Source organism: Mytilus californianus, unplaced genomic scaffold (assembly GCF_021869535.1).
Source record: "Mytilus californianus isolate M0D057914Y unplaced genomic scaffold, xbMytCali1.0.p SCAF_18, whole genome shotgun sequence".
Lineage (NCBI taxonomy): Eukaryota > Metazoa > Mollusca > Bivalvia > Mytilida > Mytilidae > Mytilus > Mytilus californianus.
Genome location: NW_026262666.1, coordinates 3292598 through 3436776, shown reverse-complemented (window position 1 = coordinate 3436776; position 144179 = coordinate 3292598). Strand labels below are relative to the sequence as shown.

Here is a 144179-nt window from a genome sequence, read left to right as displayed (position 1 = left end):
TCTTTTGTCTTTTCTTTATCCGGAATTCTTCTCGGGAATCCAAACAGAATATTACGTCCAATAGGTCACAATCTAGTATGATGTTGTTCGTAAATAAAAGTGTCAGTCCAATTGAAAAAAACTTCTGAGAATCCAATGTCTATGTCTGATCTTTAATTTCGGTATCTGTATATATATATAGTTGTCACGGAAATCTCTAGAACACTGTAGAAGGGAAACTCCTAGAAAACTTTAGAACGGAAACTTCTAGAACAATTTAGACGTTCAAATTATACATCTTTTATTATGATCATTCTGGAATCGTTATGTTAGTCAAATAGAAAGTTCTAATCATTCTATCAGTATCTTTGATTGTTCCAGTGATTTCTAAACTGCACAGTTATCAGATTATCTTGTGAACAACTATAAGGCCACACAAAACAAATTAGGCCAAGGTAAACAAATATGATAGTTACAATATCATAACACCTCCCCCCTTAAAAAAAGTTTGAGTGTAACAAAAACTTTTCATAAACAATATATACAAAATTTGCATAGTATGTATGCAGTGTCTTGATAAGATCTAGATAAAGCATCTGCTATTACATTACATTTACCTTTAATATGTTTTACAATAACATCATATTCCTGTAACTATAAACTCCACCTAGTCAACCTCTGGTTCTTGTTTCTCATTTTATGTATGAAGGTGAGAGGATTATGATCAGTATAAACAAGAATAGGATGCATAGTGGGATTTAAATATACATCATAATGTTGAAGTGCAGACAACAGTGCAAAACACGTTTTTCCAATAGTTGAATAATTTTTCTGATGTTTATCTAATTTCTTAGACAAATATGAAATAGGCTTCTCAACATTATTATTTGTCTCTTGATATAACACAGCTCCAACTCCTACATCGCTAGCATCAACAGCAAGTTAAAATTGTTTTTCAAAGTCTGGAGTGATCAGAACTAGACTGTTAATTAAAAGTGACTTGCTATTTTCAAAAGCATTTTGACAATTATCACTCCAAATGAATTTAGAATCTTTCCGTAAAAGATGAGTCAATGGTTGAACAACAGTAGCAAAATTTGAACAAAATTTTCTGTAAAATCCAATCATGCCTAAATATCTCATATGTTGTTTTTTATTTGTAGGAGGAGGAAATTTGGTAATTGCATCACATTTAGCCATAATAGGTTTCACTTGACCTTGGCCAACTGTATGCTCTAAATAATCAACAGTGGCCTGACAAAATTTACTTTTATCAAGATTACAGTCAAATTTGATTGTGACAATCTATCAAAAGTATTATATAAATGTGTTAAATGCTCTTCCCAGCTATCACTACATACAATAAGATCATCAATATAAGCATAACAACAGTCTAAATCTTTTATAACATTATTGATCATTCTTTGAAATGTAGCTGGAGCACTTTTCATACCAAACGGCATGACAGTAAACTGAAATAAGCCGTCTGGTGTTACAAAAGCTGATATTTCACGAGCTCTCTGTGTCAAGGGTACTTGCCAGTAACCTTTCAATAAATCAAATTTGCTCACAAATGTTGCTTGCCCAATATTATCAATGCAATCGTCTATCCTTGGAAAGGAATCAGATTTTGAAACTGAATTTACTTTTCTGAAATCAATCACGAAACAAAAGGTTTTATCTGGTTTGTGCACAAGGAGACAAGGAGAGCTCCATTCACTGTTACTCGGCTCAATAATATCGTTGTCAAGCATATATTTAATTTCTTGTCTCATAAATTCAAGTTTGAGTGGATTGAGCCGGTATTGATTTTCCTTAAATGGAGAAGCAACACCTACATCGACATCATAACAAACAGCAGTGGTTTTGTTTGGCACATCTGGAAAAAGATTTTTAAAAGAAATACCAAAGTTTTGTCATGATTGTTCTCCAATTTAACCATGGCTAAAGTGGCAACTGGTTTGCTCTCACCTTCATTAGTACGCTCAAAATAGGGTTTTAACATATTAATGTGACACACTCTATTTTGTTTACGCCGACCTGGAGTTTTTACAATATAATTCAAATCATTAATTTTACTCTCTATGGTATAAGAACCACAATATTTAGCCTGTAAAGGATGTCCAGGGACTGGCAAAAATACAAGTACCTTATCACCAGGCTAAAAAAATCTGTCCCTGACATCTTTATCATACCATATTATCATATTATTCTGAACATTTTTTAAATTGCACTGAGCAATTTGACAAGCAGTATACAATTTTTCTTTAAATCTAGATACATAGTCTAGAAGATTCAAGTCAGTGTGTTCAGTAAGCCATTTTTTCTTAACCAATTCATAGGTCCCCTTACAGTATGACCAAATACCAACTCAAAGGGACTAAAACCAAGGGATTCTTGAATAGCCTCTCGGACCGCAAAAAATAGAAAGTGAACACTATCATCCCAGTCTCTGTCAAATTGAAGACAAAAAATTCTAATCATGTTCTTCAATGTTTGATGAAAAAGCTCTAAGGCAACATGAGATTCTGGATGATAAGCACTTGACCTATACTGAGCTATCCCTAACTGGTAAACGACCTGCTGAAATAAAACTGACATGAAGTTTGAACCCTGGTCGGACTACTAACGTGAATAATTTGATAAGAGCTTTGACAATAGTTGGTGTCTTGATATTCCTTAACGGAATAGCCTCAGGAAAGCGAGTGGATGTACACATTATCGTCAATAAATACGCATTTCCAGTCTTGGTCTTTGGTAAAGGTCCAACGCAATCAATTCGTACTCGACTGAAAGGTTCTTCAAAGGCTGGAATTGGCAGAAGTGGTGCTGGTGGTATTTTCTGGTTAGGCTTACCAACAATTTGGCATATATGGCATGATTTGCAGTATTCTGCAACATCATTTTTAAGGCTGGGCCATTAGAAATGCTGCAAGATTTTCAGGCAAGTCTTTCTTATACCTATGTGTCCAGCTAAGGAGGTGTCATGGGCAAGACCAATAATTTCTTGCCTATAAACTTTAGGCACCACCACTTGGTATCTCACTCTCCATTCCTCCTCTGGGGTAGCATTAGGGGGCCTCTACTTCCTCATTAAAATGCCGTCTTGATGGTAGTAGCATTCGGCCACTTTGTCTGCTTCCTCCTGTGGTTGAGCCCTCTTGCGGAGTGAAGAACCTCAGGGTCTTTATTTTGATCTTCAACAAATTTCCTTCGGTCTAATGAATGGCTGTTCACATCTGGCCATGGCATAATTAAATACTTGTTAGTACTAGGTGGTCTTACTATGACCTTCTCTGAGCTATCGGACCTTCAATGTCGGCAAGGAAAGTGTCAAAAAGGTCCATGTAATCAAACTGGTCTTCTTGCAAATTCTCATTTTGTTGTTTTCTTGCCATCGCCCTAGTAACAACACAAGCTGGATACAGTTCAGCATCATTGTCCGGTGATTTAACATCAACAACCGGTTTACTGGTAACAATTGGTTCAGCAACCACTTTGTTCCTAGCTAGATCATTTCCTAGCAATAATGAAACACCCTCAACAGGGAGATTAGGACGAACACCCACAACAATTGGTCCAGTAATCAAATATGACTTCAGATAAATACGATGGAGGGGAACATCTATACAACCTAACTCCACACCTTGTAACAAAACAGAGGTACCAACAGAAGTCTCCTCGGACAAAGGCAACACACCTTCTAACAATAAAGTCTGAGAAGCTCCAGTGTCCCGTGAGGTCTTAATAGGTTGAGGGGTAGTATTATCAACAATAGAAACAAACCCATCAGACATAAAGTGTTTATAATCCTCCATGTAATCACAAAAACTGGACTTCAAAGCCTGACTCGCAGGACATTCCAACGTATTGGTAACAAGGGGTGTCGTACAAGTACTGGTCTTGGGCTTATTATCTCTTGCATTCTTCTTCTGGAGCCTAAAACAATCAACCTTCAGGTGACCATTCTTCTTACAATAAGCACAAGTCAGTGACTTCTTCTCAATAGTATCAAATTTTGGAATAGACATATTATAACTAGACTGACTCTTATTCTGTGCAACAGGCTTACCACCAGTACGCTCAGTACTTTGATTTTTGTAATTTCCACTCGAAGTATCAAAATTTTGACCTTTGAAACTTCTTTTATCTGAAAGGTTATAATTATCGGAAATAACAGCTGCATCTTGCAATGTCTCAACAGTTTTGTCATCTAAATGTGTTTTTAAGTCTAAATGAACACACTGCTTGAACTCTTCTAATAACATCAATTGTCTTATTTTATCAAAATTGTTATCTATTTTCTTTGACGTAAGCCGTTTATCAAATAGATCTTCTTTTTCCCTAGCAAATTCAACATGGCTTTGTGAATCAAACTTTTTATAAGATCTAAATTTCTGTCTATATGCTTCAGGTACTAGCTCATAAGCTTTCAAAACTTCCTGTTTTACAGTGTCATAATCAGAACTTCTTTCGGATGAAATTGCTGAGTAAATTTCAGCGGCCTTGCCCTAAAACACTTTGCAACATTGTAGTCCAATAAGACTGGCCATTTCAAATTTTGAGCAATTTTCTCAAACTGTGGAAAATATTTATCAACGTTTTTTTTCAGGAAAAATAAGAACCAGATGTATATTTTTTGCTGCATCAAAGTGTTCTGAATTTCACTGTACTTTAGTGTTGTTATCTTCTTTGACCATTTCAACTTTTATTTTTTCCATCTCTACCCTTTCCCTCATTTCAAGTTCTGCCTGTCTTAATTTAAATTCATCTTCTTTTTCTTTTCTTTTCTCCATCTATAACCTTTCCTTCATTTGATTTTCAAGTTCTGCCTGTCTTTCCTCTTCTTCCAATTATTTTATAATTTTGGACACAACCCCTTTACACGACGAGGATTGTGCAACCACACTGTATCTCCTGCATCAAATTTTTGCATTTTAGTTCCAATGTCATAATTTCTTTTCATCCTGTCGCTTGACAGCTTTAATTTATTTCGTGCAAATTGATGAATTACCTCAAACCTTTGAGATAATTCATATGCGTAAAACAGTTTTTAAATATAATGGGGACCCAGAATTAAATCTACTGGTAAATTAGCTTCTCTTCCAAATAACATGGAACATGGAGATGTACCCAAACTCTCATGTTCTGATGACCGATAGGCCAACATTAATAAATAAATATATTCATCCCAATCTCTTTGGTGTTTGCTTACAAAAGCAGATAACATAGTTTCAATAGTTGAATTCGACTTTTCAACCATACCATCCGATTTTGGCCGGAATGGTGTTGTACGGGTTTTATGAATACCCAAAATATTACACATTTCTTTAAACACATGAGACTCAAAGTTAGATCCTTGGTCTGAGTGAATAGAAAAAGGAACCCCAAAAATGGTAACTACTTTCTACAAATTTCTTAGCAACTGTAACTGCTTCAGTGTCTGGAATTGGTATGGCTTCCGTCCAGCGATTATTATTCACACTACATAGTCAAGGTCCTAAAATATCAATGGCCATTCTTTCCCAAGAAGCACCCACAAGATACTGTTTCATTGGGGCCTTAGGTTTTTTACAAGGTGCTTTATTAGAAGTACAAATATCACATTTGGTACACCACAATTTAACATCCTGTCTCATGTTATACCAAAAATATCTTTGTTTAATTTTTGACAGAGTTTTCCTTACACCAAGATGACCACCGGTCACTGTGTTATGAACTTGGTTCACACAAACCGTTTAAAATTAGCTGGAAGAACAATATGTAGATCATAATGTTTTCCATTATAGCTTTCCCATTTTCTATATAAAATTCCATTGACAAGAATTAAAGAATTTAATCTTGACCAATAAAATTTAACTTCCAGACTCATATGGGATACATCTGCCCATGTGGGTTTAACTTCATCTATTTTCCACTGAAAAATTTTCCTGATTACATCATCAGATAACTGAGATTCTGAAACATTTGCAAAATCAATTTCTTTAACTGTGTTGCCTTTCTCATTTTGACTATTATTTAGACTGCAACCATAATCCTTAGATCTGGTACAAACTCTTACTATTTTAGAATGTTCAGGGAGTACATCAGGGTTTCTCTCTGGACCCTCTCTATTAAATTTATTATGATTGACATGACTTTTAATTTTGTGGCACGATTCGTCACTTGTCATGTTTGGTCTCCTATCTTCATTTATACAGCTAATACTAGGTTTTGTAACTGACAACTCTGCACTGACATCTTGAACATTTCTGCAAGATTCACTAACAGTGACACGATCATTACAATTTTCAATCGTAACACTGTCTTTATGAGTTGGAACCAATTCATATTTCATTTCTGCTCTAGCACAGAGAGGACATTCTTTATTATAGCATGCTTTTAATCTTTAAAAAACGTCTTTCAAGTTTTTCATATGCTCCTCAAATGATTTTGAGAAAATAATAATATCATCTAGATAAACTAGACAAATTTTCCAGGTCAAACCTGATAAAACCTGCTCCATTTATCTTTCAAAAACAGGGGCACTATTACATAGACCCATGGGCATTCTTTTAAACTGCCAGAGACCACCTGGAAAAGAATAGGCTGTTTTTGGTCTATCTTCTTTGGCTACGGGAATCTGATAATACCCTGACGTTAAATCGACGGTTGAGAAGAACTTGGAGCCTGCCAATGAATCTTTTGTGTCATCTATACCATGTAACGGGTAGGATGGTCGTAAAACCAGTAAATTTACGGAGCAAAAATCAATACAGAACCTCCAACTGTCATCTGACTTCTTCACGAGAACAATTTTGGAGTTCCAGGGACTTGTAGAGGGTTCTATAATATCTTGCTTAACCATTTTCTGAATTTCAGCTTCAGAATCTTTCATTCTAGCTAGGGGTATTCGTCTGGGTCGCTGACGTACTGGAGGGTGATTTCCAGTATTTATGGTATGTTCAACTAAATCAGTTAAACCAATTTTTCATTAATTTTAGCTCTTACAAATAGTCCCTCATTATTTGCCAAAGATTCATTTATCTTTATCGATTTGGGCCATTCTGACTTGGCCTAGCTCTGACCCCTGAGTCTGACCTCAACTGGTTCCCTGTTGATAGTAATTAGGTTGATTCTGCCTATTTTGACCAAAATTATTATTTCTTTGATTAAAATTTCTGTTTCCCTGACCAAAATTCTTATTCTGGTCATAATATCCTCTCTGACCATTTTGATAATTCCTCTGTTGATTACCTCCCCCTTGGCTATTCCTGTTTTGGTTTTTGGAAATACCCTTAATATCTCTAGTCAAAGATACCAGTTCCTTCTTAAAATCAGACAACTCGTGCCTTAATGATTTAAAATCCTCCCCCTTGTCATTGTTCAACTCTGTATTAATTGTATTCTTCTCATTATGAACTGTATCGGCCTGTCTAACCATGCGCCCTTTTTGTCTCTCTGCTAACTTTAAGGTCTCTAACCTTACAGCTAGTGTTTCTGCTTCGTGTATAGATTTAGGGTTGGAATTCCCTAAGTCTTAGTCTCAGATCAGCATCTGGTAAAGCATCAATGAAATGTTCTAGTGCTAATACACTAGTTATTGTGGATGGGGCACTTGGATAAGCTTGCCTAGTCAATTTCTTAATTGACTGAGCCAACTCTGGTAAACTTTCTTCTTTCCCTCTCATACGGGTCTGGAGTTTTGCCCTAAATAATTCTGATTTTTCAGCTGAACCATATCTATCGTCCAAAACTTTAACCAAACTATCATAATCTTTCCTAGACTCTTTATCTAGTTCATTTAACAGAGCTCTTGCTCCCCCTTTTAAACTACCAGCCAAATATAATGATTTGGTTGCATAATTCCAACCATTTATTTCAGCTAAAATTTCAAATTGAGCTAAATATTCATTTAAATCTTCATCTCCCTTATACAACTGTGGCTTCATGGTTACATTACTAGACTTGTGTGAATGGGTATGGGAATTGGTCAATCTTGGAACTAGAGGTCTATCCAGTACAGCATAGTTTTGATTTACATTACACATTTTGTCTTTATTAAATAAATAAATATTATCTGTGTTTTGATTTGTCTTAATATTTGCACCAGGAACTGCTTGCCCAACACCTGATATCACTTCAGATTTGTTTTCAGTGTTTACCATGTCACTCATGTGATTACTGTGATTTACTAAATCTTTATTTTGTTCCATCATTTTATAAATGGTAGAAATATTTTTCTTGTTTTCATGTACATCATCTTCAATTTGGCTTATACGACCTTTATAGAAGAAATTTCATCTTCAAAATCTCTTTTTATCTGATTAACAGCACAGATAACTTCTTTTTGACAATTAGAGAAATCATGGGTTATCTCCCCTAATTGGTCATGGAATAAACTTTTAAGGTTTTTTAATTCATTAACAAATAAATAGTGTTCTTTGTCATGGCTTATTGTCTGCCTTGCACATTCAACACTATCAACCTTCTGTTCATCTAAAGGAATGGTTATTTCCCCATCATTTTCCTCTTTGAAAGAATGATTAATAGCTATAATTACTTCTCCAGAATCATCCATAATGTACTAAAATTTTAATGCAACTAATTCAATTTAGATTTTTTATAAAAATTTAGTGAAACAGTTTAACATCAATCAAATATACTAAAGCTTTTTCAGTATAATTTTAAATAATCATTTCAACCACCAAATTCAAAGTTAAATAGAATCTCACTTCTGACACCAATGTAACGATTTCGCCCCTTAAACCGAGTGGATAAGATTATTTAGAATAAGAGGCTTGATCGAATATAATTTGCATGGATCCTTTGAGTTGGTATAAAGTTGAAATAATAACTAAGCCAGGTATAACTTTCAGATGTACTTTATGTAGCATCTATATAATCAAATGTTTACAATTCATCACAAACTATACATTTACATTTATATACAACATGCCGTAATCATCCAATTTATAGGTCAGGAAGATTGACTTGAAATTACATGAAGGGTTGATTGCCTCCCGTAGGTTAATTTGGTAGAAGGTTAAACTTTTCAACCTTCCGTTACCGATAGTATAAAATACTTATAAGGATTGATTTAATAAAATATTCATTTATCTTATTTCTTTCTGTTAAAAATGAAAGTAGATTTCCAGAAAACCTCTCTCATATTATCATAACGATAGAAGGTTGACTAAGTGGAACGACGGTTGACTAAGTGGAACGACGGTTGACGGGACTTTCCCGTAGGTTGAAGGTTGACTTGTGCAAAATAAACAATAGCCATGTGTTAGAAAGATTTAGTTTCTTCTTAAAACATTTATAACCTGCGTACCAGACTTAAGGTTGACCGTGGCTCAGACATTTTTACAAGGTTGACTAAATATAACAGACTGACTAAATATAAAGACTAGGCTTATTTATGACTGCTCTTACAGACGATGAGATTATATCTGAAGTTCGTTTTGTAAAGCTTCTATTTATAATTTATGGGTCAGTAGATCAACCAATCAAAACGTTTGTTATGTAAACAAGCAATCTCGTGTAATAAACCGCCAATACACAACTAATATGGCTGCTCGAGTAAATAGATTATGGCACTGTTGGTATTTAGATGATTACGGCTAAAACATTACTTTATTATATTAAGAAAATAAGTAAGTTAAAAAGGTAAACACATTCCCACATCATCTATCATAAACGTACCTGCCAACCAATCGTAAATATTCTGTACGAGGTGAAATTCCATCGTAAAAACAGCTGATTCGTAAAATTACTACTATAAATTATGGACAACACGAGATCCATTAATTAAATCATACAATTACTAAATTGTAACAATTAACACCATGTGAAAGGGTAGTGAGTATTTTACTACTGAAAAAAGGAAAGTTGGCAATTTTTTTTTATATTGTCTTGATTGTCATAATTCCGTGAAAGAATATCATAGAAATATGAAGGGTTCGTGTTGCTCGGTCTTTAGTTTTCTAAGTTGTTCTTTGTATACTTTTGTTTGACGTTTGGTCTTTTTCTCTTTTTTTGCGATGGCGTTGTCAGTTTATTTTCGACATATGAGTTAAAATACCCCTTAGGTATGTTTCGCCTATTTTTATTTAAACTAAATTTCTCGACAAGATTCTTCTCATTTATTTGGTCTCAGGGAAAGTTTTGTATAAATATGATTCAGTACAATCAAAGTTTTTCTCTTCTTGCAATAACGATACATTTATTCATTTACTAGTGAGTTAAGTAAAATAACAATTCAGATAAAAAAAACTTTGTAATGGGCATGATGGGTAAATTATCAAAGCATAGATAAAAGTAGAAATCGTTTATGTATGCATTGTAGGACATTTTATATGATTTCTATTGGTTTCCATCACAGAATATTTTACTGGTTGTTTTTGATAATATAATATTGTATTTGAAAATAAATCTTAGTTTTTAAAATCAATATTAACAATTTAAAAAAAGTAATTTCGCTTGTTTAAAAAGTCATATCTAACAATGGTAAACCTCTTACTCACAAACATTGAAATGGCTGGGATTGCGTGTTATCTAAAGCTACCTTTAAACTTTCTTTATTACTTCAAATATGTTTCCACTTTTCCGATCAACGAAAGTATCAAATGACGTCAAACAAAGATATACACATTTTAGGTTAAGCCAGGCAAGATTAAACTTGTAAGATATACATTTTATTTCATACAAGTCGATTGCATGTATTGTGAACGTGATCATTTAGAACTCTTTGTGAATGAGCATCATTGTAATGAAAGGTAAGAAATTAGGTTTATTTGAGTCATTTCTGCGCATTTCTTTTTATCCTTTTTTTTTTTTTAATTAGAAGATATATTTTTGCTGTCAAGTGACATTCAATAATACAATTGTTGATAAAAAATGAAATTGTTGGATATAATTCAATGTAACAGAAGCCCAATGATATAAAAGCGAAATGATATTTAGGTGAAGCTTACTGTCGTCAACAATAAACAAGTGTCTTTACAGCCAGGTAGCTATAAAACTAGGTTCACTCACCATTTCTTGTTGATACGGATATTTTTTATTTAGATATGATGCGATATTTTTCGAAAATTATTTGAAACAAGGGAATGTATTGGTCTTATGCAAACCTCGTACTTTTTGGTTGATCAGCTCTTCAACGATTGTACAAGGTTTGGTCTTAAAAATATTTTGGTCTCGATTACCACTGATGAGACATTTATTATCGTAATGCGCATCTACTGTAGTACAATTGGTAACGAAAATGTAATTCTCATCTTAAATTGATATTTGACCTTCAAATTTTGGCATGGTCAAAGATCAGTTTGAAGTTTTAAATATTTGACTTTGATAATAACTCATATTGGTCAGTTCATTCTACATATGACTTGGAAAAGGTAAATCGGTACAGATCTTGTGTAAACCGGAAGTAGCAATTTATATCACAAGACACTTTAAATAGCATTGCGTACACCAAATGTAATACTTCCATTACTTCAAAGGAAAATACATATAAACCATATGGTTGTGGAATCATTGAACAGTAAGCACCGGAAAGGACTTTTTAACATGTTTTCTGTAGAAGAAAATTACTTGTTTTGTATTTAATTCTTGGGGGAATATTTGTGTAAAAATACATTTAAACCTAAATTATCAACATGTGAGAAGGAAAGATTTTTAATTTCAAATAAAGTTTTTTTCTCTTTATATTAAACGAAGATTTGTAGAAATAATAAAGTAATTTATGTAATATGTTTCCAGTCCATTATCATGATTATGTTGTCATTTAGATCTAGTGAATATGCAGTTGGAATTTAGTCTTTTTCGAAAACAATGCGACTTTCAAACTGTTTTTTGTTTTGTTTATTTCGTCCCTTTGTCTTGTGTACAGGTTCAATTATATAAACTTTCGTATTATGTTTGTGTTTATTTGGAGGTTAATTAACTATATATTTAAAATGTTTGTATTCGAAAGCGGTACCAATGTCATGGCAGGTTTCTTCTACACACTGATAACCACATACATAGATATAGGAAGATGTGGTTATGCATAGTTTTTACCTAAAGATAGATAACAAATCAAATCAATGTTATTGTCATTAAAAATTTACAATATGTTTGTGGCAATACAAATTTAAACAATCAATAAACAACAAAATAAAAACAAAACAGTATACAAAAAAAAAACAACGTAAGTGATAAATTTACAATATTACACTATTCAATATATATATAGCCATGTTACAATGAGACCTCTGCCTTCAGTTCTAATGACTTTTTAAAAAAGAAGCCAATAATTCTGACATGTCTAAAGGAAGCGGGGTTTTATATATAAAATAATTTTTGTTCATCAGGGAAATGAATGAAATGTTCATCACCTAATTTGTATATCATTATATAGATTTTGTCTGATATTTTTGTTTACCTTGCAATTCAGAATATCAAAGACGTTTTGTTTTATAATCCCTCTGTTGCGTATATAACAAACAACAATGAAAAATATACTCAAATTCACTATACGTCATGGTTTAATCCAAGAACCAACATAAACAAATACTGGCTAGTATCAAAAATTCTCTCCACAAATTCTCTTTTACGTACATGCATATCATTTGCGAATGACCGTTGTTATGTTGAGCACAAACTATAAATAACATAAATGGTTTATTTCACTTCCTTGAATGAGTCTCTAAATAAGTTCTTTTGTATAGAAGGCATTAAAAAGAGAAAAACTGTTTCAAAGTTATCCTGAAATCTTTGTTTCTCCTAACCCAGTCCAAAGATATTTCTAAAAAAATCCGTATGTTTTTGTCAAATTAATTTTAAACCGTTTAGTTCGTTTAAACCAGATTTAGAATAGCTATAAACCTCCTAATTGTTCAAAGCTTTCATTTTCTAATCAATCATGTAATAAAAGTTAAGTAACCCTAAAGGGAATGACCTATATATCTGCATAGTCAAACGGACACAGCGTTCAAATTTATATTAAAAAGTACATATTGATTTTCATTTTACAGGTTGACTAGATAGTCGGAAAGGTTCTAAAGCGATAACATAAAATTCATCAAAATGTCAAAGTCAGATAAAATAAAATCACTGGAATTTTACGCGTATCTTTGCAAGAAAGTGGGATCAGAAGATATTGTAAGGTCAAGGCGGTTGATATATACAATAGGAGATATTGCCATGGATAATAATTTTCCACGAATAAGCAGTGGTAGTAAAGGGGAAGGACTCAATTTTAAAGGAAGTGACACTGATTTGATGTTTATTGAACCTGACTATAGAGTATACGAATCGGTAAGTGATGTTACTGATTGTCTGAAAGTCATATTGATCATGGACACCGATGAAACGCCACCATGCTTCACATACCTTCATATATTAACTAGACATGGAGTTTTGTATGCGCTTACTGAACAAATGTGGCAACAAAAAAACGGCAAGATGCTGCTTTCAAGTGAGCTTTTCAAAACATATCGTTTGAGACAATTAGTATTAACAAAACCAATGTTAAAGAATCTTCATGGTCCATGTATATCGGATGATTTAGAACAGCTTGATGTTGCATATTGCATCAAATGTGAAAAATGGATATCACAAGCGCAACCATGGGTCAGTAGACCACGTACAGAATGGCCATCATCTGATCTTATTTCACAAATAACATCATTAGGCGTCTTATTTGTCCCCATCGGTTGCAAAGGATCCAAGAATGAAAATTTTGAATGGAGGATATCGTTTTCAGTCGCAGAAAAGATGTTGATTTTTTCATTTTGTCATACCCAGTTACTGTGCTATGCTTTATTGAAAATCTTGCTGAAAGAAATAATAGAGAAGTTTCCAGGTTTAAAAGGGTTATTGTGCTCATATTTCCTAAAAACTTTAATGTTTTGGATATCTGAAGAATTAGATCCGCCTATTTGGCGTCCAGACAACATTATTCCATGTTTTATGGCATGCCTACAGAAACTGTTATACTGTGTAGAATATTTAACACTATTACACTATTTTATTCCTAACAAAAATCTTTTCTATTCCCGGTTCGACACAAGTAACAAAACGAAATTGGTCGGTCTTCTTCAGAATGTGTATCAGCAAGGCATTCAATGTTTTTCATTTTCAGAAACTCTCCATGATTACTCGAGTTTTTCTTGTAATATTAATAGGCCTTTAAGCATAAAAACCATACTAGCACAAGAAACAATTCATCTTTTTTCGTCTGGAAGAGCGAAAGGGAATATTTACAGATTGATGAAGAACATTCTACATCATTCTAAAAGTTGTTTGTCGAGAAGCATATTTAACTTATTTTTTGCAGATGCACACCATTTCGTATCTGAGATACCAAATATGCATTGCAGGCCTACCAACAAACTACAATACTTCAAATACAAACATTACCTTAGTCAATTATTGATTGGTGTTAATTCAGATGCAATATCAGGATGGTTGCTGTTAGCAACATTCTTATATAGTCATAAACATTTTCTAGAAGCATTAATCATAACAGATCATGTCATGTCAAAGTTCACAGACAAAACAATTCCTGTTCCGGTTGAAACATCTTGTGATATCGTTGTATTTCATGAATTACATGATTATGTAATGGAATTGATGCAACATGAAAAGACAATCACTGTAGTAAAAAACTTAACAAATCTTGATATCAACCTTGATTCCAAATCATTGGCGATTTTACCAGAATTACAACAGGACGCTAAGGACCCTTTTACAGTATATACTTGCAAACCAATGGCGCATTTCATTCGCTTTTTGAGCTATTACTATCTTGAAAATATTGATTCATGTGAAGATGCATTCATGAGACTATTACGGGAATACTTCGATAACTTTTCACACGCGGATAACAGGCAAAGCTGTTCTGTGCGTATGGTTAAAATGTTCGAGTTATTTCATACAATGTATTTCCTGGGAATTTCTGCACAGATGATGGGAGAAAGGGATTTGGCAAAATGTTGCTTTCGGTATATAGCTATAGGCGATATCTATAATTACACTTCTGCAGCATCAAGACTGTCAAAACTCATTTGAAATATTTAATTCTAAAGTCATTAAGGATATTGATTTTCCTACCTCAAACGTGTGATAGAAATAAACAATTGATTTTGTAAACATTATTCCACCGTATATAAACAGTTACATACGATTTTCTTATATGTTGGACGGTCATCACTTAAATCTTCTAAAATATGGTTTTCAAGATTGAAAAATAAGGTCATCACAGTTTGGCAAAATTTTATAATTCTAGCTAGATTGTAAACAAATATCGAATGATTCTTTTACCTTTATTTTTAACTTTTAGTTTGGGAGGTTTAAGAAACATCACGTAAATCTTCTAAAATATGGTTTTCAAGATTGAAAAATAAGGTCATCACAGTTTGGCAAAATTTTATAATTCTAGCTAGATTATAAACAAATATCGAATGATTCTTTTACCTCTATTTTCAACTTTTAGTTTTGGAGGTTTAAGAATTGTTCACTTGCAAATAAATAATTCGACATCATTGAATCCGCATCCATGTGACCTTCAATTTAACCGCTAAAATGGAAATGGGTTACAAATGTATTCAGCTATTAGAAGGAAAAGAAAGTCAACATTGAAAGTGAAACATGGATGAACCATTTGGTAGACTGATTCGATCCACAAAAAAAATCATTCTTATACAGGCAAAAACGATAATGAACATTTCTATTAAAACTACAATATGAAATCAATCAGACCTAGAAAAAACAATTGCACATGATCACTATCTATCTATATTTATGTTTTTATCAGGTTATAAGACTTTCGGCAGTCTTCGGAAGTATTCTAGGTGGTTAATAAGATGACGTCTATACAAAAATACACACTAAATGCTGATACACATGATCAAGCTAATGCATTGCTTATTGTTTATTGCTGTTGAAACCTGCAGAAAGCCCGAATTTTGCACAGTTATTTTCAATTGATAATATAAAAATAAGAAGATATGGTATGATTGCCAATAAGACCACTCTCCACAAAAGATCAAATGAAATAGAAATTGATAACATGGGTCACCGACAGCCTTCAACAATGAGTAAAACCTAAACTGCATAGTCAGCTATAAAAGACCCCGAAAAGCAACAACCGATAACCACTGAATTGATACAGCTCCTGACTTGGGACAGGCACATACAGTATGTGGCGGGGTTAAACTCCTTTGAAGGTGCCAGGAATTTGTTATATTTGTGGGAAAGTGTTTTCTTCAGTTGAGACAGCTTTACAGCACAGTCATTTCATTCACAAGAAAGAAAACATTCATTTCGTTACCACAAATTACTTAAAACTTTTACTAAATTCTTCCAGCGATATAAAGATTTGGTTTTGAAGTTTGGTTGTACCTGTATAAACTTATTGCAAACGGGATAGAACATCCTCATTTTTACGGAGATCTTGTTTACCGTGCCCGGAAATTTAGAAACGATCCTTGAAAAATTATCGATCCTTTAAAGAAACTTATTCTAAAAGGTTACCAATTCAACAATGTAATTAGATCTTTGAATATTATTTTTATTGGTATTAATATTGATTTTGTTATAAGTAAATTGAAAGCAAACTAAATATTATTGTTATATACATAAGCACTTTAATGGATCTACAATCTGTGGATACCTGTATCTTGGCCTTGCACAAGGTCATGTTTTTCTCTGACTGTTTATAACGTCTTTACACTAAATCCATTGGATGTTGGATGTGTACTGATTGATAATTTAGTCTAAGATGCATGATTTTTTTATTAGTTGTTATTGGCTTTGAACTAGCTGTCAGTAACTGCGAGTATTCTCATATCTGTACGTAGTGTCTTTTTGTTGTTGGGATGTACAAATACCCGCCCACGTCCACTCTGTGTTTTTGTTAGATGTATTTCTATTTGTATCCATCTGATGATATCAACTGATCTTTATAGTTCGTTCTTATTTTGTACTGTTACACCACTGTGCCAGGTTAGGGGTAGGGTTGGATCCCGCTTACATGTTTGACCCCACCACATTCTGTATGAATGTGCATGTCCCAAGTCAGGAGCCTGTAATTCGGTTGTTGTCGTTTGTTGCTGTGTTACATATTTGGTTTTCGTTCATTTTTTTGTTCATTAAGTAGGCCGTAAGTTTTCTCGTTTTAATTGTTCAACATTTGTCATTTCGGGGCCTTTTATAGCTAACTATCAGTATGGGCTTTTGTTCATTGTTGAAGGCCGTACGGTGACCTATAGTTGTTAATTTCCGTGGTCTCTTGTTAAGAGTTGTCTCATTGACAATCATACCACATCTTGTTTTTTTTATATTCATGTAGAGTTTGTCAAAAAATATTTAGATTAAAAAGTGCTTTGCATATCCACATGAGACTTCATCAAGACTTTGTTTTTGATGTATGTGGAATGTCGTCCAAGACGGCACAAGGATTGCGAATGCATCGGCTTCGGTACTATGACAGAGTAAGGTATAAGTGTGATCACTGTAGCAGAAAGTTCAAATGTTTATGGGGCAAAAGTATCATCATCTGAAAGAACACAGAGAAATCGCTGAGCAGGCAGGAGTAAAAATTTAGCCATGCAAGTTCTGCGATCGTATTTCATCAAGTCAGCAGGAATACTTACGACACGAAAGTTCTCACATTGATAATAAGATACATTATTGTGACCTCTGCAATAATAGATTTCCAACAATTTCATTGCTGAATGAACACAGAAAGTCACATTTTGGCAGACAGAAGAATTACATGTGCAAAATCTGCTCATTCAAGGCAAGCTCGCCATATAAACTAAGGCGTCATCTTGCCTCCACAAAACATCTTGAAAAATGCACAACTCAAGGTTATAATTCAATAGCAACCATGAACATGGATGATCCCAATATTGTCAAAATACCGATTAGCGAGAAAGGCATTTGTCTGAAAGCGATGTCAAAAACGAGAATGAGAATCTATTGACAGACCAAACAAACACGGTTTCAATAGAAACAGAACAAGAATTACTTAATCAGGTTGATTTGTCATTAGGAGATGACGAGAGTTCACAGACAGAAGATAGTGTCGTAGAGGTTAAATATGTAGAAATTCCATACAGCATAGGAGAAGGCTCTCATATTATTTACACAGAGGACAATAATTTGGTCTATAGAGTTATTGAAGATGGTGAAACAGGCAGTTTAGTTGAAGGAGCAAATACTATTATTTACGATCCCTCGATATATCAGGCTGTGGAATCCATTTTGAAACTACAACAAAGTTCCCAAACGAATTTATATTTCATTGTTGTGAAGATAATTGTTAGTAATAAGCCTACAGTATTGGATTTTCCAATTTTGTTTATTTTCTATTTGTACAATTTGGCAATTGCCAATCCGACCACTGGGCAAGAAAACTTGTAAATTTGGCCTCAAAAGATGTTTATGAATTTAAGGTTTCTAGTACGTAGGGTGCAAATTACACAACTAAGATGTATTTATTTCCATCTCCCTAAGGGTCAACTAATACTATCCTTCAAATAGAATATATTGCAGTCATTCATTCATTTGTTATTTCGTTGGAGAGATCTAATAATCATTTCAATTACATGCATATATATACATATTTTGTACTTGACTGATCTTTCAAAAAACCACCTTAAAGAATAAGAACAGTCATCTTTTGTTCCTTTGAAATAATATTTTAAAGATCCCTGTCCTGGTAAATTGTTTTTATGAATATCAGGGGGAAAATTTGATTGCATTTTCTGGGATTAGGTCAGTGCAAGAACCTCCTCATTCATTTCCCTAGAAACCTTATCATGTATGCATGGCTGTAACATGGATTTGTTTTATTTATTGTTGATTTGAAATGCATATATATATATATATTAATGTTTTTATTAAACTATTTACTTCAATGTTATAATTTGATGAATTTCTCTTTCAATGTTTTTCAATTTTATAGCATGCTAACTTATGATTTGCATATGAATTTTAGTGAATTTTAGAATACCACTGATATTATAAACAAAGAAGATAATTTCATGAATAAGATAGTTGTTTGTTTCTACCAGCTGAAAAAAAAGGATAATAAAAATACCAAATTCAAAGGCAAATTTATGATAGGGAAGTCCATGAAAACTGACAAAATGAATTGCTACCTATCAACAGAACAAGTAAAAAACAACTGCCATATTCCTGACCTGGTACAGGCATTTTCCACAGAAATGGTAGGTAAAGATCACTAATTTCAATGATAAAAGTTAAATGTCTATAGCTTGATTTGTACCCAATGATGAATTACCATTCAAAACTAGCAACGTTACTAAAAAACTCAGATTATGATGTTGGTGTACATGTCCTCTTATTAAAAATGGCTGTCATATGTCGAATGAAGATACAATCGAGAATTGAAATGGACAATGTGTCAGAGTAGACAACAGCCAATGACACCAATGAGATTTCAACGCAGTGAGATAGTCAGTTTTCCTACTTATAAACCATCAATTTGATGTTTCATATTGTAAACTATCTTACCGATGCCTTTACGAGTTGATTGACCATGCTGACTGTTATGGAATATACATTTCACAGATGACTACGGATATGTTCCAATTGTCCTATTAGGCTTACAAATGTATCACAGGGTTTAAACTAGCATGAGCAACACGACGGGTACTGCATATGGAGCTTCTTCTTACCCTTCCGGAGAACCTGAGATATCCACAATTTTTGATGAGGATCGAGTTGCTCATTCTTTGGTTTTCTATGTTGTGTTATGTGTACTGTTTTTGTCTATTAGACTGTTTCTTTTTTAGCCAGGGCGATGAATGGTTTTTTTCGACTTTTATCCATTTGACATCTTTCGCCTCCATTTAAAACAATTTTGTGAAAAGATCAATTACATTACCTAAAGTTTCCTGAAAGGATCAAATGATTGTTCACTACACCAGCTGGCCCATTTTCGACTGAGCTTTTGTTTGAAATGTTGGGTCCTGGTCTTCATCCTTTTTCATGCAACTCTACAGCCGCTTGTGATAGTCCTTTGGTAGGACTTTGTCCTCAGAAATTTACCATGCTACAACATTGAGAGACCCTGTTTGAATCAGTAGGTGTTCGTTGCATCAATGTCTTATGCATGACTAATTTGATCTGATTTTTCCAGCTAACATATTTACTGTTTAAAATTTATTCGTAAAGCAAACAGATCTATCTCTAAGGGACCTATCATGTCCTGAAATTTTTGAAAAATAATTTGCCATAGACTCTAATCGCTTGAGTCGGTTATATTTTTTGATCTTCTATTAACATGATTAAATTTTCTTTTCCTGTGAATTCTGTAAGGAGACTAAGCTTCTTTGCCTAAAACGACCAAGACACATTCAACAACAAATCCATAAGAGGTAATAAGCACAATAAATCCCAATACACGTTCTGTTTACAGATGTCCTTCAATATACATAAGAGACAATAGAAGTAACCGATGTTTAAATCATAAATCACAGCAGCTAAGAGGAGGAACTAGAGCAAACATTTTACAAACACAAATGCGGTATTTGACATTTTTCTATGCATGCCTTTACCGCCATTTGCATTCGTTCAAAATGTCACGACAGGCGAAAGATGTATTTTTTTATCTCCAGTTATAATATCCTATACCTAGAATCAATGTGTATTGTAATTATAACCCACGCAACGAAGTTGCAGAGGGTATAAGTTTTTGACCCGTCCGTCCGTCAGTCCTGTTCTTGTCAACGCAACTCCTCTTAAACCACACAACAGAATTCCATGAAACCTTTTTATATAATAAGGACATACTACGTAGATGTGCATATAGACAGAAGATTATGATTCAATTTTTTTTCTAGGAGTTCCTGCCCTTTGAATTTATTTGCCCCAATATACTACTGCAACAGTTTGTCATCGCGACTCCTCTGAAACCAAACAACAGAATTTCATGAAACTTTGTAGATAATAAGGACATACTATGTAGATGTGCATATCGACTGGAAATTATTATTCAATTTTTTTTCTAGGAGTTACGCCACTTTGAACTTATTTGCTTCAATATACGCCCCTTTGAACTTATTTGCTTCAATGTACGCCCCTTTGAACTTATTTGCTTCAGTATACTACTGCAACAGTTTGTCATCGCAACTCCTCTGAAACCAAACAACAGAATTTCATGAAACTTTGTAGATAATAAGGACATACTATGAAGATGTGCATATCAACAGGAAATTATGATTCAATTTCTTTTTCTAAGAGGTATTTCAATTGTCCAGTGACAATGTGGGGCCTGGGGTATGTGAGCGTGCTCACTAAGGTTCTTTTAATTTGCGACACAGACGCGTCATGTCAGTGATTTTGTCCTTTAGAGACACATTATTCAAAGTCCCTAAATTTGAACTTGTATGTCGGTGATGACTCAACTAGGATACATAAACACATGCATGCGAATAGATATTTTACTACCGAGCAAAGGAAAGTTGGCAAAAGAATTATATCGTATTGATTGTCATAATTTCGAGAAAGGATATCATTGAAATATTCTAGGGTTCGTGTTGCTCAGTCTTTGTATGTAGTTTTGTAAGTTGTCTTTCGTTTACTTTTGGTCTTTCCTGTTTTCCGATGGCGTTGTCAATTTATTTTATAAGTTGAAATGCCCCAGTTAAGGTAACTTTCGTCTATCTTTTTTGGAACTAAATACCTCAGCAAGATTCTTCTTATTTGTTTGTCTCAGGGAAATTTTTATAAAAATATGTTTCAATACAAGCATCGTTTTCTCTTTTCTTGCAATAGCTACACATTTATTTAAAAGGGTAGTGAGTTGAAAACAATAAGCGCGCTGATTCTTTGCTTTTTGTGTGTATATTTTTCATTTTCTCAATTAAGGCCAGTGTGTGTACTAACATTTTAATAAGACGATCACCACCTAGTATTGGCCCTCATTCCTATCCACCTTCAATTTTATTTCTTTTGGAATAAAAAGCGACTGTCATACAAATGAGATTTAGCTAGCTTAATCCACTATTTTCTGTATAATGGAAATGTCTGTACCAAGTCAGGAATATGATAGTTGTTTTCTGTTCGGTAGATGTGATTGAGCGTTTGATTTAGCCATCTAATAAATGACTTTTTGCTTTGAATTTCCCTTTGATTTCGGTATTTTTGTTATTTAACTTTTTTTGGAGGGGGGATCAATACATATCGTTATTTATAAATCAGAACGTATTGTAGTGATTACCGGAATTCTGGATACAAACCAGGTACTTCATTTCTGAGAAACAGGTAATACATGCGTTAAATAATTCATTCATACATTTTTGTATTATTTAAAATTATCAGTAAATTATGTGTTCTACAAGGATCACAAGTTCTTCGCCTTCATCTGACACCTTAATTACAAAATTTGACCAGCCTCAATTTGGTGGTGTTAAATATCTAACTAAATTTATTCAAATTATTTGTAACTTTAAAATTATTGTAATATTTAGGTACCTGTATTTTACAGTACTTGATATGTACTTGAAATTTAAGTACTACAAAAGTTTGGTTACAACGTTACATTTTCAGCATTTTGAAAGTTTGTCTATTTCAATCTCTTAAAGTTATGATTTTCAAACATGGAATATTGTTATCACTGTTGGTATTACTTCTGTACCAAAAATTTCAATTACAAATCAAGTACTGTAAAATACAGGTACCTAAATATCACAAGAATTTTAAAGTAAAGAAATAGTACTTAATATTAAAAGTAAATTTCCAGTACTGCAGATTTTTAGTACAGAAATAGTACCTATGCAAAAGTAGCAGTGTATGCGGAATAGCTATATACCCATAATGGGACGGACGGACAGACAGACAGACAGACAGACAGACGGATTGACGGAAGTAGAACAATATAGTCCCCCCCCCCCACTTTCAGTTGCGGGGGCATAAAAATATATACTCGAATTCACTGCGTCGAGGTTTTAACCAAAAAATCAACAACAAAAATACTGGCTAATATAAAAAATTCTCTGAATAGTTTCTCTTTTATGTGCATGCAGATAGTTTGTGAGTGACAGTTAATGGCCGTTGTTATGTTGAGCACAAAAATAAATAGCATAAATGAGTAATGCCACTTCCGTGTACGAGTCTAAATAAGTTCTTTTTTTAAAAAAAGCACATAAAATAGCGAAAACCTATGTATATATTCAAAACTATCCTGAAATCTTTGTTTCCCCTGAACAGTCCAAAGATGTTTTAAAAAGTAAGACCGTTTACTTAGTAGTTCGTTAAACCAGGTTTTAAATACAATGTAGCTATTACACATGTATAAACATCCTAAAAAAATTGTCTGACTATTACAAAGTTTTCAATTTCTATTCAATCATGGTATTAAAGCTCAGTAACCCTATAGGGCAAGATTTTATATCTGCATAGTCAAACGGACACATCTTACAAATTTACATTAAAAAGTACATGTTGATTTTCATTTTACAGGTTGACTAGTCGGAAATGTACTAAAGCGATCATAACAAAAAAATAATCAAAATGTCAAAGCCAGATAAAATAAAATCACCGGAATTTTACGCGTATCTTTCCCAGAAAGTGGGATCAGAAGATATTGTATGGTCAAGGCGGTTGATATATACAATAGGAGATATTGCCATGGATAATAATTTTCCACGAATAAGCAGTGGTAGTAAAGGGGAAGGACTCAATTTTAAAGAAAGTGACACTGATTTGATGTTTATTGGATCTAATTATAGAGTATACGAATCGGTAAGTGATGTTACTGTCAGAAAGTGACAAAAATGGACACTGATGAAACGCCACCATGCTTCACAAACCTTCATATATTAACTAGCCATTCTTACTGAAAGATATAATAGAGAAGTTTCCAGGTTTAAAAGGGCTTATATTTCCTAAAAACTTTAATGTTTTGGATATCTGAAGAATTGGATCCGTCTATTTGGCGACCAGACAACATTATTCCATATTTTATGGCATGCCTACATAAACTGTTATACTGTGTAGAATATTTAACACTATTACACTATTTTATTCATAACAAAAATCTTTTCTATTCCCGGTTCGACACAAGTAACAAAACAGAATTGGTCGGTCTTCTTCAGAATGTGTATCAGCATGGCATTCGACGCTTTTCATCTTCAGAAACTCAGAGTTTTCCTTGTAATATTAATAGGCCTTTAAGCGTAAAAACCATACTAGCACAAGAAACAATTCATCTTTTTTCGTCTGGAAGGGCGAAAGGGAATATTTACAGATTGATGAAGAACATTCTACATCATTCTAAAAGTTGTTTGTCGAGAAGCATATTTAACTTATTTTTTGCAGATGCACACCATTTCGTATCTGAGATACCAAATATGCATTGCAGGCCTACCAACAAACTACAATACTTCAAATACAAACATTACCTTAGTCAATTATTGATTGGTGTTAACTCAGATGCAATATCAGGATGGTTGCTGTTAGCAACATTCTTATATAGTCATAAACATTATCCAGAAGCATTAATCATAACAGATCATGTCATGTCAAAGTTCACAGACAAAACAATTCCTGTTCCGGTGGAAACATCTGTTGATATCGTTGTATTTCATGAATTACATGATAATGTAATGGAATTGATGAAACATGAAAAGACAATCACTATAGTAAAAAACTTAACAAATCTTGATATCAACCTTGATACCAAATCTTTGGCGATTTTACCAGAATTACAACAGGACATTAAAGACCCCTTTACGGTATTTTCTTGCAAACCTATGTTATATCTCATTCAATTTTTGAGCTACTACCATCTTAAAAATGTTCATTCATGCAATGAGGCTATGAGACTATTACGAGAAAACCTCGGTAACTTTCCATACATGAATAACAGGCAAAGCTGTTCTGTGCGTACGGTTAATGAATTAGAGTTTCTTTATAAACTCTATTTTCTGGGAATTTCGGCACAGATGATGGGAGAAAGGGATTTGGCAAAACGTTGCTTTCGGTTAATAGCTATATGTGATATTGATAATTGCACTTCTGCAGCATCCAGACTGTCAGAACTCAGTTGAAATAATTTTGAAGTCATTATTGATATTGATTTTCCTACCTCAACCGTGTAATATGAATAAACGATTGTTTTCGTAAACATTATTCCACTGTATATAAACAGTCACATTTGATTTTATCAAATGTTGGACGGTCATCACGGGTTCTTCTACAATTTGGTTTTCTCAAGATTTAAAAATAAGGTAATCACAGTTCGGCAAAATGTAATAATTCACGCTAGATTTAAGAAAAATATTGAATGCTTTTCTTATCTATTTTATGTTTTGAAGGTAAAACGTTATTACTTACCAATTAATTTAAACACAATAAAATATAAAAAAATTTCGAGACAAAAAAAAAAAACAAAAAAAAAAAACTTTAGAGACTGATTCGAAGAGATTGCGCAACAAATTTCCATTTCATAGTATAATCAACTAAGTTCCTCGTTGAAAAGAAAATTATATTGTTTGATAAGTTAACCATGTAAAAAAGCATTGCCTTCTAAATCATTTTTTTCGTATTAGCTATTGTTTTTACAGAGAAAAGGCTCTAACAAGTGAGTGTCAGCAAAATCACTTCAAATGAATTTATACCAATAAAAGATATGGGTATACGACAATAAGTTAGCAACTAAACAGTAGACAAACTCTATATATCTAATGATCTAGAAATCAGCATGCTGTCTTCATCAAAAGATAAGTTCCCATACAATGTGTCTATCCCTGGTAAACCAGATAACCACTAAAGAGGTTTATAACTTTGGACAGACACATGAACACGAGTTAGGTCTAACACTTTTTTTTACAACTCAATACTTTTCTTTTAGATCTCGATCAGTGGAATCTCACAACGTTCATAACAACGGCCTTAATTTTATGATGGTGACAGAATGCTCGATCTGCAATGTCCATAGTAATCCGAACATAATTTGAAAACAGCAAAAAGGTGCAAATAAGTGGGTTTGTGTGCCGATAAAAAGAAATAAAAAGAAGCAATAATTGCACATTCACGTTGTGAAGTAAAACAATTGGTTTATAGGTCAATCCCTAAACAAATTCTAAAAATTTGCCTCTCGTGTGCAGTGAATATTCCATATGAGAGGAAAATGATAAATTGTATGTGAACTTCCTCATCTTCTTTCAGTTAAATACCTCTCAGTATGATTTATAGCTTAAAATATTGTGTAGAAACCTGTCGTTTGGTGAACACTGTATGTTTCCCTGGGTATGTCTTTTGGAAATTTTGTATTTCTCATTGATACAGCACACCAAAGTTCGTATGAATTATTTCATGGATAATGTAATAATTATATTGATATTGCCTAACTCTTTTTGTATCGCAACAAAAACAAATTTCAGTCTGTTTCTCTTTAAACATGCATCAACATAAACCATTATCCCTTCAATCACCGCCACAAAAACCATCATTGCAACCTTCTGCTTTTCACGTAGAATAATATAACTCTACAATGTGACAATTATCATACTTAATCGATCTACAAGCACGAATCGAGTACGTGAGAGTTCCAATAAAAAGAAATTAAAAAAAAAAAAAACTAAACATCAAGGACAATCTAATTACCAGCTGATCACCATCATCAAAATCCCTACAGTTTTCACCACTACATTCTCAAACAAGTCATGAAAACCTTGCAATTATGGCACGAACACTTTTTATAAATACATAGCGAACTAATATTTGGCAAAATTTGACCACAAAGCTCTGCTAATGTCCCTCTGATGACGTCATTTTTTAATATCCACCCAAAAGAGTTATTTCTTAGAGTCCTGATAAAATATTGATTAAATTTGGTAGTTTTCAAAATTATTTTTTTCTCATTATTTACATACGCATGCACATTTGAGTAAACATTACACGTAAAGCTCTATGCCGTTGTATGCCGTTGTGTCCAGCTCGGCAAAATTGGCAGATAAGAACGTCCCTATTTCGCCTATGTCGTGGATTCACTATGATGTACGCGTCAACATATGTTTTTGTCAAGAAAACTGAGAGTGAACGCCTCAAATAGCTAGTGAAAATTGATACAAAGATACTACACTTCTTGTATCCTTGATATTAAACGTCCAACTACTAATGTTGAAATTGTCTTATGGGTAAATTTAAATTGCATGACAATTAGAATTTGAAATTTTGGGATTATAACAATTGAGCTTTTAAAAGCTTAGTCCGATTAACAAATGGTTCTGGTATTTTCGAACTATTGACACAAATTTTGACTTACTTATTTTCTGGATGGAGATGTTTTACTAATTCCCGTAAAATATTGTCCTGTAATGAAGTTCAATTTTATTTACTCTGCTAACTTGCCAATCATTTTAAAACAAAAACAGAAGTGCATTGTATTTTATCATTTGTTTAAAATTGTCTTGTGAGGGAAATTATAACGATTTCACTTTTATCTCACCAAGCTTAAGGCAAATATTTAAAGAAATCAATACTTTAATACGAATTAAAATCAAAATTTAAGATTTGTTTAACTAAGCTGTTGTTTTCTTAACTTTTTTGAAAAACAACTGCTTTGGGAATAAAATTCAATAATAAGTTTTTCACTTTCAAGAAGCAACAATGAAAACTGGAAAGATGGAAAACAAATTTCGATTTTCTATGCCGGCAATTGTATATATTGAAATTTTTTGAATTTCTGCAAAAAGCAATTTAGATTCATAAGATTGTCCAAGCTTTGTTTGCAAGGATTTGACAACACACCGTTTTGCTTCTGTTCTGGCAATTATTACATCAGCCAATGAAATTACATCCTTCAATTATTTGAAGATGTGTATGAATCCGACAAAACCAAAGAATCCCGAAAAGTCTTTAAAACAGAAAGTAGAAGCGTTTTCAGAACCTTGCAAACAATGCCTGCACACAGTATCATTGCAGCTTGAGTTTTTCAATGACAGGGATTTAAGTTATTGGATATTAAACATTAAAACTTTATGTGTATCCTGATTTGTGGTATAGGTCAATGGACAATTATACAAATATAGAATTAAAACTAACATGAGCAACACGACGGGTGCCACATGTGGAGCAGTATATGCTTACCCTTCCGGAGCACCTGAGATCACCCCCGTTTTCTGGTGGGGTTCGTGTTGCTCAGTCTTTAGTTTTGTGTAATGTTGTTCTTTTTCTTTTTTAGCCATGGCGTTGTCAGTTTATTATGGACTAATGAGTTTGAATGTCCCTCTGGTATCTTTCGCTTCTCTTTTAAACTAGAAGAAAGGCAATCGGAAGTCAACATACGATATTCAAAATAGATGTGTATCTATATCATATGATGAATTTGTGATCTTTATTTAATCTTATGAAACTATCTAATTCAAAATGTTTACTAGATTTTTTGTCGTCTCTGTGATTTAACCTTGAAAAAATAAGTATGACCATTGTTATCATGCATCGTATAAAGGGTTAATTATTTGTTAATAATTGACAAAATTGTTATAGAAAAAAAAATCGCAATCATTCTACTTTCTTCTGAAGGTAAGAACATTCTTTTTATCAATTTTGAACAATTATATATCATGTTCAGGAGGGGTTTTACAAATACCAGTCGAGAGTAGGTACAATATCCTTAGCCGCAAGATAAAATACCCATCCTGAATATATTATATCTATTTAATTACACCGAATAACAATTGTTAAACTTAACATTAGAAGTTTAATGACATTATTTTATTGCTTCATGACATTGTCAAAAACATTTGCTTTACATAAAGCGTACACATGATTAAGATTGGTCTCCGTAAAGGGTTAAAGGGTAAGAAGACATATAACGTCACAGTACCTCAATTGCACCGAGTACCCACATTGCACCTATTTAGCAAAAATAGCAGCGAAATTCTTACAAGTTTTCTAAGAGACTACTAGTAAACAATTTTAATTTTTATGATTTGATATTATGCCCGTCTTTCAACATGGCTAAATATGTTTTAATGTATACACAACGTTCACAACATGTATCTACAGATGAATTATTCACTGGAAAAAGTAAAACCTATGGAAACATTGCTATGCGAGGCCCATAAAAACTCAACTTTTAAAAATGAGCAAGTAGAATATGTTACAGGCATTCATTTCTTAAAAAATGAATAGTAAGCATTGACCAATGTCAAATTGTTTTAATTAAATATTTGGAGAAATAAAACAAAGCATCAACTATTTAATTTTTACGGATGTGAATTTAAGTATGGATGCAATTTGGGTACTCCTCATTACGGAATCATGGACCATTTGGAGGTCGGTTCAAACCTTTTTTTCTATGATGCAATATGGATTAAAAATTAAATTGGTGGATCTATATATATATATATAGTGAGTAAGGATACATCTACAAAATAAATACAGAATGGAAAATTTTTGTCTGGGTCATAAATAAACGTAGTTGAAAAACTGTCAAAATAAGGCAAATTTGGGTACCCTCACGTTACGTGTTTGGCAAACTCTATATACCCAAATGGTCATTAGAGTAGAAATGTTCATCCTCTTTGTATCACTGTAATACCGACATTATCTAGTTAACATGTTTTTCAAACCTTTTTGTTGTTTACCTGATCGAAATAAAAGCATGATGAGCTTCTTGTAAATGTCAATTTAAATCAACGACAGCTTAATGTTTAATGAAAACCCCTTAAATATTCAAGGAGACTAGTAGAGACCCTGTTCAATTTTGTCCGTCCGTTGAAAACATTATAGCCCTTACGGTTGTACCAAATATGGATAGAAATTTTCATATTCCTTATACAACGTTATTTTCATCTTATACTTCGTTAATCAAAAGCAACACGAGGGTTGGCATTCTTATCTTCAGTTTGGTGGTGGTTTTGATTTGTAATACTCTGCTGGCAGGTATGTTGATAAGAATATTTTTTGTTGTAAAGTAAAAATTAGACAAAAGAAGTTTTGTAATGAATTTCAATTTGAATCATACGAGTACGTCCTCGCGGAAAAAGATCTATCTTCCAAAACAATTTTGAAGATATATTACATAATCATTTTCCAACATAATGTTCCTTTCAAAGCCAAAAGTCTGACGGAACTTGCTCCTGCATTATTATAATAGAGTCTATTGTATTCTTTAAACAACTAGTTCATGCATATACAAAACATGCTTAAAACTTTGACCTATAATGGTTTACTTTTATAAATTTTGACTTGGATGGAGAGTTGTCTCATTGGCACTCATAACACATCTTCTTATATCTATTAAAAAACATAAAATATTACTTAAATATACATCTTATGTCTAACAGGTTTTTTTTTCGTTATTTCAAAGATGAAATAAATAGGCTCATCAGTGACGCTCGAATCAAGAGTTACTGTTCGCATTAAACACTGATTCCACAATTTTAAAATAAAAAGTCAATGTTTTAGATAATTCGATTGGAACCCAGTTGCACGTCATATGTTTAGCATTAATTGTAGTTAGTGTTTTTTATATACATATATATATATATATTAGGTTTTGATCGTACGGTTGAAGGAAGACAGGCAGTTCACCATAAAAATGAATATGAAGAAAAATATTTGAAGAGGCTTTTCCATGTGGTTTTCAAGATTTTCATTACTGTCCTTGGTGTTACAAATATTGAAGAAATATATGAAGAAATAAATAATAATTAATAGATCTTTGATCTTTATGTATCTCTAAGATTAACTTCATTTTGGATTATGCCGATCGCAAATGCAGTTTTACTGGTGACGCAGAGTGGTTAATCTAAATCTGTATTTTTCATAGTTTTTTTTTACTTATCGAGTAAAAAACAAAACATTTACTTACATTCTTACATGTCATTCAGTTATTGAACTTTTATAATATCACCGCTTTGTCAATCCATTCGACCGTTCTGCAAATTGGTCTGCCAGTTTTATTATTTTTTTTTATTTCATTGAAATTAACATTAACCATGGCGTTGCTCAGTTTTTGTTGAGCCTGCGACTTTTGTCGCAGAAAGCTCGACATAGGAATAGCGATCCGGCGGCGGCGTTAACTAACTTCTTAAAAGCTATATATTTCAGAAGGTAGAAGACCTGGATGCTTCATACTTTGTATATAGATGCCTTATGATATGAAGTTTCTGTCTGTCATATGTCCATTGTCCTTGACCTCATTTTCATGGTTTAGTGACTACTGGAAAAAAAGTTCAGATTTTTTGTAATGTTAATTTCTCTCTTATTATGAGTAATAGGATAACTATATTTGGTAAGTGCGTACCTTGCAAGGTCCTCATGCCTGTCACTTTTCCCTTAACCTCGACCTCATTTCATGGATCAGTGAACAAGGTTAAGTTTTCGTGGTCAAGTCCATATCTCAGATACTATAAGCAATAGGTCTACTATATTTGGTGTATGCAATGATTGTAAGGTGTACATGTCCAACTGGCAGGTGTCATCTGACCTTGACCTCATTTTCATGGTTGAGTGGTTATAGTTTAGTTCTTGTGTTTTGGTCTGTTTTTTCTATTGCTGTATGCAATAGCTTAACAATAGTTGGTGTATGGAAATATTTTACGATGTACATGTCAGTCTGGCAGGTTTTATTTGACCTTGACCTCATTTTCACAGTTCATTGCTCAATGTCAAGTTTTTGTGTTTTGGTCTGTTTTTGTAATACTATATGCAGTAGGTCAACTATATTTGGTGTATGGAAATATTTTACGATGTACATGTCAGTCTGGCAGGTTTTATTTGACCTTGACCTCATTTTCACGGTTCATTAATTTTTTGTGTTTTGGTCTGTTTTTTTTAAATTTTATGCAATAGGTCAACTATATTTGGTGTATGGAATGATTGTAAGGTGTATATGTCTGTCTAGCAGGTTTCATCTGACCTTCACCTCATTTTCATGGTTCATTGGTCAATGTTCAGTTTGCCTGGTTAACTTTGTTTCTTAGATACTATAAGCAATTGGTCAACTATATTTGATGCAAGAAATGATTTTAAGGTGTACATGTCTGTCTGGCAGGGTTCATCTGACCTTGACTTCATTTTCATGGTTCATTGGTCAATATAGAATTTCCATGGTTTGGTCTGTTTCTTTTATACTATAAGCAATAGATCATCTATATTCTGTGTATGGAATGATTGTATTAAAGGTGTACATGTATTTCTGGCTTGGTTTATCTGACCTTGACCTCATTTTCTTGGATCATAAAAGTTAATGTGGTACTTGTAGTAAAACTTTAAATGTAAAGCTATCAACATAAAATCAATGGTCAGTATCGTAGGCGTGTGCACTCTTGTTTTAATGTTTAATCTGAACATTCTCAAGCTTTCGTATAGAAAAGCATGGACTCTGTCATATGTATATCTACACAAGCCAACATGTATGAACTGTGAGATGTTGCCACAGTTTGTAAATTTCTATATATGTAAGAAGGTTTATTAAAATTTTGTCTTTTTTGATAGATGGTTGTGCAACAGTGACAAATATGATTAAGATAGGTATGGCAAATACTATCAAAATCTAATCTAAAGCCAAGCTCTTCCATTTTATTAAAAATTCGGTTTCTTTAAATTTATCTTTTCCATAAATTAGTGTCAGATGAGACAATTTAATCCACTCTTTAAAAAAGTACTAAAAACGATCGATATTCGGTCAGCAGCAGGAAGTATTGTTTCTGAACTGGTTGTTTGGATGTGTCCAATATTTTTGTTAACGCTTGGACTACTCTAAAGAACAGAACATTGTTTTGCTTGTTATGTTCTACCATCCGCACATTGACATGTCACAGCTAAAATCAATGGATTTGCAATAAATAAAAGCAACATTTTATAAGTTTTTTTGCGTTCGAAGTGCTTTTCTGGAACAAGCCAAATATGTATATGACAACAATAAAGGACCAAGACAACCACTCAATTACAGGCTCCTGACTTAGGACAGACACATAGATAATGTGGCGGGTCTAAACATGTTTGAAAGCGCCAACCCTCCACCAACCAGTAGTTGTGAAACAGCACAACATAAGAACAAACTATAAAAATCAGTTGATAAGGGCTTAAATCAATACAAAGCAGAAAATATTAAACAAAAACACAAACCGGACGTGGCAGTGTATCTATACATCCCTCACAACAACAAAAGGCATAAAAGTACAGATCTGAGTGTACTCGCAGTTACTGATAGTTAGTTCAAAGCCAATTACAATTAACGAAAAATCATGTATCTAAGACTAAAAGACAAGACAGCATTATTTTTAAGAACTGGATCGATACCGCTGCTGGTGGTAGCATCAGCTCAGTAGTCTGACATGATTTATAACACATTTTTTCTAAAATTGTACGATTATAAATTTAGAAATTATTTAGAAACTATGATTTCATCTCTCAAGCTTTACCTTAGATTGATTTGGCTTTTTAAGGTCCTTTCGACTGTTCCGGTTTTTATACATCCCTGGATTTCAAATATTAGACTATTACGTTCCTTATGAAGGTAAATCCAGAAAAGCGCTTCGGACGCATGCTATTTATAAAGTGTTGTTTTCATTTTTTTCAAAGATATATTTATGAAGTATGATGCAGGAATTAAATGAAATACTTTATTTCAAACAGTCTTTTGACCTATCCTGTAAATGTTCTGTTAATATACCAATTGATATTATTATATTGTTGTTCACTCATTGTGATCATTGTGTCTGGTATTCACTAGTTTTCGGGGGACGAACACCAGTTAATGGTTAGAAATAGGCTAAATATTTCTTTTTTATGTACTCAAATTATATACACATTTATTCTTTGCAATGCTCATGGTTGTGTTTTCTGTGCTGCGACGTCGTTTTTATTTAAAAATTCACTTAAATTTCAGCCACATATATCAAATTGTACATTATGCTTTCGTATCTGCAGGTTAAGCACTTTCGGATTACTTTCAGTACATTCAGCTTTCAGTTGGTGCGTTTTAGTTTAGACACGAGCACTGCATTTAAAGAGATAATAAGACTATCAACTGGTAAAATATAAAACGTTTTTAAGCTGTTAACATTGTCTAAAACAAACAATAGACAGAAAGAAAAACAACATCATATTTTGAAAATAGAAGAAATGACAACGATCCACAAAACACTGATTAGGGTTTTCGTTTATTGTTAAGGCGTATGAAACAAGCCGTTGATTTTTTCACATTTTGTCAGTTCGGGTTTCAGAAGTTTTTTACAGTTTCAAAATACTATACGGTACGAGTAACAGCTTCAACGGTACCGAAGTTTTCTCATATTTGAATATGTTAAAGGTCGTTCTGTATGCAATAGTTGTTCACATAATTGTCCGTTAGTAAAAAGTTGTCGTATTGGCAATTATATCACATCTCTTTATTTTGATATTTCAACATACAATAATTAAACGATAAACAAAGAAGTCGTTTTCCTGTGTAGTCTTTGTTTTTTCTCTTTTGTCCATTAAGGAATTTGATTTAAGTACAATGCCTCTGTCCATTGTTTGCCATCTTACTTTCCGGTAAAATCGATTTTCCTAGGGTAGATAATCGATTTTATAATTATCATATAACAACTGTCCAGACTTGAAATACTACAATGTCTCGCCCCTGCAATTTTTGAATTTTTGAAATGGTAATGAACTCTAATTACCTGGTCAGATAAATTGGTGAGGTGCCCTTGTTTATTAACATCATGTTAATTCAAATGTAGAATATTTTCAAATGAAATTAACACTTTACAAATTGAATGCGTTCGAACAACATATGTCTTTTTTTCTGAATATGCAACCAAGTTACAACTGCTCGAATACAGAATAAACTGTTGACACAGAGATATGTATCGCATGTCGACATAAAATTCAGAAAAAGACAATCTGATGGACAGCAAGATTGCTAATTAATTCAAAGTCGCTGGACCAACTAGTGGGTAGGGCCTCGAAATGGTTGACAAACTGAGATGTACAGACAGCTATGTAATTTGATAGAAGATATTGTCTTTTGTAAGTAGTTCCTATCAAACTAACTTAATCAGAAAACTTAACATTCAAAATTGTTAATTGATTGAAAGTCACTGGACTATTACCTAGGAGGCAGGGCCTTGAAATAGTCGTCACACTGATATGTACTGATAGTAATGCAACTTTGTAGAAAATATCATTGACCTATCGCAAATAGTTCCTATCAAACTAACTTAAGCAGAAAACTTATCATTGAAAATTGCTCATTAATTCGAAGTCACTGGACCATGTCCTAGGGGCCACGGCCTCAAATAATTGTCAAACTAATAAGTACTGATAGTAATGCGACTTCATACAAAATATAATTGATCTATCACCAGTAGATCCTATCAAACTTACTTAAGCAGAAAACTTTACATTGAAAATTGCTTATAAGTTCATGGCCACTAGACCATGACTTAGGGGCACGGCCTCCAAATAGTCGTCTAACTGATATTTACTGATAGTAATGGTACTTCATAGCAATGATCTATCAAAAGTAGATCCTAACAAACTAACTTAAGCATAAAACTTTAAATTGAAAATTGCTTAGTTCCTATCAAACTAACTTCAGCAGAACATTTAACAATTGTTGACGCCGGAGCCAGAGCCGTAGTCGTCGCCGGAAAAGCAATCCCTATGTATCGCTTTCCGCGACTTTCGGCTCCGGCGAGACAAAAAGCTGCAATTTTGAAAGATCTTTTTATATGAGACTCATGTTAGTTCTATCGGACGAATGCTTCATATTGTCAGATATTCTTATTTTCTTAAATGTCCTTTGACGAAATATCTAACAAATTATGTACAATTTGAAACATTTTTTGAAAACTGTTTCAAAGTTCAATAGCTGTTAAAACACTAAATGATAATTTGATTTTTCTGGATCCGTGTAAATTATGGAAAAATCTTGAAAATCTAGTAGTTTGAAAATGATCAATTTTCAATTCTTTTTAAGTTAAATGAGCAAATTTCCGATTATGTCGTCTTGAGTGGGACGAATTCAGGATTATTGGCCATACCGCTTTCATCAATGAGGATTCTTATCGTCCATATATAAAATAAAGATTTATAACTTACATTAACCTTTCAAGGGTCGATTTAGAACGCTGAAAAAACTGACAAATGTATCCAGTCAATATTTGCGGTTAAAATCAGATTAAACAACGATCAAAACAGTGAAAATAAAATGTTGATGTACTACAATGATAGCGACAAAAGTAATGTCAAATGTCAAATGTCAAAGCAAATTTCTAACAACAAAAGTTCTTTCCCATTCTGATTCGTCAGAACGAGATATTTTCCGTCTTTGCTCACGTCAACGCATCTTGGATTTAAAATTTCGTCTTTTTTCTCAAGCAATACTTGGTGCTTTAAACCATCTCCTGAATTTTTTACAATATTGTTTGATTCGAATCCTGTGACATAAATGTTACCTGACATGTTGTCACTTGTAATTCCACCGGCGCCATTCAGGTCGCGGTGAGAAAATCGAAATTGTTCTCGTCCGTTTTCAACTCTTTTAACGATTGATGATTTGTCTTAAACGTACAGTATATCTTTACAATCGCAATGAATATACGTGTTTGCTCCAATTCCTTCTTTAATTTCGCGAATGCCAATCCCAGATTTATGATAAATGGTAAAAGTTGTTAAGTCTCCTGCATAAAGTTTTCCGCTACAGAAGTATATACTTCGTACACCTGACTTGATAGGAATGATTTGAATTTGATTAGTGTCGGTAGAGTCAATATTGATCAAATGTACCTCGCTTTGGCCATTGTTCAGAACTGCTACTTCATTGGTTCCTGATTCTGTAATGTCGTATGGTAGGAAAGACAGTTTGTTTGTTCTCACTTTGTTACCCTTTATATCAAAGACTTCCAAAGTACTCTCTTCGTAACACGACACTATTATCTTATTGTCTGTCATGAAACAAGCTTCATAATGAGATTTCACGTATTTTGCTATGTATTTTGTAAGTTTTAAACAAGTAAGAAACCGTCTGTGTTCCAACTTCATTTTAGTGTCTGTTGTTTCGAAGTTGGTTAAACGACAGGCATCATCAATCTTTTTAAAACTCTTGTCCAAAGAATGATCGATGTTGATGTCTACCTTAACATAATGATCAAACGGTTGATCTTCGAAATGTTTATTATGTTCCAATAATCTTCCCTGTACTTTCCCAGTTTCAATCATAACCTGGACATCGGACGCCTTTTCAATGCATGTTTCCAGCAACTTTATTTCATTGTCAAGTTGTTTCTTAACATTTTCGAAAAACGTTTTTCTTCCCTCTAATCTTTCTTTTTTCCTATCAAATTTCTTTTGACAACTCACTATTTAGTCTATCAATGACTGATATCAATTTTTGATATAAAGACTCTTTAAGACTTTCCACTTTCTGGAAAGCGTCTTCTCTCTGAAAATTCAGTGTTCTAATCCCATCGATGGTATTTGAAAGAATATTTTTTACATCGTCTGCCATTGATGTCATTATCTTTTGCAGGTTTTTAACAAGTATTTGAGTGTCGGAACATATGTGTCGCATCCTCAACTGTGCAGTCATTATCGCATTTTTGATGTTCGACGGAAACACAAACGGAAAAGCAGGGAATCTCATGATCTGACCAATACAGTTTAAGTGTCTCATTTTTATGTTGTGAACAACTGTTTTGAAATTTAACGGGAAACTCAAATGCACTTTCAAATTTCTCTACGGAATTACTTCATGGTTTTCAAATATTTTATGATGTTTGTGATAACGATTACAATTTTGACAAAGAGTGTCTGAACAGTCGATACAAGCAAAATTTGCAACAGACTTTTCGCCCATTCTTTCACAAGTCGTGCAAACTTTTCCAGCATTTTTCAGCTTGACACTATCAATAAAACTAATTAAAAGAAAATTATCAGGCAAACGGTTTGCCCGTTCGTTTGCCGAAAATCCTGATTCATGGACCTGTACAACCGACCTTCATATAGGACATTCAAGACTTTGAGTTTTACCTTGTCCAAATGCGGAAGTAATTTAAGCTTCCATACACTTCTCACAGAACGTGTGTAAACACGGTAAATATTTCGGTTTCGTTAATATTTCTAAACAAATCGGGCATGTCGTTAAATCTATTACATCCGCCTTTGAAGTTGCCATTGAAGATGTATTTGTTATGTTCCAAACCGGTATCACACTATTATACGAGCCTTTATCATATTTTTTAAGATGATAGATAAATTGCTATCAAGGCTCAGATAACAAATCAAACTAACATTCAAAACAGTGACGGGTACCCAGTAAACACATAAACCGGTTCATCACATCCACCATTAGAGCAGTGGCTACTGGTATTGTCAGGTTTACTTCTATATATTTGCAGAAAAAAATGCTTTAAAATACATATATACTTTTTCTTGATGTATGTTAATATATCATATAGATACGAAATCTGGCTAATAATTTCAGAATTTTGGTCTATAATAAAAACAATTACCTATTAAATTTGATTTGTTGAAGTATAAAATACTTGATAAAGAAAGTATGAATATTCTAACAACCTTTCAACTATAACAAAAACAACATAAGTCAAACGGAGAATATCGAGGGCGTCACGGTTAATCGAGGTCTTATTCCGATAATCTATGTTTGCTTTTGATTACATGACAAGCTACGGGTCCGTTGAGAGTAAGCTGTAAGATAGTTCCACAAATTTTGAATATGATTTTTGTCATTTCATAGTAAAATGTTGTCTTTTCTAAATAGTATTTGATATCTTTCAAGATAGTTCAACACCACAAAGAAAACAACAGTCACTGTTAGAGTCAAATGTTTGTAATCGCTGAATAACGTATTAAGATACAAGAAACTCTTCAAAATATTTTTTTACAGTCAGCAACATTCTACCATTTGTCGCAAATAAAGGCAACAGTAGTATACAGCTGTTCAATAGTCATAATTCGATTAAGCGAAAACAAATCCGGGTCACAAACCAAAACCGAGGAAAGCACATCAACTATGAGAGGAAAAAATACGCCAACATACATAGAAACTTGTTTACAACTGCCATATTCCTGACTTGGTACAGGGCATTTAAGAAAAAATGGTGGATTGAACCTGGTGTTATGGCTAGCCAAACCTCCCACCTATATTGCAATGTTAAAATTCCTGCTTAAATGACAACATTACGTGACAGGAATAAAGTACAAATAAACGCAAGAACATTCAGGCCAGAGAAATATATAAATAAATAATGTAATAGTACATAACAGCATGTAAACCACAGAATAACAACGGACATCTCCAATGAATTTACAACAGTACACCAGGAGACCACAAACGAAATATAAACTGTACGTCATCCAAAGTATCAACGCCACAAAAAGAGACGTATTTTTTGTGACGTTTATATTATCACAGGTAAATTTCTAAAAATAGAATAGATTTGTTTTATTGTAGACACGTACAAGAATATAAAATTGCGATTTAGTTTGTAATGGTGTAATTTTATGTATTTTCTAACCATGACAAGAATATTAAAATGGAATTGTGTTTGTAATGGTGTTGTTATTTGTATTTTCTAACCATGTCGGTTTTTCTTTTAAATCAAAACTGTGTATAAACAAAAAAATCTTGTGCATATAGTTGCTTTAAACTTATAATCATATAAAATGAAATAGCTGATTAATTGTCTTAACTTTTACATACATATAGAAAATAAAAATAAAAATAACTGTAATATAAGGCAAGGTCATGTAAGACCAAACAGTAAACACACCTGAAAACAAACAACATAAAACAAAAACACTGTAATCGAACCACGAGTAACTCGGAATACTGACAAATAAGACATATGTGAAATTTACCGAAAATACAGAATTCAAACCACAAACGATAAGACATAACACAATACCTAACCAGACTTACCAAAGAAAATCATAACTAAATGTATGTTGGATGTATAAATACCGAGACACGTCGTATAGCAATGTGAATTCACACTCGGTAAAACAGTCATATTCGGGAATAGATCACGTTCGGTACTTAGCAGACTAGAAGACGTAGATGGTAAACCACAATCTAAGGCGTGGTAAATGTCTTTAGTTAGGTTAGACACAAACACATCGTAAAGATCAACTAATTCGTGATGGTGTCTTTAAAATTTACGGAGTCTCATATTTAATCTGTCTTCCTCATAACTTTGTTGGAGCAGTTTCTGCGTAAGGAGCTTACTCCTGTATATGAAGTCGGCTTAGAGTGAACATTCACGAGCATACATATCAACTGAGATATGTAAACACCATACGATTGCACAGAGGGTATGTTAATGCTGAGAAATGCGAAATTGATAATTGGGAAGTTGAGATCATCCCGTTTATCATTGAATTTAGTGTGAACTCATCCATCTGTGTCAATATTGAGGAAAAGATTAAGATATGAAGCAGTCCTTCTAGTATCAGTAGTATCCTTAATCATAAAAGATACAATTTGTTAAAGGGGCATTAGCTGTCAAATTCATGTCCGCCGATTCGACTCAAAATCTCATATTATATTTAAAACATACTAAAACATCTATTCAAATTACAAAATGTCTTAAAAAAACAATTAACAATACATGGACTCGTTATAATGTATCAACATTTTGTGTGTTATTAAGAATAGACGCCATCTAATTTAAAATTAGTTAATTTTGGAAAATATTGAAAAATAGGGAGCGACTAAAATTTCTGTTGAAAATCATTTTGAACTATTCAAAGCTTTACAGAAATGTATTTTATTAATCATGGCAGTGGCGAAGCACTGGTGACTTGACTTATTATAGCCTTGGGAATTAACAGTTCACAAGAAGCGTTATCTACTCTTACGTTTTAATTTTAAAAGAAGCGTATTTCAGTTTTGAATTCTGTATACGTTAAAATGTCTGAAACCTTAAATCTTTCATGGATATGTAAAATAGATGCATGTTATTCTTGAATTTCTTGTCATCATATATTTTCATAAGTCACTTCAACCACCAACTCCACCTGGCATGTTTGTAGGACGATATGGGATTAACGATTGGAATGCTTTTTCTTCAGATTCCACACTGTTATCAAATACATATCTCGCTATACTCGTTTTATTATATGGCCGACAATATTAAGACATTCAATATAAAGTCCGAAATAAATGCGAAACTACAAATTTCCATTCGTAATATTTAAAACTCGAATCGTCTTCTTACAAATTTAATTAGAGGCTACAGACAATGAAAATACTTAATTTCTAGCATTTCTATTGTACCATGCTGGTGGACTACTGATGTAAGTTACAAAGCCTTATTTTGCCAATTCCATATTTCTAATCAGTCCATGTATAGCCTTCCCGACCCCATATCTTCCAATACGCAGGAACATTTCTGATTATGTACTGTAAATTCAGAAATTATTGCGAGATTATTATTAATGCGAATAATGCGATTAAGTGACTTAGAGTATCGCAATAATAAGAACGCGCATACTGAAATTCGATAGTATATTTGTAAGCAGAATTTCGTAATATAATTAATCTCGCATTTTTGTCCATTCTTCAAAAATCGCAAAAATAAATAAATGCACGTAATAATATCTAAATTTACAGTATTCGTTGGTCACATTTCAAGCAAAAGGTGGACTTGAATAGGATCTCCATGTATGTTAGCATTAAGCAATTTTGATTTAAACATTGCTATATAGTGACAAGCGAACACTATACGGTAAGGGTTTTTGTCATTGGTGACGGCCGTACGGTTGCCTATAATTGCTTAAAAACACTTCATTTGATAGTTGTCTCATTGTTAATCATACCATATCTCCTTATTTTTATATACTACTTTAATTGATAAAATTGTAAAAGAATTTTAAGTTGGAAAAAGTCAGCGTAAGAAACATGATGATTGCATAACCAAATCAAAATTAGTGGATCGGTGCGACTAAATGTAATTGTCTATTATAGATAACTAGTAATGCTTAATTAAACTGAAGTAACTAAAATTTACAGGTACTTACCTTCAATAGACAATAGACAATACTTTATTATTAAACATCAGACACATAGGTGTACAAGAGGACATCATATATACACATAAACACATTTGTATACTCAATACATTTATACTAAACATAATAATGAATGCATGGTAAAATACAGCAAAATGTCAAATTACAAATTACCATAACATTCAACTCAAAAAGACAAACAAAAATCATAAATATCGTGTAAGTATTTTTAAAAATATTGCTAAGTTTTTGCAAAGTTCAACATGACAAAATATTAAAAGCCGTTTTAATTTGTACTCCGTTGGATTTGCAGTATAATATTGTGGTATGAAATTATATTAATTTCTAAGGAGTTTTATTTCCTGTTTTTGACATTTGAATAGATAATGAAATTCATCTCCTACTCCATTTCCACAGAGATGACAAATTCGCTCATATTTTGGTATCCCAGACAATCTTCCCGTTTCTATAGGAAATTTTAAATTTGAGCATCTGAGTTTTGCTATATAAATCCTGTCACATGGCTTCAGCTTTATTAAATAGGTTTCCAAACGAAAGTCCTGTTTGTATTCTGAATAAAATGCACCTCTTGAAGAGTTATTCATTTGGGAAAACTAATGTTGGATAAATTGATCATTAAGTTGTCGTGAAATTATGTTCTTTAAACCCAGTTTATCCAATGGAAGCTGATCTTGCCAAATAAAACTAAATCCACTTTCGTCAAGTATGGATTTAACGTACGTAATCCATTTAAATTTTGTGGGATACTGAAAATGTAATTTTAGCATTAATTTATACATAATGGAAGATAACTTGTTGTTCTCCAATAGTAAACTATTCCAAAACAACACCATTGTACGTTTAACAATAGTTTCCAAAAGGAATCTTCCGAGTTCCCCGTACAACATACAATTTGGTGTACTGCTTCTTAATTTCAAAATATGTTTGCAAAATTGAAGTTGTATTTCTCAATGCTATCTTTACTTTCAAATCCCCATACCTCTGAAGCATATAATAATACAGGACTAACTAATGAGTCAAAAACTTTAAGCTGCAAATCGACGGGAATACATATATTTTCTATTTTTCGGTACAGAGCATACAAAGACTTCTATGCCTGATCAAGAAGATTTTTTCGTGCAGTACAAAAGCTACCGTTGCAATTGAAAAATATACCAAGGTAGCAGTAAGAATCAACCTTTTCAATGCTTTCTCCATATATCATAAAATTCTGATTTTTTTTTAATTTCTTCTTACTAAAAATCACTTCTTTAGTTTTGTTTGTGTTAATCTTTAGTTTCCATTTCTTACAGTATTCTTCAAAACAAACAAGGGATAATCCTTCTGCACTTTCAGGCAATAGCGCAGTATCATCTACGTACAGTATGATAAACAATTTAACATACATTTGTAATGACTCCAAGCACAGATTTGAAATATAATCTAGACTTTCTATATTATTTTAAACAAAATAATTTTCTAAATCATTTAGGAACAAAGAAAATAAAAAAGGTGATAAATTTTCACCTTGTGTGACTCCTGTGCGATATATGAAAAATTCAGTTTTAAAAGCGCTTTTGAAGTCTATAAAAGTGCAAAATAGCTTCTTACCAAATGATAGATAAATGGTAATTAAAGAATAAAATACGAATATATTATCAACAGTAGAGAATCCTCTACGAAAACCTGCTTGTGACTTTGAAATCAGGTCTACGTGATCTGCATGATTATTTAACCTGTAATTCAACATGGCAGAAAAAGTTTTACTAAAGCATGAATTTAATGTGATTCCTCCGTACATTTCGGGATCGGATCTTGATCCTTTATTTTTTAATATAGTAATTGGACAATTCCAGTATCAAAAATCAAACTGAATAGCTTATATAACGTAAATTGGCATTAAATCGTCAATTGTATTCCTTATATATTCATTTAAAATTACATCACTACCTGAAGCTAAAGTTTGCTGTTTTTAAATTCGAAACCACCTTTTTAATTTCTTCTACGGTTACTGGACTATTTGAAAATAACTCAACATCGTCTGTAATAGTATCAAAGTCAAAATCGTGTTCGAAGTCAATTGCGGGTTCGACATTTTCATTTAGGAATTTAAAATGATCATACAACGCTTTTAGAGATATATCGTCATTGTTATCTTTTTTTTCACTACTATTTAGATTATTAAGGATTTTCCATAGAGCCTTTTGTATCCTTTTTAGAAATGTTACGCAACTCATCAGCAGCCCTCTGTTGATAGTTTGTAAAAGCCTTATTTAATGTTACTTTATGTTCTTTACTAGCTAGTCTCATTTTGCGTCTGTTTTTCAGCATTTTTCAAAGAACTATATCTCTTTCGAGCTTTATGAAATTTGTTTCTACTCATCGAGCATTTTCCATTAAACCAAGGTTTTGAATCTTCATGTTTGTAAAAAAAATTTGTTTTTTTTTATCTTCCCAAATTTTCTGCCGCCACGTTTTTTAAGGATTAAACAGAATTACTGCACTTTCCTTTATAACAATTTTTATTTATAAACAAGTGTGGACACAGATCAGTGTGGATAGTAATTGTTAATTTAGTTTATACACAAATAATTTACAGACGATAAAGTGTACGATGACTTTATCCATACTTATTTGATCAAGGTTGAATCATGCATATTAATGCAGTTACAAATCTGGTTAAAAAGTTGAATCAGATACTATCATAAGACTTAAAACGATTGTGAATTCATTATATGGTCATGATGATAAATTTATTTATTAAGTAATGCACATTTATAGCCCGACATTTTGAAGGCAAACAGTTTAACATCATATACCTATAGTATAAAAAGCAACAAAAAAAACCACACTTGTACTTTTTTGAAAATTTTCTGCCAAGGTCAGTGATTCCCTCCGTGGAGTACTCAGGCTTCCTCCACCAGTAAAACTCGCGAATTTTGAACTTATTACACATGTATTATTTCAAATTACAGCAGTATGTGCCATGCTTGTCATAACTAGCTTCGTGTTTGGTGACTTTAGAATGAACAAGCATTGTGAGAGTATTGCATGACAATACATAGTCCACTACCGGTTACAAATTCACTGTGCTGGAACAAAATGCCAACTTGATCTATAACTTGTCATGGTGTAAATTTTATAACAAATATCAAGTCAATATCTTCAAGCATGATGAAAAAAAGTGTGGAAAACTGATTATTTAAGTGATTTTTTTAAGTCAAAGGACCATATAACTCTGCACGAAATCATCAAACCGGAACAAAATTCGAACTCGATCTGTAACTTGTCATAATAAATCTTCATACTAATCATTAAATCAATATCTTCAAACATGACGAAAAAAAGTGCGGAAAACTAATTATTTGAGTGAATTTTCTAAGTCCAAGGACCATAACTTTGTACAAAATCATCAGACCAGAACAAAATTCGAACTTGATCTGTAACTTGTCATGATAAAATAATACATCAAATATCAATTCAGTATCTTCAAGCACGAAGAAAAGAGTGTGGAAACCTGATTTGCCGGACTGACGGATGGACAGCCAGACAGACAGACGGAGTGCAAACCTGAAGTCCCCTTCGACTTCGTCGGTAGGGGACTAAAGATTACAACATGAAAATTATAAAAATCATATTTTTGGCGGATGTTTAAATGTTAACTTGTAATTCAGACGACACTGGTCACATACAAGGACCACAATTATAATGATTTACAAGGCTATGTATCGCAATAATATATGTACTTTTATAACAAATTAAACTTGGTCGATGAGTGTGGCCGAATTTTTACAGAAAAAAAAGACATCAAACTTGCATTTAACCAGACAATATAGCTAACGACTAATTTACTATTTAAAAAAAAGATGTTAACATTGTCCGAAACAAGCAAAAGCCGGAAGGACGCAGTTGGAGAAAGACAAACACCATCATATTAGGAAAACAGACGAAAAGAACAAACAACAATCTATAATACACTCCACATGATACTAAAAATTGAAATAATAGTCTGTTACAAACATGTTATGCTGTTACATCATTCCCAGATAGAGGGAGGGTTGGGCGTTTATAAAAAAAATTGTTAAATCCGCCACATTCTTAATGTGCCTGTCCAAAACAGGAACCTGCATGCAAGCCACCGGTTGTCGTTGGTTGCTATCTGCCACTTTGACAATAGTTTTTCGTTAATTGTTTAAGTTTGAGAAAGGCGTTATTTTTTTCTCATTTTTTCATTTCGGGTTTAAGAATTTTATTCAGATTTTTAATAATACTATACGGTATGGGTAACAACAAAAGCGGATCTAATTTCAATACACAAGATGTGCATTTTGACAATTAAAGTCTTTTCAGTGATGCTCGAAGCCAAAGTATTTGAAAATCCAAAATATGAACTTTTCTCATCATTGAATATGGTAAAGGTCGTAGTGTATGCAATAGTTGTTCAAGTACTTGTCCGTCAGTGAATAGTTGTCTCATTGGCAATTAAATCACATCTCTTTATTTTGATAGTACAAGGTAGAATGTTTTGACATTCAATGACGAAGAATCTACTAACTAAACGACGAACAAAGAGGGTTGAGGGGGAGAGTTGGGCGCCCGCTAACATGTTTAAACCCGCCACATTATGTGTATGCCTGTCCCAAATCAGTAGCATATAATTTAGTGGTTGTCGTTTGTTTCTGTGTATCATATTTGTTTTTGTTCATTATTTTTTAAAATTTTGTTTATTACTTTTTTATTTTGTTTTGTTCATTATTTTGTACATAAATTACATCAGTTAGTTTTCTCGTTTGAATTGTTTTACATTTGTCATTTCGGGGCCGTTTATAGCTGACTATGCGGTATGGGTTTTGCGCATTTTTGAGTCTCTCTCAAAAATAGCTTACTCTCTGTGTCATTTAGTCTCTTGCGGATATTTGTCTCATTGACAATCATACCACATTTTCTTATTTTTTATAAAGAAGTCATTTTCCTGTATAGTCTTTGTTGTTTTGTTTTTATCCATTTAGGAATCTGATTTAAATACGATGTCATTGTTTGCCATTTTACTTTCCGATAACAGAGATTTCTTCCTTACGGAAGATAGCCAGATTTATGATTATCATATACCAAGGGTCCATACCTGATGCCTTAAGAAGTCATATAATACTTCAAATTCAAAAACAAAAATTGAATATGTTGTATATTCTTGAATGGCTAAGATTTATTATAAAACAGGTGAACATTGATTTTTTTTAAAGAAAAACACTATCTTATCAAAATCAAACTGCTATTTAATGATTGTCTTTCATAACTATAACTCTGCGATAGCTATTGCGTATGTAGTGACCTTAACCATGAAACCTCTCGTAAGAACTTTGACAACCGCACAGCGTAAATTCTATGGAAAACCCGCGATGAAAGAAAAGGAAAAACAAACGTAGATAGTTTTAATTTATTCTTCGTTAAAAATAAAATAATACATCAAATCATTTAACAACTGTTATGACAAAGCTTAGGTCACAAATGGAAATATATAAAAGAAATAAAACCGCTTTATCACTTTATCACTCACTTTTTTCACGTGCTCCATGACTATGTGTTGACTGCTTATCAAGGTTGCGATAAACTTTTGTAACGAAAATACGAAATTTAACTAGATCCCAAAAGATTCCTTTACTTTAAAAAAATGAATGCGTTCGAACTAGATTGTGTCGAAATTTGAATATGCAACCAAGTTATAAATGCTCCAAGATAAAAAAAAAAAAAAAAAAAAGCTACAATTTTTAAAGATTTCGACATTTGAGTAGTGTACATGTTACTTCTATAGGATGAATGCTGCACATTTTAGATACAGAGTTATTCTTCTTTTTCTTTTTATGAATGTCCATGGTGTCATTTCACGATATATTTTACAAAGACATGTACAATTTGAAGCATTGTTTGAAAACTGTTTCAAAGTCCAATAGCTGTTAACACACCAAACCACATTTTGAATTTATGGATATATGTAAAATCTTGAAAAATCTTTAAAATACATATAGTTTGAAACTGATCAGTTTTCGAATATCAATAAATCTTATTAGCAATTTTCGGATTCTGTCGTCTTGAGTAAAACGAAGCAGAATAACTCGCCATACCGCTTTCATGAATGATGATCCTTATCGACGATAAACAAGTTCCTCAATTATAAAATAAATTTATAACTTACATAAAATCACTTTAAAGAATCGATTGAAAACGCCGACAAAAACTGACAAATACTTCTTCCAGTCAATATTTGCGTTTAAAAATAGTGAACAACGATTAAAACAGTGACAATAAAATTGTTGACAATGACTACAATGACCGCGACAAAAGTTATGTCAAATGTCAAAGCAAATTTCGTACAACAAAAGTTCTTTTCCATCCTGATTCGTTATAACGAGATATTTACCGTCTTTGCTCACGTCAATGAATCTTGGATTTAAAATTCCGTCTTTTTCCTCAAGCAATACTTGGTGCTTTAAACCATCCCCTGAAATTTGTAAAATATTGTTTGAATCGGATCCTGTAACATAAATGTTATCAGACATGTTGTCGCTTGTAATCCCACGGGCGCCATTCAGGTCGCGATGAGTAAATCGAAATTGGTCTTGTCCGTTTTCAGCTTTTTTAACGATTGATGATTTGTCTGAAACGTACAGTACATCTTTATAATCGCAATGAATATACGTGTTCTCTCCAATTGCGTCTTTAATTTCGCGAATGGCAATCCCAGATTTATCATAAATGGTAATAGTCTTTGAGTCTGCTGCATAAAGTTTTCCCCTACAGAAATATATGCTTTGTACACCTGACTTGATGTGAATGACTCGAGTTTGATTAGTGTCGGTAGAGTCGATTTTTATTAAATGTACCTTGCTTTTACGTTTACCATCGTTCAGAACTGCTACTTCACTGGGTCCTGATTCTGTAATGTCGAATGGCTGGAAAGACAGTTTGTGTGTTCTCACTTTGTTACCCTTTACATCAAAGATTTCCAAAGACATCTCTCCGCAACACGATACTATTATTTTATTGTTGTTCATGAAACAAGCTTCATAATGAGATTTCTCGTATTTAGCTATAGATTTTATAAGTTTTAAACAAGCAGAAAACTGTCTGTGTGCCAACTGCATGTTAGTGTCTGGTGCTACAACATTGGTTACACGACATGCTCCATCAATCTTTTTAAAACTCTCGTCCAAAGAATGATCGATGTTGACGTCTACTTTAACATAATGATCAAACGGTTGCACTTCGAAATGTTTCTTATGTTCAAGTAATCTCCCCTTTAATTTTCCAGTTTCAATCATAACCTGGACATCAGACGCCTTTTCAATGCATGTTTCCAGTACCTTTATTTCGTTGTCAAGTTGTTTCTTAACATTTCCAAAAATCGTTTTTCTTTCCTCTAACCTTTTTGTTTCGTTATCAAATTCTTTCGTTAATTCACTTTTCAGTCTATCGGTGACCGTTTTCACTTTTTGATCTAAAATCTCCTTAAGACTTTCAACTTTTTGGAAAGCATCTTTACTCTGAGAATTCAGTGTTGTAATTCCATCGCTGGTATTTGAAAGGATGTTGTTTACATCGCCTGCCATTGATGTCAGTATGTTTTGCAGGTTTTTAACAGTATTGGAGTCGTGATAAATAAGTGCCGCATCCTCAATTGTACAGACATTTTCGCATTTTCGATGTTCAACGGAAACACAAACGGAACAGCAAGGAATCACATGATCTGAACAATACAATTTAAGTTTCTCATTTTTATGTTTTGAACAACTGCTTTGAAATTTAACGGGAAACTCAAATGCGCTTGTAAATTTTTCTATCGGAATTACTTCGTGGTTTTCAAATATTTTATGATGTTTGTGATAACGATAACAATTTTGGCAAAGAGTGTCCGAACAGTCGGTACACGCGAATTTTGCTTCAGTCTTCTCGTCCATTCTTTCACAAGACGTGCAAACTTTTCCAGCATTTTTCAGATTGACGCTGTCGATAAGACTAATTAAAAGAAAATTATCGGGCAAACGGTTTGCCCACTCGTTTGCCGAAAGTCCTGATTCATGGATCTGTATAACCGACCTACATATAGGACATTCAGCACTTTGATTTTTACCTTGTTCAAATGCGGAAGTAAGATAAGCCCCAATACACTTCTCACAGAACGTGTGTAAACACGGTAAATATTTCGGTTTCATTAAAATTTCTAAACAAATCGGACAAGTCGTTAAATCTATTACATCCGCCTTTGAAGTTGCCATTTGAAGATGTACTTGGTATGCTCCAAACCTGTATCACAATATAAGACGAGTTTTTATTCCATACTATAGATGATAGATTTGTTATCGAGGCTCAGATAACAAATCAATACTAACATTCAAAACAGTGACGGGTACCCAGTAAACAGGTAAACTGGACCCCTGTTGTCTTCACTTATCGCTACACTGAGTCTTGTTTATTCGAGAAGTGACTACTGGTATATAGTCGGTTAACTGGTTTGCTTCTATATATATGCCGAAAAAATGCTTATAAATCCATCTATTCTTTTTCGTAATGTATATAATATATTATATAGAAACGAAATCTGACTGTTGATTTCAGAAGTTTGGTCTATAATAAAAATAATACCTATTAGATTTTATTTTGAAGAAAACATAGTCTAACAGTATTTCAACTTAACAAACATGACAACAAAAATCATAAGTCAAATGGAGAATGCCAAGTGCGTCGCGGTTATTCGAGGACTTGGTCCGATAATCTATGTTTGTTAATTTTGATTACACGATAGAAAAGTTCGATGATCGAGTAGGCTACAGTCCGTTGAGAGTATGAGTTGTAAAATATTTCTACAAATTTTTAATATGATTTTTGTTATCTTATCATAAAATGTTGTCCTTTTCAAATAATATTTGACATCTTTCAAGATAGTTCAACACCACGAGGAAAACATCCGTAAAAATGGTAAATGTAAGAGACAAATGTTTGTAATCTCTGAATAAAGTATTAAGCTACAGGAAACTCTTCGAAATATTTCGTGCGTATTTTAGAATAGACGCCATATAATTTCAAAACCATCGGGATGATCTCCGAAGAATCCTGTATGTCATGGAAACTGATGTAAACATAACAGAACTATGTAAAGTAGACCTGCTTTGATACTATAACTGCCCTTGAATTTTTACTAGATAACATTTTTGTTCGCTATGGAGATTTCGTATATCGTCAGGTTATCGGAATTCCCATGGGGACTAACTGTGCACCACTTATTGCGGACATGTTTCTGTATTGTTGAGTTACAGTTTATGACTAAAATCAGCAAAGACCCATCGAAACAACATCTGATTCAAAAATTTAATAACACTTTTAGATATTTAGATGATATATTGGCTCTCAATAATGACGACTTCAGTATGTACACTTATCCTGCCGAACTGACTTTAAATAATGCTATTACTAACAATGAACACTGCCCTTTCCTGGATCTTGATATCTTTATCTTTAACGGGAAGCTTAATACCAAAATTTATGATAAAAGAGATAATTTTTCATTTCCTATTGTTAATTATCCATTCTTAGATGGTGACGTTCTCTTATCGCCATCTTATGGTGTTTATCTATCTCAACTTGTTCGATTCGCTCGTGTATGTGACAACGTATTTGATTTCAATGAAAGAAATCTCTGTATTACTGAAAAATTATTACACCAGGGTTTCCGATATCACAAACTAGTCAAAACATTTACTAAATTTTATCATCGGTACAAGGACATCATTCGTAAATATAAATCAACATGCAGACATCTTATACGTTCAGGTATTTCACATCCAATATTTTATGGTAATATTCTTTACAAAGCACCAAAAATGTCGGCATTCACCTAAAAAGCTAACCAAACCTTTAAACAGACTTATTCGAAAAGGATATAGTTACGATACTGTTGTCAAGTCATTAAGGATTGCATATTTTGGTATTAATATTGATTCACTCATAGGGTCTTTGCATCGGAAATAAACACATTTATTATAAAACCACTTGTTGGCATGTAACGGTTATGTTCTTCTCATATATTTTATGATGGTATGATACTAAACCCCTAACGGGAGAGATTGTACTTGATTTTCATATGATGAAGACATAATCTTTAATCAGTTTAATTGAGGTCTGGAACTGGCATGTCAGTAACTGCTAGTAGATCGATCCTTTGTTCATTTATGTATCGTTGTCATTATGCTTAGTTTCTTTTGTTTTACCTATTCTCACATCGGACTCGGACTTCTTTTAAACTGAATTTTTACTGTGCGTATTGCTATTTGTTTCTTTATTCTACATTGGCTAGAGGTATAGGGGGAGGGTTGCGATCTCACAAAACATGTTTAACCCCGCCGCATTTTTGCGCCTGTCCCAAGTCAGGAGCCTCTGGCTTTTGTTAGTCTTGTATGTTTTTTGATTTTAGTTCATGTATATGTTTTGGAGTTTAGTGTGACGTCCATTTTCACTGAACTAGTACACAATTTTATTTAGGGGCCAGCTGAGGACCACCTCCGAGTGCGGGATTTTCTCGCTGCGTTGAAGACCCATTGGTGGCCGTCGGCTGTTGTCTGCTCTTTGGTCGGGTTGTTATCTCTTTGACATATTCCCCATTTCTATTCTCAATTTTATAAATATAAATATAACATCGCAGGCAAGCACGTGCTTCGATTTTTCTAGGTCTGTTCGGTTTCATGTCATAGATTAAAATAATACAAAAATCATCGTGTTACCTGTTTGAAACAAAACAAGAGTCGTATTATGAATTTTGTCAACTTCGTAAGTAATGCCCCTTTAAAAACACACAAACATTTTCTCTTTATTTAACTATTCAACGATATAGGAATAAAGGAATTATATTAAAACACAAAATGTTAATTCACACAAACTTTTGACCAATTTATGCGATGAACATATCCCTCCCCTATCTTGTTGAGAGGAATTGTTGGTAACATATCCCTCCCCTATCTTGTTGAGAGGAATTGTTGGTAACATATCCCTCCCCTATCTTTTTGAGAGGAATTGTTGGTATGAAAACAAGAATATTCTGACAGAAGGTAAACACCACCTGTATAAGAAGATGCGAGAAAAAAGAAGATATTTCATTTTTATTTAAGAGAATACATCTTTGCTTAGAATTGTATGTCTAGTAGTTACAGAAAAGAAAAGATGGACTATATGTTTGAATTAATTTTGCAGCAGGAACATTTTCAAAAATACGTCAATCATTATACTAGAAATGCAAAGTATCACATAAAGTGTTTGTGCTTTAATAAATAACACACAGAACAGCGAAAAAATAAAACAAATTCTCCATTACATCGATATACACAGCTATAATAGGCGGTAACGTCGTAGTCATAACGAGAAGCTTTAAGTATAGTGGGAAATGATTTACAACAGTGTTTTTGTATGACAAACAATTCATTAACTTTCGAGCTAAAGTGGCGTTGTGTCATCTCTACAATTAGCAGACTCGAGCAAAAACAAATATTAAAATCCCCAAATAGTATTAAAATTTGTGAAAACACACAAAGCATATATAGATAGATTTGGTATATATAGGCCCAGACATACCTTTAACATTGACAGCTGTACAAGTTTGTCTATTCTCAGTGTGAATGAGACCTCTGATATGAACGACACGCCAAGCCAGATTTTAAACACACAAGGCGACAATGAGTCTACAGGTAGACAAGTCTATCCACAAGGCCAAATTATCTAAATCTTAAATCTGAGCCGGCCAACTCTAAGTTCTAACTGCCATGTAGTCAGTGGATACAACAATACCACATAGGCTAGCTGAATGTTTTATTAGGTTTTAAAAAGAAACCTGTGCATTGCAACTTTTTAAAGTTCCCTTTAGAATCCCCTTTTAGGAAATAAAATCCGACAGTGACCTTTCTAATTGTATTTTCAAAATACAGTATCATTGAATACTGTAACAATGAATCAAAAATTCAATTATTATTGTACATGCTTCAATGAAACAACAACCCAACGGCAAAAATAACCAACAAACATCTAGGGGGCAGCATTCTGTCTTCAAAAAGGTATCTCTCCAATTGTAATATACCAATATATATTGGTCGTCCCTAGTATATATGTAACTTGCAATTATCTGAAGTTTTAGCTCACAAAATAAAGTAAACTTTTAGTTTAAAAAAACATTCAGAAAATAGGCAGGTGTTCCTATATTTATATGGTGACGGGCGATAATGGGACAATCTCCAATAGTATTAAAGGACATTTTTTTTAATGTGTTTATTACCTCATTCACAAAAATGCTCTAATAGGAATTTTCAAATATTACATAACTTATTTTAGATTGTTAACGAAAGAGAAAACTGTTTTTTCATAACATTTTTCAAACCTAACTATATTATATGTACTTTAGCAACCAGTAACTATTTGTAATAACAGCTACAAAATAAAAATAGGAACTGAATATTTTAGTGGAAATATTGAGTACAATTTTTATTGCTTCATTTAAATGTTAATTATTGTAACAAAGTTAGTTGGACAGACGCATCATCTGGGCAACTAGACACCAAACGGATGATTATGACTATTACAGATCATTACAGTTGTTCCATCAAAGATTTTTTTAAGAAAAAGTCTGCTGACAGACGACGTCTTGTGTCAAGAGACAAATGTTGCTTCAATTTGCCTTTAAATCTAAAATGAGCTAACATGATCCTTCACTTAAAATAACATGGATATCGTTAGGCTGATTCTATCTAAACACATTAGTCATACTGGTCTTGCTTCATAATCACAAACTTTATCCAATAAAGACAGTGTGGCTACTTGTTAAATCAAAGCACTGTAAGCGCTGCAGGCAGTTAACCAAAAACCAAGGCAAACGTAATTATGAAAACTGTGGCAGTGTTGCTTCAAATTTTTTTTTCAGATTTGAAAGAACAAACATTAAACATTCGTATATTGTACATTTATGTTTATTTAATGAATTGATTATTAAGGCAAATTAATTAATATTTTATCAAGGTTTTCTAAAGCAACGCATATATCAATGTATATTTTTAATGGTGAGTCTGCAGTGGTACAAGTTCGCAATGATTGCAGGTGTTCTAGTTGGTAGTTAACGTTGGTACCAGTTGACTTTTAGTGGTACAAGTTGACGTAATTGTATGAATGGACTTGCTTCCCTGGAAGGAACACTGTGTTTGGGTTCTACAGTACAAAAGTTATGAGACACAAATCAGACAAATGTTTACTACTACAGGGATCAAAGGTGAGGTCTGACTGCCCTGACCATAGTAAATGTAAATGACCCCCACCTTCACCCCAAGTCCGTGATATCACTCCATACCAAGTTTGGAATAAAATGACAAGTGATTATAAAAGAGGGACGAAAGATACCAGAGGGACAGTCAAACTCATAGATCGAAAACAAACTGACAACGCCATGGCCAAAAATAAAAAGACAAACAGACAAATAATAGTACAGATGACACAACATAGAAAACTGAAGACTAGGCAACACGAACCCCACCAAAAACTGGGGGTGATCTCAGGTTCTCCGGTCAAATAAAACAATTGGTCAAACATTCTTGGGCTTTACACTGCTTGAAAGATTTATATGTTATCTTTAAAATGAGCCATAAATGAAAATTTTTATAGGCCCAGAAATAATTCAAAAAATAATTAAAGTAAATTCAATTTACCTAGACTCATTTTTTGCATCAATAAAATTTTATAATAAACAAGAAATAATTGTAACAGGATGCTGTTACGAAGTCTCCCAAACAAAGCTCCCATAATTCGTCATTCCCATGGTCGCCTGACATTGGACAAAGTCCAGTACACATTGGTTTGGTCTAGTAAAGTGATATGCATATGTCACATAATGTGACGCCTAGGAGATTGACCCTGTATATCATTCAAATTATTTTGAAATGACAAACAGGAATAAATATGGTTTAGGAGTGGGGACCGTTTACAAGTTCTCAAACAGGAGGGGGGGTTGACCCCACGGACTCCCCCTATATTTCATTTGATTTGTTATATTGTCCCATACATGAATATATATGGTTTAGGAGTGGGGTTTTCAACCGTTTACAAGTTCTCAAACAATAGGTGGTGGGGTGACCCCAGGGACTCCCCCTATATTTCATTTGATTTGTTATATTGTCCCATACATTAATATATATGGTTTAGGGGTGGGGATCTCGACCGTTTCCAAGTTCTCAAACAGGAGGGGGTGGGACGACCCCAGGGACTCCCCCTATATTTCATTTAATTTGTTATATTGTCCCATACATGAATATATATGGTTTGGGGGTGGGGATATCGACCGTTTACAAGTTCTGAAACAGAAGGGGGTGGGGTGATGCCAGGGATTCCCCCAAATTTTCATTTGATTTGTTTTATTGTCCCATACAAGTATATATATGGTTTAGGGGTGGGGATCGCGACCGTTTACAAGATAAAAGAACATTTTCAAATTGAAGGGGGGTTGGATGACCCCCAGGGACTCACCCTATATTTTATTTGATTTGTTTCATTGTCCTGTTCTCATTACTGAAGACCACGCGTGTCTATCACTTACTGTTTTCGAGTATAAATAGTCATTTGAAAATAAAATCCCATAGGGTTCTACAGTAAACCCCTCCCTTCTTTAGGCCCCTCAAAATACCCCTAAATAGTTCCCAATGCACAAACGAAAGATTGATGGCTCCGCTAGACATGTTAGTCTTACATTTTATGAAACCTTAAGTTAATCTGACAAGGGGTCCGAGTTGTTTTCTTAGACGGTCCGAGTGGACTCGGTCCGACTTGTCTCTGGGACGAGTTATTCCGCATTTCTTAAAACATCGACCTGATTGGTCGACATTGCTTACGTCGATTTCCGGTTTTTCATTCATAAAATAACAACAAGTTCAGTGATAAACGGAATAATTTAATAAAAGAAAGGAATTTAAATGTGCATACATTTAATTGAAATAAATTAAATAATCACAATCTTCTTAAACTAAAAGAATATCATGATTAAGAGTACTTTCGCTTAATCGGACTTTATATCATCAGAATCAAACGAACTTACGTTTCGTGTAAGTTAAAATTACCGCCAACTTCGACTACATGTGTACTATATATAACTTTATTCCCTCTATCATAGAGATTTGGTGTACATGAACAATATTCCTGCGCATTTTTGCCATTTGGGAAATATAAACGACTTGTAATTACAGATTTTCGGCGATGAAATATTTCATACAATTGTTCTTTGCCATCTTAGCCAAAAGCACAGGGGATAACAAACTACGTACGGATTTCTATTGAGCACTATTTCCTATGTGCAACTTCAAATATTATGCGTCGTTCGACGATCATTTAAGGTTATTCTGGTCATATTTTTTGTATTCCAGAATTAAAAGAATGAAAAAAAATGTCCAATTAGTTATAAATAACATATTAGCCTGCTAGATTACAACAATGGCACCTTTTTCAGCATTCGTTAGGAAGAACACAAATATAGGGTGCTAGCATAAGGCAGCTTAACTGCCTAAAAATCAAAAGTTAAATATCTCATCAATTTGATTAAAATAAGATCCTGTGTCCAAGCTTTGCTTACAAGGATCTGAAAACTCCCCGTTCTATAATTTCTGTTTTATTGAGACCTTTTAGGATCCTCTGGTTTTGTCGAATTACTATACACACCTTAATAAAATGCTTCACTGAGCGCAGCCTGATACGACCGCAGTGGTCGAACCCTGAACAGTTGGGACAAATTTGGACACAATATTCAAGCTTGATACTATCTGAATTAATCATATGATGATGATGGATGGCTGTTTAAATTGAAGCAGCTAATCAAATGTATATTCAGGACGAGATCATAATAATGTGATATGAATATAAACACTGCTTTATACTGGACCCACATGCTGAGCTGGATTTATAACGTGCTAGTTCACAAGGTAACAAACAGTCTGCAGGAAGACATGTCATCCTTTCTGAACACATTATTCTGACTACGAGCTGACCAGTCTTTGCTCTTACTCCTAAATACTGTGTGTTGATAACTACTTGAGTTTCAGTGTCTTTAATGACCAAATCAGTTCATATATTTTACATAAACTAATTGAATTGACTGAAGTAGACACATTTAAGTGTTGGTAAAAAATGTCAAAATCTTTCATCAGATGTACTTCAAATTTAGGGCCAAAATTAGCCCTTACCTGACCTTCTCCTTTTCTTTTTTTGAGTGACCAGCAATGCTTGATTTTGTTTGGGATCATAATTTTTAGAGAATATCACAATTTCAGGAATGTTTAACAAAAGAACAATTGACAACATTTTTAAAAGGATTGGTATCCAAATAAAGTAAATAATAAAAAAAAATTTAGTTTTAATTTTATTGCATATTCAAATAAAAATAAACTCAATTGTACATAAAATGTATGACTCATGCAATACTTCATCACAAATATAACAGCTATATAACAACTGAAGCTTCTCAGAAGCTCTTTAAATTTCATATGAATCATGGATGTACTGTTTTTTTTTCCAATTTTCCACAAAGTATACTGTATACAATTATTACAAGTAAAAATTCTCAAACTTTGCTGATTTTTTTTTCAAAATAAAATTATCCATTAGGCAAGTTTTGAGTAGATGAATAAGGACCTGAGAAGATATATTTATTTATTATTTTAATCAGCTGCTAATAGTTTTTTTCAGTTTAATCTCCGCAGAATTGACAAATTTACGAAGTAAATATATCAACATAACATTAATAACTCATTAAATAAAACTTATTCAGTGGAACCATTCCTGTTTTATATCATTTAGATTTTAAAAAATGAAAAAAGATCTGACAAATGGGAAGGAAAAAATTTATCTTTTACCTTCTTGAATATCATAAATATTCTCTTTTTTGAAATTAGTAATGTTTTGTTATACATGTACAGAGAGAAGCTGTCAATTTAAATGTATTTCACTATTACAACTAAAAAAATGTACACTGAAAAAAAAATTATTTGGCTGATTGAGATTCAAATTGGAATGAACAGATATTTATGGTTCATGTCTGACCTTAGATGCTTTGTTTTTCATAGTTCAGTTAACTGCTTAATTAAAAGAAATTCCAGCATTCAAAGTCTATCTTAGTCAAAAAATACTTTTGTTACAAGTATATTTCTTTTCTTAAATATATTTTTAAGACTTCATTAGTTCTTAATATCTGTTGATTGTATCACAAATTCTTAGGGGTGCAACAATACATTTTAGTCTCAAATATGAAAACCAATTAACTGAATATAAAATTTGTGAGTGAAATAGTCAAATACAGTGTTTAAACATCCAATAACTTTATAAAACTACCTTTGTTTATGTCCAGATATGGAACTTCATAAAAATTTACAAAAATATTTTGCCTATCATTAAACAGATATTGCATGTATGACCTTCTTTAGTAGCTAGACAATCACCAAAGAAATAACTTAACATACAACACCTGAATTTTTGTGATATGTATAAAAAGATCATTGCACCCCTACAAAATGTAATCTTAAATAATATAAATAACAATAATTGACAGCAAATTGAGTATGGTCTGTAAGGACTTTTATCGTGAAGCCACCATTGTAACAGGATCACATGTTCTGACTTTAAAGTCTGCGTCAGGCTGGACATAAATGTGATCGTACATGTCCTCCAGCGGGGGACCAGCATCAGCTATAGCTAGCTTCTCCGATTCTGTTACTTCTTTTCTTACATCTTGATCTATTTTCTGTAAAATAAAATCTCAGTGATAAGAGATGGTCTATAATGCGGGTTATTCATTTCTGTATTCTTTAAAATTTCAGACAATTATTCTCTATTTTTTATATTTCAGCACCCCATCATTCTCTATTCTTTGTTATTTTGTCCTATTTTTCTCTATTTCTTTAAGTTTTTAGCCCTTTATTCTGCACTTTGAGCCCATTATTCTCTATTCTGTAAACCCCATCCAGACCCTCATAAGAGAACTCAACTGATATGACACATCTGCTTTGGAGCAAAATTATAAACAGCAATTTTATTGGCTTTGTCGTCTTATCTCCATGCATGGGATTTCACATACCAAATACTTCAAAGACTCAAATTATAAAATTTAACAGTAAACAGTGTAATTATCATAACTTACTTGACTTGAGCAAAAAGCCAACTGCAATGACCATAGCAGGAACAGATAAACCTTTAAATTTTAGGGCAATTTTTTTCTATTCTTTATATTTCCACACCCCATCATTCTCTATTCTTTATTATTTTGTCCTATTTTTCTCTATTCCTTTTTATTTAAAGCCCTTTATTCTGCACTTTGAGCCCATTATTCTCTATTCTGTAAACCCCATCCAGACCCTCCTAAGAGAACTCAACTGTAATGTAACATCTGCTTTGGAGCAAAATTATAAACAGCAATTTTATCAGTGCAATTATCATAATTTACTTGACTTGAGCAAAAAGCCAACTGCAATGACCATAGCAGGAACAGCTAAAATTGCAATACACCACCTTTGTTCCAACATATTTGTTGGGGCCCAAAACATTTAAAACTGGTAAAGGAAACTCAAAGCTTATGTTTTACTGGTGACAATTTGCGGAGGCCTGTTTTTCCCCCTTTGAATTTCCAGGGTTTATAATTAAACCTTTATATATCTTTTATTCAAAAATGCATTAAACATCACAGTGTTTAGAAAAAATTGAAAACAAATATTGAACAATCAATAAATATGATTATAGACACTTACACGATAGTTATAGCTCTTGATAATTAAATTTTGATTTTTTGGTGAACAGTTAAATCAAATCTGCTTAATTATTATTTTTTTTGGTTACAGAACTTTTTTCACTTATTTACAGTATGAATGTATATCTAATAAGAATAACAGAGTTTTTTTTATCAAGGATTCTATTATTTAAAGTTATGAATTTCCATAAAATCAGAATAACAAATATTTTCTACCTTACCTGTTTGGAATACTACAACTCATGTATAAATAAATGGGGGAGTGTGTCCATGGGACACAGATGACGCCTCGGCTTGCATATAACGTTATAAAGAGACATAACTCAAGAACGGTAAAAGTGAAGCTACCCAAATTTGTACTTGATCTGAGTTTTGTGGTAATAAGCATTCATAATAAGTTTCATTACATTTGGTTTAGGCAAACTTAAGTTAGCATGGTTAGAGAACAGAAACGAAAAATTCAGCAATTTTTTTCATTTGCAAAGGGGCATAACTCTAGAACCGTAAAAGTGATGCCACCAAAATTCGAATCTGATCTCTGTTTTGTGGTAATAAGCATTGCTCATAAGTTTCATAACATTTGGTTGTGGCAAACTAAAGTTAGAGAATGGAAACAAAAAAATTCAGCAATTTTTCCATTTCTGAAGGGGCATAACTCTATAACGGTAAAAGTGATGCCACCAAAATTCAACTTGATCTGTGTTTTGTGGTAATAAGCATTGTGGATAAGTAACATAACATTTGGATGAGGCAAACTAAAGTTAGAGAACGGAAACTAATTTTGGAATGTACGGATTTATGGACAAGGGTAAAACTTAATGCCCCCTCCGATACGGCGGGGGCATAAAAATCATGAAGAACTTGTTACAAAATTCAATACTATATTTTCCTACCTTGAGTTCATCTTCTGTTACTAAATTTGATTCTAGTAGTTTCTGTTTAAAACTGGTGATAGGATCCCTGGTCTGTCTTACTTCCTGTATCTCTTCTCTTGTTCTGTAGCTGTAAACAATGGTAAACAAACTCATCACTTAAGTATTCATTTCTATGTCACTTTAATTTGTTACAAAATAATTCAAACATCTCTTAGCTAATATTTTTTAGTATTTGCATAGGTTTCCTTTATCACTTATTTTTGAATTGGGACAATTAAACTAGTGGTTTTGGTCCAACTCTAAGGATCTTAGGATTAATACCTTGTGCCTGGATCACTCATACTGTGACCTGAGTATCTATATGTAGCACACTCTATAAGGAGAGGACCATTCTTCAAAACATAATCTTTAGCAAATCTAGTGGCTTCCTTCACTGCTAATACATCCATACCATCTACCTGAAAATATAGAATTGTCCAATATATCATAAACTTGTCATGCCTGTTCTGGAAATAAATATATGAAGGTGTTGGATACCTGTATTTATGCGACTTTTTTGCATACATTTTTGGTATATAAATATGGAGATGTGGCATGATTGCCACTGAGACAACTATTCACCAGAGCAAAGGACATGGATGCAAACAACTACTTGTCACTATAACTCTTATTTTTAGGACTGTTCGTGTGCTCAAAATAACATTATGTTTTTTTTATTGTCCCTTTATTAGCTTCTACCTCTTTTATCCACTTATTCAGAATAGAAAATCATGCTTGCAAATTACTGTGAAATTTCCTGTGAATAAAGAATAAAATAGCTAATTATATACTACAAAGTTTTAGCTTAACTTATTGTTAAAACAAAAACTTCCTTCACAAGATCGTAGCCACAAAAAGAGCTATCTCATTTTTTTTCTAAATATACATATTTTGTAAATTCAGAATTATTGCAATTTTTTTTTATTAATATGAATAATGTAAATGGGTGAGTATTGCAATAATAAGAACTTGCATTCTGATATCTGATATATACACTTGTATACATATTTTCTGGAAATTGCAATAATAAATCTCACATGTTTGTCCTTAATTCAATAAAAGCAGTGTAAGGGAAGTAACCAAAACGTTGTATTTGGATTACCTCCCTTACACTGTTTTAAATTATCTTTATTGTTCATTAACCATTACTTTATACATAATTTAAAAGCAGTGTAAGGGAGATAATTTCAATGATGTATTTGATTTATCTCCCTTACACTGCTTTAAATTATGTTTTGTACTAAAGTATTTGTCCATTAACCAGGACACCCTTGTTTTTCCCCCTTTTTTGCCCCTAATTCCTAAACGGTTTGAGCCATAACCCCCCAAAGCAAATCCTAACCATCCCTTTGTGGTATGGAAACTTGTAGTATAATTTCAGAGAGATCCATACACTGTTCCACAGTTATTGTCTGGAAACTAGAAAATGCTTATTTTTGGCCCCTTTTTGGCCCCTAATTCCTTAACTGTTGGTACCATAACCCTCAAAATCAATCCCAACCTTCCTTTTGTGGTATTTAACCTTATGGTCAAATTTCAAAAAGATCCATTCACTTAAACTAAAGTTAGAGTGCGAAAACCAATGTGTCTTCGGACGACGACAACGATGACGACAACGCCAACGTCATACCAATATACGACCCCAAAATTTTTTTGCGGTCGTATAAAAATTGCAATAATAAATGCATGCAATATTCCCAAATTTATAGTATTTGTAAACTTATACAATATGTACATCTATTAAACATATCATTAAAAGAGCTGACATACCCTAAGCCCTGGCATATAATCTCCTCTGGTATAATAATCTGTACTGTAAGATGCTCGCTCTACACTTGTACCCATACCATAACCATTGTTCTCACAGACAAATATACATGGAAGTTTCCATAACATAGCAATGTTGAATGCCTCAAAAACTTGACCCTGGTTAGCTGCTCCATCCCCATACAGTGTTATACAGATATTACCATTGTTCAGGTATTTCTGGGTGAATGCTATACCCGCTCCTAATGGAACCTAAATAAACAAGATGCATTGTCAACCATTGTTTATTTACAAAAAGTTGTCTGGCAAAGCACACCCCCACTCATAAAAAAACAAGATCAGTATAATCAAAATTCAAAGTATGTCAAACAGGAAGTTACTGCCAAGCATATCTGAAAATCACTATAATAGTACAACTCAACATTATAAATTTCTAGACCAAATATTAAATCCTTCCTTGATACATTAAATGATTAATATGTAAAGAAAGTTGCAGAGGGACAAACACAGTAACTGCAGGATGCAGCCCACTCTGCCAGTAGGGGTCTTACATCTCCATATTGGGTTAATATTGGATGTGATAGAAAATCCTATAGTTCTCCAAATCTTTTTTTTTCATGGTGGTCCTTGAAGAAAATCTGATGGTCTATTGCAAAACACCAAAATTGTATCAGTCCTATGCAAGTTTTGGTGGTCAAAACCATAGGACCACCACTTTTGAATAACTCTGCTATATTACAGTGTAACTCAGGTGGAGCTTGCTTTTTGTACCTGTCCATGGCGGGAGTAGGAACATAAGGGCACATCTTCTAGCTTGTCCAAACGGCTCTCATATGAGATAAATGAAGAGAACATGCTCTCACATGAGATCAATGAAGAGAACATGCTCTCACATGAGATCAATGAAGAGAACATGCTCTCACATGAGATCAATGAAGAGAACATGCTCTATCAATGAGATCAATGAAGACAACATTCTCCCACATGAGATCAATGAAGAGAAAATGTTCTCACATGAGATCAATGAAGAGAACATGCTCTCACATGAGATCAATAAAGAGAACATGCTCTCACATGAGATCAATGAAGAGAACATGCTCTCACATGAGACCAATGAAGAGAAAATGCTCATACTTTTGTTTGATCGTAGAAGAACATGCTATTGATATAAGCAGGTGACATTTGTGTACAATTTTTCTAAGAAATTAATGATTTAAACTTGAGTGGATATAACTTGGCTGGTCATTGTCAGAGGAAGGAATATCCATTTGACCTACAGGATGTGTAGTGCAATTTTTTTTACATGAAATAGAAATAGAAATTCTTTATCCAATCATGGACCCATGTTGGTTTAACATGTAATACAATGAGTTTAATGATGTTAAAGACAATCAAAGTAAAACTTAAATACAATATTATAGATAAATGAACAGTAAGTGCATGTTTATGAGAGAGACAACCTAAATAGGGGAGATAACTTTTCAATATAAGATGGATTATTTCCCTTTGTGCAGTGTGTATACTTCTATAAAAAAATATTTAAGAAATACCTGTGCTCCTACAATCCCATTTCCACCATAAAAGTTCTTAGCATACATGTGCATAGACCCTCCTTTTCCTTGTGCACATCCCGTCTTTTTGCCTGAATAAAATAAAAAGTAAAATAACAAAAATACTTAACTCCTAAATAAATAAAAATATATGATACAAACAATGTATGCTACAATTTATATCAAAAATAAAATCTACAATATCTACATATCCTTTGCTTTTAGCGCTAAATGCTTTCTTGAATGTCATGATACCTAGCTAAATTTGCCTTCCATTGGCATAAAAAATCCATCATGAAGGGTTTATACCATCATGTTTTGATATAGACCACAAGATGGATTTATTTTTTCACATTGCCAAAGGACAAGGTACGATAAGGCCTGTTTTTGGCCCCCTATTTTCTCATTTTTCAAATTCTGTTTTAGAAAGCTACTTATTATGTTAAAATATTCCCTGAGGTTTGAAGTTTGTTTGGGTGAACTTCAAAACCACTAATTTTAGCAACTGGGTGAGGTGAGGGGGGTTAACTTTCTGTTATTATTCAAATATTGTAATTATTATTCACTTTGCAGGTGTTCCGTACAACTAATTTTTAGTTTTTTAGTGCCTGCGCCAACGTGACCCTGGAATTATTTTATTCCAATGTCATGAGAATTGTTTTTGCTGTCTAAATCAACATAATTTTCTCCGGGTCACATAGGCGCACGCTATTAAATCTTAAGAAACAATGGCCAAAAATCGTATTTTTTCCTACTTTTGGCGTTTTTGATGTCCTTTTACCCCCCTCACCTCACCCATTTTCTGGAATTAATGGTTTTCAAGTTCATCCAAACAAACTTCAAACCTAAGGGAATATTTTAACGTGATAAGTAGCTTTCCAAAACAAAATTTAAAAAATGAGAAAATAGGGGGGCCAAAAACGGGCCTTATCGTACCTTGTCCTTTATGCTTATTTTAACATGTTCCCCTTTACTTATATGGCTTCCCAGATTTCAGGAATAAGTGAGGAATCCAAATATTGCTTTTCATGTGATAAAGTATTCATTATACAATTTTATAATTTTAAAGAGCTTTCTGTCATGACAAATTTTGATTCGATTTGAATGGTCTTTTGGAAAAGCACATGGTAAGATAAATGATAAAGGAATTATAATGATAAATAAATTGCTTCGCTGAGTGCAGCTGGATACGACCGCAGATGTCCAACCCTGAAAAGTTGGGGCCAAAATGGACACAATATTCACGCTTGATACAGGTCTGAATTTGGATTGTAATTAAATTTCTGACACATAATAGGTTTCTGACACAGAATAACTGTAGTCAAAGAACTTCAAATTGGTTATTTGATTTGAATTTATATTCAATTTTTTGCGTTTGTGCAATACACTATGCTGTTAGATATTAACCCCCCAAAAAAAAATATTTGATGAAATTTTCTATTAATTTCTGAAATCTGAAATGAGAAAAATTGTCCCCCTCCAATTTTTTTCACCTCCCCCTTTCCCTTATTCCAAAAAATAATTCTTTCCCTCAAGTTATGGTCAGTATCTCAGACAATCATCATTTCTTAATACATAATTTACAATCAGTGTAAGGGAGGTAATCAAACATTGTTATTTAAATTGATTTGGATTTTGATTTGGATTACCTCCCTTACACTGCTTTTAAATTGTCTCAATTGTCCTTTAACCAGAAAAACTCTTGTTTTTCCCCTTTTTTTGCCCCTAATTCCTAAATGGTTTGAGCCATAACCCCCCAAAGTCAATCCTAACCATCCCTTTGTAGTATGGAAACTTGTGGTATAATTTCAGAGAGATTCATACACTTTAACACAAGTAATTGTCTGGAAACTACAAAAATGCTTATTTGGGCCCCTTTTTTGGCCCCTAATTCCTAAACAGTTAGGACCATAACCCCCAAAATCAAGCCCTACCTTCCTTTAGTGATTATAAAGCTTGTGTTAAAATTTTATTGATTTTTACTTACTTATACTAAAGTTATTATCCCGAAACCATCTGTCTTCGGCTGACGACGACAAAATGATACCAATATACGACCAAAAAATTTAATTTTTGCGGTCGTATAAAAACATCAAAGCCATTCTAACCAATTAGTCTCTCAAGCATATCTGATCATATGTTATATATAATGACAATATCATATTAATAAAATTAATCCCCCCTTCCCAATAAAATGATGTAGATTATTTTAAATGAATTATATATACCCAGTTTAACTCTTAGCTGTTTATTAAATTGTCTATAAATAACCAGACAGTGTTGTCTGTTATTTAGGAGTTTCCCAGTATTTTCCCGCCAAAAGTGCACATGTGACATGGTTGTCAACAAAAGAAAACATGTGGTCAGGGAATTCATTTGATTTTTTGAATTATACTGCTTTTATTAATTTAGTTTGGATATATATGCATTCCATTTAGACATTTAAGGTACAGTCAAGCATTTGTATTTAAAGAATAGTTTGCAAACAATTTTTACTTTCAATTTGACAAAACTGGGTCATGATCTTTCATTGGATGTTACCTTGTTCAACCACGAGAGACACTGTAAATAATGCAATCAACTGTCAATGTACATCCCCTGAGGCGGTATTCACACCATTAAACACTAATTAGATTTCTTAATTGCCACTGACATGATAATAAGGATTACAGAGTTCCAGAATTCAACTTCAATCTACTGAATTTGCAAGTGTGGCAGACTATAAAATGAGCGCGGCGCTGGGAATTTTAGCGTGGTGCAAGGAATTTCAGCGTAGCACACCGACATGCTTAAATAGGTCATGGTGATCCCTGAGTATTCATTCAAAAGGAATTGACAATCAGTTTATCAAATACTCATATATCACAGTCTACACTTTCCAATAGGGTTACATTATCACAGTCTACACTTTCCAATAGGGTTATATTATCACAGTCTACACTTTCCAATAGGGTTACATTATCACAGTCTACACTTTCCAATAGGGTTACATTATCAAAGTCTACACTTTCCAATAGGATTACATTATCACAGTCTACACTTTCCAATAGGGTTACATTATCAAAGTCTACACTTTCCAATAGGGTTACATTATCACAGTCTACACTTTCCAATAGGGTTACATTATCAAAGTCTACACTTTCCAATAGGATTACATTATCACAGTCTACACTTTCCAATAGGGTTACATTATCAAAGTCCACACTTTCCAATAGGGTTACATTATCATAGTCTACACTTTCCAATAGGGTTACATTATCAAAGTCTACACTTTCCAATAGGGTTACATTATCACAGATTTTCAATGAATTGTGTAAGAACTTTTTAGGAGACATGAATACCTACCAATTAATTCAGCCAGTACACCATGGACAGATATACCTCTAATATAGGCCCAACCATGGGCTCTGTATGCTGTGATTACAGAGTCGTCTGGTGTAATGGAATTCTCCATACCTACACAACATGCTTCCTTGAAAAAGAAAACAAAATAAAGACGTGTTAAAAAAAAACAATCAAAATGGTGAAATCAAAGTGCTTGTGAGTACTGAAGGGTAAAGATTGCTTTCACTTTGCAATGTTAACTTTAAATCAAACATTTTATTGCATTTAGCCAAATCTAAATTTGAGTTATCTTCCTTTGTTCATAATTGTGCATTTGTTACTTGAACCTATACATATGCACCATGCACAACTTATGTAATTCCTAAAACAAGAGTTTTCTTGACAAGTATGGTTATTCAAATACACATCATTTTGTTAACTTTAATATCCGAGTACATGTCTAACATATCAATAATAAATTGCATGAAGTTGTCTGGATAGGATGTAAAGAATGTTCACTTCACTGCACTATATGTTGTTGAAACTATAAACATGATAAACAGTAGTGATAAACCCTGGAAGATATAGATACCAAGCCAGTCAGAGAAGGATTTTGATTGCAATCTTTACCTCAAAAATCACAAATATATGAATATGATTTTGGTGACAGCATCTGCTAATCTCTCTATTTTTATGATTCCATGTTTAAATTTACTTGCAGTGAAGAATCTTCTTATCATTTCCTTTCCAGGTTCATGTACTCTATTATATCTTACATCCAGTCAAGAATTCAGATATTGACAGAGAAAGAATTTTCTGATTCATTATTTCAAATTCATTATGCACATGTCTCCTTTTGATTCTTAGTGACAAGAATATGGATGAAGACAGATTATTTTGATCTGCTTACTTTGTACAAAAAAAAGATGACAAAATCTACTGATCTGTACACTTTTGTACAGGTTCCCTGTTGAATCATACCTAGATATAAGAAATGTGGTATGAGTGCCAATGAGACAACTCTCCATTCAAGTCACAATTTCTAAAAGTAAACTATTATAGGTCAAAGTACGGCCTTCAACATGGAGCCTTGGCTCACACCGAACAGCAAGCTATTAAGGGCCCCAAAAATGACTAGTGTTAAACCATTCAAACAGGAAAACCAACAGTCTAATCTATATAAAAAATGAGAAACGAGAAACACTTATGAACCACATCAACAAATGACAACCACTGAACATCAGGTTCCTGACTTAGGACAGTGGTGTAACTGTTGAATTGTACTTGTCCAGAAACAGGTGACAGAATCCTCTGATCTGTTTACTTTTGTACAGGTTCCCTGTTGAATTGTACTTGTCCAGAAACAGATGACAGAATCCTCTGATCTGTTTACTTTTGTACAGGTTCCCTGTTGAATTGTACTTGTCCAGAAACAGATGACAGAATCCTCTGATCTATTTACTTTTGTACAGGTTCCCTGTTAAATTGTACCTGTCCAGAAACAGATGACAGAATCCTCTGATCTGTTTACTTTTGTACAGGTTTGGCCACACTTAAAATAGTTTGGTTTGCCCCAACCCTACCCAAAGGTAGAGACAGTGGGTAGGTAGGTAGGCATTTTCTTTTTTTTTTATTTTTGCAAAGAGAAATTGAAGTGTCAGATGCTTGTCAGTCTTCATGCCTATCTGATTAAAAAATAAATGGGGAATGTGTCCATGGGACACAGATGATGCCCCTGCTTTCAAATCATATAAAGTTATAAAGGGACATAACTGAAGAACAGTAAAAGTGATGCTACCCACATTTGTTACTGATCTGAGTTTTGTAGTAATAAGTATTGTGTATAAGTTTCATAACATTTGGTTGAGGCAAACCTAAGTTAGAGAACAGAAACGAAAAATTCAGCAATTTTTTCCTTTTGTAAAGGGGCATAACTCTAGAACAGTAAAAGTGATGCCACCTTAATTCAAACTTGATCTGTATTTTGTGGTAATAAGCATTGTGTATACGTTTCAAAACATTTGGTCAAGGCAAACTAAAGTTACAGAACGGAAACGAAAAATTCAGCAATTTTCAGCAATTTTTCCATTCGTTAAGGGCATAACTCTAGAACGGTAATAGTGACGCCACCAAAATTAAATCTTGATCTGTGTTTTGTGGTAATAAGCATTGTGTACAAGTTTCATATTATTTGGTTAAGGCAAACTAAAGTTAGAGAACGGAAACAAAAAATTCAGCAATTTTTCCATTTGTAAAGGGGCATAACTCTAGAACGGTAATAGTGACATCACCAAATTTCAAACTTGATCTGTGTTTTGTGGTAATAAGCATTGTGTATAAGTTTCATAACATTTGGTTGAGTCAAACTAAAGTTAGAGAACGGAAACCAACTTTGGGACGGACGGACAAGGGTAAAACTTAATGCCCCCTCTGCTACGGCGGGGGCATAAAAAAGTTTTTCACATCAGGATAATAAAAGATTTTGATTAGGCAGCTATTTTCTGGGTAGGTAGGGTTAAGGCAAACAAACATATTCTTTTTATGGCCTTCCCTGTTGAATCTAACCTGTCCAGAATACAGATGACAGAATCCTCTGATCTGTTTACTTTTGTACAGGTTCCCTGCTGTTGTTTCCATTCTTCTGATGGTTTGCATCTGTCTGTAGTATTTTAATGCATCCTCCCTGGTACAGGTGACTGTAGTAGCAGGACCTTGCTCTAGTTTGTGTAGTTTACATTGCTGAAAAAAAAGTCAAATACATTTACAGCAAGGTATGACAAAAACATAACAATTCATCAAAGACACAAGCCCAAATAGTAAAAGCAGTGTAAAGAAAAAGTAAAAGTATTGAAAATTATAAGGACAGTGCCTTTCAAAAATTTTCAATTTAAACTTCCCACAGGGAAATAAAACTTCTAGCTTGTTGACTATGTACAAATTACATTTATACTGGAATGGACACTGTTTTTTTTCTTTTAATTTTATTCCGTTTTTCATCGATTTATGAGTTTGGATATTCCTTTTGTATTTTCTGTCTCTCTTTTACATATATTATTTATAATCAGATAAACATTTAAAAGTCAAATTTTGTAAAAAAAATAAATGAAATTATCCGGAAAATTTGAGTAAACATAGGTAGATTGCCTACTGTTAGTGGTAAGAAATAGAGAATCTGAACTTAATTGCAAGAAAATGCAAAAATTAACTTACTGCCACTTCAAATGTTGCCTCATTTGATGCACATCTTGCCCCAACAAATAGCTAAAAAATAAACAGAATATTCCTACAGTAATATGCATGATAGTTAAGCAAAATAAATGATAAATGATAAACACGACAAACAAATTAGATACTTATTCAATATGTCCAGGTTGACTGGTTCAAAGTTTGGATCTATTTCGACTTTGCAAGTTTAATTTTAAACAGCTTATACAATGCATGTAATTCAGTCTTCACAATCATATTTTCTCTTATAATGCCTAAATGGTAAATATAATATTGAAATAACTTTCTGTGAAACATTGTTCTTGGCTTTCATGTCTTTATGACATAATTTATAAGTCTGTTTCTGGTGTCAAACAAAATCATCACATCATATCTTCAATCTTTTTGTTTGCTTAAGGTGGTACCAAACACCTTGACTGAAATTAATTTGTCTCATTTAATTTTTCATAAAATTTTGACAAAATATTTACTTTGACCCTCTGACAAAAATATAAAAATTTCAAAAAACTTGAACCACACACTTTACAAAAATGACTTCATCGGAAAAATTTCATTGGATATATAGCAGTTTGCAGTTTTGATAAACACATTTTGATCATTGAGAAGCTTGATATACCCTTAACAATAATACACGATTAAAACGTTCAGCTGATTTTTACAGAGTTATCTCCCTATAGTGTTATCAGTCAGGGGAATTACTGAAATAAGTGATTTATAAAATTACTTATTTAAGTAGCTAATTCGAAATTTTGTCACAAATTGTGATTTTGTAATTTTACCAAAATTTTAAACATATAGGTTTAGATTATATCTTATTATTAGTAAAATTGGAAAAAATGAACCTTTTTCTTCTTTTAAATAGCAAGGTTTATGCCTTTGCTGCAATCATCGATCATTTAGCTGTACATTCTATATTTGTTGAAAAAATTGCTATAATGAAGGCTTTACATTATAATGAACTGATACTTTCTTAACAGATTTTTCCCAGCAGTGGGAGTAATTTTCCTGTAAAATTCAAGGCTGCATCTTACAGATTACCATGATTATGTAATAAAATTTTGCTGTTCGCGATCAAAATTTCACTGTTCGGGGGTGTTGAAATTAGTGGGGTAATTAAAATAATAATACTTAAAGATGTTTTTTTGGAAGAAAATAGAGGTATGATACTTAAACAAGTGATTTTCATGTCATTATCCCAGTTTCAGTACAAGGTCATCACCTGACATGACTGGTCATCCTATTAACACAGATGTTGGTTCTGATAATTTTAGCAACATAATAAGCCCCTGGATCATTATATTAGTATTGTATATTTAAAGCTACAATCAAATTAAATCACTTAGTCTAGTGATTCATTTGTCAAATGTTTGTACATGTACTACTTAAATACTGTAAATACAGAAATTATTGCGATTTTTCAAAAATTGACAAGAATGCGAGTTTAATTATTGCGATTTCAGAAAAATCTACATACAGATCTATGTTTTAGTTATCAAAATGCGAGTTCTTATTTTTGCGATACTCATCTAGTCGCATTATTCGCATTAATAAAAACCTCGCAATAATTTCTGAATTTACAGTAGGTGATTATTGAAGAAAGACAACTCTTACTTCCAACATTTGAGGACAAAATGTTACTTGAATCAGTGATTTAAAAATCACTCATTTAAGTAAGTCCCCTGACTGCTTATGTACCACCTTAAATATTGATCCAAATTTGACAAAAATTGTCAATCAGAAGAGTAGGGTGTTGATGTGGTATTTGACTCTTGTACTGCCCAAACTACATGCCGACTCGGCAGTACAACAAAGGTGTTTGAGCAAATATATATATTTAGTACTTTCTGTTAACCCTGACACTTCAAGTCATTTCTTGTCCCTAATTAATAAAAAAAAAATCTCAATCTGTAATGGTTATATTTCTGCTGACATGAGAATAATCAGTAATTTTATATAAAGTATTAATCAGGGGCCATTCACCCCCATTCCTGTTGAAATTTATAATATTATTTTATCGTTCTGTAGATGACTATATATTGTTTGGTCTCTGCCCTGGGAAATTTCTTTAATATGAATAAGAAAAACTAAATGAAAAAATGTGGATAGTGTCCACAGATGATGCCCCCGCTTGCATAGCATATAGTTATAAAGGGACATAACTGAAGAACGGTAAAAGTGATGCTACTCAAATTTGAACTTGATCTGAGTTTTTTGGTAATAAGCATTGTGTGTAAGTCTCATAACATTTGGTTGAGGCTAACTTAAGTAGAGAACAGAAACTAAAAATTCAGCAATTTTTCTATTTGTAAACACGCATAACTCTAGAACGGTTGTGTATAAGTTTTATAACATTTGGTTGAGACAAACTAAAGTTAGAGAACGGAAACAAAAAATTCATCAATTTTTATGTTTATAAAGGGACATAACTCAAGAATGGTAAAAGTGTTCTCACCAAATTTCGTACTTAATCTGTATTATGTAGTACTAAGCATTGTGTATAATTTAAAGTTTCATAACATTTGGTTGAGGCAAACTAAAGTTAGAAAATGGAAACAAAAAATTTGTACTTGATTTTAAATTTGTGGTAATGAATATTGTGTATAGGTTTCATAATGTTTGGTTGGGGCAAACATAAGTTACAGAATTTAAACTAAACTTTTGCAATCTTTTGATTTATAAAGGGGCATAACTCAATAATGGTTAAAGTGACACTACCCAAATTCAACTTGATCTGAGTTTAACAGTGGAAGTCAAAATTAAACATTGCATTGTATAAAGCATTGATTGTAGTTGATTCAACTATAATCATGGACAAAGGAAGATAACTCCAATTAAAAAAATTACTTGATATTAAGAAGAAAATAAAAATTTTGCAATTTTTCCATTTATAAAGGGGCATAACTCTAGAACGGTTAAAGTGACACCACCAAAATTCAAACTTGATCTGTATTTTGTGGTAATAAGCATTGTTTGTAAGTTTCATAACATTTGGTTGAGGCAAACTTATGTTAGAGAACGGAAACTAAAAATTTTGCAATTTTTCCATTTATAAAGGGGCATAACTCTAGAACAGTTAAAGTGACACCACCAAAATTCAAACTTGATCTGTGTTTTGTGGTAATAAGCACTGTGTAGAAGTTTCATAACATTTGGTTGAGGCAAACTCAAGTTAGAGAACGGAAACCAATTTTGGGACGTACGTACGTACATACAGACAGACAAGGGTAAAACTTAATGCCCCCACCGCTACAGTGTCTCGCCTACTTTTGCTGCTAGTCACAGGCTCAACAAAAATGGGGAAAAAATTATTAAAAATTTTCCTATAGATACTATCTTTTGATTGTAAGAAGCTTTTGTCCAAGTTTTGTAAAAATCCAGAATGGTTTATGAATCTAATAAATGTTTTAAAAACTTTAACTATAGACTGTATGTAATGTTAACTGGAAGAAAAACTAAGTCCATTTATAAGTTATATATACAGAAAAACAGGAAATAAATTTTTACAAAATCTTCTTCTAGATACTAGCTTTTGATCATAAACAAACTTCTGTCCAAGTTTGGTACAAATCCAGGATAGTTTAAGAAAGTTATTAAAATTTTTAAAACTTTAACCACAGAGTGAATGTAATGTTAACTGGCAGAAAAACTAAGTCCATTTATAAGTAAAATACGGAAAAACAGGATTTTTTTTTACAAAATTTACTTCTGGATACTTTCTTATGATCATAAACAAGCTTCTGTCCAAGTATGGTACAAATCCAGGATAGTTTAAGAAAGTTATCAAAATTTCAAAAACTTTAACCACAGACATGACAGAGTGAATATTTGTGGACGCCGTCGACGGAATGTAGGATCACTATGTCTTGACTTGCGACAAAAGTTGCAGGCTCGACAAAAATCATGAAGGACAAATCCTATTCTCCAGATAGTGCTAGTCAATGGCAATGGTAAATCTATTTGTTGAAAACTTTTGGAAAATTTCTGCCCATTACAGTACAGATCGTGTGACAAGAACTTGAAATGTGAACTAAATGGTGTATTGGATCTATAACTATCTTTCAAGGTAAGGTATTTTCAAAATTTTAAGATTCTGAAAAGATAATGCTTATTCTATTCAACTACTACCTGCTTCAGTTGTAGGGAATGGTGCTGTAGGCATAAAACACAGGGTTGAGGTGCATACATGTACATGTGGTGGACTGTGAAACTCAGATCAGGAGATTGGGAAATTTTGGTCAGGAGTTTAGACCTCAGATCAGAGGGTTTTTTATCAACATAAATTTTGTCGTAAATGTAACCATCTGATGTAAAAATTGTCTTTTAAAGTGTTTTTCTTCTATTCTTCAATCTGAATGTAATGTGTTTACAGTACCCTTGTAGCCTTTCTATTTGGATGATATGATCACTTGAAAGAAATATTGAGAAGCTTCTGTTCCTTGTTTTTTTTTGTATTATTGTTTGTCTACTACCTTTAAATAAAGTACTATGCATATGGTTTAACCTTTCCTTTGAGTACATAGGCCTAATAAAAGTATATGTGTGGTTCCAGTTACATCCTGAAAAAAAATTAGGGTCGGTTGGTTGGCAATTTTTTTTTTTGGATTGTCAAAATCCAGAAAAAAATAATGTGTTCATCGAGTAGGATTCCGGTATTATACACGTCCATACCAGACATGCCAGAAATTCACCATTTTCTATATGTTTGGTTGTAAAATAAACAGATATGTTACATTTTTAGTTAATTTTGTTGAATTCTGTTAAGAATGTGTAGCATTTTAGCCATAGTGGATACTTCTAATGGAAATTCAGATGACAGAAGTCTGTATATTTAATTATTGAAATTCACATTCCACAAAAAAATAAACAGCTGTGCCATGAGCGCATGATACGCCCGTCATCTTGTGTGTGAATTTTTATGCAATAATCATAAATAGTTTCTGACATACGGCCTGACATGCGAAAACCCCCTTTTTTTTACAAAAAACTCAATATCTCTAAAATAAAATTTTGATTCAAAACCAAAAAGTATACAGATCTTAAGATTAATATAACTAAGAAGTGTGTAAATTTTAAGCAATTATCATAAATCGTTTTTGAGATACGTCGCAACATGTGAAAACCCCCCCCTTTTAAAAAAAAAAAATCAATATCTCAAAAATAAATTTTGAATCAAAACCAAAAAGTATACAGATCTTTAGATTAATTTAACTAAGAAGTGTGTAAAATTTTAAGCAATAATCATAAATCGTTTTTGAGATACGGCGCGACATGTGAAAAACCCCTCCCCCTTTTTTTTACAAAATACTCAATAACTCAAAAATAAAATTTTGAATCATCACCAAAAAGTATACAGATCTTAAGAGTAATATAACTAAGAAGTGTGTAAAGTTTTAAGCAATAATCATAAACTGTTTTTGTGATACGGCGCGACATGTGAAAAACCACTCCCCCTTTTTTAACAAAATACTCAATATCTCTAAAATAAAATTTTGAATCGTCACCAAAAAGTATACAGATCTAAAGATTAATATAACTAAGAAGTGTGTAAAGTTTTAAGCAATAATCATAAATTGTTTTTGAGATACGGCGCAACATGTGAAAAAAAACACACACCTGTTTTAGTTACTAAGTCCCGTAGCTCAAAAAGTTTTAATCTTATTTTCACCAAAAGGTATACAGATCGTTTGACCATCATAAGAAACAACTATGTTAAGTTTCATGAAATTTGGATAAGTTGTTTTCAAATTACGGTGCGACATGTTTACGCCGGACAGACAGACGGACGGACAGATGACATTTGTATACTTTGTATACCATAATACGTCCCGTCAAAATTTTGACGGGCGTATAAAAAAGGGTCGGGAGGGGGGGGGGGACGGGGGGTTTGACTAGGGTCGGTCGGGTAACTGGAACCACACATATTATTTGGCCTTAATTAGAGATATTAAAGTAAAGTGTTTTATTCATGCTTCCATCTGTTTTATTTGTATACAATATCATAGGCATAATTTATGAAAAAATATTTGCTATATATTTATAATGTGATGAATAGATGAAAAACTAACAAACATAACATTTATAGTTATGCATGGGTTTTAAGCATTAAGAAAGTCATTTTGCTACAAAACTTAAGACTCATTGTTTCAAACACTGAAAAATATATTAGGTAAAGCACTGTCTATATTACATGGACAAATGTTATTTAATAACTAAAGCACTGGTCTTGGCACACTGGGTTTTTCTAAGAAGTACAATGAAGCGGCCTATAATACACTTGACTCTGTACTAAAGTACATGTAGTCCTTGTCCTTGGATCAAATTGAGCATGCTGAAGGTCTTTAATGTCTGCATAGGACTGTTAAATAGCTAGTATTTCTTTGCTGAGTTGAAAGTTTATTAAAAAAAAATTTGCATCAAAACCTTCCGATCAATGTTTTGACAAAATCAATCCACTTTTCTACCAATGCCAGTATAATTTAATCAAACTATTATCACTTGTTAATTAGACAGAGTTCGCGAAAATGGTCGGTCCTGTCGGTCAAAATGAGGCTCGGACCAGTATTTTGAAGGCTAGTGTCGGTCCCGATGACCGATGTAAAAACAGCCGTTGTAGTGCATATTTCGACACTTTTTTACATCGGTTATTAGATGTATCGCAACTGTTTCCAATAAGTGTTTACATGTACATCGGTTATCAGATGTACCCGCTGCCAATTTCCGGTACTGGTTTACGGATTTATTATAAACAAACCAAAGCGGAGATCTACACGTGGCCTACTAAATTTGTTCATAGAGCCATCCCTGGCAAACAATCGGCGATTGAACCCTACAATGGAGCAAACAAATACTGTAACAGCCGAGAAAGTGATTCAGATGATGAAATGGATAGTGAAGATGACTTTAAATAAGAACAATCAGAAGACCTGAACTGGTCCTTCATTGTTAATTTGCCTGTGGGTGCGATGAATAAAACTAATATTAATAAAGTTATTTTTCGATAAAATATGTTTTTAATTTTATTTCAGGATAAAATTGACAGATTTTGTAGGACTGGCTAAAATTTTGTAGGACTGACAGATAATCATGCTTTGTCGGTCCCATGACTGACGGGTCAAAATAAGTTTTCGCGAACTCTGAATAGAATCAACTTCTGATGGCAGTCAAGCAGAAAGTCGCTCTGGGCACAGAATCTCAAAAGAAACCTGAGCAAATCCCCCCCCCCCCACCCCCCCCCAAGAGTGCGAATAACTAGCTAGTCATCTATGTGATGTACAGTTTTAGTTTTCAGATCTCAAATCTGGAATTCGTACAATTACACTTCCAAAATTCTAATTTATTGAAATATTGAAAAAAATAAAAGGCATTAAAAAACGAGAGAGCCATCTGAATATAGTATTAGACTATTTAACACTTGATTTTCTATTCAGCAATACCATGTTTAATCTCAATAGAAATTGTATTTGCTTATACATACTGTTTTCGGTGTAGAAGAATTTCGCAAGGCCCTCCCAACAGTCGACAACATTTTGGAAATTTGGAGGTCAATAAGCCGCTTGTGTCTGTGAAAAATAATTTGTAACGTTTGCTGTTTTTTTTAACAAAGCAATGCAAATGATGTCTATCAGTATTCCAAATATATTCGACTATCTATTTTAAATCCTTGGTCCATTTGATATGTCATTTTCCTTTACAGCAAAAAAAATCTTTGCTTACACCATTCACAAAATTGATTCTAAATTTGGGGTATCGGGTCCGTTCGCCCTAGGTCCGTTCGCCCTGATAGTCCGTTCGCCCTATTTTTATTTAGGAAATGTATATGTTACATTTATGAACGAAAATATATATTTATTATAATTTATATATATTTATCAAAATTTATGTATATCTATCAAAAGTTAAATACAGAATATTTGCAAAATTTATATTAATCTAAATTCTTGGCTGCATTGTTACACTTTTTTTTAAAATTTATAATTACTTTTACTGTTGATTGAATTTTGATTGCTGATTAGGTATAATTTGCTGTCTTTGATATCACTGATTGTTGTATGAATTGTCTTTGGTGGATTAATAATGAAAATAACATTTTTCTCAAATAAAATAGTCAGCTTGGATGGGTAAAACACTGATGTACAAATTGTAAGGCATGAAAGGGAGCTTATTTTCGCAGCTTGGCTTCTTTGATCTCAAGTGTGTTTTAAAACCGCTGCATTTTTCCATAAACTATGGTACAGTACATGTGTATTTCGAGAAAGCCATGAGGTAGAAAAGATAGTTTTCGACCATCCACAGAGTACTTACATACTGAAGTTGAAGAGAAAAGACATGTATGTCCTGGTGTTTTCAGACACATTACAGGCATACAAAGACGTCAAAAAGAAAAAAATCCTGAATTTTACGCCGAAATCAGTAAAAGCTTCAATACCTGGCCAGACATTAGAGACAAAAAGAACTTTCTCTTTAGCGAAAGTAGAAAAGATGACATGCAAGAACTATGCCAGAAATACAACTTAGTGTTATAAAATAAAGGGCGAGATAAGCCCCACCCACAAATTACCTTTTATAAAATGTGTATTTCGAGTTAGAGTGAGTAGATTTTCACCTGGACGGACGTGTTTACTATATGTCCTGTAGACCCAGGTGAATAAAATGTCGAATACTTAAATCATAAACTGATGAGTTGAGAATGGAAACTTCCGACCAACTACCAGAGGAGATTACAGCAGTTCTATCACTCGTAGAGAATCAACCCGCCGATTGGACTTTAACTAAACGGAATGGAAGATACTCCATGCAGATAAAATGGCGACAAACATCACAAAAGCCTACAATCACGAAAAAGAGGTCATCAAAAGCGCGTCAAGACTGGAATCGCCGTCGACTACAAGCCTTCCTCCTTCGAAAACAACAAGAGTCTGGTGAACCGACAATAAACACCGAGGAGCAAGTACATACCGCACCACCCCCAGTTGTCGAGACAAAGGAGTTACCTACACCAGCCATCAATGATGATATGGAAACCGGTACACCTATCTCGCAAATAGACAGTAATCTATCAGCAAAACAGACTATAGCTGAAGAGAAAAAGAAAAGAACGACTACAGAAGTAGATCCCGCCCGACAGGGTGTCGAGGGTCGATCTGAAGTGGATAAAACTCTACAGAAAGAGAGAAAAAAGAGACAACTAGACGCTCGAAGCTACACCAAAGGACTAAAGGTGAAGAAAGTATGCTTGGATCTTCCTCAAACTATGTATGTGATGGATATTGTCGACAACGACTTGTATCTGCTCGTCAATAGCGATACTTTGGAGTTGCACGACTTCATCTACAAAGACACGTACCAATACATCAAAAGAAGTTTTGACACTTGGCTTGATGTTAGGAACAGCAAGAACTTTCTATTCAGTCAAGAAAGGATGGCTTTGCAAGCAATAGTGACAATTGCAAACAAATACAAGTTAAAATTAGTTTAAAATAAAGGGCGAGATAAGCCCCAAGACCTGTTAAATTCCCATTTGTTATACTTTGTGTTAAAGGGGCGAAATAAGCTCAATCCCCTTTTTTGACCTAAAAAAAAAAAATTAAAAAAAATACATGTGTATTTCGTGTGACAGAGAGGTCCGACCTCGTCAACATGCAGTATCGTGTGACGTATGTGATAGATGGCAGCATAGATTATGTGGCACTGGTAGCAGCTAGACAACAATAATACAACATAAATAAATACTCGGCGAAATTGTAGAAAGACTTCAACATATTCAAATACATACAGATAACTTAGTCTTCAGTCGTTTGATATTAAATACGTTGAGGTCCTGAAATTCACAAAAACTTGTTCCTGGTAGCAGCTAGACAACAATAATACAACATAATATTCGGCAAAATTGTAGACAGACTTCAACATATTCAAATACATACAGATAACTTAGTTTTCAGTTGTTTTAAATACCTTGTAGTCCTGAAATTCACGGAAACTTATTTCCTGGTAGCAGCAAGTCAACCATAATACATCATAAATAAATATTCGGCGAAATTGCAGATACACTTTAACATATTCAAATATATACAAACAATGCAACATAATAACAGGGGGGGGGGCTCTTAAATAAAAATCAGGGCGAACGGACTCAGGGCGAACAGGTATTAAGGCGAACGGTCTCAGGGCGAACAGGTACTAGGGCGAACCGGAATCAGGGCGAACGGACCCGGATTCTAAAATTGGACCGTGCAGGTGAGTTCAGTTTTAATTCCGTACAAACTTCTTGTTGAAATCGTAATCTTCCGTTTCTTTAAACATTCATAGCATTATATCACCTATGATATCTTTAACTATATAAAGAAACTACAAAGTTCATTAGCTACAATTTAGTACGGTGAACGTACAATATTTTTTTAAACCCGAGTATGCAGATATGGTATAGTACATGTACATTACGTATACAATAATAGTTCAGCGGGGATGTCAGACAAAAAAAAATAAAAATAAACATGAGACTCCGAGATACAATACAAAATGAAAACTTTTCAATTAAACTCCACGTGTTCTTAAGCGTGTTAAATGATAGTATTTAATCGTAGTCGCTCAGAATGCATTATTTTTCATCCTGTCGATTGGTCAATTTCTTTGCCGGGTCATATATTTTATATTTTGTATTTGGGAAATTACTATGCAAAATATGTAAGAGATAAATTAGTCCTGGTAAAATGGGTACGAGTGGCCACAAATTGCTAGTATAAAACGTCCATGGTTACAGCATATACTAGTAATGTTAGTCCGATTTCAGTAATATATGTCCACGGATAAATTTTCCTAGTAATTTAAGTCCATGTGCTTAATATTCCTAGGTAAAAATGTCCATGTCCTTTATTTTTAATAGGAATATTCTATATACTTGAAAATATCAGATGCAAACTATGGAATATTTAACTGTTATGTTGCAATATTTTTTAAAAAGTTGTACATTAATCTTTCAGTATTTTATTAAAAGATGATTGTTTTTATTAAATAATTACACTGGACTTTTTTCATAGAAAAATTGAGTATCACAGACTTATAATGATATAGAAATAATAATACAAATTTGAATTAATATTAAGAAATGTTTAAAAATTGAAATTTTAAGCGATTTTTTTCCAGAAAAAAATTGAAAACACAGACTTTTATAACTAGGAAATCAGATTTTTCCATTATTCAAATATTTTATATTTTTACAATTAAGTCATTTTCAGAAGAGATAGATAAAAATTTCAAAATTTCCTAGGACTCTTGAAATACTAGCCAGACATATTTACTAGCTATGGACTTATTTTCCTAGGAAAATTTATCCTGGTACTTACTTTTCTAGTAAAATTATGGTCATGGATTTAATACCTAGGAAACAAAGTCCGGGGAATAAATTTTACAAATACACTCTGACGGCAGAATTCTAGTGGTCTCGACCTATTAAACTAAAACTCTTCAAGTAGTCCCACATACGATGACTAAAACAGGGATTCTTTGTATTCTTCAATCAAATTATCTCTTTTCCTGGAAACTATAAGGGTCCTAAGCGGTCGAGTGGTCTATGTAATTCATTTATTTCTCAAATTTTATTCATGATGAGTATAGCAAGATTTAGTATCTACAAAGGAAGAAATTTCGTATTGTTTAAAAATATAATTTTAATTAGTAGATCATAATCCTGATCCTAAGGTCAAAACATTGACACAACTTTTCTCATGGCACTATAAATTTTATCTTAGTCTGGTGTTCGAATTTCTCTTAGTAATAACTAGCGGTACTTTGGTATACTTTTTTAAACCCAGGACCAGCGGGGCTTGACATTTAAATTTCTCATTGGTCAATGATTATTTCCATCGTCCGTCGTCGTCCGTTAACTTTTACAAAAGTATTCTCCTCTGAAACTACTGAGACAAATTTAACCAAACTTGGCCACAATCATCATTAGGGTATTTAGTTTTTAAAAATGTATCTGATGACCCCGCATGCCAACCAACATGGCCGACATGGCTAAAATAGAACATAGGGGGTAAAATGCAGTTTTTGGCTTATATCTCTGACACTAAAGCATTTAGAGGAAATCTGACGTGGGCTTAAAATGTTTATCAGGTATAGATCTATCTGCCCTGAAATTTTCAGACGAATCAAACAACCCGTTGTTGGGTTGCTGCCCCTGAATTGGTAATTTTAAGGAAATTTTGCAGTTTTTGGATATTATCTTAAATATTATTATAGATAGAGCTGTAAACAGCAGTTATTTCAGCAAAGTACGATCTACAAATAGGACAATATTACCAAAATTGTCAATTGATCCCTTAAGGAGTTATTGCCCTTTTGTAGTCAATTTTTAACAATTTTTCGTAAATTTATGTAATCTTTTACAAAAACTTCTCCACTTAATCTACTGTGCCAAATAGAATTAAACTTAGTCACAATTAATTTTTAATAGGATATCTTGATTGAAAAATGTATCCGATGACCCTGTCATCCAACCAATATATGACCGCCATGGCTAAAAATAGAACATAGGGTTTACTATAGAAGTCTATGGGAAAATTGTAAAAACACCATTTCAAATGGTCACAACTTGAAAACTAATTTAAATAATGATAAGGGTTCTTCAGTAACTATTGTAAGACTACAATGGGATGACCTACTATGAATTCAACTACTGGACCAAATTAAACCAAACTTGGCCTCAATCATTATTAAGGTGTCTTATACTATTTATGATGATTTTAACCTTATTTTACATGATTTCCAAAACAACAGTAGATACAGGTGAGCGACATAGGCTCTTTTACTCACAAAAACTTTCAATTACTAGATGGAGCTCTGTAAAGAAATATTCAAATTTATTTATTTTGATTAGAACTATGATTATAAGCGCCTCATGGAATTAAGTCATATATGAACGTGTCCCTGCTCAATAATCAAAATTTTGCTTCTCTAGGTTTTTTCAAGTTTGCATTGTGAACAGATCAATTAGTATTCAATTTACTCCGAAGATTGTCTGGTGTCATCATTAATGTCAGAGGCCTCAGTATTCATCTACAGAATATAGAATACCAAAAAACAAGGAGTTTCCAGAAATTCGTGCTTTCAGTTCTATAAGTAAAGTGCCTCGAACATCAACATCAACATACATGTATGGTATTTTTTGCAAGTTATATTTATTGAGCTGTAATACATATATCTCTTGTTGGTCGGTTTGTTGTAGCTTGTTGTTTAATACCTAATGTTGAATAAATACAATGACAAATAATCAGTTGAAAAGTTAACCGAAAACACAACAACTAAGAAATATTTTTACTATAGCTAGAGAGTTATTTGCTAACAAACTAAGAAATTGGGCGTATCAAAATTTGATCTTAGAAACACCATTATATCTATAAACATTCTGTGTTGACAGACCTACTTAGAATAAATTACCCAGAAACAGTTTACTGAGAATTCACAAATTGTTTTTGATTATAAATAAAGATATGTGATATACTGGTATACTTCTCAGATTGCTTAATGCCCCCCCCCCCCCTCCTTCCAAAAAAAAAGTTTGGGTTATATTGGAATCACCATGTCCGTCTGTCCATCCGTCCGTCTTCGTGTCCGGTACGTTACTTTTGTACCGTAAAACTTCGGTAAACCATACTTAGTATGCAATTGCATCTAAGGCTGGGTGTGTCGTATACAAAAGTCGGGTTGCTCTGAACATGACTTTGACCCCTTTGATAGTAAAACCATGTCACGTCCAATTCGTCTCCTGCTCATTACTTTGTACCGTAAAAACTTATTAAAGTCAGGCCACTCTGACCTTGACCTTTACCTTTGACCACTATGATAGTTAACCTTTTCCAATTTGTGTCCGGTTCATAACGTTTGTACTTTCAAACTTAGGTTAATCAAACTCGGTAGGAAGTTGCATCATGGGCTTGGGGTGTGTCACATCTCAAAGTCAGATCACTCTGAATTGACTTTGTCCTTTGACACTTATAATAGTAAAACCTTGTTCAATTCGGGTCTAGCTCATATCTTTTGTGCCGTAAAATTTGGTTAACCAAACTTGGTATGCAGTTGCATTATGGGCAAAGGGTGTGTCATATACCAAACTCAGATCATTCTGACCTTTTCCTTTGACCCCTATGATAGTAAAAACCTTGTCTGATTTGTGTCCTGCGCATAACTGTTATACTATAGAACTGGTTGACCAAACTTGGTTTGCTGATACATCTTGCAATTGGGGTGTGTCATATCAAGCAGATCAGTCTGACCTTGACCTTTGACCCCTATGATTGTAAAACAGTTTCTGGTTTGTGTTTGGTGCATAACTTTTGTACTCTAGCACTTACATTGACAGAACTTAGAAGCATCATACTGACATTGACCTTCAGACTTTGTTCCTGGGGCAGTATAATTCTTTCCAAAAGAACTATCAGTAACCATATGTCAATCTAACACAGAGGCAATGATTATATAAAATGAATGGATGAAAACTAAAAATCTTAAAATGTCATTGCCTCAATGCTGAATTTCACAACAGTAACTAAAATGTATGTACAGGGTTATAAGTCCCGCTACGAATCTATTGTATATCAACTTGTTATTCCTGACTACATATTGCCATTGTTGATTAAATCCCTTTATATCAACTCACTTTCACTACGGTTATATTGGTGTTAAGTTTGCTGTCTTATCTAAAATAGGAGTTGTGGTATTATTGCCAATAAAACAACTATCCACCAGAATTCAAGGAGGAAGATATCAGGAATTATATGTCACCATACTGCCTTCAACAATGAGAAAACCCATAACATATAGTCGGCTATAAAAGGTCCCAATATTAAAAATGTGAAAAAATTCAAACAAGAAAACTAACGGCTTATAATTAATAAAAATACAGCATTAGAAAAACAAATATGACGGATATAAGCCAATAAAAACCACTAAATCACAGACCCCTGACATTGGATAGACATATGTAACAGAGTTTCTGAGTGCTGAATTATCAAATCAACAGTAAAGTTGCAATAACAAATATCAAAATTTTACATGATAAACATATGTAAAAGGAGGTGATTTTCGATGATTGCTAGTGGGACAACTATTTAGTAACAAACAACAAAGCTGTGATTAAATTCATATTGAAATTATACACATCTACCGTTGCAAACTTTCCACAGGTGCTCTCCAGCACTTTGATACCCTAATTTAGCACATCCCGAAAAGTCTTGTGCTGCAGCTTCTCGGGGTAAAAAATCCCTTTCTTCACACAATAAGTTCTTTGAAAATATAGTTCTTTGCATACATTTAATAACTCCATAGTTTTTACACCTTTATTCTTTGGTCCTCTGCTCTCTAAATCAACACAAATAGTTACATGTAAGTTCAATCACTTGTTAAAAATTTAAACATGTCCGAGATTTTTTGTTTACGCACTACTTTTAAGTATCTCCACAGGATCTCGCTATTTGATGGCGGTACTTATTTAGCCTGTTATAGCTTGTTCTTAGTTCTGCCAGAATTCTTCCTGTTTCATGATTCGGGTAATCAAGCTATACAACCTTACCAACAAGTAGAATACTTTAAAACATTGTTAGAAATCAACATCTCTCGTTCTCTCAAGCACTTGTTTTGTTAACTTTTAAATCTGAGAAAAGAACATTAATTATTAGAAAAATAATTGATATCAGACAATCCTGCTATTAAATAACAAAAAATCCTGCAGAAATATAGTATTATTTTAAACTATACTAGTTGATATGTAATAAAATAATAATATTTAAACTTTTATTCAGTTGCTTTTGATATTATTTTAATTGAATACACGTAGCTGTTTGTTGTTTGACACATCAGGTGCTGTCTGGTGAATTTTTATTGTAAAATTTTGCATAAAATGTTATCGAAAGAAAAAAAAGGTCATGTACAGTATCACTAGCCTGTCAACACTGAGGTTGTCACTTCGAACCCCTTACATGCATGGCAGGGTTGTTCAACTCCAATCTTTATTGACAAGGATTGTCAGTTTTCCTGTCGAAGGTCTGTGGTTTTCTCCAGCTTCCTCCAGCAATAAAAATCAACCGCCAATAATGCTGAAAGTGGCGTTAAACACCAACACTCACTCACCAATCTTTACACTATATGCTCTCATTTGTTTGTTTAATTTATATCTATTTTATTTGAATATATACTTATCGTTTCTCAGGTGCTAAAAAGCACTATAAATTATCCTTGATTTTTGTCATGAAAATTTTTCACAATGATATATACGTTGAGCAACGAAAATAAATGCTTGATTCCACCATTTCCAGTGGCAAATATCACACTTCAAATATATTTGAATGAAAATCGAATGACGACCGGATCCGTTGTTCTAAAATATAGTTCCTATTTGATTTGTTTTGTGTTAATATTATTTCGTCTAATCTTAAACACGATTTTTCGAAACTAATGTTCTTCATAAAACTTGGATCATAAAAATTCTGCACATTGAATTGACTCTCATTTCGTGCATTTAAACAGACATTTGAAGGAGTAAAGCCGTTTCATTTTGTCATTACTAAAGTGATACCATTTGTGAGATTGTAAAAAAAATAATTCGTCGTCAACTGACAAATTGCACATTTGTTGTACAACGCCACACGCGGAGTGTTGGCTATGTATGAAACGGAGCGCTGGATTTAGGATTTTTGAAAGGGGCGTAATTCCTTAAAACGGATTAAACGAAAATGTTTGGACGATTTTATGCTAACAAATCATAAAAATCGTGAAAAACATGATATAATATTTTTTTCGGCTCTCAGTAAGGGGGTGGCGTACGCTCTTTACGCCCCCTGGATCCGTCACTGCTAATGATACCACCGGTATAAGTATGTATTCAAAAATACAGGAAGACAATGAACAATTGACACGTAAACGCCTCATCCGGTGTAGCATGCTTATGTAAAGCTTGATAACAAGTTTTACAAAACTCTTTATTTGAAAATTTGAAAAACGATGTGGCAATAATGTATATACACAATATATGTACATTAATTGTCCGAAAATATAAAATTTATTTGTACGAGCTTTAGAAACACAACTAAAAGCAAGGCTTCTCGAGTTTTTCTCCTGTCTCGTAGCGAGTACAATAAATTTTATATTTCTGACATTGTAAAAATATTGCTTTATCCTGCAATTTACATCCGGGATTTTAAGGTTTAGTTGTTTAAATTCAAATAGTTGTCTCTGATTTTTCAACATAGTTTGAACGCAGACTATGAAGAGGACCCAAAAATTAACTATCACACAAAAAGAAATATTCACATTACCGTTTGCTCAACAGTAAAAAGTAAAATAACAAAAATACCGAACTCCAAGGAAATTCAAAACGGAAAGTCCCTTATATAATGGCAATATCAAAAGCTAAAACACATCAAACGAATTGAAAACAACTGTCATATTCCTGCCTTGGTACAAGAGACTTTATTTGTACAAGTACAAAACAAAATTTATTTGTGTACCTATTATGTGTACAATAGTTGGCTGATTTGCAGGATAAAAGAACATGTAATAATTTATTTTGATAAGATTATAATTTTTTTGTCGGTTATTTATATCGAAACGTCACATGATCATGTTTTAAATCAGGCATATCACGAGTGTACAGTGAAAGAATGGTCGCATGATCATTTTTTAAATCAGGCATTAATGAGTAACAGGAGGCATAATTTCCATTTATCAGTAAGAGTATACCATAACAAGGGTATACCTTTTTACTTGTCCTTCCATATATCCATCCTTCGACCAATGAAATTTTCGGAAAATTTTCGTAGGAACAACAAATAAGAACTTCCTGAAATGTGGTATGTTAGGTAGCCTGTTATACGATACGCCTCGTTTTCATATCCATCGCTAATTAATTTTCTGTTTTTCGAATAATTAGTAGTGAGCAATTTTAGCTCACTATTCATATTATTAACTATAAGTCTGATCTAAAATTTGCTTTACAATTAGTTTGTTTTCCCTGTATAAAAGGTTAAGACACTGTCAGACTAACAGGCAAATTGTATTTTCTTTAGAAAAGCCTCAATTAACCCCTTAGAAACAAATTCTACAACCCCGTCCGACAAATTACATTTTAGACAATAGTTACTTTACTGAAACCAACATTATTGTATTGAGAAACTGACAATATGTCTCATACTATAACATGAATTCATTCTGTAAAAATAAAATATATGAAATCGAGTCCTTGAAAATGAGTTTTTATCAAGAAACTTCCTTGAAAAGTCTGCAAATCGCTGAAATGTGAAGCGTAGGGACCACTTGGGACGTCTGCGTTGATTAAGGAAGACTGATAACTGATCGGTTCCTTCCATGCAATACTAGATTCGGCATTGACCTGTTATAACAATGGTAATTTAACATCAGTTAAACCGTTCTAATTCGTAACCCCGCTTAGTCCGGTTATACTCATATGCATACAGTTGGTGACAAATATTTACACAGACTACACACTTATTTGAATACTGCACAATACATTTACACAATTATATATAAATAGCGGAATATTTGATGGGATAGGATTCCTTCCTGAAGTTTAAAAAATATCTCATCGAGCTGCGAACAAGAAAAGGTAAATAAAAATAAATTTAATCTATATTGTATTATATTGATTACCTATAACGAGGATGTATATTAGATATTACATTTATTTAGTTATAAATCTAAATTTTTTTGCCTAGATAAAGTTGATTTAAGTCCAGTGGCAAATTCATATATATATTCGGATCAGGTCGATTGATCATTGAATATCATTTATATCATATTCCCTGGTTTTCTGAGACTTATTTATTATGTTGATAACACTCAGTGCACAGAAAAACCGTCCACCTAGATACATCAATCTGTACGACTCCGACAGTTCTGCAGTCTTTGTTCTTTTAGTACTCATCGGCTTTAACTCAATATGGTTGGGAACCTCGTCAATTTTGTCTTTCATTTTATCTTAGTGCAATTAACCATTTGATTGCCTGGGGAGGGACACGGAGAGGGGGGGGGTCTCTTCCTATTTAAAGGTATAATAGGTCACTTTTTTGGAATCGAATGCCAAAACATCTGAGTGATCAATTGGGTGCAATTTCACAGAGGTAATATATCAATGGGTAGGAATCTACATGTCAATGGGTCGTAAATGTTCATCTTCTGTCTGTAAAATCTGTGTACTGATCTTTTTATCGAACGATATGAATGATCCCATGTGGTTAACGTCTAAATATGTTATGATAGCTGGGAAATATTTAAATGGCATGTGATTTTCCAATGATTTATACTCACGGACTTTAAAACCGCAAGACACGTTTTTGGATTTTTTTAATACTAAATCATGATTAATCTTCAAATGATTGCTTTTCATGTTTACTATAATTCTTTCTGTTTAGAAAAAATCAATACCTGACTTACCTGAGGTCATTGAATATGCCGGATTTTTGACGTCGCACGAATTTCTAAAAGCAAAATTTGAAACAAATGTATGATTTTAATTTTTGTTTGTTTCTTCGTGAAACATTTCTTTGAATTCATACCCCACTTTTATCATTAAATAATGTTGCATTTCCGAATTGCCGATACCGAGCATTGAAAATCTGTTTCAGGCATAAGAATTTTGTAGACAGGAAAGCGTAAACGTATTGTTGCTAGACAATTTCAGCATCTCCTCTTACAGTCCTTACAACAACGGCCCAGACAGACATGATTTGTTAATGACCACACATGACCAGATAAACGTTATATGCGAGACAGGTTTACGACTGCAACGTCAACTGATAACCAAAGTTTCCGGATCACATGACAGACAGAATCACCTCTTACTTGTATTAAGAGTAATACCACCATTGTGGTTCCCTATTAGTTTTTATTAAATTGGCATTTCTTCTGTCGCAGAAAGCTCGACATAGGGTAGTGATCCGGCGGCGGCGGCGTTAACTAACTACTGAAAAGTTTTATATTTTAGAAGCTGGACGACCTGGATGCTTCATTCTTTGTATATTGATGCCTTATGTTATGAAGTTTCCGTCTGTCATATGTCCATTGTCCTTGAACTCATTTTCATGGTTCAGTGACTACTTGAAAAAAAAGTTAAGATTTTTTGTAATGTTAATTTCTATCTTATTATGAGTAATAGGATAACTATATTTAGTATGTGCGTACCTTGCAAGGTCCTCATGCCTGTCAGACAGTTTTCATCTGAACTCGACCTTATTTCATGGATCAGTTAAAAAGGTTAAGTTTTCGTGGTCAAGTCCATATATCAGATACTATAATCAATAGGTCTACTATATGTAGTGTATGGAATGATTGTAAGATGTACATGTCCAAGTGGCAGGTGTCATCTGATCTTGACCTCACTTTCATGGTTCAGTGGTTAAAGGTTAATTTTTTGTGTTTTGGTCTTTTTTTTAATGCTATATGCAATAGGTCAACTATATTTGGTGTATAAAAATATTTTACGATGTACATGTCAGTCTGGCAGGTTTTGTATGACCTTGACCTCATTTTCACGGTTCATTGCTCAGTGTTAAATTTTTGTGTTTTGGTCTGTTTTTCTTAAAGTATAAGCAATTGGTCAACTATATTTGGTGTATGCAATGATTGTAAGGTGTATATGTCTGTCTGACAGACATCATCTGACCTTGACCTCATTTTCATGGTTCATTGGTCAATATGTAATTTCCATGGTTAAGTTTGTTTCTTAGATACTATAAGCAATAGTTCAACTATATGTAATTCATAGATTGATTGTAAGGTGTACATGGCGCTCTGGCATGGTTCATTTGACCTCGACCTCATTTTCATGGTTCATTGGTCTATGTTAAATTTTCCTGGTTAAGTTTGTTACTTAGAAACTATAAGCAATTGGTCAACTATATTTGGCGTATGGAATGATTGTAAGGGGTACATGTATTGCCGGTTTGGTTTATCTGACCTTGGCCTCATTTTGTTGGGTCATGTTAAGTTTATGTGATACTTGTATAAAGCTTTATATTTATACTATCAACATAAAATCAATGATCAGTAAAGCAGGCGAGACGTTTCAGCGTGTGAACTCTTGTTTAAATTGTGCAGAATATATGTTTGTTTCAAATAAAGAAATACTTGGCATGGGTAAAGTTTTATCCTGTCCAGTACTATAGTCAAAATTCGACAAAACACTTCATTGCACATAAGTAAGAATCCCACAAGCATTTGAAACTTATTATACCTTTAATTGTATTTTCAGAATGTTGTATTCAGTTCTATCAGCGTTAAATGTCCAGACAGTTCTAATTGGATTACTAGTTGTACTTGTTGTTTACAAACTCAGACAAAGATGGAAGTATAATGTGCCTCCAGGACCATTTTGCTGGCCTCTGATTGGAAGTTATGAAGGTAATATCATCTTGCTGGCCTCTGATTGGAAGTTATGAAGGTAATATGTTTGCTTTATAATGGACGAATGAAAAACAGCAGTATGCCAATTGAATTGTTGTCTTTAGGCTTTAAAAATATTTGTTTACTCTTACCGAACCGACCCAAATTTGTAGATCCTACACTACAGACTATTTTCTTATTTATAAAAAATACCATTAGAATCAGACTATTTCCCCTGTTTAGACTTAACGTTTTGCCTGCTTGTCAACCGTTGTTTAGCATATTAGGGGAAACACAGTTCTTATTTTGTCTCCTCTCGTTCACTTATTTGATTTAATTTACAGTTCATGAAATGTACACTTGTTAATACTGAGCTTGCAACACTGTAGACAAAGTTGACATTATAAAAGTTTAGCTGTTCTATATATGTATTTAGGCAAGTTTAGCTGTTCTATATGTATTTAGGCAAGTTTGATTGTCACAATTATGCTCTCAAAATGTTGATCATGGGCATCACCTGATGAATTTGAAGTCAAGGACATTAAACACTAATGTATAAATATGTTCGTTGTTGTTCTGCGGTTTGCATGTTGTGTCGACTATTATATTATGTGTTTGTGCTATATTTCTGTCACGTAGTGTTGTCATTTTAGCGATATTTTTTTAACATTGTCATAAAGCGGGTTGTTTGGCTAGCCTGATTAAACCAGGTTCAACCCACCATTTTTTCTTAAAATGTCCTGTACCAAGTCAGGAATATGGCAGTTGTTATCAAATAGTTTCTTTCTATGTATGTTGGTTTTTGTTTTTGTTGCACTTCAGTGTTCCTGTTGTTCCGTTGTTTTCCTCTTATAGTTGATGTGTTTTTCTCGGTTTTAGTTTGTAACCCGGATTTGTTTCCTCTCAATCGATTTTGACTTTTGAACACCGGTATACTACTGTTGCCTTTATGTAGTTCAATATTAGCAAGATAAGTGGATTAACAAGCGCGCTCACAATCTAAGACTGTATAGACCTGGACATATATACATCTGTCATAATTTACTGGCAGTACTGATATACCCCTTAGAAAGGATAAAAGAGGGAAAATAGTTTTTATTTTATGTAAGGCATAATAATCTTCTAATCATATAGTTACTACCTTCTTCTAGACATAGATCCCGAAACAATGCTGTATTTCGTTCTGGACAAATCAGATTCCTTATTCCAAGTAGAAGAGTAATCCGATGGTTTGTGTAACGGACGCAATGAATTAAATAGTGCCCAATCTAAGTATTTGTGTTTTCTGCCAAAGTATTTGTGTTTTCTACCTAAATATTTGTGTTTTCTACCTAAATATTTGTGTTTTCTATCTAGGTTTTTGTGTTTTCTGTATAAGTATTTTTTTTCTGTCTCTGTTTTTGTGTTTTCTACCTAACTAAAGTATTTGTGTTTTCTATCTAGGTATATGTGTTTTCTGCCTAAGTATTTGTGTTTTCGGTCTTGGTATTTGTGTTTTCCGCCGAATAGGTATTTATATATTTTTGTATACTAGTTTGTATAATTAAGATTAATGTGTAGTTTTATTCAATTCTAGTTATCCAAGCCAAATTTCTACATGAAATATTTGTAAAATATTCGAAAAAATATGGACCAGTGTTCACTGTTAGTGTAGGTAAGTAAAACAAAGTTTGAGAGATAGTAGGAAAAAACAAGAGCTTGACATACCTAGGTTAAAAACAGTGTCATTTGTGGAGAAATTGATGACACTGCGTTTGAAGATATAATTTGAAATTTTTATACATATATACCTGTATACTTTATTTTAGTTTTTTCAAGTTTCGATAAATTCCACTGAGTATAGTTTGAAAACTGATAGGATTTAGAACATCAGAGCATGGTAGAATAATGACAAAATGTCTCTAAACAAGAAGAGAAAAGAACTGCCTTACATAAGATGAAAGAATCTATCAAAATTTGCCAAAAAGCTATTTTCTAATTTCCAAAACGAAACAAAACAAAAAGCAAAAACAAAAACAAACCAAAAATAAAATAATTCCAAAAAAAAAAGGCAAACAAAACAATAACATTACAAACACAAAACATAAGAAAAAAAAAAAACGGTAAAAAACTGAATTAAGTCTGAAAAATATTCCCAAATAAAAAAGAAAAGATAAAATGGAGATATCGGGGAGTTGTGTAGGATATATGAAATTTATGAAATAATCAAAGTAAACTTAAATTTTATTCCCGTTTAACAATACACCTTATTGCTATTTAGTCCAATCTGGGAAATAACTCACTTAAGCAACTTCCTGTTGAGGTCAAGCGGAACAAAAACAAAGGTCATCAGCAATGAGGTAGGAAGGAAAAAGTTTGGAAAGTGGACATTTTAAAATTTTGATAGTTTTAAGAAGAAATTTTTAAAAGACAAATTAAAAGTCATTGAAATGCTTTGTTTGATGTGTTTACGATGGTTTAAACAAGTCTCTATGAAAAGTTTTATGCTCAATACATTGTTTGAACAAGGCCCCAGATGGCTTCAACTTGAAAAGTTGTGTTATTTTAGAACTTATCCGGATAGGAATAAATAGTGATAAGGTGTATATTACACACTCACCCTTTATTTTCCTATTGGGTTAGAACAAATTGACAACTATGTACAGAAAGCTATTTTCTTTACAGGACCTTATCATATGGTTGTTTTAAACGATATCAATAGTGTCACAGAAGCATTAGTCAAAAGCAAATCTGATTTTGCCGACAGACCATTAGTTCATTCGGGTATGTGTAAACTAAATACTGTCATACTTAAGGATGTTCGCTACTCTGTTTCAAAATAACAAGTTTTTTTAACAGACTGTCATACAGTGATAGTATACAAATAACGGAACTAAAAAACAGAAAAAAATGAAAGGTCCGTGTCCTTGTATTTGAGAAATAAGCCATTTAAAATTTGGCGGGAAATGATTCTTTCTCGATTTTTCATACATATAATATTGGTACCTATTTCTTTCAAAAATCATGAAAAAATAACAGGGATTTTACAAGATTTAGAAAAATTACTTTTTAAACTTTTGTGTTAAAATTATGAAAAGAATAGTAGGGTTTGTGGGCAATTTTTTTTATGGCACTACATTGATAAAACCAGAGTTTCCGAATATCTGACAAAAAGTCAAAAACAAGAGCAGCGAACATCCATAAACCGAGATTAACCTTGTTTATTCAAATGTCATTCATTCTATTATAGTTGCCTTATACTGTGAAAAAATCAAGCAGAAAAGTTAAAGCCGGTTAGTCTCTCTTTTGTCTGTATCTTCGACTTTGTAAAAATAGATAATGGGTATATAAGTTTGATATAATATACAATGTTTTTTTATTATTCATTATGCTATGTTGTAAAGACGTGAATTACCGATGATATGGGAAAAACTACATGTATTTTTTAGTTGTTAAAACATTTTAAAACTCAATAAATACTTTTTATGAGAATGTATTATTTCTGGTCCGAAGCATGGATGAGAATGGAAAACCGTGCATTGGACCAACACCCCTATCACCTTATAAAAAATCTACGCCATAGAAAGAACAATTCAAAATATTTGTTACTTTGTGCATCAAAGCTAAATGATAATTAAGATACGAGAATATATCCAATCAACAAAAGTTTCTGACTCCTGACTATGTATAATAGCCAATTTTCCATTCGCCGGCTTTATTCAAATTCTAGAGTTTGGCAGAGGGAAACATTCAAGTAATAATTTCCTACTTGACACCGATAATTTGAGCATGCTTTTAAATGACCCTTTTTTGTGGTAAATGTATCAGTATATTTTGTATCTGTCAGAAATTGTACTTTCAGCTCACATGTTAACGGAGGGAAGTAAAGATATAATTTTTGCTAAATATACACCAACATGGAAACTGCACAGAAAAATTTCTGTAAAGGCATTAAGGTAGGAATTTGATTTATTGTATAATGTTTTATCATTCCAGTCTGATAGTACTGTTACTGGTGTTTTAATTTGAGCTTTATAATATTAAAGGAGCTATTTTTATTCAAAGATGCACATTTAGACAGTTAATGTCTCTGACTAAGTGATGCTCTAGAAAAAAATATCGAAATTCCAAAATCATATACAAGTTTTGAAAAGGTGATAGAAAAACCAACAAGGACCAAAAGTACAGCAAAATATAGACACTCATGTTCAAATCTAACATCTCCTGCTATGCATTCACCAACAGCCATGCGATACCACACTTGGTCAAAACTTCATAATCGGGAATAGGACAGAATCGATGAAATTAAAGATTAGATCACTATTCTGGTATCTAAAGATCTAAGACAGAGAAGACATATTGCTAGTGAGTTGATACATAAAAAATCCTATCTGTCAACCAATTCGTGATTATGGCCATTAAACTTATGTAGTATCAATTTTTGTCGTTCTCTCTCATTAACTCTGTTGGAACAGTTGGATGAAGCGATCATACCCCTGCTAATGAAGTCTGTAAAGCATTAATTGTTACGAGCGTAACGTATCAGTCGTTATATGTAGACTCCCAACGATGGAGTAGATGGTATGTTACTGCAGAGAAATGGAAAACTGACAATTGGAAAGTTAAAATCATCAATTTTGTCATCAATTGCAGTTTGAAGCCGTTCATCTGAGTCAATATCTAGTAGAAGGTCTGGATATGAACAGACCTTCTAGTTTTGATAGTATCCTTAATCTCAAGTTCACTGGTATGATAAATAGACAATAATAGTGCATTGACTTGACATATCAACGATATAAGGATGAGGCTTAGAAACGGGGAAATGCGAGGCTCTGCCGAGCTTTTTCCCCGTTTCGGGCCGAATCCTTATATCGTTGATATGTCAAGTCAATGCACTATTATTGTCTTTATACTGCAATCTAAAAAAAATATTTTCAAATGTTGTTTAATGTGTTAATGTTATTATTTGATTTAAATATTGGGAAACTTCCCCCTTTTATAAAAAGGCCTCATATCATGCAGGCTGAGAAATATACAACACAATGAAATGTACATTACCTGTTGAAACCCGCAATCGATGGTGAACGAATTTGTTTGAGAATGAACTAAAATATCAACAATAAGCATAAAGCATAATGATTTATAGTTTGCAACCCAAAAATATTAACAAGTGAAATATGTTTTTTTTTTAAATTGCAAAAGAAATAAGTTTGAGTCGTTGTATACATTGGAAATAAGAACAGGTTGAATAGGTCGTATGAATAATTAATTATAATTTCGGCAATTTCTATTTAAATATTCATGAGGAAAAGTGATATCAGGTCAGTGACTGTATATGACATAGAAATATACGGTCAACACATTTTGACTGCTCAAATAGAACGAGTGCAGTATAAATGCAAGTACTTACTTAAACGTTGGTTGTTGAGTAACAGGATATTATCAATATATCCGAATTTAAAATTAAAGAACTTTGTAAGAATTTTTTTGTCCCTCTGTCTTTGAGAAGGTTTGTATTATTTCTGCTGCATATAAGTAAAAAAGTAAGGGTTCACAATTAGTACCCTTTAGATAACCGACTGTCTGTTAAAATATCGACCTATCTTACTTTATAAATATGTTGTTGATCAAAAGTCCAGCAAACCCAGTCAAGTAATCAGATCAAAATTTTATACATTTTTATGACACTCCTCTGACGTCATACAGCAATCAGTGTTGTCATGACATTGTCGATACCTTTGTATTAAGTCAAATTGATAATGCGTAGAAAAGATATAGTTTCTTGCATTTTTACTTTATTTCAATCTCTGTAAAATAAATCAAAGATATAAGAAGATGTGGAATGAGACAACTCTCCATCCAAGTCACAATTTGTAAAAGTAAACCATTATATGTCAAAGTACGGCCTTTAACACGGAACCTTGGCTCATACCGAACAGCAAGCTATAAAGGGCCCCAACATTGACTAGTGTAAAACCATTCAAACAGGAAAACCAACGGTCTATTCTATATAGAAAACGAGAAACGAGAAACACTTATGAACCACATCAACAAACGACAACCACTGAACATCAGGTTCCTGTCTTAGGACAGGTGCAAACAAATGCAGCGGGTTTAAACGTTTTAATAGGCGCCAACCTTCACCCTAACCTGATACAATAGTGAAACATCACAACATAGAAAGACACACTATAAAATATCAATTGAGATGACTTAACTCAATCAAAAGACATATTAACAAAAACAAGTGAACATACACTGAACGAATAAATTTGATCTTTGACACAATGTAAATACAAAATTGCATTACATCCTCATTAATCACATTTGCTACTCATATCAATTGTTTGTATCAGATATGTTGTATCAAATATAAATTTGAGTTAGATGGAGCTATGGAAACCATGTTGAAGACTTAACGGAATTAAGCAAGACCAACTTAAGATAAGGAATGCTGATATATAGTGTATATACTTCGTGTCTAAATACAGCACAAACAACATTTTCCAAAAGACCAAAAAAGTGAAAAAGTACATTTTAACAAAACGCATTTGACTAACAGGTCGAACAACAAATGTTCTTAAACCCTGCTGACTGCCATTGGCGATTGCCAAATAAACGGATCACCGATGTAATAAATGGATCTTAATTATAAATTTAATACTAAACAGAAAACAATAAACTTGCGGAAAAGATGGTATACCGCAAAAAAAAGGTGCAAAGGTTTTTGTACACCATATCCAGATTTCGACAATTAATGTCTCTTCAGTGATGTTAGGAATCGAAACGGTATTTGGAAAGCCATACAATTTACCTCAATTTAGGATAGACTCCTGAATTTAGAGGAGTCAAAATAGGATGAACGGATCATATAAACCCGAAGGCAAATATAATACAAGCCCAAACGAAAAAATATAAACAAGTCTAAATTGAAAACAACGTTCAAACCTATGATTGCGTTGGATAAAAACCGCAATTTTTATACGCGTGCATGCAAAAAAAATTTGGATAAAAACCGCAATTTTTATACGCGTGCATGCAAAAAAAATTTCTTGTTACAAGAAATTTGTTTTGCATGTACACGTATAAAAATTGCGGTTTTTATCCAACGCAATCATAGGTTTGAACGTTGTTTTCAATTTAGACTTGTTTATATTTTTTCGTTTGGGCTTGTATTATATTTGCCTTCGGGTTTATATGATCCGTTCATCCTATTTTGACTCCTCTAAATTCAGGAGTCTATCCTAAATTGAGGTAAATTGTATGGCTTTCCAAATACCGTTTCGATTCCTAACATCACTGAAGAGACATTAATTGTCGAAATCTGGATATGGTGTACAAAAACCTTTGCACCTTTTTTTTGCGGTATACCATCTTTTCCGCAAGTTTATTGTTTTCTGTTTAGTATTAAATTTGGGGGGATGAGCGCTCACACACACATTTTTAACCCTGCAACATTCTTTATGTGCCAATCCCTAGTAAGGAAGCTGTTTTTGTTGGTTTATGTCTGTCACATCATTTTTCGTTAATTATATTATTATAAATTATGCCGTTAGTTTTCTCGTTTGAGTTGTTTCACATTTTTGCATGTCAGGGCTTTTTATAGCTGATTATACATAATGGGCTTTTCTCATTGTTGAAGGCCGTATGTTGACCTTTAATTACTTATATAATCGTAAAATGATCTCTGTTAGATAGTTGTCTCATTGGCCATCATACCACATCTTCTTATTTTTGCACTTAATGAATAATAAGCATCGGAAGCATGCTATTGAATATATTTAAAAAAAAAAATTATATGATTTTTGAGTTCAAGGGACACAAGGTGACCTATTTGTATCTTCTTCTTTTTCCCTAAAGACCTAAATTAAAGTTTAAAAAAACCAACACTTTAAATATATTATATTAAATTAATAATAAAAATAAACACTTAAGATTTATAGTGTTTTTGTTTAATATACTAAGTATTAAGCTGGAACAACAACATATTTCAAGATGATCATGATTGGTATATCAAAACAGATATAGTTTATGTGCTCTAAAAGAGGTTGGTCTGTTAAGATTGGTTTCCTGTATACGCTTTATCTCTTTGATGTTTAACAAGATAACGGTAACTTTTAAGACAGACAAATACTAACAATCAATGATTCTGGTTATTTCATAAATATGATAAAGAAGTACAACAGTTACAATAACAAGAACACTTATTATTTTGTAGGCAATATTTGGCAGGGAACCGTTTAGAGGAAGTTCTCCATGCTTCAATGAATATATGTTTACCTTTAATGGCAAAAGAAAATGGAGCATTTAATCCAGAAAATTACATAGATTTAATGGTGTTCAATATTCTTAATGCTGTGTGTTTCGGCGAAAGGTAAACAATAAATTTATAAAAATTACAATAGAGCTCATGTATGTTTTGTCATTTCAAAATGCCAATGTGCACAGTTCAATCAAATTTAAAATCAAGACTATACGTAAAACATTTGAATTCAATATCTTACCTTATTTTGCTGAGGTTTATAGGTTTCATAAAAATTGAGAATTGGATATTGATCAACTCGAGATATTCAATTTCAATTTAATAATAAACTAGCCTTTTTATTATCATTGATAACTCATCATAGATACCAGGGTTACAATTTTGTACGGAAGACGCTCGTTTCGTTTACAAAGACGCTCGAATTAAAAAGGTTTAAAAGGCGAAATAAAGTACGAATTTGAAGAGCATTGAGAGACCAAAGTTTAATTACTAAAATTCAACATGAAATGCATACGATTCGAGCGCATTATAGCCTTAAATAGTAGTAATAACATCTTTGTTGGTATGTAGGTAGCTGATTTAGGTTTTTTTTAAAAGCATAAATGAAGATTAAAAAGCAATATTTATCCAAATTCATCTAGTTTAGGCTGTAAATGTTATATATCTTATCGACGTTTTTCAGTGTCGAATTAGATGATCCAGAATTTATGAGATTTATGAAACTTAGCAAGAAAATAAATGAAATGACAGGAAATGGTTTTGTTGAAGATATGTTCCCAATCATGTGTAAAATATGGACAACTCATAAGTACAGAACAATACACAACATGAATAATGAACTCATCTCTATTATCAAAAGGAAATTTGAGGAACACGAAGAAACATTTAATATAGGTATGTCAGCAGGTTTGATATGTTAATACAACAATAATTACATTACATGTATGTTTCATGATAATACGTTATTTTGATTGGCTAACAGCGATGTTGCGTCATTCTGAAATTAACCCTCATTTCAAAATTAAATGTAATATTCATGATGACACGAGCTTCCACAATTAAGTGCACAGGTGAATTAAAGAAAACTTGATATAAATCGTGTTTTATGATCCAAGCAAAAAATGCAATTATAAGTTTGGAATGCATCTTTTAGTAATTTTATAGGGTTGTATAAAAGTGTTGACCGTGTGCACATTTTTAGAATGAGGCCTTCCACACTTGATACAAAATGTACTTCGGTCAACGCTTTTACACCCCAATAAATTTACAAAAAGAAGCATTTAATTCTTAAGAGCATGGTAAAAGATCCATTTTTAGCTCACCTGGCTTATAAGGCCAATTGAGCTTTGCTCATCACTTAGCGTCCGGCGTCCGTCGTCGTCGTAATCCGTCATTGTCGTTAACTTTTTACATTTTGAACTTCTTCTAGAGAACCACAGTATGGAATGAAACCAAACATTGCATGAATATTCCTTATTAGGTGCTGACCAAGTGTTGTTACTTTGTAGCTGATCCATCATTCAAGATGGCCACCAGCGGGGGACTTCGTTTAACATAGGACCCTATGGACAATACATACAAATGTCTTCTTTTAGAGAACCACTGAATGGAATGAAACCAAACATGGCATGAATGTTCCTTATGAGGTGCTGACCAAGTGTTGTTACTTTGAAACTGATTCATTATCCAAGATGGCCGCCAGAGAGGGACTTAGTTTAATATAGGACCCTATGGGAAATACATACAAATGTTTTCTTTTAGAGAACCACTGAATGGAATGAAACCAAACATGGTATGAAAGTTCCTAATGAGGTGCTGACCAAGTGTTGTTACTTGGTAGCCAATCAATCATCCAAGATGGCTGCCAGCGGGGAACTTAGTTTAACAAAGGACCCTATGTGAAATACATGTTAATCTTAGTAACTTGGCCAAATGGAATTAAACTTGGCCACTTAGCTTTCAGCATACTTATATTGGGTGAATGCCCCCCCCAGAACCCTGCCCAAATTTTTATTGAAGGGTGTTCCAAAAAAGATTTAAAGATTTCCAGCATAATACAGGCCCTGGGTGGAAAAAAATTTGCAATTATTTCTCATTTTAAGGAAATTACCTTAATACATGTATCTTTATAGATTTAGATATACTGTAAACTGCAAAAATATCAAGAAAAGAAGATCTACACATAAGTCAACATGAACAAAATTATCAATTGACATCTTGTTGGAGTTATTGTCCTTATAAAGTCATTTTCTACAATTTCAATGAATTTTTGGTAATTTCTGTAAGCTTTACAAAGTCTTCTGCTTTTGATTGAATTACGGAGCAAATATTAAGCCAAATATGGCCTCAATCATTATAAGGGTATCTGTTATGATTTTAATCTATTTTTACATGATTTCCAAAACCAAAGTAGAATCAGGTGAGCGACACAGGCTCTTGAGAGCCTCTAGTTTTTATTTTTTTCATATGTGTATCATACAGAGAGTTTGTAGATTCATTAACATAGTCAGAGAACTGATTTACACCAGGACAGATATGTCAATGACTAAAAAGTGAAAAAGACATAATGAAATAAAAACTAAACTAAAAATAAGACAAGAAAAACAAATAAAAAAAGAACACCTGCTTCCCTTCTAATAACAAGAAGACGCCAACCAACTCTGAATTGAAACAACATAAAGGTAATATCAATATTCTTTTTGATGAAAGTTATTTAAGAAATAACAGTACTGTAGTTGAAGAGTTGCCACCGTCAATTTGCGATTTGATGGTCGCTAATGCTGTTTTACTAGCGACGCGTATCGGAGAGCGTAAGTTTGCGACCGTCAAATCAAAATTGACGGCGGCAACTCTTCAACTACAATACTGTTATTACGTCTCTAATGCATCACAAAAAGAAATAATACGTTATAGAGCTTGAAAAAATATATAATTTTGAAATAAAATAAAATTCCGCGAAACTTCATGATTGATTTTGGCGCAAAGACGTCACGGCTAAACATGACGTCATACAAATGAAAACTTACAAACTGAAGGTTAGTACGTTACTTCTACGATTCAAATTTGGATAAAATCACATTAAAACGGCGATTTTGAGGTAGGTGATGTTTTATTTTCGATAATATTAAAGTAATCGAACATTTGTTGATGCAAGCAATTCAAAATGGCGGGTCCCTCCTTAGTTACGACATGTCAACTGTGGATTAGACGGTAACTTTAAGCAAATGAAAAAATATTGTTATAAAAAAATTGCATTAGAATTATTATTTTCTGTATTGAGATTATGAAAACAAATTTGTTTTCATCGTTACAAAAGTTTTTGTCTGCTCTTCGTGGCTGTTTTGCCAAAATTCCATTCAAAAGTGAGCCAATAACATTAACATTACCAATGTAACTGTACCAGGTTTGTATTTTGACAATTAATCTCTCTCCAGGGATGCTCCAAGCCAAAACATTTGAAAATCTAAAAGTGAGTGATTATCAGCGTATAAAAGTATTTATGCATCTGTAAATGAAGTTTTTTTAGCTTGCGTTTGTCAACTGTGGGTTTTCTTTTATACAGAACAAAGCAGTGTTTCGATACTTGCAGTGGTGATTTTGATGTATGTTATACCAATAATAAGTTTTGCTAGATTGGGAGAACATGCCAATTAAGAGGTCAATAAAGGCATACTATACTTGTACTTTTTAAGCGTGTACTAATTTTCCCGAATTAAGTCTTGTCATCAAATCACTTGAACTTAATTTTACGTTATTAAAAAAATATCAACATATTGATATTTTTTTTGACTGATTGATTATTGTTCAGTGGCAATAATTTTATACATATTGAGAACGATAACAAATAATTAATAGATAATTAAGGTTTGTTCCGTTAGATGGAACGACTGGATCAAAGGACTGGAAAATTGAACTGTTAAGGATGTTGTGGATACGGACAGAACTTTTTCCTTGCAACAGGCCACCTTTGAACCTACCAGAGGGTTGTTGAAGGTATAAAACCATTAATGCATAGCCCCATTGCTTTCTATGTTAAATTCTGCAATTTCAAGCATTAATGGCTACGTTGTCTTAAGTGTAAATAAAGTGGCAGTCATTTCATGTCAACACTATACCTTATCCTGACTTGTGCTGAAAAATTCAACATACCCTTAATTACATATTAGAGCGTACTGGTTCCCGGAAGTTTGATAGTACAAACAGAAGTACTTCTATTCTGAACTACAGGGCAAATGTGCCCTCCTATTATAATTCTATATACTTTTTTATTATTCAAAAGAAACTTCAAAGAAGGGGTCTACAGTGATTCCCTAAGCTTTCATTTGACACCAAAACTACCCAAATATTTCACCTATTGACAAAGAAGGGTTCTACAGTGATTTTCCAAGCTTTCATTTGATACCAAAACTACCCAAATAATTCACCTATTGACAAAGATACATCTATACGTAGGAACTATTTTGTTTAAAATATGTACTACTTTCTTGTGTATTCTTTCCGACCGGGCCCGAATTAGTGGTTATATACCTGAATAGGTTATTTTACTTGCAGAGTGCCTGGCAGTTAAATTACACGAGGCATTACATTTAATTTTCCCATTCTGACTGGACGCGGCTGCTAATGTATAATCCCGCTCAGCCGAAGGACTCACCACTTTAATACGAGTCTACTGCCGGAACGGAAGAACTCCAGAGTTGACCATATTTCTATACCCTAGTCAATCCTTGTTGTAATTTTGTTTTTAAAATTACACGATTGTAAGCATAATGTGACAGTAACCTTGTGTGATTAATGAATAGTGGTTTATCTTTTTTAATCCAAATCTTTGATGTTATTTGAAGACATCCTGGATTTTATAGCGAAAATATTAAAACGCTGGTTGTAAATATTTAATTGAATTATTCAATCTTTAGGAAGCTATATATACCAGTTCAGAGTAACTATTTGCAGTATAACAATGATTATTCAGTAATCAAAATAGTGGTCCCTAATAGATAGTTGTATTGTACAATCAGACAATTAGGATGTAAATTACACAATTAAGGTATCACATTTGCATGGCGTATGTCATGATTGTTATGTTTGACATTTTATTCTTATTTAGTTTTTAGTACTAATCATGCTAATAATTTATGTTGATTCTCAATTCCTTTGGTCATTTTTTCGCTAATCAGTATTCCCCATATCGTTCTTTATTCAACATACTGAGTGTGCTGGAAAAGTAATTCTAGAAAGTAGCTAGAACATATTGAAATGTGAATTTCGTATCATTGATAAAAGCATTTTAGTCAATAAATTTCTTTTCAATAGATCTGTATACACTATCACATATGTTGTTTTCAGTAAATTGTTTAAACTAAACTTATATTGAAATAAACTCCTTAATTTGACATCAGACTCGGACTTCTCTTGAACTGAATTTTAATGTGCGTATTGTTATGCGTTTACTTTTCTACATTGGCTAGAGGTATAGGGGGAGGGTTGAGATCTCATAAACATGTTTAACCCCGCCGAATTTTTGCGCCTGTCCCAAGTCAGGAGCCTCTAGCCTTTGTTAGTCTTGTATTATTTTTAATTTTAGTTTCTTGTGTACAATTTGGAGTTTAGTATGGCGTTCATTATCACTGAACTAGTATATATATTTGTTTAGGGGCCAACTGAAGGACGCCTCCGGGTGTGGGAATTTCTCGCTACATTGAAGACCTGTTGGTGACCTTCAGCTGTTGTCTTTTCTATGGTAGGGTTGTTGTCTCTTTGACACATTCCCCATTTCCATTCTCAATTTTATCCTTAATAATTCCAGACAACGTCAGAGATTTTACTGATTCCTTGATACTGGCAAGAAAAGAAGCAGAACAGGAAGAGAAAGCGGAAATATTATCCCAGTTATCTGACACACATCTTAGACAAACTGTATTCAATATTTTTAGCGGTGAGTTGGAATGAGTAACAGTTGTCTTATAATCTTAGAGTTCTATATATTTGAACATTGTTTTTTTTCTCTTTTATAAATATGGTGTAACTCTTAGAAGTTATAAGAGGCATATGAATGTTAAAAATGTGCCGCACAGTTCTATGTTTTGACCTTTCAAAAAAAAAAAAAAAAAAAATAGTAGTGCATATGAACTTTCCATTCCAGGATATAATGTTTTACGAAACTTCAAAGTGAAAATGGCACAGTTCTAGTCGTAAAAGGAGTTCCTATGGGAAGTTGCATTATCTATATATACAGAAGTGCAGCCTGCAGTTACTAAAAGCCAGGACAATACTCACTATCAACACATTATTTTACCTTGTTTGCCTACATGATTATGTCTAAATCATTTGTAAATAATCCATTTAAAATGTGCCTTTTAATAGCTGGTATCGAAACATCAACAGTAACATTAGGTTTTGCTGTACGTTACATGGCTGGATTACCAGAGATTCAGAGTAAAGTTCAGGAAGAAATAGACAGAGTTGTTGGTGAGTACTGTTAAGTTTGCATGTGCCCTTTCCTTGGCATATTTATAAATTAACTGTTTACAAAACTTTGAATTGTTCGGAGTACTGAAGGTTTTCGATCCGAGGTTTATATAACCTTATCTCGGGCTGTATTTGGCAAAAACTTTTCGGAATTGCTGACCCTCAATGCTCTTCAACTTCGTACTGTATTTGGATTTTTCTCTTTTTTTAATTGGTGTGTTGCTTTTGATCTTTTTGTAGACGAAACATGCGTCTGGCGTAAAAAAATATAAACCTGGTACCTTTGATGAGTTTTTTTGAAAGCTTTAATTGGAAATAAGAAGATGTGGTATGAGTGCCAATGCGACATTGCTCCATCCGAGTCACAACATTTATAGGTCAACACGGAGCCTTGTATTTTATGATAATCTAATTTTGGATGTAACACGTCTTCCGATTGGCTGTGTGTTTTGACTATCAGCTCATAGACATAATGATGTCATATGACCGTGACGTCATCAACGTCTTTTTCATGATTTACTCCTTAAAAATGGAATTTAGAATTATATTATTAGGAGTGACTGAATATTTTTTCTGGCTATTCGAAATAATTAAAACGTGGTGACACTGAATAACGTAGTGTGTTATTTAAAAGTGTTTATCACATTTTATTCTATGTCTTCATAGTCAGAATACATATTACATTCATTCCTTAAATGAACAAATTTGTATATAAAGAGTTATATATATCTGAACATTGTTTTTTTTTCTCTTTTATAAATATGGTGTAAATTCTGTCACGTAATGAATTTTCAATCATACTTAATACACACGTTCTATATAAATGAAACTTTTTTATGATAGTAAAATCATATGTTATCATCTCATTGTCCAACAGGCCTTTTAAAAGGCATGATCAAATATTGTTTAAATGTTGAACATAACCAAAGCTAAATACTTCTAATTCCATCACCATACACTTGTCTTGGTAATGAATGATCTCTTTACCAAAATTCAATATCTTTTTTTAGTGAAACTAAATCATATATCAAACAAACAAAAGACATGCAATTGACCTTTGAAATGCCAAATATAGTCCAACACATTGTATTTACTAAGATGATGATGTGTATTTACTCTTATTACATGAAAAAAAAATATAAATGTATGGACATATGAAAAAACTTTTTTTTACTTTACCATATCTGTACTAGATCCCTGAAAAATAAGTTATTGACGCAAAAAGTTTTAAGTTTGCTTTGTATACCAAATTTAAAAAGTGCCTAAATTGTTAATAGGAAAAGATAGATTACCGACGGTCAAAGACAGAGAAAATCTCAGCTATACAGAAGCCACCTTACATGAAGTCATGAGACTTGGTACAGCTGTTCCATTAGGTATACCTCATAGTACAATTTGTGACACACGAGTTGGTGAGTATTTGAATTAATCAGACTTTTACAAATGGTTAAAGCAATCATTTACATTCGATATGGCATTACCATTACATTTGCACGAATTTCCATTACATTTGCGCGCGTTATTTTTACAGGTAAACTCAGGTAAATACTGGAAAATGCTGGTTTATCATATTTTATTCATTTATTTATTTATTTATTTATTTATTTATGTTACCATTGAATTATGTGCTTGACAATATTATACTTCGATGATTAAATTATGTAAAAGTACAAATACCCCGTCCGTTTGTCCATGTCCCTTGCTCAACAAAGACGATGTTGAAGAGGGATTTTGAGTAGGATATGTTCGTTGTATTGTGCCCAAGCACAAAATCCTAGAAAAAAGTGTAAACTGCAAAAATACAAAAACTCCAAGGAAAATTCAAAACGGAAAGTCTCTTACCAAATGACAAAATCAAAAGCTTTAACACATCATACGAATGGATACAACTGTCATATTCCTGACTTGGTACCGGCATTTCCTTATGTATACTTATGTATAGAATGGTGGATTAAACCTGGTTTTATAGCTATTATAACCTCTCACTTGTATGACAGTCGCATAAAATTCCATTATATTAACAATAATGTGTGAACAAAACAAACAGACATAATAGATAAGAATGTCCAAAATAGGGGTACAGCAGTCAACATTGTGTTATATATTTAGAACTGTCTCTACTTCTTGTAAAAAGATGTTATTAATATACTTGAAAAAAAATATAAAAATAATGTTGCTGATGAATGTTCCGTGAGCATTTTTTATGTGTAAATAAGAGAAGTACCAATGTTACTGTAATATCAGAAATAGGAAGAGTTCATTATCTTAATATCAGAAATAGGAAGAGTTCATTATCTTAAGGATGTTCGCTACTCTGTTTCAAAATAACAAGCTTTTTAAAAGACTGATACAAATTGATAGTATACAAACAAAGAAACTAAAAAAGCAGAAAAAAATGAAGGGTCCGTGTGCTTGTTTTCGAGATATAAGCCATTGAAAATTTGGCGGGAAATAATTCTCTCTAGATTTTTCATACATTTAACATTGGCACCTTTTTGCTTTCAAAAACGATGAAAAAATAACAAGGATTTTATTAGATTTTCAGAGATGACATTTTAAACTATATGTAATCAAATTATGGAAAGAAAAGTAGGGGTTAATGGGCACATTTTTTAATGGCACTACATGGGTAAAACCAGAGGATTCCGAATATCTGACAAAAATTCAAAAACCCAGAGGAGCGAACATCCTTAATATCTATGTCAAGCTTTTTGCATAGATTACATCAGTGCAACTCAAATTTATTGAACGATCTTTTTCTATGTAACAAGAAAATGAATGAAAAAAAAACACTGTGATAGGGTATTGTTCTGTAAAATTTCTCCCAGAAAAGCTTGAATTCAAAGAAACATATTGTATTAATTGTTCAATTGTAATAGAATGAAACAACTAACTTTGAAAAGTAAAAGACACCATTGTTGAACATAGATGTACTGTTACTGGAAAGTTTGATTCTTGTTAATCTCACAAAAGTATTTTTCAAATAGTAAAATATATTGATAATCATTTTAATACATACCACAATTTTTTTTTATATGTATATTTGTATGTTAAGTTGCTTTGATGTCATGATCATGTCATAATAAACGCACAAAGAACTTGTCAAATTTTGTAATTTCAATTGTGTGCTTCCTGTCTTAAGCATACATCAGGCTCCTCTAAGATCGGATAGTTTGTGAGGTACATATCGGTTCCTCCATTACGACGTTGGTTTTTTGATGGTAATTAAAGTATCACTTTACCAAATCTTTTGACATTTCGAAGAACATGTCATGAAACATTAAATACAAATCGGGTACGATTGTAATGGTTTTGCCATTTACCATTTAAGTGCTATACTTTTTAGTTACATAAAACATTGATATTGCTTTTAAATTGCAGATGATAACTAAAAATGCACTATACCAAATCGTTTAAAATTAGAATTAAAATTTGAACAACACAATGTAAAAGATGATAAAATACAGGCCAGTCTACATTTTGGTGGATTTGACATGGCGATCCCATATTCCGTCGGGGTCGCCAACATCATCGATCTTTTTAAACCTTCACAGAATTTTATGAAACTTGAAAGCTTTTTTTATCAAAAGAGTAACACTTCAAAACTTTTTTTTTTAATTTCTGTATTGTACTTATAAAATGCTCTTAGTTTTATTTCAGTTAAAAAATCAGATTATTCCCCTAGCTCAATTTCGTTAGAATTTAGTTTTTTTTATTCCAGGTGATAATGAAAGTACGATTTGACAAAATTTTAAACAATTTATTATGAAATATAAAATACAGATCAATTTTAATTTCAGTTTTGACAAGTACTTTATAAAACACTTATGTTACATCATCAGACAAATTATTTTTTACACCAGAACTAGGTTTGGTCTACAAAAAGACTCGTCAATGACGCTCGAATGATAAAAAAGATGAAAGGTTGATTAAAGGAAATTATATCAAGAGAAAAGAGATACTTTCTACTTTTTATTTCTATCAGTTAGTTATGTACAAAGTTATTCAGGTTATAATTTTCTTTCTTTCTCAATGTTCCTGCACACATTGTATATATGGTGTTTTACAGGTGGTTATGATGTTCCAAAGGACACAATGGTTATGATCAATCACTGGGCACTTCACAATGATCCCAACTATTGGAAAGACGTGAAGAAATTTGATCCCACACGCTACCTGGACGAAAATGGAAAGCTTGGTATGAAACCAGAAAGCTGGTTACCATTTTCAGCAGGCAGACGTGGGTGTTTAGGTGAATCTGTTGCTAAACCAGAACTTCATCTGATTTTTGCAACACTTATGCAAAAGTTCAAGATTACCTTACCTGAAGGAACCAATCCCGAAATAGAACTATGTGGATCTGGTGCCATTGCAATACCTGCTCCTTATAAAGTCATTGTTAAAGAAAGAAATCTTTTATAAACTTTCTTGACATTGTAAAAGATTTTTCTAACTGAACGTTTTCTTTATACTTTTAGTTGATTGTTCGAAAATGATATAGACATCCTACCAGTTTAATATAATAATAAAACTATTTAGATTTGATTTATTTCATGCTTTTAATGTGTTTTTGTTTAAGTTCTGCTATGAATTTACCTTATCTACAGATCAATATCATGGCAACTGTACCTGCTATCAAATGTATGCATTATACATTTTATAAATACTGATTGCCAATAGAAATAAAGGCAACGATAGTATACCGCTGTTCATTAGTTATGAATCGAATAAGCGAAAAAAAAAAACAAAAAAAAAACGGTGACGAACTTAAACCGAGAGAAAAACATCAACTATGAAAGGAAAACAACGGAACAACAGAAACACTGAACTGCAACAAAAACAAACGCCAACATACATAGAAATGGACTATTTGATAACAACTGCCATATTACTGACTTGTTACAGGACAGTTTAAGAAGAAATGTTTGGTTGATCCTGGTTTTATGGCTAGCTAAACAACGCAACATGTACAGGTATTTTTTTATTTGATAAAAAACAAAACAAACTAAGATATATTTTTCCAAAGCAGCCCAATGTCTCCAATCATTGTAAGTTTTTTTTATCAGAAAATGTTTTTACCACATGCACTGAACATATCATTGTCATTGTTTGTATTATAAATACTTATATATTGTTTATGTTATTGTGAAATTAGTTTATGAGAATATGATTTCGTGCATTCATTTTCATTTTTTTTTCTATTTCTGACTTCACTTCATGTTTACATAGGCCCAACTGTGACTTTAAAATGAATAATAATAATACGATCGCAGTTCCTTTTCTTATGTTTTACTTTATTTTCTCATGTGTCTTGAGCTTATACACCATGTTCTCTGTTTTTCTTTATGTTTGCCGTATTTATACACGTATGCATCTATACGATGTCATTTAATATGTTTTGAACTCGGAATTAAAGAAGGTATGGATATATGTCTACGCTTGAGACAGCACCCAAACGAAAATAAAAAATGAAAGAAAAATAACTAGAAGGATTCATAAAGTCTTCAACAATAGACAGGTGTTGTAGTGTATTTATATAACAAATTATTGAGAATACAGTATCAGATTAGAGTCAACACAACCAGTGCAAACAACTTCTAGTTTTGTCTTTAAACCCATGGTACTTTACAGCATGTAATGCTTGAAATCAAGTAGACTGTCTTTAAACCCATGGTCATTTGCAGTCTATAATGCTTAAATCAAGTAAACTGTCTTTAAACCCATGGTACTTTGCACCCTGTAATGCTTCGAATCAAGTAGACAGTCTTTGAACCCATGGTACTTTGCAGTCTATAATGCCTGAAATCAAGTGGACTGTCTTTTAACCCATGGTACTTTGCAGTCTATAATGCTTGAAATCAATTAGACTGTCTGTTTCGTATTATTTGTGTTACATGAAAAGGCATTGTTTTTGTTTTTGGAAATCATACTTTCTTGTTTATTTGACCTGTTGATACTAATTGTTACGTAATGCTTTTTTGTTATTTAATGTTTACTTATTCAGGGTTATATCTGGTCTATATACCATCTTTGATAATCGTTTTGTATTACTATAAATTTTCACTTCTTCGTACTATGAACATCAATAATTATTTATTTTGTAAAAATATTTCCTTTCTCCATTTGAACTGTACACGTATACCTAACAACAAAATTATTTTCATTTACCTGTGTTTAAAGTAATTGCAAATGGCTGATATTTTTGTTCATGCATATTGTTTTTCTTAAATTGTTTAACATTTCACATGTATAACATGTTACTTTAATTATTCTTCCCTTAGTTTATTTATTTTGTATTTACATTGTATCATATGTTGAGTTCAGTGTATGTTCACTGGTGTTGATATGTCTTTTGATTTAGTTAAGCCATTTCAATTGATATTTTATAGTGTCTTTCTATGTTGTGATGTTACACTATTGCTTCAGATAAGGGTGAAGGTTTGGTACCATTAAAACGTTTAAACCCGCTGCAATTGTTTGCACCTGTCCTAAGTCAGGAATCTGATGTTCAGTAGTTGTCGTTTGTTGATGTGGTTCATAAGTGTTTCTCGTTTCTCGTTTTTTATATAGATTAGACCGTTGGTTTTCCCGTTTAAATGGTTTTACACTAGTAATTTTTGGGGCCCTTTATAGCTTGCTGTTCGGCGTGAGCCAAGGCTCCGTGTTGAAGACCGTACTTTGACCTATAATGGTTTACTTTATAAATTTTGACTTGGATCGAGAGTTGTCTCATTGGCACTCATACCACATCTTCTTATATCTATTTAAGCATTTTTTTGAAAATAGGCATGTAGAAAGGTGATACGTGAACAATTCAGGATATACCTGTTTTCTGTGAAGGTAAACTTAAGGTAAATTATTTGAAAAGTGTGGAAATTGAAATAAAACACGTTTGAATAGATTTTGAAGTGGTGATCTGACACCTGAACACATTTTTTAATTCTAAGTTTGGCAATCGAAGATTACGGTTTATACATTGCATGTTTTAAATTTGATGTACAAAAATAAAATAGACATGAAATTCCAAGATACAATCACTGCATGAACGCATGCGTTTACTAAAATTTATTTTTTCAATAAATTCCTTTTCTACTTAAGTTTAGAAATATACTTGAAATTTAAGGCAAATTCTACTACAAGTTTGTCAGAAATTACTGAATTACTTAGATCTGAAAATTAATTCACATTAAAGTAAATTTACCATACAATATATTTCAAGTTTATCAGAATTTATTGAATGTTTTACAGTTGGAATTTAATAATCTAAAATATTTTCTACTTCTAACTTAAGATAATTTATTCTGTTATGTTTATTTGCAATTAAAGTCTTGTTAGATCACATTTAACCCCATCTTTAATGAGATTTATTTTTTATAGTATACATATAGTTAGGAGTATTTTAAAGGAAATTAGTTTCAGATAATACTTTATTTCATATAAAACCGGTTTCTAATTACGTTTGAAAAAAATGTATATGTTTGAGAAAGTATAATATTTCTACCCAAATTTAAAGAAAATAAAGCATTAATTTTGTACTCCAGTTATTCTAATCTTTTTTTTTCATTGTTCACTGAATTATCCGCTTATGAGGAAAGTTACTATGACACGACTTTTTGTATGATGTTTAATAGACCTTTGAGTAGTATGATCTGAGACTACAGTGTTGTACAGTATATTAGTCTCAGGTTTAATTTATCGGCTAATGAATCATTTATTAAAGAAAACATTTTGTTTTTGTCAGATTTCAAGAAGTTGATCATAATTCTTTACTCCCTTATCCATCCTAATATAACTTATTTTACATTCAAATTCCTATTTTCCTCGTACATAATTTAACATTCTTGAGGGTTATCAAGAAATTATGCTTTTAGTTTTCTCAATTGAATTGTTTCATAGTTTTCAGGTCGGGGCCTTTTGTAGACGTCTATACGGTATTGGTTTTTTTTTTCATTGTTAAAGGCCGTACGGTTGCCTATAATTGCTTAAATCCACTTCATTTGAACGATGGTGGATAGTTGTTCATCGGCAAATATACCACATCTCCTTATTTTTATATACATCAAATATGCTGTATTATGCAATTAAACTGTTTAATCAGGTATTTATCATTCGTACATTCGTTATTATTTGTATTGTTTATATTCATTTGCATTATCTATATAGCTAGGGTTTTTACTTTTTGCAATAAATTTATTATATATTGTAAATGTTTAGCATACATCTACAACTAGACATTGTACTGAGTTTGCTCATTAGGATCCTAAATTGTATCTTTATGTTCGTAAAGTTTACCTCCCTTTGATTGCAAAAGATGTGTTCAGGGGGAACTAACTACGCTGCATTTACAGCATTTTTTTAGTTGGTTATTCTTAAATATAAATTATTACCTAATTGGTTTATTTCCCGTTTCCATCTTTCTGTTTACGAGCACAACAACGCCAGTACATACAAGATTTTGTTATATGATCAAGGTTAAAAAAATTAAAAAGATGTACAATACCTAAAAAATGTTAAGGGAAAAGGCTATTTTCTAAACAAATTATATATTTATTTATTTATGTAAATAATACAATTGGAACAGTCTGGCCAATCCTTGTTTTAAGAAGCAGAAGAAAATCGAAAATATGAAGCAAAAACTACGAGGTGAAGAAATGCGTTCTTTTTTTATTTTCGATATCTTATTTTATTCATGTCGTATCTGTTAATACATTTACTGTAATTGCAAACAGATTTCCTTATGCAAGTTTGTGTGACAATCTTTCCATGACATCAATACACATATGACCATGATTCTAGGGAAATCTCAGTGTAATGGTTATGTTGACATGATGATATGTTAAAAATAATATTGCCTTCTATAGATTTTTATTATCTCACAATTAAAAATAAAAAACCGATTTGTACAAGAATTAGGATGAGACCTAAATCCACCAAAGACCAACAGACATGGATTCACAGCATGACCGTCACCAATGAGCTAAACTCATACATTGTATATAAATAAATAAATATATAAATAAATTAATAATCTTTATTTCAAGAGGATAATCCCATTAGTTAAAACTAATCTTCCTGAGAGTCCTCAAAATAATAATAACATATTAATATAGTATATACAATATTATAATGACAATATTATAATGATATATACACAATATACAATTGTATATAGATATTAAAGAAAAAGCATATTAATTTGCACAATTTATGAAAAATTTGTAACATTTTGTTTTAAAAGATACAAGTGTATTACTCATCTTTATTTCTTGTGGTAATCTGTTCCATATTTGAGAATCAGAATATGTAAATTTTTTCTTCAAAAACTTAGTTTTTGGCTCCGGAAGATTTAATAATTTTTCATCAGCTGAACGTAAATTATAATTTTGATAATTAGTAAAATGAAAGTTTTCTTGTAAATAGTTAGGAATCATATCCTTCAATGATTTAAATACATTGTCAAGTATTGCCTTTTGATATTGAATTCGTTTTTCCACATTTAACCAGTTTAAACTATTAAACAATAAACTGGAGGATGTCATTATGTCAGCTTCTACTATAACCCTAGCAGATTTCTTTAATAACTTATTTATAAGTTTATTTATTCCACTTTCATAACAACTACCCCATATACTGCAACAATAATCAAACAATGGCAGAATATAAGCATTGAAATAAATAATACTGTAATGGTATATCGTGTAGTAAGGCATTTAGCCATCAATTAAAAGCAATTAAAACAATATAAAACAATTAAAAATTAAGCGAAATAAAAACGGTGCGTAAACAATAAACTAAGAGCAAACAAGAAAGAAAAACCGACGACAACTACTGAATTACGGGTTCTTGATTTGGGACAGGAACATATAAAATGAGGCGGTTTAAACATGTCTGTTAGCGCAAAACAATTCGCTTAACTTGGACAGTGGTGTAACAATCGCCGATGTCGGATTTAGGACAATGCCTGCTCAAAACTTCACTGATATAAAACATCAGGTGCTTGTTTCTGATTGTTCTTATATACTATGAATAATATCTTAATCAATTTTTGTAATGATTAATGATTGCAATCATACTTGTAACATAAAACGTCTTTACGTCAGAATATTTGGACTGTCCATAAAAAGTAATTATGTTGGGAAGAAGTTTCTTCTTACAACATGCCTCATTCCGACCACTCGCAGAATTTTGCCAGAAGAGTTCTAAAGCGCGAAAAAGCGTTTAACTATATTTAGAAGAAGAATCAGATTAATTTCACCTTCTGACTTCACTATGCTCTACGTGGTTGCATATTTACACATTTCGCACGGTATTTCCGGGCATCGCCTAGACATGCGTTATAAACACGAAAGCAGGCTAGGTTCATCCTAGTCTTACCTATCCGTATATGCAAACTATAGTGTTGAAATGTTAACCGCTTCGACAGGATACCCTATTGGGTTTTTAAATATTTAGAACTAAATCTTATAGTATATCTGCATTATTGTACTGAAATCTTTGTAGCATGCTCTCTGCAAATGTGAAAGGTCGTGTATTCAATACCCGACAGTATCAAACAAAAGCCTTGAAAATAGTGTGGCAGTCGAATCACAAAGCATGGTACATACTTATATTGTGTATACTGATCAGAATATAAATTTACTGTATATTTGACACTGGAATTGAAAAAACCGTCGATCCTTCCTTAACGTATAAAAGGTGTTAATCTAAAAACAAATATATATAGACCGCTTGCTTCTGTTATTAGAGCCTAGAAAAAAAAATTTCAAGAAAAAAAATCCCCTCCCTTAAATTTTACAGTAGATGACTGAAGAACAACATATCAGATTGATGTGGTCTTACTGTTGCTGTTTAATCTTTTCCAAGCTTCAATCTTTGACACGGGCATCGTACCCATCTTTACGCACCTAGTTTAGATTGTCATCAAAACGAAAGAAGAATACGTGGGATATTAAAAAAAATATAGCCCTTTAAAAACTTTCAAAAATCTTGATCCGTTGTGATTTCCTTGCATAAATCAACAAAAAAGTGAAAGTGTTGTTGAATATGCTAGATGTGTATCTATTTTACCAATTGCAATCAACGAATCTTTGAATCCTGCATGACTTTGCATGTTTGTGTCATGTAAGATTAAGTGTGTGTGAAATGTGTTTCAGGAATAACTATTGACTTGAGCATGCGAAGCATCCGCTTCTATTTGCATATCATATGAGAAAGGCGAGCTGTAAATGTTATTGTAATATCGTTTTTTGTTTGGTAAATGAAAACTAGACAAGCTTGCACAAATATTTGTAAATTTAAGTAGTCAGTTTATAACAATTTTAACCGATGACGAAAACACAGTTCCCCTCCCAATATTACATTTTGACGTTTAGCACTTCTCCGTATATTCTCTACATGCAGGTTGTCAAATACCAAAGAAATTTAATAGTCTGGCTAAAATTAGTTCAAGATGTTATTGTATGAAAAATTTCTAACCATCAAACCTAAAATCTAATTCATTTCGATTTAATGTCACACGAACTCAAAGGTAGAAACCGAGAACTTCTTTAGAGTACTAATATCATGAACAATTTAGATTGACAAAGAAATTACACCAACTCCTTTAAAATCAAGTCACAAAGGTTAAGTCAAATGACTTTATTTGGACAGGTAACTTCAATATTGTACAAGTAATGATGACAGGCCCCACATTATTGTATGTACATAGGTCTTCTTCAAAAGAAAAGAGGTTTTTTTACAAGAGTACTTCCACACAGGAAGAATGGCACACATAATATGCCAACCTTATTTGAAAGGGCGGTTATAAATGCAAGTCTTTTACCTGAAATATCCTATACAAATGTTGTTGCTTTTGATTAAGTTCTAGTTAACTCTAGATTATTTTTTTGTATAACCACATCGGTAGTTTCACGGTAGCGTGTATTTTCCCCAAGAACAGGCCTAGAGGTCGTGGGTTTGTCCAAATCGAAATAAAACCAAAGACTTTACAAATGGTATTTGTAGTTATCAGCAGTATAAGAGCAAATACTAAGTCTTGTCAAAATATTAAACAATGAGTTCTTTTTCGGACTGTTAACATGTATAAACATTAATAAAGTTTTTCTTTGTGTATATGTGGGAACGACCTTTTGATATTTTGGGAGGGGGATTATTTAATGAATCTTCTGGCCTTGTTATACATGTCCCTGAAAAAAGACAATTTTAGATAAATAAGCCGGCTTAGCAAAAGGGGAAAATTAATATTCTCTACCCGAAAATCATATACTGCCCCCTCTCCTCCAACAATTACATGGTCATCCCCTTAACAGTACGTAGAAAATTAAATTGATGGTCAAAATTCAATAGACAATTAATTTTACTCCCAGTTGTAAGAGTACATTTCCACCATCCCTATCGTTTCGTTGTTCAGTGGCAAATATTACAGATATATCTAAGACGAACCACATTCAACAAATGCTATCCATTTTAAAGAGTTTCAACCTTGATATAGAATATTCATTTATCATATGTAAACTGGAACTGTCGAAATGTGTAGGGAACTAGATTGCCGAGTGGTCTACGTAGTACTTTTAAACTGGCCACTAGCGTGTCAAAACTGACGCTGTGACTTTGGTTATTTCTTCGGCAAACTGTGTTTGGCTTAGATCTTTAAAAATAGACAGGCGGTTCTTGTTTTCCTGTCGAAGGCCGATGGTTTTCTCTGGCTTTCTCCACTGGAATGGAAAGCAAAATGTAATGAAAGTGGCGTTAAAACCAGCAAACAACTAATTATTGATCGATATTTTGACCTTGCTGAAGTGCGTTGACTCGTCTGTATACAATGATAATCGATTTATAATTTGACAACTTGCAGTTTTTAAGTTTTTTATTCATATAAGTTTGAGTTCAGTACAACTTGAATAACAATAACTCGTCATACATTTACGAATCTTTTCCCTTACCGGTAAAATGATTTTATCTCAGTTTGGACCACTTTTCAAGACATAATTGCGCAAACGTTTTCCTTCACTTTCAGATACTGCACTTCTGAGAACCCTAATTGTGCGCCTATCCCTGAGAACAGATATACTATATTTTTTGCCCAAAATATTGAATAAACAATTTAGGCAGTGGCTATTCGTCCGGCTAGCCGGACAAATAGTCAAAAATGTCTATTCATCCGGCAAGCCGGACAAATAGCATTTTTACGGTTTTTCGCTATTTGTCCGGCCAAAATATAATGATGAAGATATAACATCGTGTTTTGAAGGAGATAGATAAAGCATGAGTAGTTTTAAAATATATTGTCAAACATCGTTTTATGAAAAAGAACTCATTCAAATAAAAAAATAAACTATACATTTGATTCAGATTTTTTTATTCTAAAGGAATTTGGGGAGTGGGGGGTGGAGGGGGGGTGGGGCAAAAATGATTCTCTCTTTTGTTGTTCTGCCTATGAATTTCCTGTAAGGTACATGTAAATAGTCGGGCCAATGATTATTGGCTCTACAGACATATATGATTCCAAAAGATCCTGAAAGTACGTGCATGCATAAACATTGATTTCACTCGTCGAAGGTGATTCTTTTTTGCATTTCTTATCTATGTTGTGTTTGTGTACTATTGTTTGTCTAGATCTGTTGGTCTTTTTCGTCCGTTTTGCAGAAATTGAGAATAGGAATAGGATTAGTTCTTTGTATATAACACACAGAGAAATAATGATGTACACTTCCAAGTAATAAATAAAATAGTCAAGCCTTAAAAGGTAGTTTCAAATGGTAATTGTATACAATTTTCTATTTACAACTAAACTCCAGCAATGATTTTAATTGACTTGTGCACGAATCTACACACAATAACATATTTTCAATAAAGGTAATTTAATTTTTTTATTACCTCATTCTATCAACAGTCAATTATTTCAAATCAAAAGCAAAAATAAATTCAGCAACAAATATTTGGTGACCAGTCAGTGGTCTCGGGTTCACGTGTTGCTTTTCTTTTTTTTAAAGAAAGCAACTTGTTTAAATCTGATAGGAAGTTTTTCGTGATGTTTTTTCTGATACATATATACGTGTCTATGGAAGATGAAAGCCTTCATCTACGTTACTATTCATCTGGCGAAGATGAAAACAGCAGCAAAAGTCAGAAAGGGGAAACAACAACCAGTGATAATATGGCAGGAGCATGTGGCGGGCCAGAGGATATACCCGATGAGTCCTTGAGTGTTTTGTAATGCAGTAGAGTAACAGTCAGTCGTTCTAGTACACCGTCAATTCGAAGTTATTCTAATACCCCAACCAATTTGGCAAGTACACCATGTTCCAGCAGGACAATCATTCCGACTTTCCTTAGAACACCTTTATCTGGAGAAGTTCGTTCTAGCAGGTCACCTACTCCTGTCACAGAGGGTATATCAAGAAAAGAACAGACTACAGCATCAGCAAACAAGGTAAAACTTAAAAAATCGATGAAAATTTCAACAATGAAGTGTTTCTTAAGTGTAATATGTTATGATTTAATTTTGTCTATCTGTCTGCTTACAACGGATACGTTTTTGTCAAAGGTACTTGGGGACAGGACACTTTTTTTTAGCCCGCCCCCTTTTTTTCCTAAAATTTGTTATTTTTTGTTTTCTATTAATTTCAATTATTTTTGCATTTTTTTTTGTATTACATGAACATAAATATACTAGAAATAACTTGAATTTGCTATTATCTATCAATTCCAAGTTTTCTTTAGAACTGATATAAAATTGCAAATACAAGTTATTTCTAGTATATTTATGTTCATATGAAATAGAAAAACGCGAGAAAAAAAATGAAATTATAAGAAACCCAAAAAAAATAACAAATTACAGAAAAAAGGGGAGGGCTAAAACAAAAGTGTCCTGTTCCAAGTACCAAGGGTTTTTGTTAGAACAGTGACCATCATAACACACATTGAAAAAAAAATATTTAAAAACAAGATGTTTTTGTGTGTAAAAAACTTTTTCCTTTAAAGGTTCAAACATTTTTTCACATTTCCGGGACAAATATTATTTCGTGTATCTTTTGTTTTAAAAACTAGCCATTTATAACGTCGTTTTCTTTTACGGTGATGCCGCATTTATCATTAAAGCCCTTTATTATTAAAGCTGTATATATCAATACAATGACTGTCACATAATTGCTTTAGTAAATGTTTATTAAAGTTAAAATAACCGAATCAAAATAAAACTTTCGTAATCGTATACATTTGTATATCAAGTCGAGAATTGTTGCAAATGTAACTAATATTAGTTTTATGGCAGTTACCTCAGCTAATAGCTAGATGATGTGTCTGCACGTCTGCTTAAATAGAATTGTTTGCATAAAACGGCCAAAAGAAAACCAAAGGCGAATGTTTTGAAACTGAGAAAATGAAATTGCACACAGCAAGACATCATTAACCAAATTGGATATATTGTTTGTACCCAAAAGATACATAGCTTTAATACTCATTTCTTTTTTGGTTAACGATGTTCCTGTATATTTTTTTCTTAAGTTTTCATATCTTCATAGGTTTCAATCACTGCCTGATTTCGAAACCAACGGTGTGCAAAAATACAGGATAAAATGGTCATTAATTCGTTTTGCAACTAAATTCAAATTAACAATACTGATATTTGAAATCTGGACAAATCAATTATATATAGTGAATGAAAGTATATATTTATCTACTTCATTGATATAAGATGTAATGATGCATTCCTGGTAATTGAATCTGTTCAGAAAATAATTCCCCACGAAGATAAAAAGAAACGAAATCTCTTTTACAACTTGTCCTGTACGCTTAGAAATAGTTTAATCTATCAGATTAAATAAAAATGAAAGCGCCTCTGAGTCGGACAATTGACATATAGATATACTTTGTCTTATATTATGGTGAAATACTGCTTCTATCAATTAATGAAAAGGATTACATCTGGAGAATAAGGAACGAAACTGGCAGTATTTTAAAGTATGTACATTTTGTATATGAAATTAAATGATTTAAAAGTTTTCTTGGAAATTGAACAAATCTCATGGTTTGTTATTCAAACCAATGTAATTTAATATGTAATGTATGTCCACATTCATCATTAAACGATACGGTTTTAGGAAAAATGCTCGATTACTTGTGATTTACGACATTGAAACAGATTTAATTTTGATCATATATCTACTTTGAATCATTAATTATGAAATTCTACTTATTCGAGTACAAATCTTAATTTTGTACACAGCTTTTGTGTCAATTTAAGTGAAAAGTTTGCAGGATATATATGTATATTTGGTAATCATAGTTCTATTCAGATTCAAACAACATTTTAGCACAAATTGATAATTTTACATTTGTTACACTCTTATTTAAGGAAGCTTTGATTTACAGTAAGATTATTTTTCGAATTACTTTTTTTTAGATATAATTCTGCAGAGAAGTCTGGATTCATCATATAATTTGTAAAAGGCCCAATATCCTGATCAAGTGTAGGGTGTTGTTAGAGGTTTGTAGCCCCCCCCCCCCCCAAAAAAAAAAAAAAAAAACCCCAACCCCCAACCCCAAAAACAAAATAGTCGAAATTGCAGTTCTGCAATACAATTGCTTAGCCTAGAAGGCATGTTTAACTGTCATATTAAGAATGACATCTAAAAAGTTAAAAGTAGTCAAATTCAGTTGATACTTTTTTTTATTTTGGAAAGGAGTGTTACGTTACTGTATAAATCCTAGCTTATGTTAACATTACATTGATACTGTCGACTTTTTTTTACAAGAGGGTATTTTTGTTGTGCTGTTTTAGGGAGCAACCATTTAACTTTAAGGGAGGGGAGGGGGTATGGTTTTTTGTCTGAGTCAGAATTTTTTTTCGCCCAAAGCGCGAACATTTTTTTTTTCAAAATTTAACACTATAAGGTATGGGGGAAATCTGGATTCAGAATATTTATTTAGGAAATAACCATACCCCCCCCCCCCTCTTTGAAATCACATGGTCGATCCCTTGTTGCTACACACCTGTATCTTACCTCTTTTTATTTCGAAACATGGCGTTCCAAATTACCATTGAATTCACTTCATATGATTTCGGACCAAGTGTTGAAATGAGTAATCCCATTACCAGGGGCATGTTTTTCGAAAGTTACTTATGACTAAGACATGTCTTATGATGGTCTTAGGACATGTCATAGTCGTAAGATATGTTTTCGTAAGTGTCCCAAGTTACGATATATCATGATTTTTGTCGTAAACTTAAGACACTAGCTCGCGACATGACTTATGATGGTCTTATGATTGTCAACTAGAATTCTAATTACTTTTCATGTATAATTTCATGTACAATGTACATTACAATAAAAATAATAGTTGTGTTGCTCAGTCGGCAAAATATTTAGATTTATTCTTCTCCATTTTGCGTTAAAACTTTTTGAATCTCCTGCGACATAAGATTTGGACTCCTTTTCTTACTCATGATTTTGAAAAATAAATATACATATTATTTATTTCCTTATATATTACTTTATTTACGCATTTGCACGGGCATATAAGCAGACACTTTCAGTAATATTTTGAAACGCCATATAATTTCCATATTATAAATAAGTTTTATGTTAATGGATCACATACTAGCAAATGCATACTATCATATAACTTTAATAGATCTATTTTGATTTCGATCATATCACATCAAAACATTCTACCATGGACTAACCAAGTGACACTGTTTAGTCTCAAATGGAGACAAGCAATTGTATGTTAAAAAAATATTTCTTTTAAACTGCCTTATGTAGATTTTTTTTTGTAGAAGGGATAAAGACAAATTTTGAATCGTTCAAAGCAAAGAAACGAAGAGACGAAACTGGTAAACAAGAAGAACATAACAAGAAAATGGCTGTGTACAGCAAGATGAGAAGAGAAAGAACTGATTTTTTATGATGGCGAACAATTCAGATATTACAGTCAACATAAGAAGCGGATTTAGACGGGAGTTTTATTTAATATTATATACTTATATCACTTTAAACAGGGAACCCCCTTTTAACTTCATTTTTTTTTATTTTCACTAAATTCCTTTTGTGACGCTACAATAAAAAAAGGAAAAAGGTGACCATATCTAACGACGTCACATACATATATATACCTCATTTTGCAGATCAGTGAAAAAGTTTGTCTACGTAACGTCTAAAAATCAAAATAGAAACAGAATCCAACACCGAATCTCGTGCAATATAATATTTCTCCACTCTCGACAATTGAATTTTCAATACTCAAAAAGCTCGGCAGGCCTTCACTTGATGTAGCGGTAGAATTTCTCTCTCCCTCTCTCGCCGGCCGGGCTTTTCAAGAGAGAGAGAAAGAGAGAAATTAAATGCTAGGAATTGAGTGTTCTGTTGGATTATATTATATTCATAAATAATATACAGCATGCTTTCTGTCACAGTAATCACTAGTATTGTTTTTACAGACTGCTTTTTGCTGAGGTTATAATAATAATAATAATGATAATAATATCTTTATTGAAAGAGAGTCATTACGGCATATATGGAATCTATTTGTATGTATTCAAAATGAAATTCAAGGAATTTTGATTTGAGCTCTATTCTCTTTTTTTTAGAAATTAAACAACAGAAAAAAGGCCCTAAAAGTAAAAGTCCAGTATACCATGCAGAGGAACAAAAAGAAAAGGGCTCGAAAAGCCTTGTGGTGCAGAACATGTCTTATGAACAAACAGATTCATAAGACGAAGGATCGTTTATCGTCAGTCCTCTGCCTTGGAGGTCTGATGATGTTGATAAATTAGTAAAAAAACTAGGCCAAAAGCATGATGGTCAACTAACCAAGAAAAGCAGACGGCAGCACCATAAACGAAAGGTTGGGGCAGTTTCAACAAGGATAAAACCAGAAGTCGTGCCAGAACATGAATGGGTGTTTAAATAGTTTAAAATTAATGTCAATGATTAAACTTTATTCATTTTAAGTATGCAACTTTTACCGACCAAAGTAAATGCTACATGTAATTGTTAATAATTTTTACACAATTATTTGTCCAAAACTAAAAAAACAAAAAATCTGATATATCGTTCTATTCTTATATTAACATATTTCAGTCATCACGAAATCAAATAGATGTGAACAGAAAGAGAAAAAATACATCTTCATGTCGGACGTCAACATACCGTCTTCAACAAAAACAAACGGTTCGAAGGAGAACGTTTTTGATAAAAAATAGTAAAGAAAAGTGCTTCTTGAAACAACAGTATTGTCGTAATGGGCAAAACTATTTAAAAATAACACGAACAATGTACATTTCATTGGCAAAACAAAATATAATAACTTTTTTTATTTGTAACCTAGCATCACGGAAAATATATGTTAAACAAATATTTTTTTATAGAATCTTCATTTTTAGATGGAAAATCTTGTTTTTTTTTAAATATGGAAGTGATACCGAGAAAATAAGCAGTGTATTATTTGCACATAGTAGTAAAAAAAAAAAGAAGACAAAATGGTAATTCTTCGAAATAGTAAGAAACTTGGTATATATTAAATTTCAATGTTTTAAATATTTCTTTTGTGCGTAATTATACAATATAAACAAGAAAAAGCTAGATAGCAGTAAATTTTATCTGGTACCCTGATGTAAGCAATCATACAATGCATGTATACAACAGTTGGTTTTACATTTAAAATCCTTGTTGTAGTGGTGAAGCTCTTCATTGTGTATTTTTTATATTATATTGATGTCCACGCGAGCATAATCAAATATATATTTTGAAATTAATTGCACTGATAAAACATATAGACATGTAACTGGGATCTTATATGTGAATCTTTTTTTTTTCTTCGATGGATTAAAAACAGTAAGCAATGAAAGGGAAACAACTCTTGTTAAAATAAGAATATTTTTCGTATCTTTAAAAATTGAAGAAATTTGTTGGTTTTTTTTTTTTAGCTTAAAGGTTTACACGTTTATAATTATTAATATTCTTATAAAAAATAAGTATTAAGGTCTTGATTTTTTTATTTTAATAAGAAAGGGGTTGTATTTAATTGGGTGCTTGTTAAACCCTCCAAATTACGTTGGATTTTATTATTCAGCTCGAATCTTTGTTTTCAAAGGGAAATAACTCTTTCTATTAAAATAGTTGTTAGTTGTAATTAGGTAAGACAATCAAAACAACCACAACAAAGAGAATTCTGCAAATATGTTTCTGCTTATTATATTTAAATACTCAGTCCTTTTACATCATGGAATTGATATGTTTTTGTTCCTTAAAAACAGCTTTAGCAAAAACAAACAAAAATGCACAAAATTAGAGTTTTATAATTTTGTTATGTATGTAGATGTTTTTTTTTTAAATTATTATAGAATGGAATGTTAGTACTTTAATTTGTCATGTATTTGTAAATTGAAAATAATGAATAAATTTAGCTAAGATTCTAGATAATTGTTTTTTTTTTATTCAGGATTTCGCCATAGTCTAGATCTCCATTAAGGGCAGCTTTTTTTATGAATTTCCAGTTGCTCCTCTCACTGTAATATCTTATATTTTGAGACAATCATGAGTGTTTAATTCGAATTATGGGTTGTGGCAACTTAGAGTGTACAATTATGGCTTTGTTTGTTATACTGAAGTATGTTTGTATAAACAAATATATTTTGCATTATAATAGGATTCGATTGTAAGAACTGTTACTGGTCATATGTGGATGAAAGCTGCAAATATATACTGTTTTCTGTCGTGAATATGCAGGTCAATTGGCATATATTTGGTGCACCAAACACGGAGATTACAAAGATTTTCGATAGTAAATGGAGTCAAAATGAGTTTAAATTTTAAGTAAATCAAGTTATTTCACACATTAAATCTTTAAACTTGAAGTTGAATTTGATTTCAATTTGCATTAAATGAAAGTTTATCGTTGTATTAAATTTGTAACTCGATGTTGAATCAGATTTAAAACCACAGTAAACAGCTTACTGTTTGGAATATTATTGACTTTAATTTGTAGTAAATCATGTTTTACAGATTTTCTCTACATTAAATTTGATGTTGTTAAATTCGAAAATTACTGGACAGTAAATCAGGTGTCAATTCATGAACTTACTGCGCCCAGTAAACAATTTGTAAACTACTATTAAACATTGCGTTTACTTGAACTATAAACTACCAGAAAAAAAAATCAACTCGGAAATTACGACTGATTTTCAAGTAGTTTATTGATACCTTAAATTAATACTTTCATGCAGTGAATACAAAATTACTCTTTTCAATCAAAATCCAAGTGTTATATATTAAATGATAGTGTATCGTACTAACCCACAATGCATTGATGTTCATTGTGTTGATTGGTCATTGCCGGGTCATGTGTATTGGAATATTACTATGCAAAGATATTTTGATGGCAGAATTCTAGTGATCTCGACCTAGTAAAACTCTTCCGGTAGTCTAAACTAAAAAAAAAAAACAACAAGAAGTCTCAAATAAGACAATAACTTAAACAAGGATTCCTTAATACTCTCCAATCACATAATCTCTTTTCCTTGCCACTACAAAGGAATTCTGTGGTCGAGTGGTCTCAGGATTTTGTTTATGAGCAAGATTTATTATCTTCAAAGGAAGAAATTTCGTATTGATGGATCCTCCATCTAGACTCTATTTAGTAGAATAATTTGAACCATTGTTGCATTGTTTATCTTTTAAATCTAAGAAAAGAACATATATAATTAGAATAATATTTCATATCAGACAAAACTAATCCCCTAACAGGAGGGATTATGCCTGATATTCATATGATGAAGACATAATCTTTCAATCAGTTAAATTGAGGTCTGGAGCTGGCATGTCAGTAACTGCTAGTAGTCTGTTGTTATTTATGTATTATTGTCATTTTGTTTATTTTCTTTTGTTTCCTATTCTGACATCGGACTCGGACTTCTCTTATACTGAGTTTATTGTGCGTACTGTTGTGCGTTTGTTTTTTCTACATTAGCTAGAGGTATAGGGGGAGGGTTGAGATCTAAAAAAACATGTTTAACCCCGCCGCATTTTGCGCCTGTCCCAAGTCAGAAGCCTCTGGCCTTTGTTAGTCTTGTATCATTTTTAATTTTAGTTTCCTGTGTATAATTTGGAGTTAAGTATGACGTCCATTATCACTGAACTAGTATACTTATTTGTTTAGGGGCCAGCTGAAGGACGCCTCCGGGTGCTTGAGTTTCTCGCTGCATTGAAGACCCATTGGTGGCCTTCGGCTGTTGTCTGCTCTATGGTCGGGTTGTTGTCTCTTTGACACATTCCCCATTTCCATTCTCAATTTTAATCATGTTATTAAAGTAACAATTCTGCAGAAATATTGTATTAGTTCTAAATCATACTTGTTAATATGTACTAGAGTAATCACATTTGAACTTTTGTTGAATTTCTATTCATATTCCTTAATTGAATATATGTTACTGTTTGTTTATGACATCAGGTGCTGTCTGGTAAACTTTTGTTGTACATTTTTGCATAAAATATAATCAAAAGAAAAATTGGTTCACCTACAGTACCACTAGCCTGTGGTTGACGCGGAGGTTGTGAGTTCTAAACCACCACGTGGGAGGGTCGTTCGACTCCAAATCTTTATTGACTAGGATTGTCAGTTTTTTCTGACAAAGGTCGGTGGTTTTCTCCGGCTTCCTCTATCAATAAAGACCAACCACCAAGATATAGCCAATAATGCTGAAATTGGCGTTAAACACCAGCAATTAATCAATTAATCTTAAAACTGCATGCTCTCGTTTATTTGTTTAATTTATTTCTATTATCTTTCTTATTTTTGTTATGGAAATCTTTCAAAATGATATATACGTTGAGATATGAAAATAAATGACATATTTCATTATTGCCATTGGCAAATATTACACTTTGAAATATATCTGAAAGAAAATCGAATGACGACCTGATCAGTTGTCTTTATATATAGTTTCTATTTGATTGAATTTGAATTAATAGTATTAATCGTACTTATTATTTTGAATGAGATCTACAATTATGTTTTTCCTAATGTCAGCATCGAACGTTAGGCAAGCCACAATCAATCAATCATAATGTCAATGTGTGACTCCTTGGTCTCAAAATTCTACGCAAAACATCTTCAATTAAACACGATTTTTCGGAACTAATATTCTTCATAAAAATGTATATGTGATCATAAAATTTCTGCACATCAAAATTGACGCTCCTTTTTTGCATTTAAAAAGATATTTAAAGGAATAAAGCCATTCATTAAGTCATTACTAAAGTAACAGCATTTGTAAGAGTGGAAAAAATAATTCGTCGTCAACTGACGAGTTGCAGATTTGCTGTTTCAAAAGAAAAAAAAATGATTTTATCTTTAAAAGTCTTTTTAATGTTTATTTTTTTTCTATGAATGGTCATATAACTTGTATTAGTATTTCATGCCGAGAAAAGACAGCCTAAAATGCTACTTTTCAAATTCAATACCAAATTAAAAGTATAGTACATTAATTAGTTACATTTTTTTAATGCTTTTTTCTCGAAATGGCTGAGACAACTGGGTGTTTCAAATACCAATTGAAATTTAGCATTCCCAGAAGCGCACATACTTAAAAAAAATGAAAGCCAAGGAAGTATTAATACTGAAATACCTTAGCTATTCAATCAAAAGTGACTGCAATAAAAGAGACAAATTCACCGGAGGTCAATTTTATGCAGTTTTTATCAAAAAGTTCCTTCAGACAGTTGTCAAAAACAAGAAGATCAAAGAAGTCAGTTAATTTAATTTCACATTCAGATATATTGATGGTATTCTTTTTCATTAACAATTCAAATTTTTCTGATTGGGTTCCATTATTATATCCTCCAGAACTAGAAATTAAAGAAACAACAGACACGGTTTCGTCTGCCTTATTTTTATTTCTAATTACGATTTTAATTTTGAAATTATCAATTTCCCCCAACTTAGTAATGATATACCAACTTCACCTGCACATGGAATATACATTATTCACTCATTCGGTATTCAAGAGATTACAGCTGCTACGCAGACTTTGTAAAACATCACCGGTGTCGGAAAAGAAAGTTGATGAACCAGGGTTATGTCAAAGAATGTCTCGTCCTTTTTCTAAAAAAAGTTCCTCGGAAGATACCAAGACCTTGTTGGTAATTATTCCATATCAACTTCACAAATATAGATACACATATTCGGTTAACCTATGGCTGGACCTGCTTTTGTACGGTTCTGTTGTTTAAGGATCCCATGAATTCGAATGCGATCAATGTACACGTTTTGATTATTTGAATAAATGTTTCTCAACCCAACACTGTAGTAAGATAAATGAATATTGTCATTATCGGTACTTAAATGGATTTTGGTTTTGATAAATATATATATATTGCTGGTTGTGCTGTATTTATTTTGCATGCACAAGTATAAAATTTGCGGTTTTTATCCAACGCAATCATAGGTTTGAACACTGTTTTCAATTTAGACTTGTTTATATTTTTTCGTTTGGGCTTGTATTATATTTGCCTTCGCTTTTATATGATCCGTTCATCCTATTTTGACTCTTGAAAATTCAAGAGTCTATCCTTAATTGATGTAAATTATATGGCCTTCCAAATACCGTTTCGATTCCTAACATCACTGAAGAGACATTAATTGTCGAAATCCGGATATGGTGTACCAATTTTTGCACCTCATGTTTGTGGTATACCATCTTTTCCGCAAGATTATTGTTCTCTGTTTGGTATTAAACTAATAATAAGATCCGTTTTGTTACATCTGGTGATCCGTTTATTTGGCAATCGCCGTGAAAGTCAGCAGTGTTTAAGAAAATCCGTTGTTCGACCTGCTAGTCAAATGCGTTTTGTTAAAATATACCTTTTCACTTTTTGGTCTTTTGGAAAATGTTGTTTGTGTTGTATTTAGACCCCTCTAACCACGAAAATTGTTTTTGTATGCACACGTATAAAAATTGCGGTTTTTAGCCAACGCAATCATAGGTTTGAACGTTGTTTTCAATTTAGACTTGTATATATATGTAGGACTCTAAAGTGCGATGGTACTCTAAAGTGCGATGGTCACGCTAAAGTACGATGGTCTACGCTAAAGTGCGATGGTGTCAGACGCTAAAGTGCGATGGTTGTTTTTTTTTTAAGTGCGATCAGATATCACGCTAAAGTGCGATGGTATGACACGCTAAAGTCCGATGGTGTAACGGGAATGTGGTTCAGGCAATGGTTTTCGTTTGTTGCTGAGTTCGTATTACATTTTCGTTTATTGTTTTATTTATATATCAAGCCATAGTCTTTCTCTTTTGAGTTGTTTTACACTGGTCATTTTATAACCCTATATAGCTTGTTATGCGGCATGGGCCAAGGCTTTACGTTGACGGCCGTATGATTATTAGTTGCATGTATACATGAACGACATTTGGGGATGGATTGATAGTTTATACTACATCTTCTTATTTTTATTTAAAGTACGATAGTTGTCCAAAAAGTGTAATGGTTAAACTGCAGTATAGTTAGTATATCCGGAATTTAGTAGAAGTAGTTTTTTAATAAAAATAATAGGTTGTGTAAGACAATGCTTCGCGTTAAAGGTCATACCTAAAGTTGCATACATCAATGACATTAGGTCGTGGATAGAGAGTTGTCGTATTGGCAATCATATTTTATGATGATACTACACATCTGTTCGTCAGGTTGCTGTCTAGTTGAAGTATATTCATTATTTAACAGAAATAACAAACCATATTGTAATTTTTTTATAGAATTATTCAATTAACAAGTAACTGTTTTGATTAAAGCTCTTTTTACAATTTTAAAAATTAAGTTAACCTCTTCCAACAACGACCAAAATAGTTCCAGATTGTGATCATTTGTTTCTCTCTTCTTTCTTTTCTTGTGTAATAATAATCCTTAATCTTGACAAACAATCTCGCCATAATGCTGTCGAACGTTGCTAACGTCGATACTTTTTGCGGAAAAACGCACTTTAGCGTGTTCAAATGAATAGCACATATCATCGCACTTTAGGGTATCAAACCATCGCACTTTAGCGTGGGCCATCGCACTTTAGCGTGACCATCGCGTTTTAGCGTCCCCATCGCACTTTAGAGTCCTACATATATATATATATATATATTGTTACACTTATGTTGATATTCTGCATTTATGAGTGGACTGGCAACAAAAAAAGGAAATAAGTGGAGACGAAATCCCTGACTTAAATAATCTAGCAGTAATGCATTGATTAGTTTCATTGAAATCTTAACCGTCATTACAGACACGGATAGAGCGGAGAAGTGTGGATGTACAAACACTGTATATGGTATTAGTATCAGGAATTATGATATTTTGCATCATTGCAAATAATTCGAAGATGTAAACAAAATGAAGATGTTTTAAATAATATCAATTGGATATTTCTTAAATTATTTTTTTTGCAATGAAGGGATTTCTTTACTCATTACCTAATGCCTTGCCAATTTCAGGAGTTCTCAAAATTCAAAAATAAAAACCCAGACTTATAATTTCGTACGTTTAACGCGCATGTTTTTTACATAAGTTACTGAGCAGTAAAAATTTGAAAATTTTAAGAAATAAAGATAAGTCATTCTATGACTGTGGGGAAAAAAACCCTTAGTCCTACATTTTCAATTCGTTTGATGTGCTTGAGCTTTTAATTTTACCATTTGTTGAAGGACTTTCCGTTTTGAATTTTTTTTTAAGTTCGGTATTTTTGTTATTTTTAGTACATTGAATAATGCAACGTTTTAAATTTCTTTGAATATTTTTTTATTGGCTTAATCCAGCTTTTTCATTGTGATCACTTATCCGGAATTTTGCTAATTTCCTTCATTTTACTTTTGAGTTTTAGATTGGAAAAGTTTTGAACTTTTTAAAATTTGTGACCAATATTAAACTTTTTTACAGCTGACAAATGAAAATTCCACAAAAACGAATAACTATTGGACGCGAGTTAATAAATCTGAACAGAAAAAAATCTAAACTTTTATCCAATAGTTATTCATTTTTGTGGAATTTTCATTTGTCAGCTGAAGAAATGAGATAGATTGCCAAATAATTCCAATTACAGAAATTTTGTATTTTTTTTTTTTCATTTTAACAAAATGATTATATTTTCATTGTTTATTTCACTTAGAGCTTCATCATTAGAACTTAATTCATCGTCATGTATTTTTTTCTGTCTTCAGCAATGATTTTGAACGGAGCAGGTTGCGTATTACTACTAATTCTAATTCGGGGTTGGTTCCTTCAGGTAAGGTAATCTTGAACCTTTACATAATCGTTGCAAAAATCAAATGAAGTTCTGGTTTAGCAACAACTTCTCCTAGACATACACGTCTCCCTGCAGAGAATGGTAACCAGCTTTCTGATTTCATACCAAGCTTTCCATTTTCCTCGGGGAAGCGTGTAGGATCAAATTTCTCCACGTCTTTCCAATAGTTAGGATCACGATGAAGTGCCCAGTGATTAATCATAACCACTATATCCTTTGGAACATCATAACCTCCTGAAAAAAAATAAAGCTATAGTAATGTTTGCAGTAATTTTGAGATAGAGATGAAATTTCACTTTGAATAAATTTTTATGCAATAATCTCATTCTTTGTTCGTCGATATCAACTGAAAATTTCAACCATCACAACATTCTATCAAAATAAAAACTCGACCAACAAACTTGTATAATAACGCTGATACTTACTCAGCTATAGGTATGGATTTGTAACTTACTATCCTCTGCCTATGATTCTATTATAAATTAGAACTTGACTTTTTTTATCAAAATAATTCTCAGTAAATTGATTGAAAGTGTTTTTTATTCGACTGTTGAATATACAATTTGTGTTAAACTGTTGCCGAATCGAAACGAAATAGATAACGTAGTAATGATGTCACAAGTTTGTGAAATATGACAGCTGCTTTTGCAACAGAAAATAATTTGTTCAAATATAGCAAATTAATCGTCTTCTGGTATTCTTTTAACGAAGAGACTGAAATGTTTATGACTGTTTTAATAATAAGAAATAGATTCTGTAAATAATAACATTATAATTTGGTTTCCTCCCCCTTCAAGCATGAACGTTACAAAATCCGTTCGTTGATCAAGGAAAGTTCTGTAATTTTTAAAGGATTATATATTTGTTTCACTTTTGGGGGAAAATTGCTCTCATATAACCCCAACTTTCACAATCAAATATTGAAACTGTTCTTAGTTTTATATCAAAAGAAATTGGTTTCTTATGAGAGTGTACCCCCTGCTTGTGGTAATTGGAGGTTTGAATAATGCGCATGTCTAACAACAGACAGAGTTACATGTATTTCAATTTTGTTTAATCAACTCATGGATGAACTGTATGTGAACCCAGAATTATTCAGTATCTAAATTTAATTTTGTTAGTATTGTAATGATACGACAAAGATTATTGGGCTAAATGAAGTCACAAATATAAGAACATAGTTTATCATAAATCAGCAAAGATGTCTGATTTCATATTGTCCAAAATAAAATAAATGCAGCATACCACAAGATGCAATAACTAATCTAATTCGGCTGCAACTCATAATCAAAATATATTAAGTCTTTAAATTAGATAGATAAGAGACAACTTAAAAGTCTGATTGATTTCAATACTCACCAACTCTTGTATCACACATTGTACTATGAGGAAGACCTACGGGAACAACTGTACCAAGTCTCATGGCTTTATGCAAGGTGGCTTCTGTATAACTGAGATTTTCTCTGTCTTTGGCCGTCGGTAGTCTATCTTTTCCTAACCAAAGATTGACATGGAAACACAAATTAAAATTTGTCAGAAAAATGTAGACTACATGTGATATATAAAAAAATATGGAGACGAGGTATAATTGCCAATGAGACAACTGTCCACCAAAGTTCAAATAAAGTGGATGCCAGCAATTATAGACAACAGTACAGCCTTTAACAATGAGAAAACCCAATACCGTATAGTCGGCTATAAAAGGCCCCGACATGAACAAAATATGAAACATTTCAATTTTGAAAACTAACGGCCTAATCTATAACAAAACAATTTACGAAAAACAAATATGACAGACGTGAACCAACGACAACAACTGAACTGCAAGCCCCTGACTTTGGACAGGCACATAAAAAATGAGGCGACGTTACACGTTTACTCCCATAAATAAAATGTTGTCAGTTGTAAATTGTTAGTTCTCTAGTACAGATATGATAAGTGTTAAGTGTTACCCTCGTCCGTCTAAACGTCCGTCCGTCCGTCTAAACATCGGTTTTACTATATTTCCTTGTTAATTACATCATAAAAGTAATAAGTTCGTTCCAAAAGATAAATTTCTTTTTGATATTTTTTATTAAAGTTTTGGATTACGGTTACGATTGTTGTGTTCACTTTTTTAAAATATAATCTTTTCTTATATAACAACATTGAATATGATGTTTTTAAAATTTTACTACACGTAAATATAGTATTATTATTTTCAACTAAATACGTTTGGTGTCATAACTTTTTCGAACACTTTCCAAACATCAATTATCAATGTTATTAATAAACTAACAGTTTATTTTTTATCCTCTGTCACATAGCAATCACATTAGGGTTAACCCAGCATTTCCTTTGGAAAAAGGATGTTTCAAGTCAGGAATATGACGGTTTTTGTTTATTCATTCCGTTGGCTGATAAAGTCGAGTGTTTGGCTTTTTCAGCTTTTATGGAATTCACCTCTTTTGAATAAACCCTTGGAGTTCGGTATTTTTGTTAATTTCTTAATATTTTTTTGTTCACTGCAAGTATATATTACATTTTGGTAAGAGAGCATACATTTCCAGGACAAATGTATAGTGACAGAATGAAAAGTATTTAGCATTGGTTATGTTCAAAATTAAAAAGTATTTGATCATGCTTTTTTGGTAGGAAGTGAAATAATGAGATGATAGCTTACATCTATTGAGAAAATGAGAATAAAGAGAGATTGAATAAATCAATATGTGATATAAATTACACTTAATATATTTTAGAACAAAAAAAAACTATATTAAGACACCTTAAATAAAACATAGACCCCCTAAAGTACCTAAAAAAGTGGTTAAAATGACAGAATCAAACAGTAAAGTACTCACCAACAACTCTGTCTATTTCTTCCTGAACTTTACTCTGGATCTGTGGTACAGCAAAGTACAACGTTATTCATGATGTATCAATGCCAGCTATAAAAATACATTGTAAATGATTCCTTCAATTTTATCATATGTTGTTTTATTGCATCACTGTCTTAGATTAGGTTTTAGTGCTAACACAATGTTTAACCCCACCATATTCTCTATTTCCCAGTTCCAACCCAGGCCCCTTAAATCAGATTGGTTGTCATTGGTTGTAACGTCCAGAATTGTTAAATGATAGCTAGTATACATTTTTGTTATGGGGCAAATTGAAGCCCGCCTCCGGTTGCAGGATTTTCTTGCTGCGTTGAAGACCCATTGGTGGCCTTGGACTGTTTTCTGCTCTTTGGTTGGGTTGTTGTCTCTTTGACAAATTGCCTATTTCCATTCTCAATATAATGAGTGAATTGTTTTTTGGATAGTTGTGAAATTGACATTTTAGATCAAGAATGAAAATTTTACACTTTAGTGTCAATATTTGATCCATCTATTCATTTATCAATGCATGAGATTTACACATGTTTTTGAGGGAAAAACAATATTTACTTTAGTACTTGTTTTGCAATTTCAGGGGATAAAAAGCATTAAATAAAACTTCTAGTTGTGTAAATTTTCATCAATTAGTACAGGAAAATGAAGAGTTCTATCCACCGTTTTCTAAATAATGAAATACCTATACCAAGCAAGGAATAAAACAGTTGTTTCCATTCGTTTGATGTGTTTGAGCTTTTGATTTTGTCATTTGATAAGAATTTTCGATTTAAATTTTCCATGGAGTTCGGTATTTTTGTTATTTTATTTTTTTCATATGAAAGAATCAGGTACACACATTCATTGAAATTTTATTAATGTATTTGATAGGTTTCTATGTATGTAACACATGTTATGTTCTTTATTCTGTTAACCTTGCAATGAGTTGTGAGTTTTTGCTCCCTGGAGTGACTTTTAGGTGATCAACAACATAAAGAGCCGTATTTTTTTGCTTTTTGTGTGGTCTAAGTGTGTGTAAGGATCTTATGTATAGATTATTACACTATATTCGTTCTTTTGCAATAAATGTTGATCCAATACTTAAAAACCCTTAATCACCGTTAAATATATCCATTAGCGTTTGTCTAAGATGTGTTTCAGTTAACTCAGACAACATTTCCTCGTTTTCTTCCTGTTCCGCTTTTTCGTGCCAGTATCAATGAATCGGTAAAATCTCTTATTTTGTCTGAAATTATTAATGCGAATATTTCTAGTTCAAACAATACATTGTAACATTTTATGGCAGATCTATTGAGAGAAAAACTATTCCTTAATATGTATTTATTAATTACACAATTTTAACCTTTCTTTATGTTCTAGTAATAAAAAGAGTTACCTTTCCATCAAATTCATTCATATAAAAAATAAAGGTGTGAGGAACACTTCAATGAGAAGCCATACAAAACATTATGCATACAAACTGATCTTTAACAAGGAGCATTTGTTTAAACATACAAAACTTGCTGACATACCAGACTTAAAAGTTTTATCATGTTTGTTGAATTTCCTTTTGACTATAGAAACAAGTTCATCCGCCAATTTGGTAACTGTTCTGTACTTATTAGTTGTCCATATTTTATACATAATTGGGAACATGTCTTCAACGAAACCCTTTCCTGTCATTTCTGTCAAATCATGGTCAATTTTCATAAATGTCACAAATTCAGGATCATCTAATTCAACACTAAAAGATAAAAAAAAGAGGTTTCACAACCTGAACTGGATCAATTGCACTGGTCTAGATCATTTGTTTTATAAACTACCCCTTCAAATTTGCTAAACACTTAAGTCAGAAACATTCATACTAGTGTTGTTCAGTGAAGATCGCTTGTTGATGTGGTTCATAAGTGTTTCTCATTTTTCGTTTTTTATATAGATTAGACCGTTGGTTTTCCTGTTCTGTTGTTTAAGGATCCCGTGAATACGAATGCGATCCATGTACACTTTTTGATCATTTGAATAAATGTTTTCTCAACCAAACACTGCAGTAAGATATTTGAATATTGTCATGATTTTAATTTAAAAAATATAATTATATTGCTACACTTATGGTCCAATAATCTGTTTTTATGAATGGAAAAGTAAAAAATATGAGTAACTTGTGGAAACGATATCCCCGACTTAAGTAATCTAGCAGTAATCTATTGATTACTTTCATTGAAATATAAAACGTCAATACAGACGATAGAATTGTGGATGTACAAACATTATGTACGGTATAATAACGGTATAATAAATAAATGCACTTCCAAAGCCTTGTTTCCTCGTCACTTGATGGGCTTCCTGTAACTTGAAAGTGAACGTAGCCATTTTGTTTACTTACGTCTGTGACGTCATTTTCATTGGAGACAACTCGTGTACAAATCAAGAAACTCAAAAGGGTTATCCATTGGTGAATTATAGGGTTATTCACCGCTGATGTAAATTTAAGGGTTATTCGTCCCTCCTTGCACTTTAAAGAAATTAACTGAATTATTCCATGTCACGTGATAGCGTGTTACCTAATAGCATTGTTTATAATATATGTAAGGTATAATAATGTGGATTATTTCTTTTAAACAGCTTAAACAACAATTTCTGAATATGGAACTATTTCCGCGTAGTAAAGGTTTTTTATAAAGTTGACCATTTCTTTTACAGATATTCATTCATCTTGAGAGCTGATATAGGTTATAACCTTTTACTAACGAAAAAATTGCATGAGTTAAAATGCTGTATGAAAATCAGTATAAAACAACAGCAAAAAAAATTAACAAAAATATAAAAAAATTCATCAGTCCAGAGAACACTACACAGAAAGAAAAACAAAAAATCAGCCACACTGACTTTACGTAAAAAACGGCGGAAAACTAATTCTGATGTAATTGATACGAAAATAGCGTCTTATCTGTTCCAGAAATCAACCAACGAATTATTCCGGAAAATTACATCTACAATTATACAGAAGTTATCGATGAATATTTTAGGAACATTCGGGTCTTCTGTCTGCAACTGTTGTACAGCAATATCATTTCAACTGTTCGTTGTAGACCTTAGTCCCTATTTGTACATTCAAAAGAGGCTATCGATAAATATTATAAGAGCACATAGGACGATATGCCTTCAATTGCTGTACAGCAAGAACATTAAAGCTCAACGTTGTAGACTCCCTTATCACTGCTAAAAAGCAGTAAGAAAAACACTCTGCATTTAGTGTATTGTCATTTCCGAGCATTTCACGAACATTTTATTTAATGTTAATCTACCTTATATCCAATCTATTTTTTAATTTTAAGAGCCATACCAATTCGGCTGTGAATAGCTTTGAAAAATGCAGTTTTTTTGTTTGTTTTTTTAATATGTCATTTCATTTCATAATCTTTGTATTGTATTGATCAATCTACTTGGAGTAGAACCATATATTGATTGATTTTTATGATAGGAACTGTTCCTATTGTTATTTTTAATTATATTTACATCGTTACAGAGGCGTTATGCGAGAGGAAAGCCGATTTCCCCAACTGACCATTTATTCATTCATTCAGGTTTGTTTATATTCAATATGAAACAAGTTCCGTAATATTTGAACCGTAAACAAGTTTGGTATTTTACGCCACTTTCAGCACTGTTGGTTATTTCCTGGAGGCCATTTTTATTAGTGGAGGAAGCCGGAGTGCCTATAGAGAATCACCATTGCTAGGAAAACGGACAATCCTAGTCAATTAAGATTGGAGTCGAACGAATCTGCCACGTATTGGACTCTAACTCACAACCTCAGTGTTGACAATTTAGTGATACATTAGTTGATCTTTTTACACCACTTGGCCACAGAGAACCCCCTCCCTCAAAAAGGAATGATTTTCAATGGATGTCTATTTTTGTAAATAATCACAATTCAAAAAATCGTTGAAATAGTGTTGTGGATGCATGTTAATTGTTTGTGTTTTTTTTTTTCATTTTGTCTTTATTAATTTCATATATTAAAATAAGTTAAAATATTCTATGTATAAAATTGCAAATTTTAATTGAAAAATTAGGGTTAAAGTTACCATACAGGGATGAAAAAGAATCATGCAAAACACAAACAAAAATTGCCAAAAAAAAAGACAAAAACCGAAAAGATTAACAACAGTTTAAAGAACACTGTCTATACAGAAATTTAAAGAAAAAGATAACTGCTCCAGAAGAGTAACCGTTTCCTGTATCAGTTTTTTTTTTTCATTTCGTGACACGTAAACAATCTGTTATATATAAGTATCAGCCGATGAAGAAAGGATGTCGGGATTGATGTTAATTTTGTCCTTACTGCTCGATGAGAAGAATAGTCAGTAGTGTATTTTTAGCTGTTTCATCACATTATGTGAAAATAAACGATTGAATTTCATTAAGCCTCTGTGCCATCAAATATTTTCATCGAACCCTTGTTTGCAACTATACGTTTTTTTTGGTGCGGGAGATGTAACATTGCATGTATCATGTGGTCTCCATACGCATTTACAATTTCATTATAAATATTAATCTTACATAATAGCATGAAATAAGAATCAGAGTATGCAGTATGTCACCATCAATAAGGTCATTGAAATAAACTACAAAATCGATGTCTTTGTATGCCACACTGTCGGGGTTTTTTAACAGAAGAAGGAATTCAAAATTGATCCTAGATTGATCGATCTTCCGAAAAACAGCATACATTAAATACAACTAAATGGAGAATGTGTCCATTGAACACAGATGATGCCCCTGCTTGCATATACCGTTATAAAGGGTCATAACGAAAGAACGGTAAAAGTGATGCAACCCAATTTCCAAACTTGATCTGTGTTTTGTGATAAGAAGCATTGTGTATTAGTTTCATAACATTTAGTTTAAGCAAACTAAAGTTAGAGAACTGAAACAAATTTTGGCATGTAAGGACGTACATACGTACATAAAGACGGACGAGGGTTACACTCAATGCCCATTCTGATACGGCCTGATTCATTACAACATTTTGTTTTTTTTTACATGGATACACATATTTGGATTGGACCTCTGGCTGGACCTGCTATTTTACGGTTCTGTTGTTTAAGGATCCCGTGAATACATGTACACTTTTTGATCATTTGAATAAACGTTTTCTCAACCAAACACTGCAGTAAGATATTTGAATATTGTCATGATTTTAATTTTAATAAATATAATTATATTGCTACACTTATGCTCCAATAATCTGCTTTTATGAATGGAAAAGTAAAAAATGTGAGTAACTTGTGGAAACGATATCCCCGACTTAAGTAATCTAGCAGTAATCTATTGATTACTTTCATTGAAATATAAAACGTCAATACAGACGATAGAATTGTGGATGTACAAACATTGTGTACGGTATAAGTATCAGGAATTATGATATTTTGCAGCATTGCAAATAATTCGAAGAGGTAAACAAAAGTTGTAATCAATAATATCAATTGGATATTTCTTAGATTATTACTGGTTTTGCAATGAAGGGATTCGTGTACTCATTACCTAATACCTTGCCAATTTCATGAGTTCTTAAAATTCCTAAATGAGACCAGGCTAATAAATTGCTATGCTAGACGCGCATTTTTTTTTTTTACATGAATTGTCTAGCATTACTAATTTGAAAGTTTTAAGAAACAAAGAAAAGGCATTCTATGTCTTAGGAGAAAAAAGACCTTCGTTCTACATACGGAAATGCCTGTACCATGTCAGGAACATAATTGTTGTTTCCATTCGTCTGATGTGTTTGAGCTTTTTATTTTGCCATTTGATAAAGGACCTTCCATTTTGATTTTTCCTTGGAGTTCGGTATTTTTGTTATTTTACTTTTTAGTACTTCGAATGATTCAACATTATAAAATTCTTGGAAAATTTTTTTATTGGCTTAATCCAGCGTCTTATTGTGATCACTTATACAGAATTTTGTTAAAAAAATTGTTAAAAAATTTGTAGTTAGTCCTTCATTTCCCTTTCGAGTTTACTAAATTGAAAAAGTTTTAAATGTTCAAATGTGTGACCAATATTAAACTGTTCTACAGCTGACAAATGAAAATTCAACAAACATGTACAACTATTGAATGAGATTTTAAAAATCCTAAGAGAAAAAGAGATAGATTGCCAAACAAAACACATTTATTTAAAAACCAGTTGTTGGCATGACATGGGTTATGTTCTTCTCATATATGTTATGATGGTATGATACTAAACCCCTAACGGGAAGGATTGTGCCTGATATTCATATGATGAAGACATAATCTTGCAATCAGTTTAATTGAAGTCTGGAGCTGGCATGTCAGTTAACTGCTAGTAGTCTGTTGTTATTTATGTATTATTGTCATTTTATTTATTTTCTTTGGTTACATCTTCTGACAT

The 144179-nt window shown here is 32.5% G+C and overlaps 5 protein-coding genes across 6 annotated transcripts; 2 read left to right on the top strand and 3 right to left on the bottom strand.

Moving 5' to 3' along the window:
* Positions 1 to 12984: 12984 nt before the first annotated feature.
* On the top strand, positions 12985 to 15018 carry LOC127726774 (uncharacterized). Its single transcript, XM_052234229.1, has one exon. It carries the CDS (start codon positions 13033 to 13035, stop codon positions 15016 to 15018), a length of 1986 nt encoding a protein of 661 aa, XP_052090189.1. The 5' UTR covers positions 12985 to 13032.
* Positions 15019 to 47702: 32684 nt separating this feature from the next.
* On the bottom strand, positions 47703 to 50352 carry LOC127726573 (tripartite motif-containing protein 45-like). Its single transcript, XM_052233989.1, has one exon. The coding sequence runs from the start codon at positions 50229 to 50231 to the stop codon at positions 48306 to 48308; it is 1926 nt and encodes a 641-aa protein (XP_052089949.1). The 5' UTR covers positions 50232 to 50352; the 3' UTR covers positions 47703 to 48305.
* An 8015-nt stretch (positions 50353 to 58367) lies between these two features.
* Positions 58368 to 79161, bottom strand: LOC127726578 (pyruvate dehydrogenase E1 component subunit alpha, mitochondrial-like). Its single transcript, XM_052233994.1, has 9 exons — positions 79009 to 79161; positions 71520 to 71570; positions 70875 to 71048; positions 68331 to 68457; positions 64986 to 65077; positions 63439 to 63687; positions 61951 to 62087; positions 61648 to 61756; positions 58368 to 59755 (listed from the first exon to the last, which is right to left on the bottom strand). The coding sequence occupies exons 1-9, from the start codon at positions 79057 to 79059 to the stop codon at positions 59591 to 59593; spliced, it is 1155 nt and encodes a 384-aa protein (XP_052089954.1). The 5' UTR covers positions 79060 to 79161; the 3' UTR covers positions 58368 to 59590.
* Positions 79162 to 89981: 10820 nt separating this feature from the next.
* LOC127726575 (steroid 17-alpha-hydroxylase/17,20 lyase-like) lies at positions 89982 to 112829 on the top strand. 2 transcript variants are annotated; one of them, XM_052233991.1, is made up of 11 exons: positions 89982 to 90147; positions 92791 to 92939; positions 94498 to 94575; positions 95586 to 95684; positions 96763 to 96856; positions 101119 to 101274; positions 101846 to 102057; positions 106967 to 107095; positions 107524 to 107628; positions 108906 to 109040; positions 111698 to 112829. In XM_052233991.1, exons 2-11 carry the CDS (start codon positions 92792 to 92794, stop codon positions 112048 to 112050), a joined length of 1509 nt encoding a protein of 502 aa, XP_052089951.1. In that variant the 5' UTR covers positions 89982 to 90147; position 92791; the 3' UTR covers positions 112051 to 112829. The 2 variants fall into 2 exon arrangements, with proteins under 2 accessions (XP_052089951.1, XP_052089952.1); XM_052233992.1 differs by lacking the exon at positions 89982 to 90147 and having other exon boundaries at positions 92887 to 92979.
* Positions 112830 to 134914: 22085 nt separating this feature from the next.
* LOC127726773 (cytochrome P450 2U1-like) lies at positions 134915 to 136339 on the bottom strand. Its single transcript, XM_052234228.1, has 2 exons — positions 136276 to 136339; positions 134915 to 135150 (listed from the first exon to the last, which is right to left on the bottom strand). Exons 1-2 carry the CDS (start codon positions 136337 to 136339, stop codon positions 134915 to 134917), a joined length of 300 nt encoding a protein of 99 aa, XP_052090188.1.
* Between the last annotated feature and the right edge of the window lie 7840 nt (positions 136340 to 144179).

Coding starts and splice junctions, on each gene's coding strand:
- LOC127726774 (XM_052234229.1), top strand. CDS start 13,033: ATGTCAAAGTCAGATAAAATAAAATCACTGGAATTTTACGCGTATCTT.
- LOC127726773 (XM_052234228.1), bottom strand. CDS start 136,339: ATGAGACTTGGTACAGTTGTTCCCGTAGGTCTTCCTCATAGTACAATG. Junction 135,151..136,275: donor AATGTGTGATACAAGAGTTG/GTGAGTATTGAA, acceptor ATTTTTTTTCAG/GAGGTTATGATGTTCCAAAG.
- LOC127726575 (XM_052233991.1), top strand. CDS start 92,792: ATGTTGTATTCAGTTCTATCAGCGTTAAATGTCCAGACAGTTCTAATT. Junction 94,576..95,585: donor AGTGTTCACTGTTAGTGTAG/GTAAGTAAAACA, acceptor TTTTCTTTACAG/GACCTTATCATATGGTTGTT. Junction 95,685..96,762: donor CAGACCATTAGTTCATTCGG/GTATGTGTAAAC, acceptor TTGTACTTTCAG/CTCACATGTTAACGGAGGGA.
- LOC127726578 (XM_052233994.1), bottom strand. CDS start 79,059: ATGTTGTCGACTGTTGGGAGGGCCTTGCGAAATTCTTCTACACCGAAA. Junction 68,458..70,874: donor GTCATCTGTATTCTGGACAG/GTTAGATTCAAC, acceptor TTCTTTTTCAAG/GAAGCATGTTGTGTAGGTAT. Junction 65,078..68,330: donor TGTACTGGCTGAATTAATTG/GTAGGTATTCAT, acceptor TATTTTATTCAG/GCAAAAAGACGGGATGTGCA.
- LOC127726573 (XM_052233989.1), bottom strand. CDS start 50,231: ATGGCAACTTCAAAGGCGGATGTAATAGATTTAACGACTTGTCCGATT.